The sequence below is a fragment of the Serinus canaria genome, chromosome 7, assembly GCF_022539315.1.
Source record: "Serinus canaria isolate serCan28SL12 chromosome 7, serCan2020, whole genome shotgun sequence".
NCBI classification, from domain to species: Eukaryota; Metazoa; Chordata; class Aves; order Passeriformes; family Fringillidae; genus Serinus; species Serinus canaria.
In genome coordinates this window covers 23,035,951-23,180,129 of record NC_066321.1, presented here as the reverse complement: position 1 = coordinate 23,180,129, position 144,179 = coordinate 23,035,951, and the positions used below count along the sequence as shown (strand labels likewise).

The 144,179-nt window shown below is 39.5% G+C and overlaps 1 protein-coding gene across 2 annotated transcripts; it reads right to left on the bottom strand.

The window, feature by feature from the left end:
- Nucleotides 1-70,080: 70,080 nt before the first annotated feature.
- UBE2E3 (ubiquitin conjugating enzyme E2 E3) lies at nucleotides 70,081-121,798 on the bottom strand. Of its 2 annotated transcripts, none has more exons than XM_030241805.2 (6): nucleotides 121,681-121,798; nucleotides 120,196-120,398; nucleotides 117,993-118,043; nucleotides 73,616-73,748; nucleotides 71,749-71,896; nucleotides 70,081-70,718 (listed from the first exon to the last, which is right to left on the bottom strand). In XM_030241805.2, the coding sequence occupies exons 2-6, from the start codon at nucleotides 120,387-120,389 to the stop codon at nucleotides 70,621-70,623; spliced, it is 624 nt and encodes a 207-aa protein (XP_030097665.1). In that variant the 5' UTR covers nucleotides 120,390-120,398; nucleotides 121,681-121,798; the 3' UTR covers nucleotides 70,081-70,620. The 2 variants fall into 2 exon arrangements, with proteins under 2 accessions (XP_030097665.1, XP_030097666.1); XM_030241806.2 differs by lacking the exon at nucleotides 121,681-121,798 and adding an exon at nucleotides 121,225-121,295.
- Nucleotides 121,799-144,179: the final 22,381 nt, after the last annotated feature.

The window sequence follows — 144,179 nt, the reverse complement described above, 5'->3', positions numbered from 1 at the left end:
GAGCAGAATTTGAATGCCCATAACAATGACAATACTGCAATGAATTTTATTTTTTGCAATAATTGAATTATTTGCATCTAATCAAATTATCCTTGCAGAATATGTATATGTGCATACATACACATATACATACACATGTATGTATATATACACACATATGTACATATATAGAAATATATATATAAATTAAAGAATTTTTGCCTTATGTTAACATATATTATTGGCTGCTGGTAGTTGATACAACAGGTGGCTATGACATTTTATGTCACTCTTCTATATTAATAGCCTAGAAAGTCACCCTTCATGTTGAAAATTTCACAGACTTAAAAACAATTGCTATTTCAGTCCTAGAGAAGATTCCATGAGCACCCTATGTTTAGCAGCCAGCTAATAGAATCAGTTGATGGCTATGAATAACTGAGAATGTCAGGTCATGAATTAGTGTTGATCTGGATTCTTTCTGTCAAATGAAATGATCTTATGGTAGCATGAAACTGCTCACTGCATAATCAAGCTCTTACCTTCCAACCAAACTATTGATACTGTCAATGTTAAGATTGTCTGTAAAATACATATTTTAAAAATTCCATGAAGCATCCAAATTGCTTCAGTTCATACAGTTCAACTGAGAATTTTTAGGTTTCTTTTTCCTCTCTCTTTCATGTGTTTACCAAACTGTTACAAAACATATGCACTATTTTTGAGGAAGAATAACACAAGCCAAGCAGACGGATCTATTCATGATCAGAATGCAATGGCCTTCATTATATTCCAGTTTGCTTATAAGTGACTGATCGAGAGTTAGCAGATGGTGTTTTCTTTCACCCCTTCGCCTTCCTCTTATTTAATTACTCCAACTTAGTTTATGTGCTGGCTCTATAGTGCCTAATAAGCATGTATATTTGTAAGATCATCACTTCTGTGATCTCCAAATTCATCAATGCTTCATCCATCCTCACTGAACTTGGGTCCTGTATCTAAGCTACATATCTAGGACCAAACTAGTTGGACCTCTTACACTTTATGTTGCTCTTGGAGAGGTTTCCATCAAACAAACAACCTAGCATCCACCTAGGAAACTGCAGCACCTGTGGAAAATCAGTCTGGCAAATAATGTATTGTACTTAAGTGTCCTTCCAAGCAGCAACAGCTGCAGCCAGTGATGGCCCTGGGCTTCTGCAGGCTGCCTCCCTAGGGTGTCGGGGTCTCCTGGCTCTGCCAGGGTAGTTTTCTGAGGGCTGATACATGGCCAGGCAGGCAGAAATCTTGCACATATACTTTGGAGCTCTACAGAGATTATACTGCCTCTGTTTGACATGGTAATTGGAACACATGCTTTTATTCATAAAGAACAACAATCCCATTGCTATTCAGGTAACAATCCATTCTACTTCCTCTATCTCTAATTTTACCCCAATTCCAACCATTACATATCTGATAAGATTTATGGTGGGCCTTGACTCTCATCTGATGATGTTTCCTTTCCTCCAAAGTCAGTTCTGTTTCAAACCCAAATATTTCTCACAGATAGGATCTCATCAGCAACCCCTTCTACCGGGAATTTGGTTTTGGTGGATTTATATCAAGTTGTGGCTTCTGAAAACCCTCCCTTGTGCACAGCCTCATGAATCACTGCTCAATGGGCATCCCAGAGTAGAGATCCAATTAGCAGAAAGCCACAGCACAACTCACTCATGGTTGAGAGGACTGAGACTGGGAAGACATGAAGGGCACAGGACAAGAGTCCCCTTCAATTTGCTTTTTCCTCAGTAAAACTTAAGAAAGGGAAACTCTTCAGATAGGAACACATACAAGTCCTAGGGCCTGCCTGGGTGAGAGACACAGTCAGATTTCACTTCCCCCCCTGTCTGCTGCCACCAGTGCAGTCTGGCACATCTGGGTGTGCAGCAGTTAAATTAAGAGGTTTTGTCTCCCCAGATTGCTTTAAGTTTACAATTGTGCCATTCCGTGGGACCAGAAATTCAGCTAGAAGTTCATTTTAAAACGTCAGCAAACACTATATTGACAAAACTAGTTTTTCCCATTGCTAGGGAGAATTCAGAACAACTAGCACACCCACAGCACATAAATTCTGGATAAATTACATTTTTCAAGTGATCTACTAGGGAACATCAAAGACAGAAACTGTGCCTTTGTTTTGAATCAAAATCAAGAGATTATTTTGTTTTGTCTTAGATCTGTTTTGGCGCTCATGTATGTAGCACTAGTGAATCTAGCAATATAGAAGCTGTGGAAAGATGTAATTGGCCAAAGTTAATACAAATGTCTGTCTATAAGTGGCATGCATTATTTATATCTACTACAAATGTCCAGCAGATTCCAGAAGATATTTGCTTAAGGTGCAGATTCCTGAAATTAGCCAAATCACTTCAGCAGCAATATTTTATCTATACCAGGTATTCTGAACTTCTAGAATATTTGAAATTTTATTCTTCTGATTTGCAGCTTAGAAGTTTGAGCATGACATCAGTTTATTTTCTTCTTATGGGTGCGTCAGGCATCTGGATATTACTAGGCAGAAAAAACAGGCTTTCCTTTTTTTTTTTTTTTTTCCCTTTCTCCTGACTTCATGCTATTTCTGAGCTAAAGAAAAGAATTATAGGGATGGTGGTTTAGAAATCACTAGTACAAGACCAAACTGCAATCACTGTGAGAACCCCAGATGCTCCAGTAAACTAGATTTCTGGATTATTTCCACCTCAACAGGGGTATCATGGCCCCACATAGAACCCATGATCTGGTTCATCATGGTTAAAGATGGAGTTTTAGGTTTTTTGGCTGGTTTATTCATGACACAGTCACTACAAGCCCTTTGGATAAGCATTTCACACAGTGGGTGAGAGGTTCAGCTCTAAAGACAGCGTTACACTGCATTAATCCAATGACTTTAATACCTTTACTCCTACTATCTTACAGCAATGTAGCTGAGAGTGAATCAGGCTGAAGATTTTAAGTATAGGTGATTCTGCTATTTTTATGAGGCCCTGCAGGCTCTAATTCTTTGCACCATGTGGGAGCTTTCCATGAATACAGAGTGCCATCTGTGCTTGGGTCTCATTCCTTAAAGAAACATTTAGCTTTCTATTCATCCTTTCTGCATTCCTGGGGCTGAGCAGTGTGTGAGTGTGTTAGCCCTTCCTCCCTTGTGTCACTGGAGTTTATTGATCAGCCTCAGGACTAAAAACACAGCAGAGAGCCCTGCTGTTTCCAGTAGCTGCTGCCTATCTTTTGAAGCAGAGATGAATGTTTGAACCATAATGTATTCTTTCAACACAAGAATATTAAACTATTGAGAAAAATAAATGCAAGAGATTCTCAAACTGGGAGGCGAAAAGGCATTGGTGCATCAGAAAGCTTGCACACCGAGCCTTTTGCTTCAGCTCTTGCAGCCTGAGCCTCTTGTATCTCTGACTAATTCTCTCCCTGTTCACCACAGGAATACTAATTGCCAGATGAAGCTCTTTGTTCAGCTAATGCCCTAATTGCTGTTTAGAAGAGGAATTGTCTCTGGCAATCTCTTATTGCTAAGGAAATTTGAGAATTTATTTCTATGGCTGGTCCAGAGATCTCAGAGTTACAAAGTTACTGAAATTACAAGGCTGGAGTCACTGGGTGAAATAAACCAACCAAACCAAACCAAAAAACCACAACCACATTCTTTCTGTAGTGGGTTGCTCAAATCCAGATACAAAACATTTTGCTTTACATCATAGGTGACAACATTCAGTACTTCACATCATTCTACTGTAACACCAAAACCACAAGACATCTGGAATTGCAATATGAATGAGAATCCATGAACTTCAGATTCGCATCACAGTCCCATTTGACTCATCAGCACTAAACCAAGGGAGCTTATATAAACTACCTGAGAAAAAGAAACATTAAAACAATCTAAATGTAGGTAAACTTTTGAAAGGAATAGCTCCTTGCCTGTGCTCTGATTTATATCCATCTAGTCTTTAACTTGAACAGGAAAATTTAAAGACTCTTTGATGGACATTTTCTGCAGCACACTAAGAACAAGAACAATAACTTAAATGTCTCCAGGTTTTTCAGTGATTTGATTTGTGATATTCCACATAAACACAGGAACACACAGCAGTGTAAGCACACGCATGTGCACATACACATACAAGCACGTCTGGGCTAATAAATAAATAAAATAAATAAATAAATAAATAGATTTTCCAAAATGTACTAGTTTCTCATGTCTAAAAACCACAGCAGTATGTAGGAGAGAACAGAAGAAAAGTAGCAGAGTTATGTACCACTACTACCACTATGGACCTGTTTACATCAATAAACTCCCACTGTATTATATGTAAAATAAATCCAATCCAAAAGATTTATTCACATAAATAATTAAGAATTCAGAGATTCCTTTTTTACCTGAAGGTACTTTTCAGGCATCTTTCATACCTTATAGAGGTCTCTTTAGTGCCTGCTCTGCTGATTGTGATGCTATGCATAGTAGCTACAATGTGTCATCCATTTATTAAACTAAAGTGTTCTCATGAAAAGTGGGATTTATTAAGATTTCTGGTAGCATTAAATAAAACCAGACAAGTATATACAGATGTACACATCCTGCTAAAGTATTGGGTAGTGCATCTTAGAGATGGTTACAGTATGTAATAAAAATCATACAAATTTATTTACAGTAATGTTTCTTCCTCTGTGACCTACCAAACATTTAGCATTACACTGATCTGACTTCCTTTTTCATGACTTTTCAAAGCTTGAGTATACCTTTAACTACCTTTAACTTTCACGTTTCTCATGATATCACCTAACATTTGTGGTCTCATCCCAGATTTGCTGTGACTAAGTGTGTGACTAAGTTTGTGGCTGTATCACCTTTGCTTCTTAATAACCAAGTGCAAATGTTGCACATGCTTATTTCCAAACATAAAACTGCAAGCACTCAATATTCTGTGGGAACGAAGGAGGTGGCTGTGGAAGAAACCCTGTAGAGACAGCAATCATTATGTTTGTAATTGCTTGATGTCCCTGACCAAGAATGTTAGAGAAATTGTTACTTTTAATACTCATTCTGCTCTTTATGAAGTACGAATTACTGATTAATGAACACCAATCTGTTCCAGCTACATCCTACACCCCATATGGCGTATCAAAAACTCTTACAAAAAAGTTATAAAAAGAGAGCTACTAAAGCATAGTCCAGTGCATGACTAAAGTAGAGGGATTATCTAGAATCTCATGACTTATTGCATTATTCAAAATAGTTTTAGAAGTGACTAACAAGGATTCAGATGCTTCTTTGGGAGGCTGCCTCATTCCCCAAAAATTGTGTTAGCAAATTTTCACAAATATTTCAGGCAGTTATTTCTTCCTTTATAGTAGGCATTGGTATTGAGTCTAGCAAGAACCATAGATAAGATCTACAAATGATATTCTGCATAAGACAAAAATTCCCCGTGCTGAAAATATAACAAATAAAAATAGTGTTTACTAAAGTTGCCAATGATCATGGGACCATTTCAGATCATTGAACCATAGAATACTGGAAGGGTTTGGGTTAGAAGAGACTTTAAAAAATTATCTAGTCCCAAACCCTGCTGCCATGGCTAGGGACACCTTCCACTAAACCAGACTGCTCAAAGCCCCATTCAGCCAGGCCTTGAAGATGTACTTTCTTTCGGTAATGCAGGTATGCCTCTGACAGCTAATAGAACACTTTTTCTTCCTATTTAGTGTCTTTTTCTCAGCAAAGCCAGGAGCCACGTTACTGGACAGTCTATGGCAAATGATGTAGTAACAGCTGTTAACTAGAGTATTTCTACCTCAGCTATGAAAAAAAGAAGGAAAACAAAGTAGCTGAGAGCTGTTTGAAGACCTAGAATAGGTTACTAGGCATATATGCAATGAGGCATAATTGTCCTGAGCTTGGGGCCATCAGTCCTTGGCTTCTGATTGTCCAGACTGGGTCTGCCACTTCCCTGTGCTCTGCTTTGTAGATCCCTAGCAAAGAGGTTGGGGCATGGTGAGAGGCAGATTAGGTGTCACAAACATCTAACAAGTTTTGGACCATGGAATCCAAATGCAGCATGAACCTGTGTGTAGAAACCCAAAGCACTCCTGTCTTTGTCAATTTGGACAAGGCCCTGATGCTAAGCTGTTGCTATATGCTATATAGACCCTAGCCTGCATCGTTATGCTTGTGTCCTGAAATTTGTGGATGTGAGGTTTTAAAACACTCAGACAGATAAATCTAACATCAGGTGTAGCAAAACCCCAGGAATTTATCCAATAGTTCAAACCCCACACAAATCTTACACTTGCTTTCAAAGAATAGGAGCAAATGTGACTATTAGCAGAGACTAGATCAGACAGATCAGAAGATATACCGAGAGCAGATTAAACCAGCATGTGAAAGTGCACAGAGTAAAAACCTTGTATACACTCATGCCAAACTCTAATTAAATAAAAAGGAAAGTTAGTGGAAATTAATATCTAAAGATTATTGAATATTATAAGCTGTTTAAAAAGTAGAGTTTTTGAGGTAATATTCATTTACCTACACACTAGGACTTTGATTGTGGTTTATGGACTAGTTGGTGTTTGATCTATTTGTTTTTTCAAAGAATACCGGGCCACTAAACTTAAATGCTTTCCTGTCATCCACAAAGAGCCTTTAAATTCATAGATTGTTTTCTCTATTTTCAGGATTTTTTTTATTTTAAAAATTACATATACACATATTCCCTAATCATTACTTTTTCTAGAAGATTTGAAAGACCTTCAGGTGCTATATAGATAATGTATGACTTAGCCTGGACAGGAGACATAAGGTACTTATCAAAATTCATCCCTACTATTGCGTCTCTTTTTATTTCTGTCCACTATAGCGAGAAGCTTTGTGTGCCCTTCCAGTAAAGGACGCAAGGCTGGCTAGCAGTCAGTGTGACAGAAGGAAAGCAGTGCAGCAGAAAATTGGATAACAGGATAAAAAACACAAGGACCACAGGAAGCCCATCAAAACTGCCTCCTCTTGTCAAAAACCAGACAAGTGACAAGTACAAATATAAAGTATTATCCACAATTCAGTATTTCTAATGATATCACAATTACAGTCCTGCTTCCTATAGGCAACCACTTAACTTTTTAGGCTTGACCTTACAATCGCAAACCAAATGTGGTGTGACAAAACAAATCTGTGGAAGAATTGTTTGCAGTCAGACATCTGACTATCCAGGCCCAAGCTAACTTTTATTTAGCTATTTTCTCTTAGAAAAAAAGTGTTTGAAGAGTACTGCTCAGTCACTGATCTAAAAAACATGTTGACTTAAGACTGTGTACATATTTAGCGATTCCAGATCGTGCATCAGAGTCAGGCAATTTAAATTGTCTGCCAACAGTTCAAGACAGTGGCTAATTCATTACTCACACATCTCTAGTTGGAGTAGTAATTTAAACTCATGTGTGTCATATTAATTGTAATCTTGTTTCAAAGTGACAAGATAAATTTCTCAAGGTACATAATATATTATGGACATAGGTCAAAACAAATGAGTGTCTAAAAGAGATTAACACTAAATACATGCAATATGTCATGTTTGTAAATTAGGAAAGGATAAATTACATTAACATTTAACAGATTGTATTATACTTCATCTATGCTTAGGCTTAGGCAAATACTTCTCCTGTATATAATATCTCTTTAAACAACTCATACAGAGTATATAGGATTGCATACTTGGAATACAGAAGCATCAGTTCCCAGATCCTATAAAGAACAGAACACAGTGCTACAGGATAAACAAAACTGGCACCCTGTTTGGAGTTCCCCTGATTTATTCTTATTAGTCACAGGAGTGTTAAGGAAAAATTCAAACATTTTTCCCCATTTTTTAATTTCCTTCCTGTTACAAAATTAAACATGTTGGAGACAAATGGTTTAATTTAAAAGCAGTTTTCCTAACAAGGAAGGCTCTGAGCCACTTCATCAGTTCAAGCCCCGCAACAATTCACTGTCACTGCGCTTACAGTGCTCTGTGTCCTGCATGGACAACTGTGATGTCGTTTGGGACATCACTGCCTCACATTCCCTCCACATGCAAGCCCTTGGCCAGCTTCAGAAACTCACAGCAGTGGCTTTCAAAGTGCTCCTAGGTAAAACTAATGAAGGGTACAAGGAAATAAATAGAACTACTCCTGCAACTGTAGAATTTGACTTATCAAAGAGTGTTTATTCATATTTATAGTGCCACAAACATATTAAAAGGAAAAGATGCATTTCTATATTCACCAATATTCACTGATTATATCACAGTAAATAAGTCTTTAATACAATTTTAACTATATCTACACTAAAATTTCTATTTTGTTACCATTATTTCTCACCAAAATCTACATATAGACCAGCTCTTCTACACTTTCTAAAGCAAGTATAATGCAGTTGATTCAATGAAACTGTCCATTGGGCAAAAAATAAATAAGTAGGAAACCTTAATAAAACTAATTTTAAACAATTTACTGAAAAAAAACCCATTTCAGGTTGAAATCACTGCTCATTCTCATTTTATCAGATAAACTGTGGGGTTTTCCCCCTTGTTATGTAAGAATTCCTTTGATAGACTGAATAATAATGAAAGGATTTACTTAATTCCAGATGACATTTTAATTCATTTAATTTTAGTCACTCTGATGATAACGCTGTAACACTCCTTTCAAATAAAGAAAATCTGCTGAGAATTATGTGCTGAATGGAGGCTTTTCCACCACTAACACATGATCTCATATATCTATTTATTTCTGCAGAAAACTGCTGTAGCCTCACACTCTTTAATTACTGCCATTTAAAGGTAATAATTTAAATTTCATTGCTTTTGCCATGTAAATGTCATTCTTTGTCTAAATAAGGTCAGCCATTTAGACATATTGGTTTTGATATGTGTGTCATCTATATTTCATTTCACTGTATTTCATCTCTTCTTAAGGCATCATGATGCTTCTCACCCTGCTTTACACTCCACCCTGATATTTGTCTGTAGGATAGCTGTGTTGTTAACACAATTCCTGTATCAGTCACCAGTCACTGTCATCTCCTGTTATTTCCAACCTCCTTTCTTTAAAAATCTACCAATTTCCATTGGAAATGTACAAATGCCAATCAGAAACAGCAACAGCTCTGACTGTAGGATAAAGGAATACAGAACAAAAATACATGGGATAAATCAGATTTCATTGCTAACTAATACACATGTCAGTACACATGGGTGAACATATTTTCCTTACTTGCAGACCTTGTTTTCAACCAGTGGTAAAAACAGAAGCAAAACTGAAGCCATTGCTGCTGCTTTGCATTCAACATGGGCAACTGGCAATCAACAAGGTGGGCAATTGGCATTCAGTAAAATGGGCAGTATTAACAAAGCCAATGGAAGAGTCTCTCATTCCTCTAGTCTGAAGTCCCTGGGTGACATGGCTGTGGGGATCATCCTGATTAGAAATATGTTTCCTGCATGTTTTCAGCCTAAGTAGTCTTTTGTAAATCTATTAGTGTCTACTTTATGGGGAATCTCATCTGGCTTCCACAGCTCCTCCAGTTCTTTTGGCATTATTTTTGTCATATCAAAACTTATGTATAAATTTAATCTGACAAAACAGACTAAACTGAGTGTGCAAAAAAAAGGGCTAATTTATAAATTTAACTCTCAGCAGAAGTGTTCATATGCCAGGCAGACATATATCCAATATGCTCTCAGGTTATAATCACCAAGATAAAATTCTTTTATGAACATATCCTGTGAGTTGATAACTGAAGCAAAACTGTTGAATTACCTCCAATGGTCCATTCCAGCTTGAATTTTTTTGTGAGTTCTGATAATACATTACTTTTGTGAAGTGTCCTGGATCACTGAATTTGCAAAAGGAGCAAATGTGTGGGTGAAAATGTAATCCAAATCTCACCCTCCAGGAAGTTTTAGTAGAAATTACAGGAAAATTTAAAAATTTGATTGTTTTAGGCAGGTTTTTTTCAGATTTTTTTTCCCATGTTCTCTGGTTAGATAGTGAGATGTGTACACACATGGATGTGTGTACAATGTACAATGTCTGTATATTGTTTTATTACTTAAAATACACAAATGTTTCATGTAATAAGTGATACTTCAAGGACATCATTTGATCCCTCCTTATTGCTGTAAGGGCTCTGTAGAAATGACAACAAAAGGTCAGTGCCTTTAACAGAAGGGACAATTTTTGCACTTTTAAAAAATAATTTCTATTTGTAATCAAAGTTTACAGTCAAGTGCTTTCTCAAACCTGTTGAAATAAATGGAGATTGTATATCCTATTTAAATGGGCAGAGAGCAGGGGTCAGGGGCACTTTTTGCAGCTATAACCATGACATATGCAACTTTTTTCCCCAAAAAAATTCTTAGATCTTGACATTTTGAAGTCAGTGAAGCCATTCATTTCTCTTGCTTGTTGGTTTTAGGAGAATTTAGAACTACACTGAGCAGATGCTAAAACAGATGGACACTGTCTTCTGGAAAAGTGGGAAAAATATCTGATTAGAAAATGTCATGCTATTGTTTCTTCTTATTTTTTTCCAGCTGGATAAGCTATGAAAGGACATTTCTTTATGTCATAATTGAAAGAAAGTATAAATGCTGACACTACCTTAGTCAGTATTACATAGGCAGCTAGGTCCTGACCCTGCTCCACTACTCCTTTTTTGAAGAATGATCTTGTGCTGTGTAGCCCCAGTCTCTGTTTTTCCCTGGGGAAGAGCATTTCAGGCTGAGAATCGCAGCAGACTGTAGCTGGAGTCAGAGAAATGCCAAATGGGCAGGAAGCCCTATGGAGGCTGCAAACCCTGCTCTGACAGGGGATAGTGGCACCAACCAGCCAGGCTGACATCTTTGCTGTATTTTATTCTTTCACCACCTGGGTTGTATGTGTTTGTGGGACCCACCAGGACTGGGAGAAGGAAAAAAAAAGACTTGCTACTTCTCACCTTTTGATGATGTCTTTCCTGACTACTGCTTACCCAGAGGCTGAAGATGCTGTTGCTCACCATAAAAGCTTCCCAAAAGATCCCACATGCCCTTCTTCCTGGCCTTGCATCAAACTGCTTGCCATTCAGAATTGTTGCATGGAGCACCTTTGTTCCTTGCATACAGCTGTTTCAGCTGTAAATCCAATCAGCTTGAAAGCAAGTTTACATTGGTCACTAGTCTAACTTGTATCATAGCCAAGTCTCCCAGTACTGGAGCTGCAGGATGGAGATCTGCACATGATGTGAACAGAGTACAAGAGGAAAAAGTGAGGGACTTGGTCTGATCTTTTCTCTCTAGAAATGACTCATCTCCCGTTCTTTGTCTGTAAATTAGATAATGGGCTCTTCCATAAGCAAGGTGGTTTCTCTCAGGCTGTCCAGTAACACTGGCTGATGTATCAGCTGATGGAGCATTCTCTGGTCTGTTTCCTTCATCACACCAACCTTCTTTTCCTTTTTATAGCTGCTCTTTCTATTGTATTGTATTCCTCTGCAGTTAGATTTTAACATCTTCCAAATAACACAGGAAACTGTTATAAACAGTTAGAATCACAGCCCTATGAATAATTGAATAAATTCTTGATTGTCTGAATTGGAAAAAGATTACTATTAAGACAGACTGGAATTCCTGTAAATTCAATTTTATATATAGAAAAATACTGCCCTTATGTCTAAATGGAATATTTTGTTTCATATTGATACATTTCAAAAAGCTAACCAGAGAGATCTATTTATACATAGAAATTCAATTCCTACAATAAAAGTTGTTTTGATTGTAGAAACACTTTGTGTTAAAATTTTGCAGCAAGATGTTTCAAGATTGGGTGGTTTTGGTGTTCTGCTTTCCTTTATTGAAAGCAATCAAAATGAATATGGAAAATGCTGTGTTCAACTCAAATTGGTAATTTGGGGTAAAAACATTTCATCTCCTGTTTGAAAGAAGTTTCTTTGTGATGATGATTTAGAGTAAATGTGAAAAATTTGCTTTAGGCTGCATTTTTTCCTTTGGCATGTGGATCCACACTGTGGATGGATTCTTAGGATGATCTTTTCTGAGGCAGCCCTGAAACACACTGGAGTGTGCTCTCTGGCAGCCTTTTAGCTTGTATGATGTGCAGTGCATGAACCTCACTAAATGTGAACCTTTACTCTGGCAGAAATAGCACTACTGCAATACAGGCTGAATTTTAAACTGCATTAAAAATTGCTGCATGACCTGTTAAACAGCTTATTAAAAAGAAAAGTTACAGCCTTTTTTTGCTACAGTCTGCTAAATCCATTTAAAACAATGGTCAACTGACAAGAAATAGACCATACACACAAGAATACTTATCCAACCAAGTTATTACCTTGCAACAATATGGCCATGTTATGCCACAAGATTGTCATCTGAAGGCTGACAAGAAGTTCTAGGCCCTCTAAAGCAATGAATTTTTATGCCAGTGTGCAAACAGATCAAAGAAGTTAACTACCCCATTAAGCATATCACACTATGCAGGAGACTACCTTAGCAGCTAGGCCTTTTCCTTCTTACATTTAATTCAGGATAGAAATATAAAATAACCATTTCTTTTCCACTGTGATGTCTAGCCACATGTCCTTAATATTTTTCTTCTGCAGTAAGTAATATTTTCTATGGTCTTATCCTTACATAAAAGTTACATTGAAGAATTACTGCATACCTCCTAACACATTTTTTATGATGCAATAATCAAGTCTAAATTTTTACACCTCCATTAGACTAAAAATATTCTTAATATATTTAACCTTATTCTACTCACCTTTGCTGAGTATTGTCAGGCATATATGCTCCAGCTAAATCCTTAATTTGATTTAAGAATAATACCCATGGCCTTGTTTCACTCATTTTGTGTTCTACATAAATTAAGAAGTGTAGTAGTCTGTCAAAGAGTTGTTCTGTCTTAGAAGCCACATAAATAGGGAGATGAGTAGTTAATGGATTTCACAATGCTCATCCTTATCACAGTGTATCTGTGTCAATCTGAAACCATGTACCTACCTCTCTTCTTTCTTTCCACATGAAGAGTTTCTTTCATGTGAGGGACAGAAAAAATACATAGTGAAAAACTGAGAAGAAAGCAGGAATAAACCACTGTGGCTAACAATGCACTTGGTGCAGTTCTCCAAAGAAATCACAGGAGGCAGTTCAAGTGGCCTCTGAGCCCCCTCAGCCCAGCTCCCAGCATCTCCCACCCCAGCACTCTTCAAACAGCTGTGGGTTATTAGATGGGGCCTTGAAGGGAGCCCAAGAGCCCTTCTTAGTGTCATTTCTTATCAAAGAACTCTTAACAAAGACCTGATGTTGCTGGACAAATACTTATTACCCTGCTTCTTCCTAAGCTACCAAGAGTTCTGGCTCAAATCTCTGTGCTATTGAAAAGTTTTATCTCCACCTTCTTGAAATCCCTTGAATAATTAAAAATACAAATATAAATTTTCTCAGGAAAAAAAAGCACAGCTCAAACAATTCTGAAATAGTACTGTTGAATAATTAGATGCTGTTAAATTAAATGAGCAAATATCTACATTAATTTTAAGAATCTTGAACTTCTTTTGCAAAGAGCTAAAGGTCTGTGTTCAACAGAATAGTAGGCAAAAAAGTAAAAAGGTAATGAATTTTTAAATTTTACACTAAATCAATGTAAATCCTGTAAGTCTGAAAAATTAAAAATATGAGTCTTTCATTTTTTGCATTTGTCAATGTTTAGTAGCAAAGCACATTCTCCCTGGTCAGTGCCTTCAGATATATTAATGAAAGCTTCTGGAATTAGGCTTTGGTAAAGACATATGCTCTAAGACAGCAAGGAGGGAAATAAGAGTGGAGTGAAAAGAAAACTGCTTGCTACAGAAAGCCTGCAGTGCCAAGTATTGATAAAAACAAGGAAACCTCCCAAGCTGATTCCAAACCTCATCATTTCACTCTAGCACTAAGAAGCTGTATAGAAAAAAACTCTCAACAATAACAAAAAAGAAGCAAACAAACAAAACAACAACAACGAAATCAGAGCATTTTGATAGCTAGTGGTGCTGAGCTTCGAGAAATTATATAAATATTTATACATGTTAGTCATTACCAGAAAATATATACTTTCAGTGAGCTATATCCCCACTGGGATATAAAGAAGATGAGAAATATAAATAAAATCCTATATTTTGAATTAAAACTCAATGAAAGAGCAAAAATATATCAGTTGTATCCCAGAACAAAAGACACAGTTGTTTTTTTAAGTCCCAGCATCAACTTAACCATGAAAGTTTATCTGGATCCATACTTGAAAAAATATTAAAAGGCATATGAGTGGTACATTGCAGAATCAGATTTTTGATTAAGTTTTCATAAAAAGGGAGATATTTATCTAGAAAATACAAGGATGAAGAAGAAGAGGCAAATATTCATCCTTAGCGAAAGGAGGGGCTCTAATATTCATTGTAGAACATAATCACAAGAACTATTGCTGTGTCTTTATAAAAGTAACTAAAAGTCCTCAGGTGTTTTAAAATCTGGGATTCTCACCCTGAGGAATATCAGAATGTGCACCCTATAGATAGATCTCTTTATTTGGTGCAGAAATAAAAAAGAAAAAGCAACTCTGCTGTTTCATCAAACCAGGACAGGGCCTATATGCCATTCTTTGCATCATAAGGGGAAGCTTAAGAAGCTTGGAAGTAAAACAGAGACAAGTCCATGAACTGATGTTTACTCATGTAAACCAGCATTTAAAAGACAAACAGTTTTACTAGGGGGTGTAGAGAGGGTGTGGGCACAAACTGCATTCTGCAAAAACTGCACTTAAAATTAGTGAGCTACTGTAAAACCTGGAATGCAGCAAGTGATGCTCAGAGGCTAAAGTACACTGAGACAGTAGAAAGCATGGTAAAATTTGTTATGGGCTAAAATGCATTTTTTGTAATCCTGCAAATACTTGCAGCTATTATCATTCATGTTATTACTGGTATGTCACTGAAAGTGCTCACAGCTTCACAAGTTGTTTAGCTTCAAGAAATCCGACCTGTGGGGTTTGAACAGTAGGAATTAGTCTTTGTAAAATCCTGTTTTATTACATGGAACCTATTTTGCTGGAACAAACAAAACATGTCAAATGTCATCAGCGGAAGAAGATTTTAAGCTTTGTCTGAGACAATTTTTGCCTAGCAGGAATAGCTGGCTTTAGCATTTGATTTGTGCCAGTGCAGTTAGTATCTGATCCAATTTGGATGAAAAGTGCCTTTTCCAAATGTTTAGCAGATGGAAGGGTGGTGAGTAGTCACAAGAAACAGGTTATTTCTATTACAATAAATTGCTCGGAAAACTAGGTATTCCTCCTCTGCCACTGACAGATATCATTATAGCACAGAGTGTCTACTGCCAACCCAAGAGCAAGGTCTCTCACTCTGCCCAGTGCTGCTTTGTAAAAATCAGTTGCTTTCCAAACAAGTGAGCTCATTTCTCAAGGCCACAGTTAGATTCTAAGGAGATTTCCTGGTACATTCAGCCATCCCTTCAGAGCAAAGCTCATGGAATGGAACTGGAGACCTTGCCACTGTAAGGACTTCATGTTCAGGCCTCTCTGTATTTCACAGCTATTTTGAAAATATCTTGTATGAAGCAAATATCTCGTAGTACTTCTGCTGCTGCTTTTAGCATTAAACATAACAGGTACAAATAGGAAAATAACAGAATTAGTATCTCTTTCTTTTCCATACTGTCACTTACAATTCTCTCGGCATGAGAGCTGCCAGACACTTTGACTCACACAGTCAGAACTAATATACCAGTGTAAAAATAAGAGATAACTGAGACAGCAGGAAGTGTTCCAGAAAAGCAGTCTGATCTTCACACAGCTTCTTTTTTGCTTTCTTCTACTTGGCATGCTGTATTTTGCAGCTCATTAGTTATCATATGTTCACTTTGCTCTCTGATTCTCTTGATAAATACCTCTGGTAAAAAAGAGCACAGCTTAGAGGATCTGCCTCCCCATTTTAGGTACACTGAAGAAACTGCTTTTAACTCCATCATCCCTAGTTCCAGACTGAAGTTGTGATTTTGGGATCCTCATCTCATACTCCATTTGCTGATGCTTACTTTAAAAAAACTCCTAAAAAATTATAGTAATAATACAATCAGTTGAAGCTGATCAGGTCCCTAGTATTTATTGGATCTAGGCCATATCCCTCACATTGTTTTACCCGTGCAGTGACAAATGCAGCAGAGATTATAAGTTTGGAGTATTCACTTAACCCTGATCTGCTTCACTGACTGTACAGTACTCAGTTTCCTGGCTGTTTGGCCCATTGAATATACAGGAAATTCTCAAGGTTTTTTAGAAATATCAAAATAAAGTTTCTGATTTCCTCACAACTGATCAAGGAGAAGTCTTATAAGTTTTAAATTTTCATTTACAGAAGACTTGAATACTTCCTTATGTGGTATTTGAGTAGAACTCTATATTAGCTTTATCTTTATTTTTCTAATTCTAGCATGGCAATTCACAGCTGTCTGTGATGGCAGGAAGATTTTTGCCCCAGTATATATCAGCCATTTAAAGCTTTCTGGTGCTGAAAGCACTGTTACCACTATGCTTCCAACCAAATAAAACCAAGGAAGGATGTAAGCATAACTTGGAGAGCAGCACTAAAAGTGCAATGTGATTATTACAAAGTATTCCTCCTGTTTCTTTACCCAGAAAATCATCACTGGGTGACAGAAATATACCACAGCAAGAACCTAGGTGGAAGGCAAAATATGCACTCTTGCCACTTCTCTTTCCTCTGGCTCTCTTACAGACAGATATCCTCATCTCATTAGTTTTACTTATTCTTCAAGTTTAGGTACAGAGTTTCTCGGTGTTTGGATAAAGCTACAATAGCGTCCAGTGTTATCCTCCCAGGGATTCAGTATGTGGAGAGCACTTGCAGGCAGACCAGCTTGAACCCTCCAAGATTTATATTCTGATCTCAAGAAGGCACAATGTTTTTCATCTCCTGTGGGTCATCTTTTTCTATGTATGCATGTTCTTCCTAATTTGTAGTAACAAATATATCTGTATTTAAGTCAGTTCTTTAAATGCCATGGGAATTGGGTTGAGAGCAGTTCCCACATTTCAACAGAAATGAAAAATTAGGAACTGGGAAGAAATCCAATACATATGAATTATGCTTCTTCACTTCCGCTGTTTTCCATTTACAAACAGCCAGAGCTGGTAATGCCACTCTGAATATTAGAGTCTTGCACTCCAGTGGAACTATCTTCTGTCTCCTTATAATTATTATTCCTAGTTCTTCCAAAATGTTACAATAATAATGAATATAAAGTATTTAACAAAATAATGTTAGCTTCAATATTACTATAACATTGGCTTTAAGAAAAGGTACAGGAAAAGTTACAGCCCAAACTTGCAGCTGGCCAAAAACATTTTCCCCATTACAGTTGTTCCACAGCACAATTCCCTCAAGTGTGAGAATTTCTATTCCTGCCAAATTTCTTACTATTATAATTTTTTTGTTACAGTTTTAGGTGTCCATAGAAATAGCTCAACGAAACTTGTCCAACTGCTCATTTTTATGATAACATAAGTAAACAAGAAACACTGACTAATGCTGTCTTGTGAGAACATTCCTTAAACATTAATTGGTTTCAAGTTTTCCAGAGAACTCTCAAAGCTATCTGACCAAAAAAATTGTTAAAACATATTGAAACTTCTTTGATGATAAAATATTAACTCAATCTTTTAATTATAAGTTGAGCAGGAGATGGAGCTATCCATTTTGAACCTGAAATACAAACTACATAAATGTCTAACAAGAGACTCTTTTGTCCAGTTTCAAAGGACCAAGAGTAATCAGAAATCTGGTTTGTCTCATTCTTTATAGAAACATTTTTCTGTCATTGTGAGGATAGTATAAAAAATGACAAAATGAAAGAGAACATTCTTTCTGTCTGAACAATACATCTAAACCCTAGTTGAATTGCTCTTTCAGTTGTCCTTGTGGTTCTCCAGATGCTAATGTTTAAGATTTAATGTCTACCAGCACTACCTCTGTGTGAAGCTCAATGTGTTAATGGGAACACCACATCTTCTACATGATGTGTTACCACTCAATCCGACTCTCTGAAAGTTCCCTGTAATATGGCTGATTTTATTCTGAATCCAGAATAAAAATAATCTGCCTTTATTTTGTTAGCAACATACTTAGCTTTTTTCCAAATGCCAAATGTTTTGAGCCTCCCCTGTTCTGTGAGCATTTTTACTTCTTATTCTAAAGCTTGGTTGGGACAAATCTCTGAAAAATGAAGGAATCTCTCCTCTAACATATCTGTGCTGCCCTGTGCATTTGTGACCATGCTGAGTCTTTAACTAGCAGTGCTTCAAAGCCTCTATGCAGCAGATCAAGGAATTTCTGCAAAAAAGAGAAAAGGGAGAGAAATCCTGACACTCTTCTGCCACTGAAATGATTGAAGCTGGCTAGAAAATTAATTTTATTTCTCGTAATTTATTCCATGTGACAAAAAGGCCTTTTTCCTTTGGGCCCCTTTTTTTGTGAACTCCAGTGAAAAAAAGAGAAAAACCAGCACCCCAAACCCCTGAAACTCACCTAACTCCCCTCTCCTCCCCAGAAAAGAGAACCAATAAACACAAAAAAATGCAGGGGGAGAGGAATGTCCTGTAGGCAGAAAGAGGAGTCTATCTGCAGATCCTGGAAACAGAAATAAATGTGTTCATAAAAAAGAGAAAACAATTTGAGAAGACAGAACTAGACCGACAACAGCTACGTGAAATAACTGTGCAAAGTGTCTTTTAAGGCATTTAAGGTAATCTTTGGAAAGTCTCCATAACAACAGGCTCCTAGATGGGCTTTTAAATGTTTTGGAGGTTTTTAATCACTAGTAATGAGAGTTTCCCAGTATTTACCTTGTGAAATTTTGTTACAGTTTTTTTAGAGGAGGATTGATTAGAAATACTCCTAAATTTAATCATTCCAGTGGCAGAATAAAAGCTCTCATACTGTGAAAGCAAATCTTCCTGCTCAGGCAAAAAGATATGATAATCCAAGCTCCAAAGACTGGTCAAATATAGAATATAAACATGTTTTAGACAAGCCTCTTTGTATAAATTAAAAATTCTGCTCATGTCTCTGCCAATGCATCCTTTTCCAGGAATGTGAAACTGAGATCTTCCAAATTTGGCTTTGTATGTTTTTAGCAGCTTTTTGCAACTGGACCTGCTAATCAAACTGATACCATAGCTCTGTTTTTCTTCACTGGGTTACTGCAAATTGATGACAGATTGCAAAACAGCTTTATATGGAAAGAGTTTCAAAAAGCTTCCCAAATTGTTAGCAATTTATTTATTTTTCTCCTTACTGCGGCAATGTTTTGGCTCTGTATTTCAAGGTAGCATCTTTAACTGGCATCACACAGCCAGTTTCAGGCCACTTGGTTCTACAGAGAAGTTCTAGCAGCCCTCTGAGCCAGCTCCAGAAAGGGACCCCTTGAACTTTCACAATCCTATCTTCATGGAGTCTCTGTTATGTTCTCAGTAGAATCAAGATTTAGACACTTCAAATCACTTGACAGGAGTAAGACATGAAAGAAATATATAGAAGGGCAGTATTTATGTATCTATACCCATATTCTGTCAAAACCCAGTCACTGTGTATGCTCTTGATGAGCCAGAGCCCCTTCCTGCTCTGCCTGCAATGTGGCCTTTCCCCCCTCTTCTCTATTAGAATTGTTCCCACGGCACCTGACAGAGCATTGGCCCTGAGCAGCGCTGAGAGCAGTAGAGGGGAGGAGCAGCTGGGTGGGAGAGCTCCCCATCATGAGCTCCTTCACTTGACAGCCATGCAGGATGCACACTGTGACAACCATGCTCAGCTCCTGCCTTGGAGCAGACTGGGGGACAAGGAACAGTCACTGATTCTCTTGTGACAAAGCAAGAGGCCAGCCAATATCCCTGTGTGCCGGTTGCTGTGCAAATAAAACACTGCTTCTAACCCAACAGCAAGGCACCATATATAAAGACATCCCAAGGGGAACTAATAACATTTTCTAGGTCTTTACATGAAAATGTGAGAGGTTTTATCCTCAGTTGCTCAAAAAAGAGATTTTGAAGAAAAAACAATCAAAGAAAGGGTCATATGCACAGGTAATTTTTACCCATGAAGGTAAAACTGACCACAGGAAACAAGGCCTCAATGACTGAGGGAATCTCAGAATTAACACATGAGGGTGTCACATCTCTGAAAAGACAGGTGGTTAATGAGGTGGTTCACCTCAGACCTATGCTGAACTTTCTACTTGCAGATGTAAATACACTCCTGGTCTTTGTGGTTAACTACTTTGGTGCATCTTAGGTTTACTTGCAACTTTTCTTTTTTCTTAGCATTATCTATGTGTATATTTTGTAGCTTAGTGGTATGCTAGTCTAATTAAGTTTTTTATTCTACCATCAATATGTTTACTTCGTTTGAAGCCAGGTCTTTGAAAAAAAGTGTTTCTCTAGAACTTGATTCTTTGATCTCTTTCTCTGGGGATCAACACATAATGCTTCCAAATATGTGATATAATTTTTAACCTCTTCACTTTATTTAAACATCCAAATTTTGCATTTTCCAAAAAAAAAAAAAAAGTTTCAACACTAGAGAGGCTAACTCTGGAGTGTCTTCCCGAAGAAGTGTCAGCTCTAGTATAATGGTCCCATTTCACAATACCAGTCCCAGGGAGCTGCTCAAAATCTATTGGCAGGGCCTATCATGGAATCACAGAATCATTTAGGTTGGAAAAGACCCTTCAGATCATTGAGTTTAACTATAAATGCCAGGTACGTGGCATGGTGGTGGCATTAACAAGAACATTGTCTGAACTAAGCTCCCTCTGGATGAATGTTGCTGTCTGTCACAGGAAAAAATAGCTTTGCCTGGTGTCAGGAAAAGCATCTACAATTTAAAATGTAAATAAAAACATAGCATGTAACTTGTGAGGGGTAAACATCTTTAAAGGTCATGCTAGAGCTGTGCAGAGAGAAGGTGCACAAATGCAACTTTCTGAACCCCTTTAAAACATGAAATAATCATAAATAACTGTCTTCACACATGCTCTTCCTTCTATGCGACTTTATTTAGCCAGTCTGTCATTGCATGCAGCACTCAGCTCAGTCACTGAATAATTGCCTTGCCAGGTTTTATTTGTTTGTTTGTCTGATGTGTCTCACTTCCCCTGCAAACTCTCCCCCTTGCTGCTGGGTGGCCCACTGCCTCTTTAGATCTGGGATGCACCATTGCATATTGAATTCGCTGGATTTAAGGCCAGAATGTAGCAACTGACATCCACAAGAGCGTCTGTAACCCATGTTCCGAAATTTAGGGAAATTAAAGCTGCTGGAGACAAGGAAATAAATGGTAGGAAAGGAACTTAATCCTTCAGGGCATCAGTGAGGATTACTGTGTACATTTTGACAAGGCAAATGTAATAAACAATGTAAGAAGACGCAGACAAACTTAGTCTTGCATGATGATTGCCCCTTCTTGGGTCCCTCAGGATGCATGCCCATGATTATCAGAGGCAGATGGAAGAATGTACAGACAAGCATTCATCTGCACAAAGGAGATCATCATTCAACTCAGACTTTCCTGAATGTGCTCATTCACTGCCCACAACTTGAACTCCTTTTAACCTGCACACTGGCAAACAGCGGGTGGAGCTGAGATCAACTTCTCCTTCGGGGCACAGGGATCCACCTCATTCACCTGTGGCACAAAGTGCAAATCATCACCTCCTCTGGGACATATCACACAAGGAGCTGCTGGCTCAGAGGAGACAGGCTGGGCCATCAGTCACATTCCAGCCTCAGAAAACACTGATTACACACCAGATTTGCAAGTAAACAAGACCAATGTAACTCTCTTTCTTCAGATGGGCTGTACTTAGGTGTGGGCACATTCCCTGCTGAGTCAGATAGATTCCATCATCTGCTTGTTCATAAAAGATAGCTGCAATTGTTTCAAGTTTGGAATGATTCCAGAAAAAAAAAAAAAACAACTATTTTACCATCCAACATAAATCTGTAGCTTCTTTTTCTGCATAATTCCTAAAAAATCCTGTGTGCTTTTGAAAGTTTTTCCAATGTACTGGTTCACTTAAAAGTGCCTAAAAACTTTAAGACAAATCTGCTTCTTTTCAGCAAGTCCTCAGCTTGCTCTGTTTCATCATTAGTACTGAACACTTACCTTGGAAGGTAGATATGAGAAAGACAAAAATACTTCATACTCCAACACTGATTTCATTGGTGAAAAAGTTGGAAATTAAGCAGAGTGCCAGAAGGTAGGGATAGATTCAAAAGCTAAATGCTTTCCAGTACTTTCAAACATAAATATCTGTTAGATGAAAGCACAAGACAAGAAAAAGGAAAGACCATATGGTTTCAATGCTGTCTATGTGAAAACAATACCACTCTTAAAAATTGTTAACTGATGATCTTTCTGAATTAGATCAGATATCTTCCTGCCATTGACAGGAAGAAGACATGATGCTGCATGCCACACAGCATGTTCTAGAAAAAAAGAAATCCTTGCATGAAACATCTTATGTATGTAAATAAATGATTCTACTGATTCTAACAGCCATTTTTATAGGCATTCTTGTGTTTTATTAGTTGCTTGGGAAGAGGAAGAAATAAGATTAAAGAACTATAGGAAGAGATAGTTATGTCCCAAAAATAGATTTCCTACAAGCTGTGTAAACATTTTATACTGAAAACAAATGAATTTTAAAAAGGTTTAAATATTAGCTTTTCAACAGAACATTTACAAGAAGCTTTTTTCCCCCCTAGTTTTGGCTCTCATAGAACAAACAGTTCACAAATCTCTGCAGCCTGTCTCTGAGTTTGACATGTTAAAAAACATAGGTTGATCTCAGATTCCTTGCCTAATGCAAATATTTCTGAATGGAAATGTCAGCTAAGTTGCAGAAAGGAAAGTACTGGACAAGGTTTCTGGGAAAACCTGGCAAGATTGTACTGTATCAAGATTTTCAAATTTTAGAAATTGATGGTGACCCAGTTTTGGGTCACCTTTGGAACCCAAATATAATATCATTGGATCAGCTCACTTCTTCTGGAAGGAGGAAAGAAAACCTGTGCCTGATTTTCCTCTTAATCCCCTGCAACCTCGTAGTTATCAGCAGGAACTGCTCAGCCTGAAGTGGTTGTGGCATTGGCTTGTCTGCAGGTACTGGAGTCACTTGAAACCACTACTTAGGGCCTGCTTTCACTCTTCTCCCTTGGGAAATCTGGTCTGCTGCTAAATCACTCTGGTCTGCAAGACCCCATGTGAAACCTTTTCTCTCCACAATCCACATGACAACAACTTCTGGTCTTATCAAGCACATTGATTTGGTCTTCCTGAGTTTTACACTATGAATAGGATTGGGACAGAAGTTTGGATCTTGATTTTCCAGCCACAACCAATGTGAAGCAAGTGAAATCACTTGTAGATTTTTAATTTGCACTTGAGGGCAGTGCAAGGGCTCAGGCATATGGGGGTGCATGACTGGGCAGATTGGCCAAGCCCCTGCTGCTGCTGGGGGCCTTCACAGCTCCTGCAGTCTCCAGTGTCATCCACAATATTTTTCCTGCAATGCTGAAAGGCAAATAAGGCTGGATCCAGCAAACCTAAGCACTGAGGTTTTGCTTTCCATAGGCCTCCACCAATTTTTGACTGCATTCAGTCATCATAAAGAAAATATACAATTCCCACATATAGTGGTCAGAAAGATTCCACCACACTTTTTGGTAGGGAGAAAGAGTAGCAACCAACCCAACAACCAATGAAACTGAAAAATTCTCTGAAAGGCCAGAGATATCATCAGTGTCTGGGCCAGATTTCCATGTTCAATTTTTCTTTCTACATGTTATCTGTATTCCTGCTATTTACAGGACCAACTCCTAACACACACTCATGATTATAGTGGTGTGTCCAGCTATGTGCACTGCTGAGGGATAGAGGCAAAGAGCTTGAAAACACAACCCAAATCCTAGCCATTTGTTGTGTTAGGATAACATAGTAAGGCTGAAAAATGGAGAGGAATACAAAAATCCTTCTCCATATTTCCATATGCAGCTTTCTGTTTATCTTATCTATTCTGTTATTTTTCATTTCTTATGGATTAGTCAGTAATCTCCAAAGGGATGGTAAACTTCAGCAGAATCAACTTAGCTCTAGAAACTGAACTCCTAATGAGCTGAACTTTTACTTTGGTGTTTCCTTATACAAGTCACTCTTCAGTAACAGGAAGTCTCATGTTAAATAAAGAAAATGTTAACTGGAAAAATATAAGCTACATTCTGTTTTAAGAAAGGCCTTGAAGTTCTTGTAGAGTAGCAAAAGGATGTAGCTTCACTTTCTTCCCATAGTTGAATGTGGTAACTATAAATAGTTAGCAATAGTGAGCAAACTGAAGCACTTGAAAAAAAAAAGAAAAGAAAGAAAAGGTATACAAAAATAGCACATGATTAAAACATGAAAAGGGACCTTAAATCCCAACACAGTCTTATCTAAGGGACCTACCTTGATCATTGAGCAAAGACCAGAGCCAAGATGTTTAAAAGAAACAACTAAATTTCTCTCATAATTATAATAACACATACTTCTTTTTCTCAGACTTATTTTTATTTATTCCCTGAACATAAATTTGTTACTTTAATATTGATCTGTGAAAAACCAGTAAAAGTTTTTCATCAAGAATCTGAGGATTTCAGCTCATAGAGTGTTTGTCAGTCTTTTATGCTGGTACAAACAGAAAATGTCCTCTGATCAAAACAGAAATAAAGCAAGAATGAAACAAGCCCAAATAACTTGTTGGAGGTAAAAACATAAAACATATTTTCAGCCTCTATTTCTGTCTTAAAAACAGCTGCTAGGTAAGCTCAATCTGTTCTCACTGTGATGTGAAAAACTGAAATGTTGGATACTTTAAGAAAGTGGCATTAACTTGGACTCTAAAAAAAAATATTCTTTATCCTCTGTCTATGAAATGTGAAAGCAATACCTCCTGAATTTCTGACATTTTTCTGTGTTTTGCTCTGAAATTAGCATCTTTTTTTAACCTTGTTTTGAAATGTTGTCCATTTATTAATGTTGCATTCCTAGTTCTGCTTTTTTCTCTTCCTCTCTTGTCCCTTAAGATATAAATCCAAAACTTTATACATCAGACATCTAAACCCAAAGCCTTTATTAAAGTTAATGAGGATTTAAATAATCCCAAGGCCTTGCTTTTTGTTTTAACTTTTGCTTGTCCTCTAAAGTGCTCCATACTGATCATCTTTGAATTCCTAAAGGGCCCATAACAAAGGAAATTCTGAATCAAAGGACACAGTCTTCTCCTTTTTATAGGACATTATCTGAATGAAGACAGAAAAGGGATTGATATCCATGGCCATGTATTGAAAAGCTGGTGCAAATGCTGTCATTAAAAAAGTTAATCCTTTTTAGCAGCTGAAATTATATAGGGAAACAGCCCCTGTGGTAGCAGGATCTCTTACAGAGCTTAGTCCTCAGAGAGGAATCTGAGAGGGAATTTCATTCTGCACTTCAGTGACTCTGCAGTGGAAGACCATAGTGTCTATTCCACTGTATTTCCTCCTCTTTCTTCTGTAGTGTCTCCATATTGAGTAGGAAAAAACCAGGTTCATTCTGGCTAGCTCTTACTCCAAGTCAGCATTTCTTGCTGATTTAAGGAGAAGCATGACAATGCCAGTGAGGAAAAGCCTCACTCATAAAGTGCAAAAATCAGTGTGATTTGAGTACATACATTTATCTGACTCCTTTGAAAACCTTGCCTAAAAATCATTGAGTGATCAGCAATGTTAGAATATATAAAAGAAATTTTTAAAAGTAGAGAAATATCCAACAAAATGAAACTCTGAGAGTAAGAATGAAACTCTCCTTTGGAGGATAGTTGCGCTGACTAGTAAGTCACAGTCTGTGCAGGTCATTCCTGCCTAACAAGAATTTCTTGCTGATATAGTCACTTTTTCCCCCTTTTTTTTGGTATTTGTAGGCAAAAAACAAACCACCTGAGTAGGGGTTGGATTACCTCAAGATGCTGGATAAATGCTATAACATATTGGTCAATTATCAACTTTATTTTCACTCCAATGGAGCAGCAGAAAATCTACACTATTATAATAATAGCTATTTGCTCAGCAGGATTACCTAATGGAATGATCAGAATTAACAGAGAAAACTCTGCTGCCTTAGCACAGCAAGAAATAATTCCCATGGCTTGAAAAAGAATTTGAGAGGATAAGACTGCTAAATGTGGCCATTTACCCAAGTAAATTTTCTAGAAAATCCATATAATATCAGCTGAAAGCACAATTAGTAATTAAGAATACATATAGTCAGATGCTCATAAGCTATCTTCCAGGAGAGCACTTTTAGAGTGACACAAAACACCCCTATGATGTTGGTTTTCCTCTTCTTACAAAGTTGTCTTTTATTTCTATGAAGCTGATAGCTAAATATAGTTGCAAGTATAATTAGTAGTCAGCAGTTCAGCATGTATTTACATGAGTGTAAACTCATAAATACTGTAGTACTTATTATTAAATTCACAAGGAATGCAGTGCTGTCTGTATTTCTGATTTCTTGTTGTTGAAGCAGATTAGATTTAGCATCATCATTTAATTTTGCAATAGGTCAACAATAGAAGTAACTTAATGAGAGTTTTGTTTCCTTAGGTCCCCTGTTCCCTCAGTAACCCCCATTCACAAAGAAAATGTAATATTTGGTCTCTAGTAAAAGAGTTTTGTTATGTATAAAACAGTCTCTCTACAGGGTAATTTCAGAGTAGATAGTTCACAGTCTTCTGTAACTGCCTGCTAAAATGAAACTTAATTTCAGCAAATAGTATGTCCATCTGAACCCTTTCACTGAAACTTATCACACTAGATGTAAGGCTGCATTCTGGTATATGACAGTATAATCATTGTGCCCCAGAAAAAAATACCTACAACAATATTATAAAACTATTAAAATTGCTTGCATATTGTTCATGCTCATGGAAATACACTGGAATGTATCTAGGGCAATTGATTGAGTGTCTAGGGCAATGATGTGTCTAGGGAAATGAGTGTCTAGGGCAAATGATGTTAATTTTAAAGCCAGTGCATTTGAACTAGACAGACCTGAAAGCCAAAGAAGATGCCAGCAGGGAGGTCCACAGCTCAAACATGGACCCAAAAGCACAAACCATCATCTAAATCACAAATCAGTGCCAGGTGGTGGCTGACCTGTTGACTTCCCTCCATGGCACAATAGGGATTATTTGGCCAGAGCACCTTGGTGGCTCCTGTTACAGACAGGCATGAGAACCATAACTGTCATCACCCAGTCAAAAGATCACTCCTCAGGAACTGCAGAGGAGCAGAAATTGAACACTGAAAAAGGGATGCCATTCTCCAGCTATCTATATGAATCCACGAATTTTTTTCACTGTTTGCCTGCAGAACCCAATACTTTCTAATCTTTTCACTGCAATCCTTATACTGAACACAAATAAACTAAGTGTAGGCAGAAAACACTTTGCAGAGTATCAGGAGAGTATCCCATAGAAACAGATTAAGGGCTGTTCTAGAAAACCAAACAGGCCTTTAAATTAAATGCAGCTTCACTTTGAAGTTGGTGTACAAAGCATTTTTGATGCCCTTAAGATGCCTTTCTCTAAACAGAGATTCTCATTGTGACATTCCTACGCAGAGCAGTAACAACATGGGTTTACTCTCTGTTTGATAAAGTTGCGTGCCTAAAGTCTGACAACATTCCCCATACCATGCTCCCTATCAGTACTTTGAACAAAGCTCTAGTTTTTCACATGAAAACAGTGCTGATACATTATTAATCCAGGAATAAAATTGTAGGTTATCAAACGGTATTTTAGAAGTTGCTCCCAAAACACTGAGCTTAACAATCCAAATCTGAAATTTCTTAACAGTTTCTAGTTAAATATTAAACATCTTTTGCACAGAGACACTGTCGTGCAGTCAGTCACAATGCAATCTAAGAAATATCTTAAAGAAAATTCTATTATTTCTGCTGGGTGTAATCAATTGTTATTCTTACTACACCCCTCCAATTTGAGGAGCAAGAATTCAGCAAGCTTCAAGGAAGCTTTACAAAATGAACTTTAGCTAACAACATAAGGTCTTCTGTTGTCTTCTGGAGAGTGAAAGAAAGACTGACAATGAATACAGCAATGGAATAATCATCTGTTTAATAGTCCATTCAAAATATTTCTCAAATTATTAACAGACCTTAACTGAGTCTTATTCTGGCAAATTTTCACTGGCATCAAAGCTGTTATCCTTAGCTGATAAAGGACATCACATATAAACAATTACTTAAATGAGAATTTGCAAAAAGAACAGGAAAAAATGTTGAAAAGATGCTTAGGAGCCTTATTTTACATGTATTTTTTTAATCCTGACTTCTTCATGACCTACATGAATGCAGTTTGGCTGAACATTAGAGTTGCTTAGATCTGGATTAGCTAATTTACTGAAATGGCTTACTCACACTCCAGACATGTCTCTCTCATCTATTAGTTGTACAGAAGCCTTAGAGAAATGCAAAGCTTAATTCAGGCACTTCCTCTCAAATACAGATGCTGAGTGTGATTGATCTGTGCCTTCTTTTATGGTGGGGTGGTCCTTCCAGGCAAAGCCCAGCCAGATAATCACTTTGATCTAACTGTGCTGCTGATTCTTGACAGCAGGCAGCCTCTTTTCCCCTCTCAACTTCACAGAGCTCATCCCTATAGCAAAGAAAAAGAAACTATGGCAAGGTCCTCACTGGCCCCAGTGAGACCAGCAGCCAGGTTAAGGGCAGCATCCGACAAAGACCCAGTTTTGCTTTTAGCAGCAAATACAATATTTTTAATACCTCAAAGACTACAACATAGAGAAATAAATGCAGTTCCATGTTGGCTTCTCCAAGTCACCATTTCATCCACCTCTACAGCCCAGTTCTGCTAGCTGGGGTATCTCCGTACCCTGGTGAATTGCTTGGTGTGGATTCAATATTTTGCTTCAGACCCACCTTGAGCCAGCTCCAGCACATACCCAGCTGCTGCCCAGGCTCCAGGATACAGGAGGGAGCTGGGGCTATGATGCACAACAGCTGTGGCAAAACACAGTTCTTTCCCTGAGTCTGGGTTTTAATGTCCCACTGGAGCACACTTCCAGATTAAAACATTTCCTTATGTTTGCTGCAGTGGCTAGTCAACCTTGTGGGAAGTCAGCATCCTCTTCTGACTTGCTGTCACCAGTACAAGTCTCTCAGGACTGAGTAATCGCTGCTCAATTCTCTGCAGACACAGTCATTAAATGCTATCTTGTACAGCAGGTTTTGTTATGCACTTTTTTACAGAAAATGCCAAAAATGTAGAAAGCAGGTCACTTGGAATTCCAGAATATCTGGCACTCTGAAAGCAGTTACCTTGCTAAATTAATGGTCTGCTGCTGGTGGTTAAATGAAGACTTAGATATGTTGCTATCACCTCTACAGACTGCTTCAAGTAAACACAAGAGCCTATCCTTCTCCTGAAATTTGCTGTCTATATTTTTGTTCTTGGCAAATTTGGACACTCCTATCATCTATAAAGCAAAGTTCCAGATGTGTTTTCTGACACTTAAAACCTCATAAGTAGAAAATGTTTTGCTTGTAATAATGTTTACATGATTAGGTACATTTTTAATTAAAAGTAGCAGAAGACATTAGATCATAGAAATTAAATAACCGCCTCATTGACTGATTTATTGGAAACATTTAACAAGAATATTTTACTCCAATAATGATGATAGCAACAGGTTCTTATTTAATGTATGCTTTCAGAGATATTTAGCCCACAAATATTTCAGAATTATCTCACACACAATATCAAGTTGTTATGGAGAAACTGTATAGTAATAATCAGAAATACAAGATTTGAATTACTAATACATCTTTTTCCCTTTTCAATTTAGGTTGGGAAAGTTGGTAGAAAAAAGGGTTCATCTTATTAAATATTAAACATAAATTGTAAAATGAAAGATTGATCAAATTAAATAATTTGAAGCAGTGCTGTTATAAACAAACATAACAAACTTAATCACAGCTTTAAGAGATTATATAGGATTTAAAGTTAGCTGCAGATCCTATGCCATCATAACTTTTATGGTAAGGACATATTTGAAGTGATAAGTCACCAAATTCCAAGAAAACTTTTCAGTAAATATTGAGAATAAACCACTATTTCACTTTTTTTTTTCATGTCAGTTCTCTGCATGCATTTTAATCAGGAATATCAGTAGCAAAATATGGTAAACAAAATCAAGTTTCTCTTGTGATCAAAAGATCACCCATATGTTCCTTGAGTCAATGGGTTTTATTTGTAAAGGCTTTGTCTTTGTGAAATAGCTCTTGCCAAATAAAGACAATGCTACCTTAAGCTCATGAAGGGTGAATCCAGCAATTACCAGCAGATTGCCCCCAGATGCCAGGTATCCCTCAGGTTTACCTTGGGTTGCTTTGTTTAACCTGCCCCACACATCATCTGGTCATTCGTATTTTTAAAAAAGAGATGGAAAATGGGGAAATCCTTTTCACTGATTTTGAATCCCAAATGCCTGAAACTGGCATAAAAGATAAGGTGTTTTGTTGCACTTCTCAGCAGTCCCTAACAGCAATGACAATGTTAATGCCAAATGGCTCTGTAACCAGCAGGAACATTGTAAAGTCAGTGAATTAAATCACTTGGGCATTACTTATGCTTGTATTACTGGAGCCTTTATCTCTTTGCAAGCATTCATTACCACAGTGATTCAAAAATAAAACCAACTTCACAGCTTTCTTTTTAATTTAAAAGAGATTAAATAACTATCTGTTTGAGGAACATGCACTAGCTCTGTAGCTATTTGTGCATACAAAACCAATTTAAAAGCAATAGAGCAAGCTGAGAGTAGTACAATGTAATAGCTCCTCATTTTGTAATACCACCCAGAAGTCTTGCTCAAGCAAGCTAAACATTCTTCAGGGGTTTTCAGGTATCTAGGTGTACCTGAATTATGGGATATTTTGATTCAATATCTGCAGAAGAGACTACAGACAAGATGGAATAATTTGTGGGGCATGACAGCTCTATCCTGAGCCAATTCTTCTGACATTTCTACAGTTCCAGTGTGGACCTGACAAATTAATACCTGAGGCAGGTTTTAACTTTGAAGTCAAATGTGCAATTTTTCCAGTTGAATGTAAAATGTTTTCATGACATGAACTGTCTGTGAGGCAGCAATTAATTTACTAGACTACAAGATAGAAGATTTAACATCAGTCATGTAAATGGCATTTTGATCTTTTTCCACCCTGAACAGAAATACTTGTTGGGCCTCCTGGAAATCACTGATAATACCATCCTCAAATGCTTTCCTTTTTTATAATTTGGATATCTGATTCTGATACATGATTAGGAATTCCCTACTGACAATTTTCCCAGTGCTTATGAAGAGAACAATTCTTCTTTTTAGAGTATGTGTAGGATGAATAAAATGAATGTCAGTTGTAGGAAGAGGACTGCATGTGAATGCAGTGTGAAACCAATAGAGCTCAGCTCCTGAGCTCAGAACCCTGACTGTTCTATGCTGCATGCAATGTTATGTGTGTACAGTTACAGAAAAGCACAGAACAGCCAAACAAATCCAGACATCTCTCAACAATTTCTCCAAAACAGACCCAATGGTTGGGGTTGAGATTTTGTAGCAGGAACTTTTGGTACAATTGTGAGGCTGACCACCCATTATTTTGATAACAGTAAATGTAGACTTGCATATCATTGTATATACATATACATGTGTGCCTGCATGCATATATATATATATGCCTATATTGATTTATGAAACCATGAGCTGAGAGATAACCCATCCATCCATTAGAGCTGCACACACAGTATCCTAACCCAAGAAGTCTGTCATTCTTTCTGGTGAAGAACAGCCCAAAACCTTTTCTTCAAAGGAAAGGGTTGGAGGCAGATTCTACTGAGATTTTTCACTTCATTAAGAGCCAGAACAATCTTATTCTTCATTCTTTTTTAATGTCAGCATATCTAAACAGCCACTTAAATGAAAGGACAATTCTCAATAAATATAGAATTACACTAATTGTGCTAAAAACAATGTGCAAGGTATCTCAGGGAGGAACAGAATCAGACGTAAGGAATTAGGTAAAATAAAGCAAAAGCTCCTTTATTTCCTTTTCTCAACAACAAAACTGTTTTGTCAAAACAGTTTAGTTTTACAAATAAGTTTGGGAGTAATGGAATTGAATTCAAATTATCTGAGAATCATGCAGGTAAATTCTGACATACATATATATGTGGCTTATGAATGACACCATGACCTATTTTATTTATTAACTAGCTGTTTTATTTATCACCTTGCTGTTCTATTTTTGAAGTGACAAGGAAAGGTAACCCATTAAATTCAATTTTTGGTTCACAAATTGCACGTGCACCCCAACTCCATAGACAGATTTCTTCTTCACTCAAGCAGTGTTTAGTACTGAGAACTTCCTGTGAGAATCCCGGCTGCTGGCATCAGAGCCTGCCCCACTCTGTCAAGAAATGAGACAAGGAAACCTGCACATCAGCAACCATGTTCAACAATAATGCCAGATGTGAAGCTCTTGTTAACACTGAGTGAGATCCTGGCCCTGAGGAAATCAATGACCCCAGACAGGTCCAGCCCCCTGAGACTTCCCTCTAACACAGGGATGCTGCTAAATGTGTTAGCACTGATGTGCAGCTGAGGAACAGAAAGCCTCAGAACACACAAAGCCCCAGTATAGACAAGGCATTGAGAGGCTAGTATTGTGAGGTAGTAAGCTGCATTTTAAAATATGTTTGAATCAATTGCTATCAAAAAATATGTCAGCTCATATTCCGTTGCCAGTTAACAGTTATGTTAAGGCATTGTCCTGAAAATGTTTGGATACAATAAATCATAGTGGCCCTAAATTTCTACTGTATTATGTCATGATGAGTATTATAGAAAAATCTCAGGGCAATCTCTCCTTTTGCATTTAACATTATTTTTTGAGTTATTTTGTCTCTTTCATATTTTTGAAGCAGAAAAAAAGTAATGGAGCAGATGGTCATGGCAGAACACTGATTACAAATAGGAAAGCATGAGTCAACCTGTACAGAAATGCAGACAGAACAGATTAGCAAAGAACACTGACCCACGGATCAGGAATTCAAAACTCATGTAAAAGGGAGCCCTGTGAATGCTCGTGGGTATTTCAGACAAAGTGAGAACAGGTGAAGGAGAACAGGAGTCCAATAGCAGCATTACCCAGAGGGAAGGTGTGGGGAGAGGCTGCAGCACCTCCCTTGTCCAATTTCTATCACCCACAAGGAAGTGCACACATAAGCCATGTCATTTTGTAAGAACATGTATTGCAGCATCTGAAAGGTGGAATGCAGCAAATATTTATTCAAATTCACAAATTCCTATTTTTTCCTTTCAGAACTAATTTATCAATGCAGATAAAGGCTGCAACATGAATCTAGAATAGATCCATGAGAGTTCCTTACCTTTTAAAGGTATTTCTATATGTGTGACAAACCAGTGAAATTCAGAATTAATGATTACAGATCACATTTCTGTTACCATTCCTTCTCTAAAGATCTCTTAATAATGTCTGGATCTTGAAACATGCCAGAATTTTTTTGGCACCTACAGGTTAATTATGAGTTCAGGTAGTATCTGTGTACTACTGTATCACTGTATTCAACTTTGTGCATATATTCATGGAGTTTAAAGCAGAAAGGACCATCAGATACTACTGTTTCATGACCTGCTAAACATCTGTTAACCCACTGTTCTGACAATTACTAACTTAAGTAGAGTCTATCCTGCTGGAGATCATCAGTTCTTTATTTGAAGGAAAAGTGTGACCATAAGTACATGAGCTTCAAAAGCAGCTCATTCTAGCTGTTTATTTAAAAACATCTAATGTTCATCCAAGGTTGCTTTAGCATACCTCATTTAAATTTCCCTGGCTTCAGCTTCCAGGCACTTGTTCTTCTCATGGATTTTCCACTAGGTTAAAGAATCTGCAATACACATTTCTTCCTTTTTTGTGGCAGATACTTGTGTATGATATTTTCTGCAGTGAACAAACTGAATTCATTTCCTTTCTAATTCAAAAACTTTTTTAAAATATACATTCTTCTTGAGTGTCACTGCTTTCCAAGATTTAGTTTATTATTCTGGGCTGGGGTTTGCATTCCTAGTCCCTAGACATATTTTGCATTTAACTCTATCTGAATACACTTTGCTTCAACTTTCCCAGCCTGACTTTGCTGGGATTCACCCTCTGCCCATTGTTGTCTGCAAATTTTATTTACCTTGATTTTTCCAGTTCATTGATGTGAATATTTCGTACTGGGCAGGATGGTTGCAACTCCCTGAAAAGACTGCAAAAAAACCTCCTGCTTTAGTCCCAAATAAAGAGTTACCACCACACTGTACCAATAAATCTCAGATGGTTTTATTAGAGAAGTCTAAAGAAATAAGTGTATCTCAACTCACAATATGATCATTTACTCACATATTGTTCTGAAAATTTCAGTACTAGCCTCAAATAGTAAAAGACTGATGTTAAAGATATCTTTTAAAATAAACAGACAAGCCTCACAGACATTAAAATTTGAATGACAATATAATAAATTCCTAAGCCGTTTAAATAAGAAAACCTTTTAAAGAGAATATTTGTTTAACAGAACTCAAGCAACATCACCTGCTTTATTATGCATAAAAACTAAGTCAGTCACTATAAGGGTTTTTACTCTGTGTGCAATGTACAAATAAGGTAAACTCAAATAGCTCTTTATGAAGTCAAGTCAAGTATTACTCTCTCCAGCCAGAAATTTCCAAAGGTTTTTCTCCTCTGCATTAAAATTTCAGCTTTGGAATTTCAATTTAACAAGGAGACAAAGGGGCATTCATTTTGAGATTAGACAGGGAATGATTTTTATAAGTGAAAACAAGTCCATGCCTCCTAACTTGGAAGGTTTCATAGTGGGCTTCACTTTTGTTGGAGTTTTGGTTTGGTTTAGGCATTTGTTTCTTTATTTTATTAAAATTTCTTATTCTGAAAATTAGTAATATAATGTGGGTGGAGAGCAAGACCCTGTTTCTCCAGTTCCCACAGAAAAACTGCAGGGATTAAGGGACATCTGTGTAGGGAAACTGATGTCCTGTCTCCCGTGGCTCTTTTAAACTGACACCCACTTAAATTTTCCTTCAGCTGCCAGAGAGCAAACAAACATTAAAACTTCTGGGTATTTTTCTCTGTAAATAAATGAACTTTCATAGATACTTTGGTTGAAACATTGTTTATTCATTTTGTAAAGCTCTTTTATAGCCCACTGTGGATAATAATGATGTACTTACTGTTCTTTCAAGGATATATTTCCTGCATGATAAGCTAGCAATTACCTGATTAGAAAAATTTTGGAGACAAGTATTAAGTATACAATAGACAAGTCAGGTAAAATAGGCAAGAATGGAATAGAACCTCTGTAGTTCCAAACCAAAACATATCTGAAGGCAGTGATTTGTGCATGTGCAAAGCATGTTTAAAACCTGGGTTTTTCTCATTTTCCTTTCATAAGATAAAACCATAGCAGATGTTAGTTTGGGATGAAAATTGCTTTCTTGTTTTGTGCATTTATTTTTAGGTTTATTCTAGTTTCCTACTAATGTAAATCTGTCATTCCAGGCAATACATTGTGAATTCCGTTTTTAATCTGACTCATTTAGATGGATGGAAATATATCCACTCTATAGAAGAATAGGTGACTTATTACAGTGTGAGAACTTTCCCAAGAAACTGAACTCACAGAAGTATGGAAATAACTTGAATCACCTTTCAGGTCCAGTGGGAGCTTAGCTTTCTCTACATTCTTCAGTCTTCAGTCAAGGATTTGTAGGACAGGCAATCATTACTACCATGTGATTGTAGCCTGGAGCAAAGTTTCCACGGCAGGAAAGTTAGAAAGTTGGAAGTTGGGAATAAAGTCAGACCCTCATTGTGTGGGGAAACATTTAAGTAAAGCATTTTAAGTTTCATATTTGTGGAAAGTATTCAATTGGTCTGTAATAACAGGGAAACCAGGGGAATTGAAGAAAGAAGTGACCCAGAATTGGCACTGAGGTAAATGTGTTAAGGGAAACAGAAAACCAGGCCTATCCCCATCTAAAGTGGAAAGGGGTAACTCAAGTGTAGGATATTTTATTATGGTCCAGTATCTATGGCATGAAAAACCTAGTTCCTGGGGAACATCTCCACCCCATCAGAAGCTATGGTGCACCTGTGGCATCCCTGTGATGACAGAGCCTTATTTTGATGATGCTGGAAGAAACAGAGAAGAAAGTGTCTGGCCAAGGGCAGCTGGGGCGGGAGATCCACAGCTCCTGCCCAGGAAAGATCCTGATATCACTGTGGTGGAATCTGCAAAATGTTATTGTTAGAAAAGTTTCTTGCAAGTAAATGAGAACAGAGACATTCTCTGTATTTTGGGGTTACTTTACTTTCAAATTAGAAGAGTAAGCAGCATGTGTAGGAGGGGTAACCATCTGAGCTGATATTATTTAGACATTGTTAGCAGCCCACTTTCATGAATTCTCAGGTCACTATTACACACAAGTAACCACAGTATCCAAAAGGCAGTGTATGTAAACATTTGGAAGGACAGTTATTTTAATTACTTTTTTTGCTCCTGAACCATAATAGCAAAGATGATAATTGTATAATCCAACTATTTTTAAAAACCCTTTCATAGACATATTAATGGTGTGTTTATGAGAAACTAGCATTTACACATACATTTTTGTAGATGAAAATCATGCCAGCTTCAATGTCAATGAAAATATACTATCCTGTATCTTGGGATTTGCCTGTGTCCTGGGAAGTACTCCTGGAACAGTTCTGCTGTAAAAACATTCTGGCCTGGATCTCAGGCTGTATTTGATGGTTATGCTTCCCATTTGTGATAGAAACAGACAGCTTTCCTACCATACACATTTGTGAGTTCATGAACTATGGGAGGAAGTTTTCATATTGTGAACATCTGGTTTTTTTCCCCATTCAGCTGCACAACTACAGCTGGTAAAGGCATGAACTGAGCTGTTAGTCATTTCTGAAATAAAAATAGATACAGTCTATGACTTTAGATTTTAGCTATGAGCCTTTAAGGCATTTTATTCCACTACATTTTATTATGGCAACTTATATAATTACAGGATTCTGATTAAGGAAAATATTTTAAAAGAATACAAGAAAAGGATTATCTTTTTTATTAACTAAAACCCCTTTTAATGGACCATCTTCCAAAGATAACTAATTTTTTTACTCTTAAATCTTTGACTAGCCAACACACCACAGACAAAACATATGGATCCAAACAATTGAAAAACTGGCATGCTTCTTAATCTTTCTACAGGAAGCCCTGATTTCTGGAAGTCATTTCTTGTAATGCTGCAACAGTTAGGTATGGCCTGTGCTCTCTCCCCTATATTTAGTGCTAAGCAGTATAATAACACATAAAAAAAATTCAAATAAATACTTATTATGAGCAATTTTATTTGAGAGCTAATTGCAACACAGGAAATAGAAAAAGTTTAGGCATTTTTATAAAGAAATAGTGTTATTGGGCAAGTTTATCCAGTGGAGACACACATGGAAGGAGTGCTTTCCAACCCATCAACCTCTGCTGCATTAATGCTTCCCTGTCTGGGAGATCTGGGGATCTCCCAAGTGAAAAGATTATGAGCCAGGAGTGGGATCAAGGACAATGACATTATTTTCTCTGTGATTACTTCACAGTTAATGGTTTTCCAAGACCTATATTCCATGCTGCATTTCAGTTTCAATAATCTTTAATTCAATCTAGTGAATAAGCAAACCAATTTCAGATGACAGCAGGTGACCTAGGTGTTTCTTTTTTCAATATACTTCTCACCACCACCAGGAGCTCTAGTAGCATGAGTATTTTTACAAAGTTTTACAATGATCAGTGAGCTCTCCAGTACATATCAACACCTTCAAGCAGCCCCTAAGAGAACTCATGAGGTGCCATGACAGCAAGCACTGGCAATATTCCTGTAAACACAATTAGACAAGAAGATGTCTTGTCTATACCAGTGATTACAGTCAGTCTCAGTCTTTGGAAGATCACATAATGGAGAAAATAATGGCTTCTTGAAAACAAACCTCATGAAGAGAGGTGATGCTGAGCTGTGAAGGAAATACTCAAAGATTTTTTTGCAGGCATGCTTCAGTCCTTTAATGGTACACTTGTGTGACTAAGTGGTTAATACACCATTGTAAAAGTCATTCAAGTAAGGGGCTCTGCTGTATCAGACTGGTAGTGGAATGTGTCCCTCCCTGGCAGATGGTGGCTTCATCCTGCATGTGTGTCTTCTCTCACTTCATGGAAAATAGCATCACATCTGGCCATAAAACTGTCTTTAGAAAGCACTGGCAGAGAGCAGAGGAGTATGGTCCCCTAAGCACTTGTCCCTCAGTAAGCCCTTACCTGTATCTCCACCTTCTCTTCCTGCCTGTAAAACTTAGAAAGAGGTTTAAGGCTGGCAGAAGAAATCCTTATCATAGGGCAAAAGTTCACCTATGCAGAAGGCAGAGCTTTGCTGAAATAATCTCAGACTAAAGAACAAATCTGCACTAAACAGAACAGCCACTGCAGCCATTCCTGCTCTGTCACCTGTCTTTTCTCACACAGGTATAGTAGGACAGACCTGTGTTATTTAATAGGGAAAAAAATTTATAAAACTAAAAACTCACAAGTATTAATTTTTTCGATTAAAGAAAGAATGAAAAAAAAGTTCTGCCATGTGATAAATATTATGTGGCTTAATACAGTACTTACTCTGACTTTTCTACTTAATGTGGTGGCAAGAATTTTTGTTAAAGCTTGTGTTATCTGTTTTGTGAATTCACCTCATAAGAGAAAATGGACACAGAAATATTTTTCTGATAACATTTTCCCATAAGTGTGTTAAATGCTCTTTCTATTTACAAAATGTATGAGTGAGACACAGTGTGGGAGAAGCCATCACAGGAGTGCAATGGGAAGTTGGACCAAGAAGAGAGCATGGCAATCATTTCTATCCACTGGCAAGGATCAGCTGTCCTTCCTCCTCCTGATCTTTCTTGTTCTGCTCTTCCTACCCCTCTTCCTACTCTCCTACTGTTCTCTTGTTTTGAATTCCAGCATACACATCTTGTTTAACAATTCCTCCCTCTCCTGGAGATTTGAGTTAACTTAGATCAACATCCTCAAATATCTTCTCTTGAAATAATTTTTTTTGCAAAATGCTTTCAAATGGGAAATCATGAGAAGCTCAATCAGCATAAGAGATCAGAATATATCTGACAATAGATAATTTTCACAAGTTATCATTTATTGTAGATGAGAAAAGAAGAATTAAATGAGTCTTGCTCCACTAGGGAATGGTATTTTGCTGATTATTTAGTTGCCCCCTGTCTGCTTACAGGAAGATAATATTAATAGTCATTCATATGCACATTTCCAAACCAACTCACATCACCATTTGGAGGTTCTTGATATTGCCATCTCTGCCCAGGCCTATGAAACATGAAACAAAAACAAATGCCACCTATGCACTTTTGAGGAGATTTTTTTTCTTTTCTCTTTTAGCAAGAGCAAGCTGCTTCTGTCCTCCTTGCTCTGGCAAACAACAAGAAGTATATGGAATATATTTCTTTACCTGAGATATGAACCCAGTACAGAAGATAGAGGAACTGCTGGTGTCCTATTTAAGGGAATAAAGATTCATTAGCAAAATTCACTTTTTGGAAAGATGTGGATGTATTTAAATGCTGCTATTTTCTGTACAGTGCTGTCAGCTAATGAAAGGGAGAAGCTGGGTGGTGTTGATGCACTACAGGAAACAGTGGGGAAGAAAAGGGTGATGGACAGAAAACTGATGCTACTGTAGCTGTGATTAAGTGAGAAGAAAATATGCAAAACCATGTATTGGTATTTCCTCTGATACATCTGCCTCTATGGCTCCTAAGACTGGAGCATCTGCACAAGCTCTCCTGCTTTTACTATGAAGATTGCAACAGCTGCCATGAGAATTAATTTATTTTCCTGTACTGCAAATTATTATTCAGCCCAGTATTTCTCACAAGTATTACAGAAGACTTGAATACTCTCACAGATTAAACAGATAGCATTTTTCTGCATATTTATCAGCACAGTGTACAGAGGCATAATGAATGTGTTGAGATTCTTTTTGAACAGCAACCCTGGTGTTGCAACTCACAGCCTAATAAAGGAAACTCAAGCAAACATTTCCTGAGGTTTTGGAAAAGTCCAGCTGTCTTTTCTAAAGCTGAACTGATCCTTTCCTTTAGCCTTTACCGTATCCTTGATGAAGACTGAGAACCTGGAATTTCAGGGGTACCACTAGTACTCACTATGGGTGAGCCCCAAGCACCCTAACTCTTCTGCACAGCACAGTTTGGACAGGATATATCACATATCAAGTATCTGAGCCAAAGGGAATCACACAGACTGTGAACATGAACCTGGCTAACTTCCCCCTTTGATGTAATCCCTTCTGGGTGCAAAATGTGTCTGTACCACCTGTGGCTTCTGTGGACCAGCTCCTGAAATCCTACTAAGAACACACCTAGAGCCTTTAGTTTATGAATTTCTTTGAACAAGATAGATTTCTTGAAGGCAAAATGAACTATATCTTCTTTTCCAAGCTATTTAACTTTTAGTGAATCTGGGATACACTAACAGCAATTTTAACTAGGAAGCTAAAGGAGCCCAACAACAATGACTAGCTCAGTCAGACAGGAGGCACAATGGCAGCTTCAGGGCCACCAACAGAACTGCCTCACTACCTGTGGAGAAAACAGGTACATCATTATACAGGAGAAATGTTTGCCACTTTTGCCCCTGAGGCTTTTCTGTGCTCGGAGAAGAATCTACACTGGTGTGAGTACACTTGCAGCATCCCTCTGGAGTTTGCTCCAGATTTCAGAATGAAAAACCACCTATACTTTGAATGTGCATAATGTTAATTCTTGTCTTTGATTTTGCTTTAATTTGGGGTGTTAAAAATTCAAATTAATCTTTTTCCACCATATGCCGGTCAATAGATTTCTACAGCTGCCTAGTGGGAAACTGAGATCAAAACAATCATTCATCTCCGTTTGTTTAAATGTCACTTTCCCCCACTATCCTCTGATAACTCATGCTCTCATATGTCTATCGAGAGGTCTCAAATTATGAGGAAGGCCCATGTCCTAAAAATGTTTGACCTCCATCCCATCTTTGTGGTTTCTATTGGACAAACTTCTAGAGCTGGATGTGTAAGATTTTTATTGTTTTATCTCAACAGATGTAACATTGTCCATCAAAATATAAAACTTTTCCTGAAACAGACTCTCAGGAGTAGCTCAAATCTGCTACCAATTAAAAATTCTGATATCCACCCAGCACCTCTTTTAGAAAAAAAAAAAAAAAAGGTATTTTAAATTTTACAACCTGGACCTGCACATCTTTTCAGTTTTATGTTTCTTTCATCAGCATTTTTTCAGGTTTGTTCAAAATTATTTGTCAATTTATATTAGCTCCATAGATTAAGCACAGTGAATTGGGCACTTAATTTAAAATTTGACAGGCATTGATTTCTTTTAACATCTTATGAAGATTAGCTTCCATGTGACTGAAATTTGTAGCATTGGTGCTCATTTTTCGTCACTCAAAACATATTTATGTAGAATAATGTTCTTAGATTGTTTAAGATAATTAATTTCCCACCAAAATTCCAGAGGAATTTTCAATTCACTTTTGAAAGAACTTTTTCATTTGTGAGGCTTGAAATGGTCCCTTGAGTAACATAGAAAAGGTTTCAATCCAGAAAGAAGTTGGTATGCTAAATTAAATGAAACTGCTTTGAGAGCAAAGGAATACATTTTAATGTTTAGAGAAAAGCTCCCTTGAATTTCACAAGACAGAAATGTACAAACATCCCATCTAACATTTGGCTGCATTGTATCTGATATCCTGGATTACTGCAGGATGAGAGGCTGGGAAATTATCTCAGGACATAAGGAAATGAAAATGTCTTCAGATCCATATGGGAAACATCTCTGAGTTGAGAAGTGATTTGCAGGCTGGTGTTACTTCCTGTGGGAAAAGAAAATTCTTTCTACAGGAATTGATTTTATCTTGTGTATTTCCAAAATTTGTTTCCAAAGTTTTATACAAGGCTGGGTAAGTTTTTCGGTGTCTCCTGATTCTAGGTTTGGCTTTCATACTGATTATAGCATTTCTCTTAGCTAATTCTCTTTCTTCAGTGAAATTGTTTGGCTGGTTTGCTTTTCTTACAAAAGTTATCTTCAAAATGTGTAATGGCTGGACTGAAAGATCTCAGACATCTTTTCCAACCCTAATGATTCTATGAATTTTTTATTCCTCCACATGCAATCTCTTTGAAATGCTTAATCATGTAGACTAAAACTGTTTCCCTAGCTCAAATCAACAGCAGACTAGAGACTAAAGTTTATCCTAACCATGCTAGAGCTTATTTCACAAGTACATACAAATGTGGGTATGAAAACCTGACAACACTGAGCAATTCAGAAGTGGCTGTTTAATAGTCTCACTGAGCCCAAACTGATGAGCTTATGTGTGTGGATAAGCTGGGCACCACCAACCAGCAGGAGAGGTGAGCCAGAGGCTTGATTATCTGAGCTTTCAAGAGAGGAGCATCACTTCTCTTCCCTGCAACTCAAATGGCTGTGGTGGAGCTGATAAAATCAGAGGGAAGGACTGAGGCTCCATTTACTCCTGGACAATGCCCTTTACTCAGGAACAGCAGACACACAGGCACAGTGTTTGCTTACACTTACACATGTATATATGTGAACTTTTTTGGTCAAATGTACAAAGGGCAACAAGATCAAGTAATTTATATTTTTGATAAAAATATCAAACTATCAACCTGGTGGCACTGAAAGTGTGTGTCAGGCTGCAGAAGTAGCATACTCAGGACAGACTTAAAATGAACAAGAGAGAAAAATTCAATAAGAGTTTCCAAGGCAGAGGACTCAGCAGAATTTGCACTTCAGTCTATGAAATCATGCCAGCTGGGACTTTTCTGCTCACAGAAATGCATCCTGAGGAAAAACACCAACTATTTTGCCTCAGTTGTTTCTAATCTCAATGAAGTGATGAGCTGAACTTTATTAAGCAAAGGGAAAAGAAAAACAATCTGTCAGAAAAAATACTTTGTAAATTCAAAAGATTTGTGATGTTTGAGGCTTTCAACTGCAAGCCTCACTTATATAAATGCATGTTTCTGCAGAGGGAGTTATTCTTTCATACTTCACTACTGCTAAAATAATGTTAAATTTATACCATTAAATATATAGTGTTAAAATGTTAACTTTCAATTTAATTTCCTTTAGATTTTTTAGATTTTAAAACTTGAATTCAAACAAGAATGATGTTTGTCTTTCCATTCAGAATTTTGTAAAAGAAAAAGAATCTTAGAAATATCCAGTTAACCACAAAAGCTCATGTCTCACTGAAATGACTGGGAACAGGAATATGCAGAACTGCTGCAAATGGCTGAATTAAAGGACGGAAGAAAAGAGCAATATATTATGGCTGAGTTACATTTGTGACTGTTAAGAGGCAAAAACACATCCTTCTTTTGAAGAAATGCCCAATATATCTTCTATACCATGTATGTACTAAAAATGGGAAGGAACTCTTAAAATACACTGGATTTTTCTTCTTTCACTCACATCTTTATTTTGCTAAACTTCAAGCAGTTTTTACTTGCACAGACTCTCCAGAGTGGTTGCACTGGAAGCTTAGCAATCTCCTGCATACAGCTGGCTCAGCTGAAGCCCTGTGGGGTTCCCACTTGGTGTAAGAATAAAAGGCAGCCTGATGCCACAGAAAGAACTTTATAGCTCTGTAATAAAACTCCTGAAGTGGTAATGGGAGCAGTCAGGACAGTTACTAATTTAGGAGAAGCAAGGATTGTTTGCAGGCAGAGTTGGTATCTTTTGTTAGACCAACCAAAAAAAGAAAGTGGGAGGGCATCTGTGTTCAAGCATACAAACATGAGGTTAACCAAACCCAAAGAAGGGTTCACATCCTGCAATTTTGCCTATTTTCTTACAGTTTAAACATTTCTTTCAGGTGTTCTAAGAAGATGATAAACTTTAAAAAAAAATCGAGGTAAAATACATATTTAAATGATCTGAAAAACATTAATTGGCTGATTAAGTTCCTTTCTCAATCAGGCTCTCTTCATCTCTGCCAGCAGGCACACTAGAAAAAGGCTCTACTTTTTCAAGTTGTGGGTGAAATAGGCCTTTTGAATTCTGTAGCAGAAGAGAATTTTGCTGTTCTTGGTGTGGAATTGAAAGAGGTTCTCCTTTCAGTCAAAAAAAAAAACCCTTCATCTCACTTGCAGTTAAACATCAAGAGTTTTATCCTGAAGGATGATTTTTTTCTGTCTTCATGCAAGTGAAAATAGGACACACAGTGCAGATCAGAAAACATGTGTTCTTATTGAATTCTAACCATTATTGATTTAGTTTTTGTAATGTGGATATATAGAAACAAAGCCATAAAAACTCATAAATTTCTTTTAGACTATTTCCATGAATAGAAAGAAAAGAAAATACAGAAGCAAATGTGGTTCTGTTTCTCTTTTTCTGCACTCAGCATCAAGAAGTGGCAATACAATAATGAGAGCTTCATGTGTGCTTGTGACAAACAGCTAGTGATAAGTTGTGGTCAAGGAAGTGGTTTCTGTTCTGTACAACAGCAGGTACAAGTGGTACTTGAGTGGCTGCTTGAGTCAGGCAGAGAATTTCTGTAATACTAAGAATGAAAAGTCAAAATAAGTTCAGAAGCAAGTAATGAGAGTTAAACCTTTTACTCTGCGGGGCACATTCGGCCTTTGCCATGTGAAGAAAGGACACAAACATAACTTGCTTGTAGCAATTGCTTCCAAAAGCTGCTTTGCTCCCAGGATTTTACCATCCTTACATTGCTTGTGTCTCCCTCATCGTTGGTTTTTACCTCTATCCCAAGCTGTGCAAATACAGAGCTTCACAAAACTTCACACTACATGAAGAAGTTCACACACATATTTCCCACTGCTTAGCCCCAGTGTATCAATACATACATATTAGCTTTCACCAGGACTCAGCCCTGATATTTTACTACTTCAACATTGTCCCACTTTGGCTATGTTGTGCTTATTTGCACCTCTAGCAGGCCACAGTAAAACCATAATTTGCACCTTTCAAGGGAGAAAATTCAGAGGCAAAAAAGAGAAAGGTGTTACTGTTCAAAAGCTGTCACAACAGAAACTTAATCAGGGAAATACATATGAAAGGGAATGTGGGACAGTATGTGATGACAGCCTCTTGTTGCCATGTCTGTGCACAGCATGAGGCTTCTGCATCACACTACTTCTGAGCAGCTGAGACACACACTCTACTTTCCAGGTGTCTGAGCTCAGTAAAGCAATCTCTTCATCATCTCACTTCCTCTGTAATGTGATCGAATCCATCGTTCCTTTTGTTATTTCCCTTTGTGTTTGCTTTGCCTTGTGGTAATTTGCTAACTGCAAAGCAGGAAAGTGCTTTAAAAACATACAAGGCTACTGCAAGTTAAGTCATACTTATCAGATGTGCTGGTAATGAATCATGCTGACAGATTGGCTCTGTTTACCTTAAACAAACTGTCAGAAATTTTCAGTGTATGAACCAAAGTATGGGAAAGGCTTTCAAATACACATGCAGATCAGAGCATAGCCCAGCATGTAATATTTGCATATTTCATAAAGGTATCACATGTATGTTTGCATGTAACAGCCTGAACACGCTGCTTATGAAGATATTTGGTATCTCTACAAGAGAAAGCAATTAAGATTCATGTAGCTAATAGGGCAGGAATGGATTTTTTCTCACTCATTCTGCCCAGTGAGCCTGTCTGGGGGCTGCAGGAGCTCCTGCAAACACTGCAGTGGTTCTTTCAGTGCTCTGTCTCTCTGCTTTGTACCAGGTTCCCAATGGTTTTGCATCGCCCTGTGCTGCACTGGTACTCCAGATGGACCCTGGGACCGTGTGGTGATGAGGAGTACAGGAGTACATGACAGCACAGTCTGCTGAAGTGGCCAGAGCACTCATGTACCACAAAGTAATGAGCAGCATTAAAATGTGTTTGCTTTACATTGCCTGGGGACATCCCCTTCCATAGGGGGCTGTACAATACAATCTTGCTTTCCTTTCTCTGCTTTAGCCTCACGTTTTTGGTTCAGAGATCCATTTTCTTAGTAATTTTAGAGACCTTTTTAAACTTCTTGAAAAGACACATTCTCTTGACATGGTCATATTTCCAAAGCCTTAAACAAACATACATACAGCTATGTTCATGTACAGTTTGTTTTATTTGTTTACCTACTTGCCATAGCCACCCCTCAGCATATAGCTGTATATTGTGAAACCAAGGTAACATTCCCAAAAATATCCTTAGACTCCTGTGATTCCATTTCCAGTGCTCTTAAAGAAACCTTTTCTTTGTCATAAAGATCTCCTAAAATAATGTACGTCCCCTCACTGGGCTCAGAATTAAGAATAAAATGATACAAACCCCAGCTGAAATTTATGATTGCAAGTTCAATACTGTAAAGTCTGGGGAACTAAATAGTTCATAGTAAAAAATGTATCCACAGCCTTCCCAATATTAAAATGGAAGTCAAGTGGCACAACCTTAGGCTAGAACAGAGGAAGCAGCAGAGGACTGTTTTGTTTTTCACTTCTCCTCTGTTTATTTTTTGTGTTTTCTACCTGTGAAAGTAGTCAGAAAGTGTCCCCTGAGGCTGTGAGGCATCATGACTGGCTTTCCTGAGCAGGTACCATGCCCCAGATGCTCCAGATCTGCATTTACCCAAAGGGGCTGGCAAGTGTTAAAATTGTGAGCAAGGTTTCTCACTAGAAATAACTGCAGTTATATTTCAGGATGGGGAACTTCCTGATGAGAAAGGGAACACTGGTTACAGCTTATTTTTGTGTACAGGAAATAATTAATGATTGACTTGGGAACCCAGCAACATTGTTGGGATAGGGTGACTTACATGAAAAAGGCTTTCCAGGGCTGTGTTCTGCTCTAAAAACCAGCTTAGAGCTTCTGTGGCTGTCTCTCAGTCTGCCTGTTCCCCAGAAAACCACAGCTTGTTTGCATCCAGTACCACTGACCAGGGCAAATAAGGCACTCTGAAGGGTTCTGTGGTTAGAAACACAGCAAGCAGACGTGATACTAATGCCTATTTTGTGATTAGGATACAGGACAGGTTTGGAAATTTGCATCTCTACCCACTAGAAAATAATTAAGTAAAAATTAATTGCCTCAAGCTATTTTGCTGCTGGTGAAAAATCAATTTGTTTATATAAGGAAAATAGGATGGGTCAGTAAATTCTTGACTTTATAGAGAACTGGGTAACAGTTCTTTCCTGCTAGGTGAACAGAGCTCCTGACTTTTTACCCAAGGTGTAGTACTACAACCATCAGCATGTTTATGAAAGGGACTAAGAAGGCTGTGTTATGAATTTTTGTGCTTAACTTTCATTGTGTTAGCTTTGTTTTGATCTTAGTTTTGTGATTTCCAGCCACTCTCACCATAAGCCAATAGCTGCAGAGTGAGGGAAGAAATGGTGAGTTGTTCTAGCCAAAATACCTGCAGTACTGTGGCTGCTAGCAACTTCCTTTCACTGCATTTATGGGTAGCTATTACTAAGGGGGAGATGAGCTTGTAGAAGGCAAGAAGAAGGTCTAGAAAGATTCTTGTAGGTCATTCCTATGACCTGCAGAAATCCACCAGAAAGACAGAAATCCAGGCAGAAATCCAGGCAGAAATTTGCCTAAAAGATTTCTTTATATAGATATTTCTTTCACTTTCTTTTTTTTAAGGCGTTTAGCAATAACATTTTAGTTTTGTAAATATGGCAGCCAGAAATTTTTCTATTTCTGTACAGCTTTTCACATTCATAAATTGGGAAATAATGTACCACTTGTCAACTCCAAATGAAAATGCAACCTTCTGTTCCCTCTTGAATGGTATTATCTGTATCTATAGTACAGGCTACAGGAATGGAAAAAACCAAGCTAAGACATTCTCCCTGCTCTATGATACTAGAACAAACTGCAAATACATTAAAAATATCCTCTCACAGTAATTTACATGTTATATAAATTCCTGAAAATGAATTGTCCTCAGATGGCTGCTGATACTTTTAAAGAACAAGCTAAAACGAAAGAAGTTTCCCATGGCATTCACATAGCTCTGTGAAACAGAATCTGCTCAGGCTTCAGCTTTGGGCTCAGCATTTAAGTGACTGAATCTGTCAATCACCGAAGGGCCCTGGGCTCTTTCTTGTCTCCTTGGGTTTGTTGACAGCAGCTTCTCAAGTCTGCAGCATCCAGATTCACCACCTACACAAACAGATGTACACAAAACATTTTAAGTAAAATACCTTTAACAGTGGTTCGGAAATAAGCACAGCTTTTTCCTATGAGATGAGAACAAAATTATTGTGGAGTATTTTTAACACAGTTACAAGTATGTTTCTTTAATGGCTCCTTGTCAATTTTCTTTTTTCTTACTGAAACCATTTTTATTCAGTTCACTGATAAAACCACTGACAACCTATCCTTGAGACAGCATAATAAGACTTCTTTTACATCACCAGGGAAGACACAAGCAGAAGAAAAAGCTTCTCAACCAAAGGGTCTAGTGTGAGACAGATATGCTAGCATCTGCTCTCCTGTATTTACTTATAATATTTGATGTCTCGCAGTTTCAGTGGAAACATTCAAATCTTGACAGCGGCGTGGGATGTCCCATGCTGCTTATAAAAATGAAAGATCCTATTAGTTAGTAGTTTCTTTTTCCAGTAATAGACCTGGGTAAGCCCAAGGTCTGGCTGACCCCTGGTTAATCAGATTTTCTGTCTTATAAGGCACAGGAGATTAAACAATTCTGACTCTTTTTTAGATATGTTACCTAGTTTGCTGGAGTTGTTTGTGTTTCAGACAAACTTTCTTGCAAGTAGCTTCAGGTGTCTCATGGCAAATTTCTGTTCATTTAGTCATCCTAGAACTGTCTCTTTTTGTGTGTTCTGTAAACCCCTTATTCTCCCTCTGTTTATCTCTTCCTCATTTCCCCACTACCACTTTTAAAAAGTAGCATTCTGCTTTTCTGTGTTGCTATGGCAACATTTATACTCGCCTTTTGAAGGCAAAATATGTGGCTTTCTAGCATATTTTTGTCAGCTCTTGTGTTAGAGGGACACACAGGGGAATAAAGGCAATTGCAGATAAAGCCTTAGCAGCAGACTGCAACTTCATTTCTCAACAGAAAGGGCATTTAAGTGGGTCTAGTATGGATTTACCTATGTGTTCCCCTAAGACAGATTTATTTTTTTAGTCTTCTGAATCTTCTTCAGTGAAACAAAAAATTAAAGGAGAAACCGTGATGACTTCAGATCTGCCTCTCTCTCCTGCTTCTTCTCATGCAGACAGAAAGAACAGCAATAACATTCACAGTGGCCTGTTTCTACACCTTGTCAACTATTTACAGAGATGGAGAGCAGCTAAAAGCAACCAGAGGTTCAAGAAGGGTACAAGTTACTTTTTAAATCAGAAGGCAGAGACAAAGAGAAAAAGAGCTTTCATTTACCCTCCAGTTTCTCAGAAAAAGGCCTTTGAAAATGCACATTGCACTGCAAAAACATAGGAACTAATGCTTGCCCCTGATAAGAGCGACGGTTGATTCTATGGGCAGAGAGGGTGCTGTGCTCAACAGAATCCTCACTGCCTTGCCAGTGACTTTCCATATTGTGAACAGACTGACTGAACTCTGCCTCTTCACAGGCCCTAGGAGCTGATCTACAGAAGTAAAGAAGAAATCTCCAAAGATGGAGGTTTTGAAACAATTGGGTCTTTATTGGAAATTCCAGGAGCTAAATAAAACCTCCCTTCACAAAATGACTGGGTCTCCTACTGCAGCCACAGGACCTTACTTAGTCAAATAAGTCTTACAGGCTTCAGCACTCTGTGTTTGGAACATAAAAACAGATGGAGACATCACATTCCCTCCAAGCAATACAGTTGGGCTGACTTAGATGATGCTTATTTCAGATCTCTTTAGAAGATATGCAGCAGATATGTCTCTACATTTCTGGCACTGTTAGCAATCTGAACTGTGTCTCCTTACCAGGGTGTGGGAGCACAGTCCTTTGTTTTAACAGAACAAATCTCTGAAACATACTAACATACTAGCTGAAAAAAAATTGTTCTTGCTGAGCATGGGAAAATACCAAACTCTGAACACAGCCTACAAGATGCTAAGCCAGGTTAACAGACTATAGAAGCAACACATTTGCAAACAAAATGTGTTTTATTTAAGCAGATTATTAGTATGCTCTCTAGGTCATAATGTTCTTCATTTTGTAGTGATGCTAGCAGAGTGTGTTTAGAAAACTCACTGCAGTCACAACTAAGTTCTTATAAGAAGCATGAAACTCCAACATTAACCTAGGCTGTCTGAGCATGTCATGAATTCTGGGGGAACAAGGGCCTCTCTTTCTCCAGCACTGAATCCTGGATCGTTGACTGATTTCCTATCACGCTCACACACAGAGATATCCCTCAACAGAATGCAATCTAGACAGACTTTTGAAGGCAGTTAAATAAACTGAATGTTATCAATGTAGAACAAACATGATTTAGCATGCTCAGAGGCCAAATCAAGTTTGCACAATGCTGGTGACAGTTCCACTTTTGGCAGAAAGGCTGGATACTGGCAATGTCTCTTCAACACCCATCTCCAACTGCAGAAAAACAACTTAGCAAAATAAGAAACAGAAGGTGACTGCAGCTGTCATGCAGAGAACCTGATGATCTCCATCCCCAAAGGCTGGAGGTCTAAGCCATATCTCTGTTTCTCAGTTCCATTTTTATTGCCCTGTGCCTTTCTGTCAGTGACAGCAACTACTCTCTGGATTTTATTAGTGGTGTCAAAATTGTAACCACTGTCATCTTTTAATCTTTGGGGATTTTTAATTTGAAGACGTATGTTAGAACTGAATCCTGCCACCATGAATGACAATGATCTGAAGAACTCAGCTTTCCTACAGATTTGCAGGACCTGGCAGATACAAAGCCAGTACTGAAAGAGGCAAGTTTTGGCACACATCATTAGCATGTACTACATTAACGATGGGAAGAGTCGTTCCTGTGTAACATGAGAACTCAAGGGAAAAGACAGTTGGAGTAGGAGCCTCTCAGTTTCCAGACCTTTAGAATTTCAGAGGGCCATTCTCTCACATGGTCATTACTGCCCACTGGAGAGCAGAGGGCAGCTCTGGGTGGGATGTGCTATGGTGTGGTTCCAGACACACAGGCAGAGGGAAAACCCCGGTGCCCACACAGCAGCAGAGATGAGGCTCAGCACGATCCCACTGTGCCTCGGTGCTGCTCCCTCTTTTCCAATGTGTTTTTAAGCCTTTGCACAGATTGGCTGTGACACATTTATATCCAGCAGTGCTACTCTACAGCAGGGAATTCATGTTGTGAATTTATGGCTGGATGATGTCCCCCTTTAAGTTACCTCATAGAACAAAGCAGCTGTAACACATGGTCCTCACAGCACTCCTGCACTGGAAGCAGGCTTGAGTAATGGGCAGTAGCCTCACTCAGCCCCTGTAAATGTGTTGTCACAACAAACCCCTCTCATGTGGTAAGAAAATTTAGACAACACCCTTTTCCCTGAGGTAAGCAGATTTAAAGCTTTTATTTCAGCTGAGCGGTTTAAGAAAAAAAGGAAATGAAGTACGCCTCTCTTCTGAAAGCATATTTTTGAAATCTAAGCTGTATATATTTTGAGTCACATAATATCATTCTGGTTTAAAACTCCATTTTAAAAAATCCACAAAATAAATATAAAACAGCCACTTGGGTTTTTTTCTTCCCCCAAGTCCTCAGTGATATTACTGCATGTATGCAAATGAGGCCATATTTATTAGTCCACAATGCAGTCTCTCAGCTCATTTTTTCTGTCCCAAAAGAGCAGTCTTGGAATTTTAAGTTTCCTAAATCAAATAATAGTGAAAAAAACCTTCAGACTAGAGACAGGTAGTATTACCAGTTCATGCTAAGTTCCCTATTCACAAGTGCTAGCTGCTGTACTGTCCTACGGTGACACAACACTTCGTATACTCCCAAAGGACCGAATGATCTGTACCTGTAGATCCTACCAAGCACATATGATAAGGTATTGCTTTTGCTCTGATTGTGCAAAATATCAGTCTGGAGACACACACGTGGATGCAGAGGTTACAGTCAGTGAATGCCTGACCCATTTAGGGTGTGTGGGCTGCTGTTTTGTTTTTATAAGAAATTGGTTGCTTGGTTTTGGTTTTAAAAACCAAACAACAAAACTTTACTCATCAACCATGGAAAACATTTCCATGACAAGGGTTCTCTTGATTTTCAGTCTTAACTTTCATTCCTTTAATTTCTACTTCTTAATTGGAGTTGTGTATGTCATGCTGACTACTTTCTCTCCACTATGTGGCTGTAGTCCTGTACCTATTTATGCATACAATTAACTTTGTTATCACAAGGCATATGAGATAAAGGTGGTAAAGCAATGAGTGTGTTTATGTGTATAGGGTGTTTGGGATCTAAATAACCTCAAATATCTCTTCACTCAGATGGCTACAATCTCCTTAAATGCTGCATTGTCAACCTACACATTTTGCCTGTCTGAAAGCAGTCCATCAACATCATTAATCATGTACTGATTTTTCCCTGTTAAATATCCTGTCTCTTCAGGTAATCAGGTATCATACTATGTACACAGTATTCCACCTCTGATTTCTTTGCATCTGTTCATTATCATACAGCACTCATTCACACGGTTGGTCACAACCACTGATGTACATCCATGTTCAGAAAGACACAGCTCCCAGCTGAAAATGCTCCTGGGGGTGAACAACATATGTTCCTTTTTATGACACTGGAGTGTGTGTTGCTCAAAAATTTTCCATGCTTTTTTTTTAATAATGTATGAAATACATTAAATAGGACAGAAAGAGTATGAAGATTTCATCAACCCAGAGCATTCTCCATTAAGACAAATCAGGTAGGTCTAAAGGTGCAGTGCTATCTAAAATGCTCTGAACTGTAATTATCAATTTAATGTAATTCAGAACCTTTTTCTCAAAAGGAAGTAAGGAGTACTATAAGTTCAAGGGTTCTGTGGTGTTCACACATGCAAAAAAAAAGGTGTAAGGAAAAAGTAAATAAATAAATAAATTGGAAGTGCAAAAATATTAAGCAACAGCGTGTTAATCACTTTGAACAGAGAAATATATAAATTAAAAAAAATCCAGGCTGTGCAAAATTGTCAGCTCTCCCTAATATTCAGCTGATATTTTTATCACACAAGTAAAAAGGGAGTTGCATGGGCTCTTCCCACTACCATAGCCCCTGCAAGCAGTAGCAGGTGGAAAGTCTTAGAGCAAATACAGTGCTGTCTTTTTTAATAATGATTTTTCCACACATTATTGGACGTTTAAGTGCTGTGCTTGCTCTTTAGGACGGCCTCATCTTGATAATCAATGTAGCCAGTCTAGTGAAGTGCCACTTCCCTGCTGTGAGAAAGCACAATTCCTCTTACTGCCACAGCCCCCTGCTGACATGTTTTACAACATTTAAGAAGGAAACTGTTAAACCTTACTTCTCTCTTTTCCCACAGTGCAGACAGAAATCTTCTTTCCTGCTGGTTTCTCCCTTGAACTAAGAGCCGTTAAGATGTGCCCTGACTTTTACCCTGAGCATTGCCCTAGTTTTAACCTTGTGCGACGGTTATCTTAATTTTACTCAGATTTTTGGAACTGACTCACTCAATAAGACAAACTGAAAGTGTCTGGTAAAAGAATAGATTTCCTATAAGCTCGGTAAAAAGATCACCTTACCAGGCTTTTTTCAGAGGAAGCAGGAGTCATTCTCAGTGCACTTACATACAAACCCCATCTAGTCAGACTGGGGCATTCTTGCTGCTCTAAAGGATATAAAAGGCAAAGAGGATGTACTTGGAATTCTACATCTGCAACGTCAGGTGCGCACCTTCATGCCATGAGCCCCACTTCTCACCAGCAGCATTTTTAAAGAGGGAAGGGAAAAGTGAAAAATAGAAGTCAATAAGTGAAATATAGGAGTCTGTCAAGCTGAATAAGCACTGTTAATGGATGTTAAAATTATGACTGAGAAGACGATATAGGTGCAAGTTTTATGAGTGTGAAACTTTACCTTGGCATAATGAGTAAAGTTAAAGCCTGAGGTTTTTATGCCATTATGAGGGGCTCTGTCAGTGAGCACTGTAACCTAATTAGTTTTGATGCAGCAAATCAGCAAAGCCACCATTGCTTATGACCTCTGCCAAGAGCATGAGAGAGCCAGACAAATGAAGCTTAAGATGTTATTAGTTGTGCTGTTCCAAAGTTCCAGATAAAATATGACAGGATGTTGTTGCTTGACTTCGGCATCAGCTCTCCAGATGGCACTCAGCACTGGCTTGTAGCGAGGCTCGCAGGGAGGCTGCCACATTGTCTCTGTCAAAAGGAAAGTTTTCCAATTACAAAGAGATAATTTGAAGAGATGCAAACTTAATCTCCTGAACGAAAGGTTGCAAGCTGTGTAATAGCAGTTGAGGGGAGAGATTTCGCATAGTTCACTTGCTGTAAACACTGCTGCTCAGGAAAGCTTTATTATCCTGCCTAGTGAAACAAAGTAATCAGATGCTCTTGACTCTGTGCGTTAGGACAGCTGTGGCTGCGTGGCACAACCTCTCTGGTGGAATTAGCGGGTCTGATCCATCTGCAGGGTTGTTGGTGATGATCAGAAAGAGATAAAATAGTGTAAAATGGATCTAAAAGGAAAATTAAGGACTTTTGAACTAGCTGAGACCTGTACTTGTATTTTATGGTAGACCAGGTAATTTCTGCCAGTTTGGTTGAGGGAAACAATGTGTGTTTTTTCCTCAAATTATTATAAAATCTGTAGTGGAAAAAAGAAACAGAATGTCATGCAAGTGGTGTGGAATGTTTTAAAATATCTTCATATTTATAGCACTGTACCAGGCATGTTGAAGTTATTCAGCTGTCACTGTGACAGAATGACAGGGTAATGGCCTGATAACAAGCAGAAACAGTATCTAACATGAAGATCATTTTAAGCTGCTGAGAGCATTGGGAATTGTATAAAGGATAGAAGACAGAGTAAAGAAAATAACCTCCTCTTGACCTATGTACACAAGGAACTTTTGAATGAATGTACCACATTCAGTTTGGAAAGCTCTCAGTAGCAAAGCTTTTATATTTCACTCAGTATCACTGAGTGAATCACAGCTGTGCTTTTCAGGGTGTGTGTCCCTTTCCACCTGACACTCTGCTGATAACTGAAAGCAACATGTTTCAAGAACACTATTTGAAATACTTGAACACATGAAATTCCCCTTAAGCTTAAGAGAAAATCTTCACCTAGTGAGGATGGTGAGACACGGGAACAGGTTATCCAGAGAGGTTGAGGCATCCCGTCTCTGGAAATATTGAAGCCCAGCTGGATGGGCAGTCAGCTTGCTCTGGCTGACCCAGATTGAGCCAGTGGTGGGATTGGACCCTCCCATCCCCAACTGATCTGAATATTGATGAGTCTATTCAAATTATCATCTACTAAAAATTATTATCTACAGCAAACCAAGCTGTTTGCTGGGGCTCTGCTCTACAAAGCAGGGAAGAGATTTGAGGCTATGGCTGCAGCACATGCCCCCATCTGATGAGTAGGATGGACATGTAAAGCCTATAAGAGAAGAAAACTCTTGCATGTTTGATTTGGTAGAGATGAGGAGGGTCTTTTTCCTCAGCAAAGTTTAATGTTCCCTCAAATGCACAGCAGATCAGGGCCTGATACTTCTCTTTGGTTTAATTATATTTTAACCCTTTGGCTAAAAAGAACCATGAAAAGCATCATACTCTAAAGTGTAGCTATAAATTCAACATGAGTAGAATAGAATAGAATAGAATAGAATAGAATAGAATAGAATAGAATAGAATAGAATAGAATAGAATAGAATAGAATAGAATAGAATAGAATAGAATAGAATAGAATAGAATAGAAGGATATTTCTTTTCCCCACTGAAATAGCAGGGTGTATAAATCTCCAGTGCAATTGAAGGACTGAAAGGAGGACTCTATAAATGGGACTAAAGACATAGATAGATACAAAATGTAAAGAGAGGAAATCAGCAATTCATGCACAGAAAAATGAAAATGTCTAAAGCAGAACAGGTTGGGGGAAGTGATTCTAGTTTCACATAGGTGTGGATGAGAACAAAACAGTGGTGAAGGGAAACGCCCTACAAAGTGTACATATGTATTCACTGAAAAGTTTCACAGGCCTATGAGGTTTATGGGTCTAAATTTGCGTTGTTCACAAAATTTGCAAAACCTTTTGTCTCTGACCATCCCTTCACTGTGAACTGTTCCCTGCTTTATCTTTCTGAAGAAAAGTTCTTTTTTTCCTTATTGAAGAAAAATAGATTTGATGTAACCAAATTTTTGCAAGAACACATGATGTTCATTAATATTATCTTTCATGGAAATTATTGAAAATCCCCTCTGTGCTTTTGATCAGGTGAAGCCACTTTGTTCTGGCTGCTCAGATGCTGATGGTGGTGCCCTGGAAAGCACACAAACAAATGGAGACACTAAAATGAAAAATCCTGATCTTCTCTCAGCCCACTGCCCAATAAAATTCCCTTTGATCTTCACAAAGTTTGTCATTTTTTTCTACTCCATGACTTTTGAAATGTCAACTTCTAAATCTGTTTTGGGGTGAAAGGAAATTCTGAAATGCTAAGCCTGGTCTTTGTTCATGTGTGTGCAGCAGAAGCAGAGAGTTCAAGACTTAAAATTTTCTTTTGTTGGACATTATGTATGGATAGTATTTTAATAATAAGATCCAGTGGCATGGTTGGAAACATTCTTTCACAGCTGTTGATGTTTTAATCCAACATGGGAAAGAGAAACCAGAAAAAACATTTCAGCCACAGGGTTTATATTTTTATAAAATTAAAATACCATTTAAAGCTGACAGCATGTTTACATCTGGATCCTGTATGATAGCAATTGATACATTTAATCTGGCATGTGGCATAAAACAGGATTAGATAAGGTTTTCTTAGCCATGCTTCTCTTGTGCAAAAGAATATTTAAAACAGTGTTCCCAACAAATCACATCAGAGCTGGATACTGTGTTGAAATGCACTGTGCATCAGCAGTATTTTCCAAAGGTTATGTCCCTGTGATTTGTGCTAATTAGCAATGAATTGACTCTGGAGTAGATGGCACACTCAGAAGCCTGAAGGTTTGAGTTCAAAAGCCCAAACTGACCAGATCATTCCCCAGATTAGCTGGTGTGAATGCATCTGAAAAAATAGGCTGGAACAGGACCTCACATAAAATTTCATAATTTGGAGCTAGATTATTCAGAATGAAGAAAAAAATACATATTTATGTGAACACTGGGAAAGACTTTACTTGAAATTCTAGACAAGGGCCTGGGTGCTACTTTATAATTTGATGTTTCTTATCCAAATGACTTAATCTTTAAGTCCTCCCAGAGTCTGAAACTGCACTGACTTCTATTTGCACAGTCCTTAACGTGCTAATTTCTGCCTGCTTCCCTTCCCGTCTCCTCAGCTCCTGCAGCACTATTCTTCCCAAAGTGAACACACAGGTCCTGAGACCGATTTTTTTTGTGAGAAGCCTAACTAATTTTTAATTATGCATTCAGGGGAAACCTTCTCCCTCATATCCTGGTGCTGAGCATCTCTGTGTATGCCACTACAGTAGCTGACACTGTGTGCTGGGGGCTGGAGTGCCTGGCACTGTGGTCCCCTGACAAATAGGAAAGAAAAAGAGTGAAATGTGAACCAAGGGTAGCTGCAGTACTACTGATGACTGTCCACTGGAACTGACTATCCAATACCTTGAAGTGACGAGTGAGGGGAATGGACAATGAATATACTTTCCAACCCATGGTGAACAAGAGTGAGAAATCATGCCTCTACATGTGCTGCAGGTACACATTCAAATTCACTTTTAGGTAATAGAGACATATGGAGTTATAATAGGATATATGGAGTCAAAATAGATAGAAAGACCATGCTTCTGGTTTTTTTCTAGGCTAGAGGTATAAAAAAAGGCAATATTTGATGCTATGAAAAAATATGCAACTCCCAGCCTAGAGAAAAAATGCAGCAGTGTTTTTATACAAGTCTACTAAAGACTGGAAAGAAAAATGCACATTTCTGTAGCTATTAGTAAGCCCTGCTGACATCACTCTGTCTGAATAAGAACAAATAAATATCATTAATATAGAAATAATGAAATAAAACAGGATTCGTATTTGAAGAAAAAGACAACTTATTTCACTATGTGTCTTGAGTCCATTTATAAGTCATGAAGTCTAAATGAGAGAGCTAAAGCACCACAGACAGGTAATAAATAAGGCCTTCGAAATGCCTGCTCTAGCATGTGTCTCTCCATCATGAAACGGAAGCATTCAGGAGAGAGGAAAATTGACCAGACACTGACAGGAGATAATGGACTTATCTCTTAAAGTAGTGGAGATAATGTAATGTTTAATATGACATTGCAGATAACCAATCAGGAAGATTTACCTGTGCCAGATTTCCAAGGTTATTTGTAATTGAATGCAACTGGATATCACTAGAAAGCAATGTGAAAGGAAGAACCACAGTTTTTTGACAGGAGCAGAGCACCTTCAAATCTGAAGAGAGGGTCCCCATCTTGAAGAGCTTAAAGGCCCCAGTTTAGGACTGATTTATATTTGAGCAAGCAGTTAAGCACTTGGCAGGAAAAGGGCAGCTCACTTTGCTGAGAAGGGCAAACACCTCCTCACCCTCCCTGTCTCCATGCCTCTGCTCCTGCTTACAGCTCTGCAGTCTCACCCACGCCTGTGTATGAGCTCTAGCAGATATCTGACCCCACAGATATGTGGGGTCAGATATAAGGCAGCTGCACAAAACTACATCTTTTTTCCCCTATGTTCCTTCTTTGCTGGTTTAATGAGTTGGGTTGGCCTGTGATTCATTTGTCAGCTGCTAGAGGGCTAGAAATTGCAGCTCTCAGTGGGTACAGTCCTTAGTCCTCAGTGCAGGGTAGCAGCCTCTGAATGTGTTGGGCAGAGTGGGGCTGGCAGGGCTTCCTATCATGATTCAACAATGTGATGCCTGACATATGTTGAATGATTGCTTTTTCATTTAGTGTAGGCTCAAATCCCCCACATCTGCAGCAGTGCAGTATCTGGAGTTTGGTGCAGCTGGTGAAAGGCCAAGAGGAAAATTTAGATGGTGATGTTCAAATCTTCCATGGCAGACACCTGGGCTATTCACTGCACATACGTGTAAAATCAAATATTTATTTTTTCTGTTCTTACCACATTTTTTTTTCCATATTTTTATCTAAGGTGTAGTTCTTCCAGAAAAAGAACATTCATTTCTTAATGCTGAAGGCATTTAAAAAAGATGTATAGGGCAAGAAAAATGCAGTAAGTGGCGTGTAAACATTTAAGGATGGTGACTAAACTGTGCTATTGATTTTTATTTATTTTAGTTTTCAAAATAAAAATGTCTTGGTTTCTGGGGCAAAATGAAAGTATATTTTGGGCACTACTACAGGGTAGCTCTGCAAAAATAACATTTTGTCTGCAACAAGTAGAGCTGTGGTGCTTCTCTTTTTCATTTACAGGTACTTTCTGTGGCCACTCAGTCTTCCAGTCTTCCCATAATTTCTTAATTTATTAAACAAAAATTGCAATAATCCAACAGTTTCAGAATCAGCTTTATCCCTAGTCCTTTATCCCTAGCCCTAGTCTCAGGCTGAGCCTGAGACACCTGGCCAGGGACCAGAGGATAAGCTCATGCAGAGCCCAGTCTTTGGGCAGCATGGCCTCTCCCTTGGTGGCCTCCATCCTATAGTTCTCCAACCCAGGGCCAGGCTTTGTCTGCCTCCCAACCCCATCCCTAACCCTAATGGGATGAGAGCAATAAAAGCCCAGTGGGACCACAGCTATCTCAGGAGGTGGCAGGATGGAAGCCAGGATGGGGAATCTGCATCTTCCTGTCCATGTCTTTTGTCTCACAGTTGAATGACCACCCCTTTCCCTAGGAGGAGGATGAGTAGAACTGTCCATCTGTTAATTTGCCACCAGTCAGATCTAGCTCCACAATGTGTTTTTATTTTCTTTGCTCCCATTGTTTTGCTCCTCTTGTTCTCCTCTTGGACTAGTCTAAAAGTTCTTTAGACTAGTCCAAGCTTTTGGGCTTTATTCAGTTGGGCTTTATTTCTGCCCTTTGCATTGCGTTGGATTTTTGTAGCCACAGTGGAGGCTGAGCTGGCTGTCAGTTATGGGCTCTCTGAGGAGCACAGACTCCCATGCTGAGCAGAGCTGGCTCCTTGCCACCTGCTCCTGTGATAGAGGATGGGTGTCAGAACAAAGCTGGTGGCATGAATTGGCATGATGAGGTGAGAAAGTAGGGTGCACTGTGCTCCAGCTGATGCTTGCCAATGTAATTGCCCTTCAGGCAATAATTCTTGCCAGTGTGATGGCCTCCAGGGACCTTCTGCATGCCAGCCAGAGCCACTTCTGCTTCCCCATCACTCAGCCGCCGTGACTGTTAACCTTATATTAATTTCACACTGAAGTGCTACCTTCACATAAGTATTTCATAATAACAAATTAAAAAAAATCAACTCTTCTTTCAAAATGCTTAAAGTGGGTGGTAAAGAAAACATTAGTGAGGCTTGGAAGGATGGTCTTGGGAGAAAAATCTTTTGTACTGGTGCATATGCCATGAAGAAGGTGTACTCATCTGGTGCTTGCAGCCTGCTTGGCACTTGCTACAGTAAATTAGTTGGTCTTAAACCAGCAGAAGGAGTTCCCAAGGCCTCTTTCCCAATGCAACACTAAAAATGGCTGGGAACAACAAAGTCAATTGTAGGACAATGAAAGCAGGAGCTATTGTAAATTTAAGGGTGAAAGTAACAGGGGGACGAGACCTGAAAAGAGCTAATTCAGTTCCCTCAGTTGGCTGCAATGAAAAAAATCATTAGTCTTAGGTTCCAAGAGACAGTCAGGTCCTCACAGTAAAAGTCAGTTCTGGCAGGTGAGAGCAGGTAGTAACCTTGTGGAATTTTAGCTTTCCTGTCTCTAGGGCTTCATGTTTCATAAATATGTGCATCCCAGGACACTGCCAGAGCCTCATCCACTCCCTATGAAGAGCTGGGGCTTTAATACCAAGGAACAGCTTGTCAAATTGCTCTCAAATAACTTTTTCAATTGATTCTCATTTTGTAGGTACACAGTTTATGGTAATTGGGAGTGGGGCTGTGGCTGAGTCTCATCCCTAATGGGCTACAGCTGTGTAGGACAGGTGAGCAGCATTGAAGGTAATGAGCCATAGAGTGCCCAGGTGCACTGACCAATCACCAAAGGGAACAGAGGGCACACAGGTGCAATGCATGAACCACGAGGGTATAAAAGGTTGTGCTGAAGAATAAGAAAGAGCAGATATTTGCAGTCTTCTGAAGTGACATGAGGTTACTCTGTATGGGCAGATACCTGAAGCCTTCTGATGTGGTATGTTGTTACTCTGTGTGGGGGAATGCTTAAAGCCTTTTGAAATTGTAGGGTGATACTCTGTGTGTTGTGGCTACCTCAACTGTGACATATGTTGGGGTATCATTTTGTGAGTGTTTCTACATTACTGCAAATGTTCCTTAGCTCTGAATGACTGCCATTATACAAAAAACTGAGTTGGGTTGTGAAATGTTCATCCTTTTTTTGTAGCTTCTCCTCTAACTAGATATTTGAGGGTTCACAAAGTCTAGCCAGACTTAACAGCAGGTAGAAGGTCCAGTACCCCAAGGGAAGGGAGCAAGAAAGTTCCTCATGTAGTAGCAATTGTCTTATCAGCATGATGGATGGGGCAGACAGGGCATGCAGAGCCTAGGGTGGAGGTATAATGTCATGAGACCTCCCAGAGTACTGCCCAACTTCTAATCTGAATCCTGGCCTGATTGCAAAAAACCTGGTCTTTTTTAACCAGCTTTCCAAGCACTGCTGCTGACTGCCAAATTCCTAAAAAGCCCACAGCCAGGCAGTACTGGTTCCTCCCAATGCAGTCTGTGGATGTAGCGGTACTTTTGTAGGATTTCCAGCACATTTACAGATGATACAATACATTCAAACATAAATCTCATCAATTTGCATCAAACATCCTCCTTTGCTGTTTATGGCTATGTAAATGTCTTTAATAAAAACCCTACCACAAGAAACATCTTAAGACAACTGCCATTTCACAGCTTCACTACAGGTTCCTAATGTAAGTTAATAAGGCAAACACAATACCTGACGTTTGCAATGGTAATTGCACAGGCCTCGCTGTGAATGATGGCTAAATCCAATTGTGCATGACTTCCTTTGCACAGTGTCTGAATTATAGCGTGGGTTGAAGCCTGAAAAATCAATGGCTGCTATAATCACTCAATTAAAGCCTTTGAAAATCATTAGCAATTTGAAAATTTAAAATACTTCACTATACGTCATTTTTAAACAGAGAGTGCCAGACCAGCACAACTCCATTTGTTACAGGGGAACTGCTGCCGGAGGGGTAAACAGGAACAGCATTAGGCACTATGGCTGAGTAGGCAAGGGTATCACTGGAGCTGAGAGGGACACAAGTCACCTCTGTGAGCTTTACCTGATTTACAATGCTTAGCTGAGGTTACCTTTCAAGTGGCTAAATACATGTCAAAATCTTGGAAAAGCCTTGCTGGCCTACAGAGCAGTAGTCCCCCTACAAATGCCACAGATTTGGATGAACTCTGAGCCCGAGGAGCAGAAGGGACTGCAAAGAAGGAAAGGAAGCAGCACCATCAGAGTCCTTTGTTACTGAGAGAAAACCAGTGGACAGCAAGGCCTGGATGTAGAGTGGGACATATGAATGAATGTGGCCTATAAAAAGAGAGTAAATAACTTACTGATGCCAGGAGTCTAATATTTAATTTCCTAAATAAAAAAGAAAATGAACATGATATTTTACTCCATCTGGACTAAATCTATCCATCTGCAAAGATTTAACTTTAAAAGATAGTTAATAGAGATAGAAAATACCTCTTCTTAACTTGTGTGTTTATTTTCTTTAACAGCCTGCTCTTTGGAAGCAGTGGCATCTAAGTGGAGCAGCACCACTTTTTTAAATATATGGTCCGTCTGAGGAGAAAGAGACACTCCGAGAGAATGAGCAAGCTGACAGGCACCGGCCAGTGCACCAACGCCTCGTGTTCCCTAGAGCTGCTGGATTTATGTAAGTGCTTTTTAACTTTGTGGAGCTAAGCAGCTTAATGAATTTGAGAGAGATGGAGTATGGGTCTGGGAGCAGCTACTTCACTGAATTTATTGCAGCTTCTAATTTTTAATAATTTTGGGGTAAAACTGCATTTTAAGGCGAATTGTCTGTCCTTAGAGTGTAAAGCGCGGTGGCTGCTGAGCAGAGCAGTCAGCAATCTCTCCCGCAGGCATCCATCCCCACGGGCAGGGGGAGCCGCGGGTTTTCGCCCTCCTGTACCCAGGGTGCCAGGGCGGGCTAGCAGCCTCTCCCTCTGCTCCGCCGGGCGAGGAGAGCCCGGAGCGCAGCTCCCGCCCAGGCGGGGACAGCGGGGCTTGCGGCAACGTCCCGGGAGCACCCCGCGGGCTCTGGCAACCCCGCGGGCTCTGGCACCCCCGCGGCTGAAGGGCCCTGCGCGGGTGGCCGTAGCCGGTGCGGCAGCGCCACCTAGCGGCGCTCGACCCGCCCCTACAACTGCGTCTGGAAAAGGCGACTCGAGGGAAAACTTCTCAGGGAGTTTGTTTCCCTGGCTGGGTACAAGACCAGCACTGGACTTCTTTTGTCCTAACTTTAGTTTTTCTTTATGGCTGGGTCCAGGCACTAATGTTTTTCATTTAAGAAAGGTAACTCGGGTTATTTTTGCAGTAAGATATTCACAGAATCAATGAATGAAGCTTAATTGGTACATTAATGTTTTTAGTTCTTCATCCAATCCATACTGATGGAAAAAAAAAAGCTATTTGAGAACAGCAACATGTAATAGTGAATAGAATAAAAATGTCACTTTTCTGTGATAACTGATCATTCCAGAGAAAGGCAGCACAGGGAAACCTAGGTAGGAACAGAATAGCATAGGGTGTATTAATATTTCTTCTCAGAAACTGACTACAATTTTAAAATTGTCTGTCACTTGAAGTCCATTGCCTATAGATTAGGAAATATAAGTACTGGTAACCTTTACTTGGCATGTGATTAAGAGTCTCAGCTTGGTGCAAATTTTCACAAAAATACACAGATTTAAAACACTGGAATACATAAATGCAACCCTAGATTTCTGCTCTTGCACAAAACTGTCATCCTGAGTGTAAGAAATGCCACCACACTCTGCTGAATCTCAACAGTAGCTTCATTCCCTTCCCATTTATCACTTCTGCACTTGCGGCCCCACTACTGCTGCCTGGCACTGCGAAGGCATGCTAGGCTGCAGATTTCCGACCCAGATGTATCCTTCGGACACACATCCAATGGCTGTGTTCAGAGGAATGGCCTCCCACAAGATTTGTGATTCACCCTGTCTACCTATATGATATCCAGAAAACTAATCTCCAGGATGACAGCTCATTCAGCACTCTGGAAATTTACCCACGCTGAGCTCCTCTTTAAATAATGACCTGACATTTGTTCTGTAGAGGGAGACAAAGCCCAGACTGATGAAAACAGTTGGCAGCTGCTTTCATTTGTGCCATTCAGAAGCCAGATGATAATTTGTCCTCAGGGACCCATCACTTCTTGGCAATCAGACCTGTCCACTGCACTTTGCTATTACTTTTGCTGTTATGTCCCACCCCTGGTGAATGCAGCACACATAGAGTGAATATTCAAAGCAGACTAAGCTAAAATTTACTGCCAAGAGTCATGAAGGATTTCATGTTTATGAGAAGTGGGAGATAAGATCACATATTAATTTGGTGTTGATAAATATAAAGCAGTAGATGCTGGGAAAGACATTATTAGATCTACACAAAAGGTTAAATTAGCTGTTGCTCAGAAAAGAGATCCCAGCCTCTCTGAAGTGTTTAATGAAGGCATTAGCTAAGCAATAAAGGTCAGAGGCAAAGCATTCTGAACTAGTAGGCAAACAGACGAAACCAGAAAACATTGTTCCAGATGAACTTCGAGTTCACATTTTGCATGCAGTATGGAGCTGTCATTCCTTAAATTAGCTAGAGTGGAATTACAAAATGTACTGACAAGGGTGACCAGGATCTTCAGAGCATCTTCCATATAAGCTGAGATTAAATATATGAGGACTTTCCAGCCTGGAAAAAAAAGGTTACTAGGAGCTGATAATAATGATGCTGCATGAAATCATCAATGGGATCCAGGAGAACAGATGCAATTATTTATTATTTTTCACAGTATAAAACTGGAAGACATAAAGTTAAGTGCTCACATACCAGGTTACATGAAGCAATTACCTAACAAAGTGCTTTTTTCACACAGCCAATACATACCTGTAACATTAACTGCCAAAGAATGTTATGGTACTCATTTAGGATGGTTACATGTGGTATTTACCTTGGACCACAAAGTTAAAAAATCCTTCCCAATACTTGGAAATGCCATATAAATAGATAGGGCCATCCACACCTCAGCTGTGGAAGAGCAGCAGCAAGGAGAAGACTCTATGCATTCATATCCGTGCATGTGGTCCCACCACATCTTAGATCCCTCTAGATGCAGAGCCTGTGGTCCCCATGAAGGAAGACATATATATATATATATATATATATATATATATATATACGCACATACTGTGCCTCTATCTATTCCAGACAGTTTTAATTTTAAGGATCCCCAAATTGTTGCTAGTATGTTGGATGCAATCTATTTTACCCAGCAACAGAGGAAGTCCTAGCTGCCCTCCAGAGACATGCATGTAGAGAGATGGAGAGAGACAAGCTGAAGCAGGCTTCTCTTTTAAAGGATTAAAAAAGGAAAAGCCCTGGTGTGCCAATGTTCCAGCCACTATTTTCCAAGTACATGATCTGCTCTCTCATCTAAGCTGAACACTTGAATGTGTCCAACTCTGACTGCAAGGTTAGGCAGCAGTACAGGCAGCCATGCCCCGCTTTTCCCTTTGGAACCAGTGCTCTGTTACATAATCCCTCCTGTTGCCCTGGAAGCTGTCTGCAGCCACCTTCAGTCAGGAGTGGTTAGTGAAGGAAAGGGAGTGGGGGCTCAGCCTTGGAAGTTACTGTGCAGCACAAATGCAAGTGGTGCCACCAAGCACAAGTTGAAGGCACGCTGTGCATAAAGCAGCGCCAATTTCTCAAAGGCATCTGTTTCCCTGGCTATAGCACAGGCTGCCAAAATAGAATGCTGGTTTATGGCTGAATCAAATTGCACTATAGGCACTGTCACTGTCCTCTGCAACTGCTTTAGTCTGGGATTCCTGCACAGGCCTTCCTTCTTTCACAAAAATATATGTTGATGATTTTTGCTGAAGAAAATGCGGGCAAGATGGAATTCACTCTTCAGCCTGGAGTCAGGAGTTCTTCCTTTGCTGATTCTGCCCACACAGATAAAACCCCAGAGGCAGAAGGCCATGAGCTCTTTGTAGAAGCTGCTGTGGTCTGCAGCTTTCCTCCCTCCACCACTGAGGGGACTCAGGCAGGACCCTGGGGAAGCCATGCAGCGGGGGCTGCCCCGTGGCTCAGAACTGCACCCAGCCACTGCAAAGCCCTTCAGCCCTGCAGCTTTCCTGTCATGGTGCAGGCAGGTGAGAACACCCCAGAGAGGCTACAAATCTGCTTCTCACACATGAAGGTGAAGAAAGGAGGAAGCTTGGCCTCATTTTTAGCAATACCAATGACCAAAAACAAGCTAGTACAGAGCAGAAACCGCTGTACCACAAAGCCTGAAAGAGTTTCCTTTTCCCCCTAAGGGTAGGGGGGGAGCAGAGCATGAACCAGATCTGGTGCAGTTGCTTTCCTTACAAGGCTGCACAAGCCTGGCCCAGGGCTTGGGCTGCCCTGGGGTCTTGCTTTCTATGACCACCTCCCTTCCTTGCAATAGACTTGGAATGATCACTATGCAGCATTGATCAGTGAGACTGTCTCTACCTCAGGCACACCACACATCACTGAGACACCAAGAACATGTTACTGCAGAAACAACCAGGCTGATGTTTATTAGCCTCTCCATTGTGTGCAGTATTTTTATTTTTTAAACACATTCACCCATCCCTTCTCGTTTGCTCTGAACATAGCTCATCTGAAGAGGTGTTTGCTCCTCTCTATTCCTCAGGTGTGTCACAGGCTGGGACTGCTGGTTTCCACACCAGATCTCTTTAAGCCAGATCATCATGGAGCCCAGTTTGGGCAGCTTCCCAGCCAGATGCACACATTCCCCATTCAAATCCCAAAGATAACAGAAAAAGAAAAGCCCATTCAAAATGGAGAAGAAGAGGGCATGTGCAGCATCCTCAGCTTTACACAAAAATGTCATTTCAGTTCACTGTTTCCCAAACACAGAACCTAGTGACTGGTGATAATTCCCTGTTCTATCTTCTTAAAACTGTAAAAGAGTATCAGTGCCATTCTTTGGTAGCATACAGTATTCACCCCAGCACAGCCAGGAAGGAAATAGTTTGCAACACCAGATGCTGTTCGCAACCAGTGCTTTGGATATATTTCCAGCAGAGGTTTCTTCCCTCCCCATGAAAACAGACACACATTCTCATTTAACAACTAATTGATTTATTTAACAATACAAATTTCTTTCTACTGCATGGTTTAGCAGAGAGAACTTGAGAAACAAAATTAGCTTCTTTTCTTTTTCTTTTAAAGTTTAAATGTTTACACAAAAACAACCTTTACTTCAGTAAATATAAAATTTACACACAAAAAAAATCTACATTAAAAAAGAACAGAATCATGACAAACCAACAAAAAAAAAAGAAAAAAAAAGAGGATGGGAATTCAGTGTAAAGGATCCAATTGCAAGGAAGGCAAGATGGGGCAACACTAACAAGGCATCCCATTTGTACACCTAGGTATCTGAAGTTGTAGGTATGATACAAACCCAAAATACATTAAAATCAGAATTAAAACCTGTATTTTTATAGCAGAATATTTTATGATATAAATATCTGTAAATTCTGTAGGCAACACAGTTAGTGCATGAACTCCATAGTTTGCTCTCCACTGGAAGGTCACTGGAGTGGTGTATGAGCACCCTGTGGCCCATGAGTGCACTAATGGTCAGCAGGGAGCAGACTTCAGACATGCAGCCCGGATGTGATAGCCCCTTGTTTCTTTGCCAATCTGTGCTATTTCTCACACATCCAATGACATGACAAGAAATTCTGGTCACCTTCAGCAGTGATTTCCAGCACTTCATCTCCTGGCATTAGTCTGTTACCTGAATTAGGCATATTCACCTGCCAGATCCTGTTTCTCATTCCCTTTTGCACTTTTTAACCTGAACTCTAAAGCTATCTTGTAGCTACCAAGAGAGATTGGCTTCTAGGTTGAGATATTTGGGATACACAGTTCTTCAAGCCACCTTCAGGCATCTGTAGAAATATTTAAAGTAGGGTGAACAATTCATGGTCAGAGGTCACGTGATACAAAAACCAGGGACCTGTACAGTAATGGTTAATTTTAGATCTAAATCTTTAGTATTTTTTGTATTGATTTAATATTGAAACTTAACATTCAGCTTTCATATATTAAATGAGCAGAGCATCTTATTGATGGAAGTGCTATGTTATCTCCAAAAACACCAGGTAGTAGTGAGACTGTAAAATTTAAAATTAAGTGTAATTTTAAAACCATTTAAAGGAATCAAGTGTATTTTTTTTAATCAATACTGTGACTGGCAAACTATAAAAGCTTAAATTATAAAACTATTAGTGACTATACCTTTTAGACTGTATGTACTATAAAGCTGTATTTTTGTACTTACAGATGTTACAAAATTTCCAAGGCAGGAAGTAAAGGGGGAAAAAGGTAGTCTAAAACACTTTTTTACAGATTTCATTTTTACTAAGAAAGGTTATTTCCCCCATAACTGTTTTTATGTCATATAAATCTGATTCAATTCATTGTACTCCTCTCTTTTCTGGGTAGATGATACAGTGTTCAATCATGCTTTGGAAGACCTTTTTCAATGGATAACTCAGTTCTCTAGGGTCAGCAAGTCCAACTTGCTTTACTCAGAAAAAAAAGCACCAGACTATCTCTAACTTGGCCATCCTCCTGCAAAAAACCTTTGTAGCAAGACTGAGGCAGCCTGTTCTGAGAGCAGGACTGGCCCTGAAGCAACCAGCTACGTTAACTTCTGGAGTAAGCATATGAAATGTGATCATTTCAACTTGAGAAAGAGCTGAAAAGTATTAAATTTCAGAAAATTTTAGAAATTTCACTTGTTCTGTTAAAAACAAAACAGGGAAAACTTAATCCACAGGTGTGCATTAAACATTTAATAGCAAGCCTTTGCTTATGCATATTAATTTAAAAATTATCCACAGGGATCTGTGATACATTGGCCTTGCCTTGTTACTATAACTAAATTTATTAAAATATTAATTTAAAATAGGAAAACAAAGAAACTACTCCTTGGGGAACATGTTTATTGTGTTTGAGATGATACACTGGGTGCTCTCTGAGCTACAAAGGGAAAAAGGAAATCCTTTCATTACAAACTGACAAAGGTAAAAGTTAAAACAGTTTTCACAACAGCATGTACCACATATTGGAAATAGATCTGGGTTTAATACAAATGACATAATTCCTAGTAATCTACAGCTACCTTTAATAACTTCATACAGATAATGAATTAGGCTAAAATGCACTATAATATTTGGTTGACTTCAGGAACAGTATCCTTAGTACATCACAAAATACATTTTGATATCCCAAAGAAGCAAGACTTGCAAGTAGGCATTTTAAACATAACTAATCTACAGCTACAAACTTCTACTCTTGATAGCATTTACCTTTTTGGGGGGCAGTATCCCAGTCTTCAAAAGGATAAAAGCAGAGTAGAATCAGTATAACATATACACAGAAGTCCGTATTGTAAAGGCTATAAAGATTTGTTGCACACTGCAAAGTTGCCTTCTGCACCTTCACACTGCACAAGTAGTTTGTCATTTATGTTGCATATCTCTTGGTCCACTGTCTGGCTATCCTGTCATGTTCTGCTCTGTTGGTCAGGTATTGAGTGGCTATGCTTCCAACCAGAGGGTCAGCTGCAAAAGGCAGGAAAAAATGCATCAGAATCCATCCCACAAGTAACAAAAATCCCCAAGTAAAAACATATTTTAAAACACAGCATCCATTCCAAAATATAGTTTAGACCAGAAATATAGTGGAGCTCTCATCACATAAGACATCTCCAAGAAAGCACACGTGAACAAAGCAGAACAAACAAAAAGAAAACAGGAAACATCTATTGTGGTTATCTGCATATGAATGAATCTTGCCTCGGGCAGGTGCTCTGCTTTCAGCCCTTTGCCTGCAGGACACATTCAGCAGTGCTGCTTGGCACCCTCCTCTCAGGGAGGTGCACAGGACTAGTGGGAGTTAGAGCATTAGGGCTGCAGGACACACCGAGGGGAGCCCTTCAGGAGCCATCAAGCCTTTGTACCTTAGAGGCTGATCCATTTCTCCCTAACTGTGACCACTTTCTGTAAATGAACGGTCCCTTAGCACTATTGCTCAGCTCCTGCCCTGACCGCAGGCAATTAGCACCACTGCCTAATGACACTTGTCACACAGCTTCTGCTGAGAATCCCTACTGATTCCAGTGGAGCTCCTCCCCTCCCCGCAGGATCAAAGAAGTGTCTTTGAAATAGGGAGAGTTCTCTCTGAACATCCACTCCCTCACATTTGCAAGATGAAGCCTTTCAACTGCTGTCTTAAGAGATTTCCTGCAGCCTCTTCTGACAATGCAGGATTTATAACTCAGGAGAATGTTGCTCCTTTCCTGGATTGAACACTCATTTGCTGGACCTCCTTCAATAGAGACCTTCAATGACATCAGCTTATTTTCTCCATCATATCTTGGAAAAAAAAGGACTTAGTGCTATTTACTTTCTGTTGTGTCATAGGAGTGAAAAACACCATTAGAAGAGGGACCACATCCAATATGGAGTGCTTCACCACAAATTTAAAATATTAAATTTTATTTAATCTGCATGCAATCAAATATACAAATTACATTTCATGGCAACTAAGTCAAACGACTGAGAGTCTCTCAGAGAACTATCAGCTCCTTACCTGGATTGCAGTCTGTCAGAAGTGAACAAATAGACAGCAGAACCTTTGAAATAGTCAAAGCAGGGCTCCAGTTGTCTTTCAGGATATCCAGACAGATGACTCCCTGACTGTTGATGTTGCAGTGATAAATTCTGGTGCGGAAAGTAACCTGAAATCACAGCATCAGAGACAGAGAGAGTCATTCAGTGCTGCCCAGGGATGGTGCCCCTTGGCTCTGAGCAGCCTGGGGGATTCCCAGTTCTGCAGAGCTTCTGCAGACACAGCTCCTCTCTGCTTGGCTTCCAAGCCACAATTGTTTATCAGAAGAGTGACTATTTTCTGTAGACAGGACTGCCTTTAGGAAACCTACCATGATGAGATTAGGGGCACAAACTGCTTTCACACAGGCTCTCTGTACTGTACCCACAAAAATACTTTATACTATATAGTATGGGAGCTATTTAATGAACATACCACATGTCAGGACATTCGAATCACAAATGTAACTTTACTGTAGTTTCTGAAGGAGAGGAAGTACACAGAATTTGTCTGCATGTGCAGTATTAGTTGATCTTTTACTTTCTTTCAAAAGCCTAAATACAAACCATGAAAATTAGTCTTGTTAAATTAACAATGAAATCTTTGTCCTTACCCTTCATTAGGCAGAATACAAAATACACCCAAAACAATGCTATTACACTTAATCCATCCTTAAATTATTTCAGACTAATATTGATAGAGCATGTGAACCTTCTGCACAAATAAGAACTGAGAAATATGTAACTGCTTTAATTACACAAGGCACAAGAACATATGGAAATTTTTCTTTTTCATACTGATTGGGGGGGGAGTAGAATCCACAATGTATCCTGCAAATTTAAAAACTATCATGCTCTAAAAAAATCAACAAGATTTGAATGAGGAATTTGTCTAAAACTGTGCATCACTTCAGTATAACATTCTTAATTCAGAACATATTAAATGCTGTGGGTTAAAGAGAGGTGTGAAATACAGAGTGTATATTCTTTATGTTGTAATCATTCTAGGAATGAAAAAAGGTATTAGATCTATAGTAACATAGTTATAGCCCCCAAAGATGTAAGTTGTAGAATGTTGTGTGGTAAAATGTATTTAGTTGTGAGAGTTTTGCAGTGTTTTTTCTGGTGACTTGGTCAAGAGCTGTAATTTGACAGTAAGGGAGGGGAAAAGGGAATGACCTTTAAATTCTTTCATATCCATTAGCAAATTACAATTTATGAGGTGTCCATACTATTCCTGAGCAAGGAATTGACATTTTAATTTAAAATTAGTTTAATTTAATAAAAAGATCTTTTGCGAAAAAACATTATCAAACAAGACTGCTGATTTTAGCAGTAGTGAATAGACATTTTAAAAGAATGGAAATTCATCACACTAACTTACTCAATTTTAAGTCACAATATAATGCTCCAGTTTTCTATGTGAACTTATTTTAGCTTTTTCTTATTTTTTAAAAAATTACTGACAATATTTAATATAGAATCTGGCTCTATAGATTCTATAACAGGAAAGACTATTATACATATATTTTAGTAGCCAGAATGAGAAGAAGGAAACATAAGAAAGTCTTGTGTTGTCTTCTACTAGAACTAAAATTTCTTGAATCTTACCTGTTGATCAGAATTATCTCATTTATCACTTGGTGAAGTTTGGAAATCAGTACTAACTGTGGTAATCAAGAAGTAAATTCGAAGGAATTTTTCTGAGACTGTAGGCCAAGATTTTGGACCTTGTCGTTTTCAAGAGACCACAAGTTTGATATTCAAAAAGAGATGTGCAGTCACCTGGCTGCAAGCTGTATTCTTCTCACATGGAAAAATGACAAGCACAATAAAAACCTTACCCTTACCTTTGGTGGCTTGAATGGATAGTCAGATGAAAATGTGATATCCAGGAAGAAAACGCCTCCTTCATATACAGAACCTGGAGGTCCAAGTATAGTAGACCTCCATTCATAAATGTTATCTCCTTTAGGACCGGCACTGTGTAAAGAAAAAAAGAGGAGAGGGAAAGAAAGAGTCAGATGTACCTTTGAGAGAGACATTTTATGGATTTCCTTCAGTATTGATCTTATTGAATAGAAACCATTTGGTTATTTTTAACACCTGCCCAATTTCCAGCTGATTTCAGTGAGCTAGATGTTTTAAACTGGCACAAAAGCTGGGTACTCTGCTGTCCCTTTGGAGAGACAGCAATGAAATAGAATGACCATGCACTACTGGTTTTTCACTGTCCAAAACATATCCCCAGATCTATTTTCTTGAGTATGTCATTGCTCTGAGCTTCTACATCACTCTTTCATCACCTTTTCTGCACCACCCTTTCCATGCCATCATATTAGCACACAAAAGGAGTTTTACATCTTGACCACATTCATCTTCTCCAAGCATTAACAGATCACACCTTCATAAAAAATGTGGTTTTCAAGTATATTGATACACATTTATTGCCACTTGTTTCATAGGCTAGAGTGAAATGTTACACCCCTGGGCAGCAAAACTAGGGAAGGGCTAGAGAATCAAGTAACAAGGAATTGAGCCTCTTGCAGCAGTCATTCCAAATAACTGTTTTTTCAGGATATGTTGGTGTTATGCCTCTGGGCAGTTGGCAATGAGACAATGAGCCAAAAATATTTTATTTTAAGAATGCATTTCTCACTAGAGAAAGGGTTACTGTGTAATTAATTATTAAAGTAAAGGTTTGAAGAATGGATAATGACCCAGCATTTTCTCAACTTCTGAGCTGTCACTAATGCTATTATCACACAGTAACCATCTAACCTCCTCACAAAAAACCCTAACCAAACAATAAACCCCTCCCCCTAGCCTCCAAAAGGAACAACCACCAAAAAAATCCTTAGCAAGCCTGCATAAAAATTAACCTAACCTTCCACCAAGGGTCCTGAACCCACCCTGCTGAGAGCCAAACTTACTGAACTGACCGCTATGGAGAGCAACAGCACTGAACTCATGCAGACACAGTGGCTTGGTCACATCTATGTAGAAGAGCCAATAACACAGCACTGTAAAAGATCCTTTCAGTTTTCCCCACCTGGGCAGTTTCCCAGGCACCACCTCCATTTCCCAGACGTGCTGAAGCAGCCCCATCCTTCTCCCTCCGTGGTGCCCAGAACAGGCCCTGAGGAGTGTCCCATGTGAATTGCACATCAAATGAGTGACAGGGCATGGCACCACACTGGAGCCTGGGAATTTGTGGTTCTGGAACTGCTCAATACACCGAGGAAACTCCCTACAAATAAAAGGCTCTTCCTATGCCATGTCACCCCACATATGTGTCATACATATGTTTGTAGTCTGTAACACAACATCTTGGACATCCATCCTTACTGTGTAGTCAAACATGGAGAAACTCATCAGAGACAAGGAATATGAGAAGTCTGCACTATGGATCTGCAATCCCAACCCCCCTCCCCAGCCAAAATATAGCTATTATCACATTAAGATCATATTTAAGAAAAAAAATGCTAATTTTGATTATGAATTCACTTTCAATTCATAATTTTCCAAGATGCTTTTTATCTTGTAGATATTTCATGTACCAAATGTTGCAGGTCTTTCATAAACAGGACAAAATAATAATGGAACTTGGATGACATCCTATTTAATTAAAACAAAAAAAAATTATTTTATGAAGCTGTAGCTATTTTCCTATTTCCAAAATGAAAGTAGGTAACAATAGAATGCTGGCCTCCAGAGCACAGCTAGGGGAAAAAACCCCTACAGGTGCTGTCAAAAATAAAGTTTGGGCCTAAAATCTTATTTTCTATTTGCAATGCATACATAGAAGTGGAAGGAAAATACTAGATATATTTTAAGGGGAAAAAAAAAAGGAAATCTAAAAGCAAACAGGTCCATTTTTAGTAATGCAATGAACCATTTGTACTTTCAGTCACTTCAGAAGATAATTTTATTCATGCTCCCTGAAAAGCAATTAGTGTAAGAACTGAAAATATTGGGGCAATAATGACAACATTTAAAACCCACACAGGCCACTGAAATGTTTCAATTAATTCTTGACATTCATCAAGCTTACAGCTAATTAGTATTGTGCTGGAAAACCAAATTTCTGTGGAGCAAATCAATTTCAGCATAAGATGTCCTAATGGCTGCTTTATAGTTTAATGCAGAGGTTAGTGCTCTTGCCCTGCATGTCAGGTACCTTTCTTTCATACCCCTCCAATGGCTGGATGCATTTCAATCAAATTAATGAAATGGATGTATCAAATCAGTGACATGTTCCAGCCCAATGAATCAGTCACAATTAAGTGGAGCACCAGCCCAGAGTCAAACTATCTGGTAATCACTTACCAAGTCAGAGATAGGGCATCCATGAGCTGGTAGCCACAAATCACAAAATCTTGATGGAGCAACAGGTCTGAATGACAACTTCAGTGTTTTGGCTACAGTGCATACAAGTGCAGTACATTGCTAACAGCCTGCTGTCCTCCTAAATTAGCTTCAGAACCTTACAAATTCAGCAAAGGCACCAATACTTCATTCTCAATAAAAAATCCAATTGATTAATTTTTTTACAATATGGGCTAAAAAAAATCACAGACAAAATAACAAAGCAATTTAATTGAAATGACAAAATATTATTTGCAGAATTAGGGGGGTTTACTTCATACATTAAAGATGGATTGCTTTTTAAAAATAAATTAGAGTTAACTGGCTGCATCTGCTTCCTAAGTAAATATTCATTATGCCACTTCACTGAGGGATATATACCTGATTCAGATAAGACAAAGGATTTACGACCATGCTGTAGCCAAGCTAGTCCACAGAACAGATTTAATTTACAAGTGTGACTTCAGATGGTAAATTTGAAAAGACATGAGGTTAAACTTGAGGGGCCGAGGGGGTCACAGCAGGTCTGTCAAACCTAACTCTGCTGAACCCTGGCTCTCAAGTTCCCCAAAGATGAAGGACAGCTTTTCCAGCAGAGTGTTAAGAGCATTCATGTAGGTGCAGCAGCATTCACACCAGCAAGAAGCCTGTTAGACTCCTGATGCAGTGGTTACAGAAATCCTAGTCCAGCTTTTGTTACAATTTATTAAATCAAAATGCATTGAAGCTGCCCATATGGAACTAAATGCAGGACAAGAAACTAGGACAAGAAATTTCCAATCTATAGTGATGCTGGTAGCATTTTGCTTTCTGCACTTACTAAATGCACTGCTGTCAACAGTCCTCCTCTAAAACACAAGACTAACTTTGGTGACAGAATGCTGCTTCACTGTGCTGAAACTGTACTAACTGAGAAGTAAAAGGAAGAAGGAAAATGTATTTTGGCTAAATTTGATGATAACTCTGTGTTGTGCTTTATTATGATATAGAATATGGGTCTGCAACAGCATATAGCAAACCGGGGGCTGGTTGTGCTTGTTTTTGGAGGCTTCCAACAGTGAAGTGTGTTTGACTCCAAAAGCCTTATGAGAAATGTCATTGGTATCACAGAACTAAAGGTACTGGTCTACACCTCAAAAAAACCACCGGGGGTCACCTACATGGCACAAGTTTCAGAGGTGGAATATTTTCTCATGTTCTCCTCTCAAAGTCTCCACCCTCAGGTGTGATACCCAAGCAGGCAGAAACTCAGAACTGTAAAGGCTGGAAAAGATCTCTACTCATTATTACAAAGGCAGCAGCTAACAAAACAAATGGGGCACCTACAGTGAGAATTACGTAAGGAAAGACCTCTCTCCATCCTTCCCAAACATTTATTTCAAAATGAGATTCAGTAAAACTCTTGGAAGTTCTTCACAGACTGCTCAGCCACAACTCTGTCACTATATAATTTTTACAACAGTGTAAGTGAAGTCAGTGCTTTAAAAGAAGGATAAGATATGTCTTTTGATTTTTCTTATTTCAACTGGAGGTACTAAGTAAAGAGAGAAAAATGCCCTCGAGCATGTTCCACAACCTTGTGCTTGAAAAATCCACTTCATAATGCTACAGTATAGTGAAGCTCTGTGAAATCTTCAACACAGCTTTGAAAATTGACTTTTACAAATCCTGCTGGAAGAAAGGCACTCAGGATGTTACCAGCACAAAAGGCTGTGTTTTGGACACACACACAGCTAAAGCTGTTGAATTATCTAGTTTGATGTGACACATCCCACTAGCACATACAATTCAGGTAAATACACAGACCCCATCTGTAGGGACTCTGCCTGCTCCACCATCTCAGCTTCTGAGCTTGATGAACTCATTTCCAGGGGAAGAAAAATGCCCCAGGCTCAAGTAACTTCAACTTACCACAGAGGTGGAGATTCATATTTACCATGCAGGATATCTAGTGTGGATGCTGATGTTTGTCCCTCAGGTTACCCAGACAATCAGGGTAGAGAGAAGAGTGACTGCAGCACCCAGAATATCTAAATACTCCCTCACACCAATGTGCTCCATCTCCCTCTGGTGACACCTACCTTTCACCAACAGCATGGGGAGCCTGGCTCCTAACTCAAGCCGCTAAACTCAGCACTTGAAAAAATCCTCCTCACCCCTCCATGTAATGAGAAAATGAGTGAAAACAGAGCTAGACAACCCTATCTGGAAGCACACTACCTTTTTATCTAGCTACAGATATACACTGTCATGCTGCTGGTAATTAAAGAACAAAAAATAATCTCACAAGCAAGCAAAGGATCTTTATCCAGTGCAAGCTGTCTGACTTGCTCAGTGAGGCTTGGAAAGAGCACACCACTTAACAGTAGTTATGTTTGAGCATGGGAACAGAAAATGCTCAAAATATTTTCTTGCTTTGATATTTTCAACATTTTGAAGAAAATTTGTCCATTATCCTTTTTTTACTGAATTCTCTTTTCCAAGTGTGGAGGCACTTTTGTGGTTTTGGTTATAGAGTGCAAGAAAGGAAATGAACATTAATTAAAAGGCATAGGTTTGTGTGTGGCTTTCAGTTCTATGACCTGTGACAAGCATGACAAACAATTTTTATTTTCTTTATTTTTCAGTGCCTTGTTTACAAGGCTCTCTGGAGTGCTTTTTCTCAGCATTCATATAATCAGTACCAGTGCCTTAAGCACCTCTACTTAAAGAATCTGGGTACTACATCCTATAGACACAGAAAGCATTCTGATTTCTGAACCAAAAGTTCAGCAGGAACTAACTTGTAATATGCACATGAGAAGTCCTTCTCATATGCCCTTACTGGAGAAATTATCCATACTACCTAATAAAACACAGAGCAGGACAGACAGTAAAGGGAAACATTTCCTGCTACTCCACCATGTGTTCATAATAACAAAGCTTTAATTTAGCAAAAAATAAAAGACCAGATCCCTTTCATCAGTGCTGAAAGACCTGTAGTGCTAATGTCAAAACACTATTTTCCTGCTGTTGATATAAAACTCAATTTGTACTAGGGCCAAATCGTTGAAGAATTTCTTTAATTGAAGAAATTTATCTAGCAGGTACACAGTTCTCATTTTTCTTCCACTCAAAATTACTGATGAACCTGGGTTTGGCAAACATGGAAAATTTTGCTTTTCTTCTGTGAGAGAGGATCCTTCTCAACTCCCTAACACAAACAAAACTCATTTGGGATACACACGTATTTTGTTCTTCAGGATGTTTAGCCCCCATAGTGATTCTAGCAATTCACACTGAATGAATGACATGGTACCCGAGGAATTGTGCAGCCGTAGTTTAAGGTGTCCACCCACAAATACATCCAGCAGAGGGGTGCTGTGGAGTGTGACTGCAATGTACAACTCCCAAATGCCAGACCACCACCTCACCCTCAGGAGATTACACTGTTAGTATGTCACTCAGTTGTTCTGGGGCACCCACATGTTCCACTTATCAGCCACCTCCACCCTTCACTGCAAATCTTCACATCACAAAGCTAAGTGACACTGAGAAATCCAGTTCAGGATTTCCTCCCAATATTTTCAATAACACTTTTATGTCAACAAAGAGGAAAACGTATTGTTCCCAACATCCCTTATGCACACCCTTCAGATGGTGGAAGAAAGAAGCTAAAACAATTTCACTAAAAGACCTAATTAAACTAAAAATACAACTGGCTTTTAAAATGTAGTAAACTTAGAAATATTCATGCCTAAGAACAAGAAATGGGTGATTTTCAATGGACTAAGACTGCAAGTTAACTAGGCTATTCAAGCGAAATCCCAGCTATCCACCTACAGCAAATACTTAATTATTAGGCAATTCCAAATGTATTAAAAATGTGACCAAGGTATTAAAAAAAATCTTCTACCTCTCTGCAGATTATGTTCTGTTTTCTAAGGAAGGTACCTTCATCCAGAAATTGAAAGGAACACCTATGAACAGTGTTTTTCAAGACAGAAAGCACACTGGTGAATTAGAGAATCACCACCATCTGGTAATTCAAGCCCAAAGGCAGACTCTGTGATTAAACTTGTGAACAGCATTAATGTTGTGGAAAAATTTGATTCTAATATCATAAAGGGATAAAGTGAAATTTATAGAACATGATTTATTCAGGTACTTCATGAAGGACCGAGAAAGAGAAAGAGAGAATTGCTGAGAAGTCACCTTCACTGAAATGTGTGTGTATCCACCTGTCAAGAAGGTGAACACCCAACATGCCTCGTGCTCCCACAGTGGAACCTCCTCCTCCTCCCCCTCCAGGATGTCCAGGATTGGGTTTCTCTACCACTTCACAATAAGAGAGCTAAAAGCTGCATTTCCCCCTCCTCTAAAAAATCAGCTTTCAACTTCAGCAAAGAAGTTCCAGATTGCCCACACAGAAGACAAAACCAGTCAGTCAGATAACCTTGCCTCCGTTACCACACATTAACACTGAATAAGAAGCACCTGCTTGGGGATTTATGACCACTAATACACACATATCACTTCTGTACTTAGAGCTGTTTCACACTAACTTCCTGAAAGTTAACCTGTAGTGAGCACCGAGTATTTTCATTCAAAAGAAGTCTGTATTTTCAGCATTTAAGTCAGTTCTTGGTCCAGTCTTCCTAACCTTCTAGCACAGGCTTTCTCCAAAATGCAATTCTATTATTACCTTTCAATACCTTTTTCCTCTTGCCTCTATCCATTGCCACATGAGACTTACAGCATAACAAACCAGAAAATGCTGTGCCATTGCTCCTTGTGTCAGATGCCTACCCTGAAGCCATAAAATTCTGATGCAAATCTCAGTCACTAGAAAAAGGCTGCATTTCTCAGAAAATAATTGTTCTTTCCCAGTTCATACACCAAGGTTTCTCCACCTTGCATGCAATACAGACATCTTCTCCAGTCCAGTTCCTTTCCAAATATGCTTGGGGTCACCACATGGACTAGCTGAATTTTAAGTAGTTATACATTTTGAAAGGACATGAATCTGATTAGGCAAAACTCAAGAACCTCGTTCAGCACAACAGTTCAATGTTCAGAAGGTTTGTCTTTAGTTATGTCTCCACACTGGCCAACAAAATTTCCTACACTGAGGGTTGATTAAATGAGCTTTTCACTTTTTTTTTCTTTTTTCTTTTTCCACTGAAATGAACACCAGAACTCTGGCTATGAGCTTAAAACTCTGCTTAGAGCAAAATGATGACAAGCTTCACATTCTGTGCAGGAGACAAGTTTATCATTCCTGACAATTTTTACATATCTAATTTATTATTTGATATTAATTGTTTTGTGGTGCTGAGCAAGTTGAGAAGCAACCAGTGACTGCTGCCAAGACTCCTGGAAGCAGCAGCTGGCTGCAGACTGGCTTGGATGCCAGCACCAGCACAAGACTTGCTGCAGTGGGGAGAGCAAAAGAGGGGCCTGCAGCAGCTCAACCCAAACATGCTGGAATTATATTCTGCATGTGCAGCTTCAGAGCTACAGCAAGGATAAAGTCAGGGCCCAGGATACTATCTCTGACACTGTTCCACAATGCTCATTTAGTATGAGAGTTGTAGAGTGACCCAACATTATGAGCATTACCTGCCCTGTAACAGTACAGGGCAGGCTCCATTTGGGTTCTGAAACATTAGCCCAACAATGTCCACTTCACTAGTTAAATATGAGTGTTTGGAGAGTCTGAAAACAAATCAGCTGAGGATAAGAATGTGCTTTGTGTAATGCAGAACTGGAGACAGATGAAGCAACACTTGGTACAGAGAACATATAAATGTAATGTGTGGATAAAAAACATTAAAACACTCTGGGAAGACCAACTTTAGCTCCAAAAGCAGAGCAATTCAAAGGAATAGAGAAAGCATACAAATACACAGAAATCAATGTCTGACATGAGTTTATTTTACTCCACAAAAGTGTATTACACTAAAGAAAAATGTGAAAAAAATACTCATTTCAGTGGAAAGAAAGGTCAATAAATATCTGAGTGAAACAAGTCTCACCTAGTAAAATCTGTTTATTGAAAAGCCAGATCCAGCCCAACTATTGCTTCCTCTACCAATAGTAATTTAATATTCAAAACAAATGTTCTCTGTGGATACAGCTGTAGTGTAAGGAGCAGAGAGTGTTAGGGTCAGCCCTGGGAGCAGGGCTTTGTACCCCTCTCTAAGGAAGCTGCCACAGCTTAGGACATGCTAGGGAATTTGCAACCTCCACAGAATTCTGCTGTTGTGCTTGGACCGCTGGTACCCCAGGACTAAGATATGCTGGAACTCCATTGTAAGAAAAGTCATTTTCTCTCACAGCCCAGACTCGAGGCAGCTGTTGGGAAGTGTCCTTTGACTGCCTGCAGCAGGATACAGAAGCTCAACCTAGGCAAATCAAAAGCACATGGACAGCACAGACACTGGGTGCTAAATCCTTTCCAATAGCTCAGGCAGCTGCACCAGTTGCACCACATTCAGGAATTAGATACTGCTACAACAGAGACATGGAATGGCTGAGATCTTAAGAAAAAAAAGGCTCACACTGTGTATGGTTTTTATTTGAAGCAATAAGCATGATTTATCAGTGGAGATAACATCTAGTGCAGCAAAATTCATCAGGTTATATAAAAATTAAGTATAATTTCTTCCAACATCTCCCAATATTATATATTCATACATAACTCTACTTCCTTCATATTTTCAATCAGCATAATTTAGTGAACACCATTAACTACACATTGGCTTACATTTTCAATCTAGGAAAAATATTTTGTTTCTGATAACAAATCTCAAACTTTTTTTCTGCTGCAAACGCCTAATTTTTAAGTAGCACACTGCTATAAAATTAGCTTAAGACAGGCTGTCTGCTTATTGCACTTAATAGACTCAGAGCTGAAAAGATAAACATTTTTACTAGTAGTGAGTGTGCTGGGACTGCCTGCTGATGTTTAGATGATAAAATATTGTTTAAAAAAAGAAGAAGTAGTAAATATATCATTTTGGTTTTTAACTACTTTTACTGCAGATATCTAAGACACGATCAATATTCTGTTTTACACAAAGAATAATAAACATGACAGAGCAATGACTTGATGAAAGTACCTGCACTTTCAGGTAAGGAGCAGGACAGGGTACAGAAATAGTCTCCCACATCTCTGACAAGCACTAGGTCTCAGCAATTCCCACTCAGTGCTTGAAGGTTTATACATCTGAACTTCAGAAACCCCACAAACACCCCTTATCTTTTAACCATGTGTAGATAAGTGCTCCCAAGAGACAACTTACAAAACTAACTCAAATGGCAAGTTTTCCTTCTTGCTCAAACCTTCCTTAATGAAACAACAACAACAAAGTGCTGGAAAATAACAAGAGTAGTAGTAATAATAACACCAACAATAATAATAATGGGATCAGGCTCTGGCCTGGCTCTAGGTCAATTGCACCTGAGCATGCTACCTTTCTTCCCTGGAGAAGATTGCCCGGTGCCAGCTCTGACAGCAGTGCCAAGCCTTTCTGGCATTTTGGGCTGGGCAGGGGAGGAACCAGCCAGTCATGCTCCAGCAACTCCCAACTGTGGTGCAGCTGCTGAGGAGCACAGCAAGCTGGTTGTGGGGCAGGCTGGCACATTGGCTCAGGCAGGGAAAGCCAGAAAGAACTCTTTGATAGCTTGTTTCCTTTCCCCATTGTGCCAAGCAAATGCCAGAACAGAAGACAATCCTGCAATGGGAGAAATACTGGACATCATTTTTTGTAGGAGTTACTTTTCCAAAGGGGTAATCATAGAGTTTTCCGTAGCCCACTGAAGATTTGTGATCAGTTGTTCAGAGTTAGGCATCATCACACTCCTGGTCTCTCTCCACCAAGCAGCAGCAGCTTTCACAGGGCAGGACTCCATAAGAACTGGAAGCTAATTACCAGATGTCTTGGAAATCTTTCCAATCTGCACAGTTTCATCCAGTTTCCAGGGCTTAGCATTAGCTCTTTTGGAACCTCTTCATCCTTATTTAGTGCAACAAATTTTCAACAAGGCAGGAGTTCTTTGTTCTCTCCTAATAAAACAACCTAAAATGTTAACACTTCAGCATGAAACTAACTTCTGGAGATCTGAGCAGACGTATGGGCATTTCCAGATTTATGTGAAAACATTAATTCTGGAAGAAGTCCTTTAGGTTGTGTTTTTAAAATAACTTCAGAACTACAAAAATTAATACAAACAACAGTTGTAAATTATCTGTGTTTTGCCAAGCATATGGCCACTCAAGTGCTGCACTTACTGAGAATAACTTAAAATAAAATCTTATAGGAGGATGAAAAGAGAACCAAGGACCAAGTCAGACATTTAGATGCAACAGCTCAGTCCACAACATTTTATTCTAAATAAATGCTAGTGGCAATGCAGAGATACACTCTACAGAGCACTGAACATGCAAGTCTACAATTTACAAGGAGGAAAAGGATTTTAAAATGTCTTCTCTTGGGGGATATAGTGAAAAAGATGAAGAGTTGATTGAGTATTTCTGTTCCTGCAGTACTGCTGACACAGGAGACTGTCAGTTTGATGCAACCTATTTCACAGGGATACTTACCAAGTAACTGGATGGATTCAGTACAAAGTGGGAATATAGACCCCAACATAGACCCCATTCACATGAATCCTCCAGCTGGCAGGATTGGGAGGGCTTTGAAACACCATAGAGAGCAGCTGGCAGCACCTCTGTATGTGCAGCTGATTGCAAAGCAAATGTCTGACCATGCTCTCACTGTGCTATGGAAGGGGACATAGTAGGAAATGTATCCTATGCTCAGAGCCAAGAGGAATGGGCGACAGACAGACTTTTGGAAGCTGTACAGTGGCAATGTCCTGTTCAACATCAGCATTGCTTTATTCAAACTTCTTTCTACAAAAGAGTTTCACCTTGGGCAAAATACCAAGACTGCTGAATGCCACCTGCAGAAAGACTGTCATGACTAAAACTGGAAGCAATACCTTCACTTTTATTTTGCACAAATTCTACCCTGTGGATGTTGTCTATTACATACTATAAAAATAAGTAACCTTTATCAGCACTCAGTTTTAGATGCATGCATTTTAGGTAATAAGCCTACAATACTAAGTTTTTGCATATTTAAAAACAAAGAAAAGATTTACACCATTTTCCTCCAGGGCACTTGGCTCCCCCAGCTATCCTGAATGCCTTAAACACTTTCATGAGCCTTCTTTTTTTTTTAATGTTAACAAATTTCAGTTGTTATAACAGCAATTTTATGAGTGTGGCTTTTTGAAAAGATAAATCACCTAGCATGCTCTGAAGCAATCAATCTATAACACTTTCATATGCCTCTCAAATACTTCAGAACTTGCACCTCCCTTTCAAGTTGTGCCCTGGAGAGACCTCCAGCACCTGGCATGACCTCAAGAACCACTGACTCATCTGAGGCATGGAAGATGCAGCAATCCATGCTTTATACAAGGTGCTAAACCACTCAAGGTATAAAGACAGCAATTAGCAGTATGAAGTGGAACATGTCATGGTGATATATTTTTGATGATGCTTCTTTGTGTTCTCCTTTCCCTTTTGAAACCTTTATATATACTCTGCAGATTGGCATTTCTGTGCTTCTTGGATCAACTAAGTGGTTATGCCAAGCCTTCCTACGAACAAGAATTACATTAGTCACTTAAAAATCAACTGCCTACACAGTCATAAACTAATCCACTCAGCTCAATTATATTGGAGCTACAGATCCTGACCAGACCTGCAGTGTGATGTGGAGAGAACTATATGGAGCACTGAAAAGGGTGAACCTGCCAGGCTCTAGAGAGAAAGAGCCATTGGGATGCCTCTTGGAGACCCTCCCCAGGCAGCAGGAATGGAGCAGGAAGGACCCACATTACAAATATCCCAGCCTTCAAAATCCCTAAAGCTCTGAAGGTCAGGCTCCACCCTCAAACCCAAATAAGAGACAGGAGGCAATTTTGCTGGCACTTCCAATAAAATGCTGCCTAACAAACAGGCACAGGCTGTATTTTAGCTTCTGAATGGTCTCTGGGCACAGCTCCAAGCAGCAGATCATAGAGTCAAGGAAAAAGGTGAAGCAGGAATGGCTAAGGGTTGTATCTAAACAACATGGTACGTTTGATATGCCAAGCACAAATGATCTAAACATAGCTGTCTATCTGGCATCAGAAAGCAGCCACAGAAAAATAAATCCCAGCTTTTAAACACTGACTTGCCTCCATCTTTATCTACTCGTTGTTTGACTAATTTTGACAAGTTTGGTCCACAAAACTAATGTACCACTTCTGCAGACTGTATGTTTCCAGCCTCCTTATAGTTCAAATTTTCAAGCTCTTTACACCTTCCCACTCTATTCACAGCCTTCTCAACCTCCCTTCAGGAATGCAAGAAAAAAAGTATGTCTTCACTAAAAACTCAGCCAGCAGAGACTGACTGCGGTTCTCCCAGAATGTGCATACATTTTCTCTACCTCTACCTCTCTTCCTCCATCTGGCTCAGCTGAATGCCTCCCATCTCTTCCAAATAGATCTTCTGCCTTTTCCTTGAATATGCCCCTAGTAATCCTTCTGTTATTCTTCTTACAATGAAGGCAATCCTCATCCCAAGAAGACAAAATCCCTTTTCCTAGACAATCAATCAGATTTGAGGAAGAACCATTAATTAAAAGTGATATAGTTACATGCTTCCTATCAAATAGGAAAATACATATACCGAAGTGTCATTCACCATCACTGATTCCAACTTGCTTGAATTACTCACCTCAGACTCACTCAAACTGGAGGAGTTTTATTTACAAAACTGTACTTCTGAGCATGCCATACAACTAACAGCAACTACTGAGAAATAGAGTGTTTTTTCTTCCTGAATTTCTAGTCAAATGACCTTCTTTTTATGTAGTTGTGTGAATCAACACACACAGCTGATTGAAGACAACCAAAAAACCACAGCTGAAATGCAAAGATCAAATTTATTTTGCTACCTTGCTGGCTAGAGGATCCCAAAACCACACTGGACTGCAGACACAAGCACCATCAGGCTCAGCCCACTCCCAGGCAGGGCATCAGGGCTGCTGTTTGCACCCATTCATCAAAGGGCCACACATGGGTTAACACTAGGCTGTGATTTTCCTCTCTGCATTTTATGATCTGTTTTGATCTCTCTCCCAAGACAGGGAGCTCAAGCATGCCTGGGAGAGGCCCTCCAAGTTTCTGTAAACACCTGTGTTATCTCTACACAGAAATTCCTCTTCTCAAACAGACAAAGGATAAACAGCAGTAGGCATAATATATGGTTTCCCACAATGTTATTCTCCAGGCCTTGGCATTCCCAGCTGCAAGGTCACTTGATCCTCCTTGCCATTCTTCCCCTTTCAACCCTTCCCTCCCCACACTGGCAAAATACTTAACTGGTTTACATCTGCTGCATAATAGGAAAATAATAATGTTTTTATTATAGATTAAGTCTAAAGAGGATGATGAGTCTAAACAGCCTCTAGCTGTTTGCATCTTAATCTCGAAAATATATCAATGCAAATCTGCTGCAGTTACCTGAAATACTTTGATCTGTTAACAGTGCTTGTATTCCTCCTGTCAACATTTATTTCTTCTCAAAAGTATTTCTTTAAAATCTAGAAATAATTCAATTGTAAGGAATAAAAAAGGAAAAAGGAAATGACAAGGAAATATTAGAGGAGATGATTAAATATTCATAAACTAGATAATCCTAAATTCAAAGTTACACATGACAACTTTAAGTCTAAACTCTCTTTTAACTACCTGACTGTACACTCTGTCTTACATAGCATTTCACAATTTCAGTGACACTGCCTATTAGTAAGACAAATATTTTGTTCCTATAACCTATACAGCAAACTGTCTATACCCACCTTCCTGCCAGTCAAAATACCAAAATACCAGAGAACAGCTATGGCTCACGTGCCAAGTTGAGTTCGCCACTAATATCCCATGAGGGAATTACAAGGGTAACAGTTTCACTGCTAAAAGGAATTCCATGCTATAGAACCATTAACTTTGATTAAAAAGAAAAAGTCTCGGAAAATAGCAAGGACTTTTTGCCAGGAAAGATATCAAGCTAATGCCAGTGTCATAACAGAAGAATGAGGCAAATATACAAGAAATAAAATATAACAGGATGTATTAAATGCACATGAAAACGGGCAAAATCAGCATCCTCAATTTGAAAAACAAACAGAAATTTAAAGCAAGTGTACAGTACAGGACAGTAGTACGTACAATTAGCAGTAGTACGTGCAATTAGCCTTTTTGCTATAAAGATACATATGCACATTCAGATTTGCAATTGTTTTGCACTTGGGTATTTGTAAAGTTGTCCAAGCAGCAGCAGCAGCAGCAGCTGCTGCATTCCTTCTGAGCTTAGTACTCCAAATCCATATTTTTTGTAAGAAAGCCTAAAAATGGTAAGACATAAAAAAATCCTCTGATTTCTTCACAGTCAGTTCTCAGCCAAATACGCTGAGAGTTTCCTTGCTTGCTCTCCGTTCCCTGACCACAAGGCTTGCCCTGCACAGGGCTGCTTCCCTGCCTCCTGCTTTCTTTCAGATACATGACACTGATGTTACTTTTCTGCAACTTGTATCTAAATCAGAGCTTCAAATGATACACGGCAATACTCAAATATTCACAAAAGGACAAAGGATTGAATAATTTACCCTGCAGACCCCCATCTGTAAGAATGGTTTTCATCTGTAAAGACACTGTCTTATCCACCTTCTATCTCAATAAATAAAACTGTAAAGACTATTTTTAACACATAACAGAAACATTTGATTTCTTCTGATTTCGTTTTCTCAAATACTGTACTTTTACTTTAGCTGAGGACTTAGATTCAAAACATAGCTGCATTACTGAAGAAGAAAAAAAATTATTCCAGCAGCAGCACATCTGAACAAAACAAACTCTCCCTGAAAGACAAAAAGTTCTTCATGCGCCTGAGGCTGGATATCCCAGTCTTGCAGCTCAGACACACCCACAGAAGATACATTGGCAAAAGCACACACAATACAGTTAAACCTTCAGAAACATTCCCAGAGATTTCTGTGCAGCTACTGAATTATGACTGGATCCTTCAGGAATGATCAGGCTCCAGCAACCATCTCCAGAAACAAGCAACCAGAGTAAGGAGGAAAGAGCAGCAGGAAAACTCCACCAGCATGTGGTGCACACAGATAATATGGAAAATTATGAAAGTTGCTTTTTCCAAAACTCACCTCAGTGCCACACTCTGCTCTGGCAATATATGACACACCAGTGCTGAGGGAGGAAGAAGCAGGCCTTGTTCATGGTGACTCCATGAACGAAGACTGGAAACTAGTCAGCTCAGTGCTACATCAATCCTGCCTGGCCTAAGACAGGTGATGCTGAGAAGTTAAAGCCATCTGTACAGTATGTATTGGCCTCTGGGCTGTGCCCAATCTGTAACTGAGAGGCATTTTCCAGGTCAAATGCCATCTCCAGACTTCAATAGGTCCCATGAGTGTTGTAACAACAATAAGCCAAAAAGACCCAATGCCTGAAAACTAAACCCTCACACTTTGTGTTTGATTGCCTGTTTTTTTTTTTAATCACAGAAACACCAAAAATAAACTCTGCTGAGGTAGAGACTAATTCTGTATTTGATGAAGTAAACTGGACTCTATCAGTTGACTCACTGCATTCCAAGAAGCTGTTCATCAAATGAAGCTACTCATACAGGATTTTAACCACAGTAAAGTCTGGCTGGAAAGGGGTCAGTACTGTTCCCTCAGCACCTGAGGGCCTGTCTCTGTATGTTCTGCACCAAAAGGATGGACAAGATGCCCTATACTAGAGCTGTTACTGGTGTTAGATGGGAACACCTGCTGAAGAAGAGGTCAAAGATGCCATTGCCCAGGCAGATGTACCACGCACTAGCGACACCAAGTCTGAAATTTGACTCCAAGGCAACATTCAATGTCTTTTCTGTATGCTGACACAATGTTAACTTCTGAAGCCTAATTATGATCATTGAGATTTCAATAAACTTACTCCACTGTTGAACAACAAACAGAAACATGTTATCAGGCAGGATTTGTTCAGAGCTGCCAAGGAGACGCTTGGCATGTCCCACTCCTCTGTTCCTTTCAGTGGGGCTGTTCCAGGACAAACACGCTTTCAGACAAATTTAAATAGTCTGGAGCAGCTGGATGCAATCTTGATTCTTACTTAGAAGAGCAGCATACAAAGGCATGTCCAAAAATGAAACAAAAGCTGTGTGCTCAGGTCCAGAGAATTGTGGGGAGAATTCACACAAGCGCTGAGGAACTGTCAGCAGAGGGTCAGTAGGAACTTGTGGAGAGGAGTGGAGTGGAGAGGACCCTTTTCCCAGTGTTTATGAAAGTCAGACAGGCTCAGTTTTACTATCTGGGAAATGTAACAAATGCCAGCAGCAAGAGGTAAACTAAATAGAGCCTTAAAATGATAAATCAGATCAGCAAAATACACAGTATTACCTTCTGCTCTTAGAGAGGTAAGAGTTTACATTGTCTGGAACAATTTTAGAAACATTCCATGCAGAACACACTACAGGAGGAGATCCTATTGTCCCCTTTTCTGAACATTTACCAGAGACCTTGACTAGCCTCAGGGAGCCAGGGAGATCTAGGTAGAGGAGCTGACTTCTCAGCCTGAAGCTGGACTACCCACTATCTATGTCAATGTGATGAGCAGGTTTAGCTCTTGAGCTGTTAATGGATTTTAGTGGCAAATCCAAGGAACATGCAACAGGGCAGGAGAGGGAGGCAAAAAAGGCCAATAAAGATCCAAAACTGAGGATATTTTCCTATTTAAAGGCTTTCTGGGTAGATAGTCTTCCCAAGTTTAATGGAGAAGGTTGAAAAGCTTTCAGCAGAGCTATTTTAATCTGCAGCATTTCACAGGATGCATGCAGGGTATATAATGGTATATTTAGTTGGTATGGAAATATTTTGCTGGCATAGGCTATGCAGAGAATTATTAAAATGAACATGTGTATTCAGTCCTTTTGACCAAATTCTGTTCTCAGTCTTGTCTGAGGCTCAAAAAATGTCACTGATGTCAGTGGAGTTGCTTTAAACGAATACACACTTTGGACACTAGGAAATGCTAGTAAGAATTAATTTACTTGGTTCAAAATTCATTAAAAGATGGCAATTTGTGTTTTTATCTAAGGCATAAAGTATACTTTAATGTATATCTAATAAATGAACAATAAGTAACATTTAACAACTAACAACTAAATTATTATCATTGATAATGTATACTAATGAATTAGTTTTGTCAATGAATTAATAAACAATTTAAAAAGAGGCACTAAAAATTATTCAGACCAGTGCTTTAGATAAAAATCTATTTATAATTTCTTCAGATTTAATATTTGTTTTACAGAAAAATCTGTAAGAACCTCTACAATCTCTCCACACAAGATACAATCTTTTGGCATAAGAAACAAAATCTCTTCAGGTTATTTCACTGTTGTTCTGAGCAAGGGCAAACCCCACAATCTTATTATTTACTTTCTCGGTAAACAGATTAGATCCATATTCAGCTATGGTGTTACATATGCATGTGACAACTGCTGGCATATTGCTCTGCCAGTGCTTAAGAACATTTCTTTACCAGTTAAACAATCTCTCCCAAAATAAACACATCTTTTCTGTTATCACAAGCTATAAAGCAGTTCAAGAGCCCTGAAATGATCTTTTCATTAGTCTGAGATGCTTAAGGATCTCAGTACTGAAACATCCCCAGTAAGCCTTATAAGTCAGGAAGCGAATAAATCCTGCTCTCCCATCCCCTTAATGAGAATGCCTAATAAAAATGTAAACTAATTCTCTTGACTGCCACTATCCTGTCTACTGAATGAAATCTTCCTTTTCCTTACCATCTATTTCTATAACTTTAAAGCTGCAATATATTTATGGCTGTTTGAGATTACTCAGCCAATGCCACAAGCTGGCTCTAGTTTCTTAACTCCCCTCATTTTTTTCCCTTGGCTGAGGCCAGACAAGATCACCCACCCTGCTAGTGAATCCATCCTCTTCAAGTCGATACTGTAATAACCTCAGCCAAGTCCATCCTCCATCAACAAAGCTATCACAAAGCCCTTAGCTTGCAATATTTCCTTGTTGAAGGTATACTTCAGTAAATCTGAATTATCTCTTTGATTATAAACATTTATGGGTTTTTAAACTCAAATGAATATTATATATACTTAAACTGTGCTTTCCTTCCTCTCTCTGTAAATGTCTCCTTGTTCTCTTAATGCAAACAAAGACAGACAGTGCTTCTCCTCACAACATTTGTCACTGTTAGCAGCCAGGAGGACACTTCTGTCCCCTGCTCTACCCACACAGAGGTCCTTGTTGAGCCCTTTTCCTATATCTCCAGGGTCTCTGCAGGGAAGTAAGAGCTCAGGCAAGCAACAATTTGCCTGTCCAGCAACAAAAAGAAGACAGTGGAGAATACGGGTATTTCAGCTAATTTTTATGCCAGACCTGGACGCCAACCAAGAATTCCAGCAGGACCTCTGGACAATTTGAAAAACTGTAGTAAAAAAAAATAATCCTGAAGCCTCCAACTAAAAGCCAGGGGTTATAGGAGAGATTCAAGAAACCCTGGGATGGTGCAGAAAAGCAAGCTGTCGGGAGAATGGGTCAGTAAGAGCTGAAACAGGTGCCATTCTCACACACGACCAGTAACTGCAAAGCAGAGCCATGTCACCCACACCAGCCTTTTACCACTCTCTGGTCTAAAGCAGGATCACGAGATGTGTTTCAAGGCAGAGTTACTGCAGTGGAAGCTGCCAGATAGAACATGAAGAGGATGAGACTGCTGGAGAGGTGGGCTGCCTTCCAACACAGAGTGCTGGAACTAAAGCAGGTTCCTTTGGTCCTGATCAGCCATTTAAATTGCTGTCAAGCCTTCTGCTAGGGAGGCGTTTCTCCAAGCTCATTCCTGTGGGCACACATCTTGCCAAGGGCCAAACAGGGAGAAGGCTGCCAATCTGCTCTTCCCCTCTGCAGCAGACTGCTGCTCCTTGCACCACGTGAAAGGAAGTGCTAGGCCCTCAGCTACCCATGCACACAGAGGACACAGCTGGACAAACTGATCTTTTAGGTGTGCTTCTCCACACTTTTGCTGGGTGCTCTACCTCCTACTACCTCACATCTGCCAACACACAGGTTCAGAATGGACTGGCAGGCACCCAAGCTTGTTCCTGGCTCTCACAGGTAAAACTGCCAAAAGTACTTTCCCTGGAAACAATGATCCTCCCCCTCCTTGTCTCACACCTAACAGGGCAAGTGTCTCCCTGGCCTCAGAGAAGGCAGAGACAGTGCTTGGGAGCTCTGTGAACATCAAGGGAATGCAGGAACTGAGCACCATTAGCTCCTTTGTGGGTTTGTACAGTAGCAGTTAGACCACTTAGGAGACAGCCTCCTTATTTGTTTACTGTAAGGGGCCTAGTGCATAATTAGGCAGAGGGCTCTGCCCTTCAAAGTCCCTCTTCTTTCAGCCTATGCTCTAACCTTTAGATGAAAAACACACAGAAGAAGGGAACTGAGCATGTTTTGCCCATGTAATAAAAGCAGGTCTGGTGGTATGCTGATACTTCCCTGTCTCCAAGGAGAGGATAGCAGCTGTCTTGCTGCTTCAACCTCCTGCTCCTGAGTTGATTCACACAGTGTCTGAAAAAAGATAAAGCCACAAAACAGTGGGTCTGAGATGGGAGACAGGCAGAGCATCTTATGCAAGTGTCATTACACCGTTCTGCACACAAAATGTCCTGCACCAATCTCTCTATACCTGCATGAGACTTCAGTGTTTCCTTCTGACAAGCTCCAGTTGAACCTTTTAAGTAATGTTGTTTTGGGTTTTTTTTAATTAAAAGAAAGAAAAAAATATTTTACTCAAATATTGATATTTTCCTGGAGCACAGGAAGTTACAAGGCAAGGGAAGAGCTCCTGAGAAAACACTCTTCTGGTCTTCCTGCTCCAGGATACGCCTGTTGTCTTCTCTCTACAGAAGTGCAGGGTGTGGAGGGAGCCCCTCTCAGGGGCACTGGCCATCCTGACTTTGCTGTGTTAGACTCTGCTGCATTAACACAGCTTCTCGCAGGATCCAGTGACAGTTCTGTACTGAAGGGCAGCCTTCAAGATGAAGTGAGGCCAGCTGGTGTTCCCTTACAGTATTCATGCCTCTGTGGAGATCTGCCTTTTGGCACTCTGTATCAGGCCTGGCAGCTCACCTGTGCCTCGTGCTCCTTGCCTTCCTGCCAGCAGCACAGGAAGGGGAGCTCACTGCAGCACTGCCTCAGTCCTGCTCCTAATGCTGCCGGCCACACCCCCATTCAGAGCGAGAGCAGCTCCCAGAGCCAGCAGGAAATCAAGACAGACCCCAGACACTGCCTGCAAGTCTGGGCTATACTCTTCAAATACGCACATGGCTCCCTGTAAGAGCTCGCTGACACCACAGTGACCCTCAACACAGCCCTGCCTGCACAAGGGCTGAGGCCTTTCTCAGCTCCCAGCTTCAGGCACTTAACATGACTTTCTTCCATGTTCACAGAACAGACTCAGCAAGTCATCCAAACTGTTTGGATCTGAAAAGACAGATGGGATAAAACCACTGACAATCATAAAGGTGTGCTTCAGGTGCTGAGGACAAGCCAAAGTGTTTTTTTTTATTATTGCAACTGATTAAAAGCCAACAGAGAAATTCCCATGTTTGGTGCTGAGGTAAGACATCAGATCTGTTTTATATGATTTCCTACAATGCTGGCTTTACACAGAAAAGCTCAGCCCTGTGCTGAGGACAAAAACTTCTGCAGTGATGGCAGCCACGTGTAACACAGATCTTCAAGTCTGCTTCTCACAGCCAGTAAAAATTACATTTGCTTCCATTTGGCATTTTTCCCACCTTCCTGGAAATGCCATGGTTAAACAGTTGGGTTTTCTTCCAAGAAGTTGTGATTTAAAATAAACACACACAGTTTCTTTAAGAAATGAGGACTTAATCCTGATTTCAGCGATCACACAACTGCTAGAGGAACAGCACTCAGCACCCAGGCCTGGCAGACACACAGAAGAGTGGCAGCTGGGCAGCCACCTCCAGACACTGCCCGTTCCTGCCTGGTGCCTAAAAGGGACTGATTATCTTCTGGGGTGAGACATCCTAAGTCTCATCTCCTCCCACCACTACAGATATGCAGACATTTCCTATTCAAACACAGGAGCTGCCAAGGAAGGGAGTGAATGAGGAGGATCTGCAGCACCAGGGTTAAATTCTGCTCCTGTGACAGAAGAGGGCAGCTCAGAAAGAAACTGACTCCTGATCTGACTTTTTATTCCACCACCCATCCAGATTACAGCCCAAGGCATACACAGTGTACTGTGAATTTGAGCCTCCTTTGGGTCGTTTCCCGTTTATGTGCTAATGAATTCAATAGCTGCAAATCAGGGAGGGGAAAAGGGGATTTGAGATCTATGAGTGCTTCATCTGGCCCACAGCTGCATTTCTGGCATATCTGCAAACTGCATCCAGATCATACTCTCTTCACTGTAGGTAGGGAAAACAGGAACTGCCTGCATCCATCATGTGGAAAGTGTACTTAATTGACTTCTACCAAGGACAAAGCTCCTCTGTAAGACACTCTGAAAGGGGTATGTGCTACCTCCCTGAGCAGGGCAGCAGCCTGAGCTCTGTTTCCTAATTATGTCTGACCTGGAGGACATCAAGATAAGCTATCCAGATCTCTTTTTCAACCAAGCAGGATAACCTCTGGCTATTGCAGATAAACTCTTCAGTGCAAAAACTGTCCTTCTGGACGTGTCTTTGTTAGGATTAGCACAACAGGGCCTCTGAGAAGTATCCCAAGTAAGAAACCAAAAGGAAGTATTTGTAGTGTAGAGGCCTGTACAAACAGACAGTGCAAATGAACAAGAGCCCATGACGCCTTTCAACCCTCTTACTTACTGGGTAGTGCTAGGGTTTGCCCATCCTTCTCCCACATGTGAGCCCAGAGCCACTCCTGCCCTGAGCATTACACCCTTCAGCACTTACTGATGACAAAAGAAGGTGCAGTTTACACTTACTTTTACAGCTCCATTAAAAGGTGACCTGCAAATAAAAAAAAAAATCAAGCACATTTAGTATTATGTGCTGAATGCCCCCAAATAAACAGGATTAAATGAGCATTCAGCCCTCATGTAAAATTTAGGTGAAAAGACTGGCACTGAATGTGTACTTTGATTTTATGCTCATGAAACAGTGTCCTTCTAAACAGCAACGTTCTTAGCAGTTCCTCAAAACTACTGACTCCACATTTCTGCCTCTCCTGCTTGCAGACAGCACAGTGGGGTGGAGGTGTGGCAGAAATATTATCCCTCTGAATGGCATCTTTCTGAAACTGCAACAAGAAAGCTGGCAAAGCGAGGGGACAGCAGGCAGGCCCTAGTTCCCCTGCTTTCTCTTTCCTTTCCCTGCTCAGGCACCAAAGCCTGTGCTTTCCAAATGCACTGACCTGGCACTGGGCTACACCCCCTGTGGAGGCACTGGGGGATCAGATGTATTTGAAGATGAGGTTTTGAGGTCTGGTACAAATTTAGCAGTGCATTGCACAGCTGCAGGTAGAGCTTTTCCCTGTAAAATAATGAACACAGTAGCTATTTCCCACTTGCAGTCACCATGCTGATTTCCCCTTCTCTTTCTGTGTTTGGCCCTGCTTAACTGACTCCCCTCCCTGAGACCCAGCTCAGGAAAGTGTTTCTGCACGTGCTCAAAACCCAGTGCCTTCAATGGGAAACAAGCATTTGCTTCAGGATGTTACTGGCTGGAGTGTTCAAATATATACCTTTCCCACCAGTGCTCTCTTGTACCAAATTTTGTACCTTTCTTATCAATTACCTGGTATAAAGCGATGAAAAATAAGCTCGTAAGTGACATGATCACTTTACAGCTGCTCACTTTATTCTGATTTAAAAACATGGATATGTAAAAGAAGATTAAGGGTTTTCCTGTCCTGGTATTCTTACAGCGCTTCCCCAGCACACATGAGGAGCTGTTAAACATCATGCTGCAGTTCTCAAACAATCTTGCTGTCTCCCCAGATCTTATTTGACATTTCTCTGAAGTGAGGCTTTGCAAAGAGCTACCTTCATGTACAGAAATACACTGCACAGGTTTCCAAAAAGTTGTTCAAATAAGGTCTAGCACCTAATTTTAAATCTTTTATAAATGGAAGCTTTGGTTACCAACTTTCATCAAAAATGTCTGGTACATGGTTACTGTTTGTTGGTTTCTTTAACTTGGCTTTTTTATTCCTTATTCTTTTGCAAAATGTGATGCTGCTTTATAGGTGTCCAAATTGTAAACCCTCAACATTATCCTACAACTAAGATTCTACCATAAAGTCTTTAAAAATACTGTTTTGTAAATACAAGTGTTAAAACAACCAGAGGTGTGCACACTCCCTACATCTGAATGCATAATTACAGGCAAACTGATTGACATTATATAGAAATATTACTTAAACTAAGAAACTAAACAAGTGAGTTATACCAATTCCTGTCAACAATAATTCTTTGATTTTTAGTAGACTGATAAAGACATCTGCAATGGGTTAAGAAAGAATTTAAAAATAACTATAATGTCAAGCAGGAGATCTTTTAAATTAAAAGTGCTAGTGAACTAAGAAAAGGGAATAGGCTATGCCAAATTCTCACAGTTTAAAAGAGACAGGTGATGGAGCTGAACTGAAAGCACTGAAAAGCTGCTTGGTTCATCATTTTTCCTCACCATCCTCCCTGAATAAATCCATCTACCTGACATGTTTTTGCTTTCCGCTAAATACACTACTCATACCAAAGGCAGGTTTCCTCCAGCCTTGCCTGGGGAAAAGCACACCAGAGAACAGTGTGCAGGCATGGATATGCCCCACGTGCAGGCACAGCAGTGTCACATTAGTGCTGCTGCCAGAGCATGGCTGACCACTGACTAAACAGAAGAAACCAGCCAGGAAGAAAAAATGTGGCATGGTGTCTAAACCACAAAATAAACAACAGAATAAAAGCCCCAAACACTTTTGGGTTTTTTTCATGTTGTCTGTAATAACAGTGGACATCCTACTTTAGAAACACATGTTGCACCAGGAGCTTTCTATAAAGTAATACTGGCAGAGTTTTTGTTGCCTGTCTGCTCTGGCATCCTCCAAGCAGTCCTTCTGCTAATATTTCAGCATACCATTAAAAGAGGCTAATTGTGTACAGAGAGAACAGTGCATGAAACAGCAGCACAAGCTCTGGCTGAGCCTCAGTCCCTCAGCACACGACTTCAAGGAGTGCTCAAGCAAGCCAAGGAAGAGCCGAACCAGCAGAAACTACACTCAATACTCACTTTAGAGCTGCAACAGGCAGAAGTAACATTTCAGCACAACAGCCTCCCTTCAGCAATTAGAACCATGATTGAAAAGGAAAAAAAAAATACCTAAGACATACATAGTGAAAGATTTAAATGTTTTAATTACTCTACAGATTTACATTAATTTCAGACTCTCAGCTGTTAGACTACTAGGCAACGCCATCTAGTGATGTTAGCTGAAAAAAAGTCATGCTCCATTCTTTGTGGAAAAAAATCACTCTTGAAAAGGTTCACTCTTGCAACATTCGTTTTTGTGGAACCACAGTATCAAGAGGTGCAAATATTTCAGTAACCATAAGCATTTTCAAACCTGCAGTATTAACAAAACAAAAAGGTCTGAGCTATTTTCGTTATCCTGAAGTAATTTCCAGAACTGACAACACAGAGAGTGAGCTGGGTTAATCACATCACAATTTAAAAATGCACACAATGTGTAGTGTTGATATGATATTGGGATATGGTGCAAAGCCCAGTAAATGACCTCCAGATTTGGAAAGACTTAAAAATAGTATTTGTATGATAAATAATTTACCTAAATTTTGAAGAATTCTGTTTGTATGTGTAAAATACCTGCTTGAAAAATGCTATCCCAGTCTTACAATTTCAAGGAAAAAGAAACCCCTGTGTGGGATTTAAACTTTCTTTTTTGTGAGGTGGAACCAGTCAGTCATCTGCTGGTGATAGCTGTGAGCTGTAATTAGCTTCTGGTGGAAATTGCCAGCAGATGCAACGAAAAGTTTAAGTCAATTGGCTCTGCTTCCTCCTTACAAGAAAATTGGCATTTCAGGGCTGCATTCCAGCGTGATGGATCTTAGAAACCAGAGCTGATATGACAAGAAAGGGAAGTGTCCCTTTTCCTGGTCTGCTTTAACCCTGAACATGCTGCGTATTCCTGCCAAGGATGTATCATTTGTTTCTGTTCTTTTATTGGTTTGGTTTTTTTATTTAATCCCCAAAGAAAGTAGCTATGATTATACAAGACATATTCCACTGAAGAAAGGCCAGTGTTTAGTCCCAGTTACTGAAATCACAGCTGTGGAGATGGAAGAGGATGGAAAAATTCAGCAATGGTGAACAAAGGCAGCATGTGAAACAGGACTTGGAACAGGAAGCACAACAAGCTTAGGGACCTGAAAAGCCAAACAAAACCCTGAAGCACCAGTACTGCAGCTGGTCCACACTTAGTCTGAACCATTGGTCTGCGACAGTTTTGCACTCTGGCTACACCACACTGCACCTTTCAACAGTTCCACAGCAAATGCAGCATGGGTATTTGCTCTCACCCCATTTCCCACCAGTTTCCTGCATTTGATTAATATTTCATGATTTCAACATGCAGGCTTGATCAGCCTGTAGTGGTGTATGGGTTATGCATTCTTGTGACCTGTCCTGATCATGGCCTTCAAATCTGTTCAGCCATGACGAGTAACTGGCATCATTGCTTTGCCAGCTTGGCTTTGTACAAGCCTTGCTGGGATTTAACTTCCTAGTATCTAACTCCCAGGGCTATTTGAAGATCTCAAATAGTAGAGAATCTTCACTTCCCCAAAGCCACTGTTAGTTTGCAATGACCACATCTAACACATAAGTGTTTTTCACTGAGAGGGTGTCTATTCACTGAGTGCTGGAACTTCTCTTCAGAAATAAAAACTTCTTAACAAATCAAGTAAAAATCTACACCTCTGTGTCAACAGCACACAGGCCCACCTGCCTTATCAAACCAGACAGCATGAAGAGAGGAAGGGTTTCTGCAGGCTGCCTTTCAGCACCCACTTCATCTGTGTACTACAAAACTTAGCTGATGATGTCTTCAGACTCCAGAAAATAAAGTGATTTGAGATACATGAGAAACTCACAGGCAAAACATGCTAAATACAGCATTTACACAAAAGCTTAATGAAACAATGAGGAGTTCTGTCAAGCAGAAACTCAAGCAAAGTGGCCTTTTTTTGACACTGGATAGACTGGTCACATTGTAAACTACTGCAATTATGCAGATCTTGCTACAAAAGAAAATTATATTAGTGACTGTTTTGATGCATTTCCTGAGGAGACATGCAGTGACAGCACAGCAGAACTGCCACAACCATTCTCACTCCAGCTGCCCCATATATGTACAACTCTCTCCTAAATACCTTTGAATGGTCACTTTGTAACAGGTCAGCTTGTCAAAAAGATATGTTAAAAGGGGGTTATTTACCACAATTTTTCTAGCAGATAAACCAGAAAAAACATACATGTACACACTTGAATACATTATCCTCAAACAATATTGGATTTTTCACAAGGTTTAAGAGCACTCATAATAATTTTATTTCCTTTTAAAAAAGCCCATTTTAATATCAAGCCTCTTCCAGTAAGCTAGATGGCTTTAGCTAGATGGGATCCTTTCCCAATTAAGAAGAGAAAAATCCTGTAGATCTAATCCTGCCTACAGGATAACTTGTTCTTTCTCCTTTTTTTTAAGGTTAATCCATACTACTTAATTATAAATCTAGTGTTTTGTACAAAAATGGGATCTTTCTTAAGTGCTCTTCTGTTCTGTCTTGCTCTGAACTGCAATGCTGTTTACCAAGACTTTTATCACATCTTTCTTGTTAAACAGTTATTCTTCCTATTAAACAAGCAATAGAACAAATCCTGATTTCCTCTTAAAGCAGTAGAAAAGCAAAGTTTCTGCCAAAAAATCTACACAGCCAAGATTGTTAGCTAATGTACCTTCATTGCTCTTAAGGCTAAATCATTTTGCACCACAAAGGAATGTATCCAGGAGCTGAAACTCCCAAGATAACAGCTCTTCAGGCAAAAAATGAGCAAAATACTAATATCTCTACAAAGAGAGGCAGCTAAAACTGGACTCAGCCCAAGGATTCCCTGCACACCTAAGTGCTGTGGAGTGCTTAGCCCTCCAATATCCAGGTTTCACTCTGAGTGGCTCCATCCCCCAGGTGGGATAGGGTGGGGTGGTAAGACACAGAGCCAGCCCTGCCTTTGGTGTTTCCTGATGGAAAGCAGGTGGCTGCCAAACCAAAAGTGCTGTGTACAAACAGCACCTGCACCATTCTCTGCCTTTGTGAGACACCATTCATGCAAACCCCATCACCTTCACCCAAAGCATCCTTTTGGGCAGAAATATGGCTCACAGGCTTTGCTATTCCTTTTGAGATCTCACTCAGTTCCTGTATGCTTGTTCTTTTCTAAAGGCAGAACAAAGAGAATATTTGCCTTTAAAAATGTCTTAGAAACTACAAATGAAAAATTGCATGACAAGTGTACAGCTTTAATTACATCTCTCAAGGGGATGAGAGAGCATTTCTGCATTCCCCATCTTGTCTTCTCACTGCCCTGGAAATTCGTAAGATGATCCGAGGTATAAATGTTCATATTTGTAGGGGGAAAAATGACCTACATTACATTCCTAGCAGATCATGTAAATAACAGGATGTAAAGTCTCACAGAATTAGTTTACATTTGAAACATTTTCAAAATATTGTTTTAGCTGGGTATAATAGACCACCATAAGATGTGACACACAGCAAACACAGGGCTGCAATTAAACAGCTGGCAAACAGCCAGAAAGAGATAAAGGCCCAGGCTGTCACTTGCTAGACAATATATATGGCTATTTTGGCAGCCAAAATGAATGTGATAATTGAGCCATGACACATTAAAAAGGCACACAATTTCCAAGGAAAGAGTTCCTGAGCACTAAACAGGGAGCATCTATAGTGTGCTTACAGCCAAGCACAGTTTATGAGTAATAACGAGAGCGGACTGACGACAACTCAGCGGTGCCAAGCCAACCTTGCCTCATGCACTGCACCACTGCATGCACTGATTTACCACAGACATAGAAATACAACAAACCCCACAGTGGCCTTCAGAAACAAAGGGAATCTGAAGACTGTGGGCACAGACTTGAAAAGTTTTTCTGAATGTTTTTTATACTAATAAGGATTTTGTACAGTAGCAGTTCTATTTCCAGAAGTCACAGTGACTTGATTTGACTTCAACATCCAGAAAAGGCCCAATGGATATAATTCAGTTTTAAAATAAAAATACACAGTAACACATGAAGAACAAGTAACTCTTCAAAATCATACTTTTGCTATAAGGAAAAATTACTGCTTTGTTTAAGACATGAAGACCCTTAACACTGACAACAATAGATGTTTGGAAGATGAAGTTCAGGAGCTTTTCTAGTGTTTCACTGCATGTTTTATTAAATAACCTAAGGACACAGCAAACAAACAAAGGCAGAAAATGAAGACACAGTTTTAAGTTAACACCCAACAGCTATATAAAGCTTCCCATAAATGTACTCCATCAAATTAACATGCTGACACCAATTGCATTTCCTTCTTAAGTAAAGGACTTGAAAGCTGATACACGGTCAGCCCCCAGCCCATTCATTCACTAACCTCCCACAAAGTGTAAGTTCTCCAAGATCTAAAATTATGCTCATATAGGCTAAATTTAGTCTCTGATACAGGAAAATCCCTATGAAGAGTTTACTTCCAGATCTTATTCTAAACTTAACCACATTAGAGGCGTATTCAAATAAAGAAATTGCTTACCCAATCAAAAGGTGCAGTGCATCAAGAGAGCTTACAAAAAGTGTAAGAACCCACTTGTAGATCCATTCACAACAGTGATGTCTAGAAGACAACTGCACAGCTCTCCATAGCATCAATACCAGTGAAACACAACTGACCTGAGGGATGCTGGCAAAACCTTTGTAAATGATCCCGTGTTCTAAGCATCAAAGAAACAGAGGAAAAACTTTGGAGACATTAAAACAGGGTCTCTTCAATGCAAATTAATTTCTTTTCTCAAACAAAAGTATCAAAGTGCTCTAAACTATTCAGATTTCCTCAGAAAAACTCCCTAGCTACCCCAAATAACCAACACAGATTTCCAAATCCAACAATCAGAGCAAACTAGCATTGCCATACTGGGCCAAAATAAAGAATCAGAATCAATACTTGACTTTATACTAAACCAGTACAACTACAATAATTACATAATCTACTTTTACACAATTATCTTTAATGGCTGTGATAGTAACTTCATTAAGTGTGAGTAAAGGAAATGGAAAAGCTTAAAGATGAGGTCAGAACATGCACTTTTGGCTGCCTCCTCAGGAGATGCATCAAATATGTTATTCGTGTCTAAGGAAGAGCAGACTCTTGAGGGCAGCTGCAGTGCCCAAAAGAAAAATGAAATCATGACACGCATTTTTCTGACCCACAAATTAGAAGGAGTATAAGGGGACAATTGCAAGAATAAATTAGTTGACCCTCATCTGAAAATTTCATACAATTGCATCCATAAATGGCATGCATTCTAATAGTGAAATATATTAAAGAAGTATAGTCCTATTTTTTTTTTTTGTCCCCAGTACTGCAGCAGGCATATTATCCCACAGGCTCTGTCAAGTGATGTTTAGTAGCAGCTGAAACAAGGCCAATTCACATTCCCTTGGGAAAAGCATTTAAACACACACACAGTTTCCTGGAAAAGGTGAGAAAGGTGGGCTTCCTCTGACTCAGGGCCACAAAACAGAAAGGCAGTAATTAAAAATGTAGACACAAAAAAGGAACAAAGAGAAATAAGTCCCAGTTATTTAACATACTTTATATACTTGCCCCTTGCCCAAATATCCTATGAAATCTCAGTAAAAAAAGGGGTTTTTCATAGCTCTCATATCCAGCCTGATTGTGAACAGAGAGTTATGGAAAGAGTTTCATGGAATTAAATTGCAATCAAAAATTAAATTTTCTTATAGATTAGGAGAAAATAGGAGGGAAAACTGGTTTAGGACAAGAAACAAACACACTTATGGTATGCAGTATGAGAACCTTCAAGGACTGTGAACCAAGGACTGACAAAACTGTGTCAGGCAGAAAAGCCTGAGTGACTCAGAAGAAGCGGAACACTACAAGTAGGCTGTTTATTTACACCTGCCAGGGAAGCAGAGGGTGTTTCTTGTTATGGCTATGTCAACTCAAATCAACCTTTGGCCCCTAGTAATGAGCTGTAATTGCAAAAGAAAATTTGGAAATACAAGGAATTACAGGAAAACTTTTAAATCTTCTGCTGCAGAGTGTAGTAGCTGTAAAAAGGTGTGTCCCAGTATAATGCAAAGCACTAATCCTCCCCATAAGCAGAATGCCCTGGAGTAGATAATAGCATTCTCTGTGAAGGAAATCCTCTATTTATTTATACTTTGACACAGTTTCCAAGTGTTTACATTTATTCAGTAAGCCAAAAAATTACTCAGACTTATTTTTCTTTATATTTAACATATAGAAGAACGGCAAAACTCTGAGCACCTGGACCATAATTAAATCTATAATTCATACAGCAGCATGAAGACTAATACCTAAATTAACTCTACTTGCCAGAAGAATTAATACTATCAGGAACAATTTACTGCAGATTGCAAAAATGAGAATAGAAAGGTTTTTCTGAGGGAAGTTTGAAAGACAGAAGCTTTACTATGAAACCTTTTCCCCCAAATTTCTATTCCAGCAATGATCCAGACTCCACCATTAAAACTTCAGAGGCTAGAAAAAAACCCAGAGAAACTACTGACAGACTGAGAGGCACAGTTCCTGTTAGCACAGGCACTGAAGCCATGCTACAAGCAGAACACAGCTGCATCACAAGCACTCTGGGCCCAGCACTGCTCCTCAGCAGGAGAAAGAGGTGCCCTGGCTCAGTCTGGTCCTGGAGCAGAGCCAGGGTGCCCCAGGAACACGCTCACTCCTAACAGAGGTTTCAGCCTCTTAGGAACACATGCAGCTGGTGCAATTTCATACTGCAGTCGATCCACCCACCTAAGACAGAACAGCACAATGGGGTGTTCCTGTGTCCTGCTCTGCATCCAAACAGGATAAAAGCCAGGCTCTGGCTTGCACCTACCTAAGAGACTGTAGCTACACACTCCAGGAGTGCCAGGATGACTCACGGGGCTTTGCACTCAAGATGACTTTGAAGGGAACAGAGAGTTGCATATGGAAAGCACGAGCAAATGCAGCACAGCATCTCTCAGACACTCATCAAGCATTCACTGCTTATGGCATCTACTGCAAAGCCAGCCAGAACTGACCCCTTGGTGTGTGATCAGCAGCCAACTTCAGAAAAAGACCAACAGAATTACTTTCAGAAATAACATTAAGTGCACTGCATGGACTGCTCACTGCACAATTTAGTGTTGCCTTTTTTTTTTTTTTCATTCAGGTTTCAAAAGCCAATGGCTCTTTTAAAGTTAACAAACATGGAACTCTTCTAGGCATAAATGGATTTGGACTAAGACCTTGGGCAATACAGTCTCTCATAATTACCTGTTCTTCACACACTCTCAATCAGCAGAAAACCCAAATGATATTTCTATGGGTGCTTTTTTTTTTCAAACAGCACTCTTATCTTCCCACCTCCTGAAACCAGCTGCTATCACACTGGTGGGCACGTGCCATCTTTACTGGAAAGCTGCCCAGCCTGGATAGATTATTTTAGCAGGGAGGTATCCAGCTTATCTCAGGTGTGGGGAGAGGTGTGTTCACAGTCATTCCTGTCTCTTTACTTGCATGTTTGAAAACAAAAAGAGTACAAGCACAGCTGAGTCTGACTCAGATAAGAGAATTTATTTTTTTTTTTTTCCCAAGGTCAGAATCTGGGAGTTAAGAAAAATTAAAGCACAAATTTCATTTGTCCAATCAGCTTGCATTTGTCAGAAAAAAACCCCAGTTATCAAAATCTCTCTTAGCAGTCCCGCCTGAATGAAAAGCAGGCAGTAGCCATCTACAGCAAAAATATCAAGCACGGCCTGCAGAGAAATTCAGAGGCAATGCAAACAGCATAAACAGCATCCAGAAGGATGAAAAGTCATTTCTCAGAGTAGTACAGCTCCCACCAGTCTTCATTTTCTCCATCTCCAACCCCACCTTCTCTAATTCCTAGTAAGGCACACTGGTCATTGAACAGGAATTTTGCCAAATGCCCTTTACATCTGGGAGAACCACATGGTGCTCAGCCCACAATAGCTGTTTTAGCATCGAGAGCTGCTACTGTTAGCTTGCCTTGTAACTGACAAGAAAATACTTTGCTTCTTCTACTCCTAAAACAAAAAACCCCAAGCAGGTTTAACTGAAAACAATGACTTTAAATAATGCTAGTCTGCAGTATTACCATGAAAAATAAACCAAACAAAACACTTGAAAGTAAAATGCTTTCACTGCATTTGTTTTCAGAGAACCTTGAAAGTAACCAACTTTTCCACATATGGATCTATTTAAGGCTTGCTACTCTGTATTATCAAACAAATCGCTGCTTTGTTTTGATGATGTCCCTTTCACTTCAGAAACTTGTTTCTTTAAAAAAAAAAAAAACAAGTTGTGGTGTGTTTGCTCTGGTATAACTAAATTCACCACCTGAAATTCTGGTTTATAAAAAAAAAGAAAGGAAGAAGTAAATCACACTCAAAATACACAGCAGCCAAGTTGCTACTGCAACTCCTCATACTACTCCAGCTATCCAAGACTATGTGGAAGAAGGGGAAGGTGGAGCTAGGGACTACCTGGCTGTATAAAAACTTGTATGGGTATCATACAAAATTTCTTCTCCAGACAAGAAACACTTTTCCAGCCATGGACTGTGCTTCAGATACTTTATCAAGTGAAGACTGCCCTCTCAGATTAATGTTTGATCATGCTTGTAGAATTTTAGGTTCTACAGTATTTCTACTTTTTGTGTAAGAATATATATCACTTGAGCAATGCTTAAGGTGCAGTAGGCTGTGCTGTGTAACTTAGATCACTTAGATTTGCTTCCATGTGAATATAGAATATTCAGTGCAAGTTGATTTTTAGGCTCTTTAAGACCTCTCTTTTCATTAGCGTAATAGAAATCAAACCAAAACTCATTCTTTTCCTTCTAAGTCCAAAGGTCTGAACAGAAAACCAGGTGTTTGCATAAGGGTGTTTGTTCTTTGGTCCCTCAGGGTGTCTGTAGAGGGAGATGTACTAAATCTGTAATGTCCAACTACAGCTTTTGCCATTGATATTAATGAAGGAGATACAGATATGCCCTAGGTATCCATGAACAAGTTAGGGCAGGCACTGATGCACAATGCCAACACAGAGCTCTGTGTCAGCTAACCATCCCTGCACCACTCACTTGGCCCTCGGATCCTCCAGCCTGGATGAAGTCTTTGATGTTGGGATACCAGGGAGAAGGACAAACACCAGCTAAAGTATTAGCAAACCCCAGGCACTAGGGACACAGTAGACAGGTCCTTAGTCAGAAAAGGCTTATTTGGGGAGGAACCTGCCCACAATTGCAGCCTTCACAGCAAGAACCACCATCAGCTGAACCACCATCCTTCCTATTGCATAGCTACTGATCTATTGAAACACCTTCCACACCCTCCAAAATCCATCCTGCTCAAAGCATTTACAGCATAAACTCTTTACTGAAATTGCAAACAAAATCAGCTTTCTGCTGCTAACCTTCCCTTACAGAAAGGAGAGCACCCATTTGCACCAATTTCATTTGTCCAATGAAATTTGACCAGCTGATGCTCTACTGATTCATTCTATCACATTTTGGTGACATCCGTGTCTAGGCTTCAGAGTGAAGTGACAACCTGAGTTCAAACCTAAATCACCTCACTGCAGCTTCAAGCTCAATGAACTGAGCCAGCATTGATTGAGAACCCCTGGCTTTCTGCAGCACCTGTACTGCTAAGTCAGTCACAGGGTGGCCTGCGTGCTGGGCACAGCTATCTTTGCTCAAGCTATGTTAAACAAGCTCCCAAAAGGTAGGCTGGCTTTGCACTGAATGAGAGCTTTAATTTTCTTACTGATTTCCACCCTGCCACTGAAGCTACATGAAGGGTTTCTGGCAAGGGAGGAACTCACCTCCAAGACAATTCGTTGTGAATCCCTGAGGCTGGCCTTTAGCTTTGCCGTCTGTTCCCTGACTTTGCTGGCTACCTTCCCAGCTCCTGCACCCTTCTGCATGCCTCAGAGAGGAACTACTCAAGTTTATAGCAGCATTAACTCATCAGATGGAAACCTGCCAAGCTGCTTACATTTTCACTACAATCGTCTGAGCTCTGATTCCAGAGGGTGCCTCGAGACAGGATCCATGGGCACAGACAGTACTACACAACTGCTTTCTGATGTGCTTGATCCATTTGGGGTGCTGGGCAAGATGCATTAGTGCTTGCACAGCTACTGCAAACTGCCTCTGTGTAAGGACAAAAAGGCCCTTGCTTTTGTTTAGCTCAGTGTTAGATACTCATGGGCCTATGGAACAAACACAGAGCACCCAAGCACAGAGCGTATGAAGCAGCAAAATTCAAGATCTACTGCAGATCTGCTGTGTTATTTGCTTCTCACAAAGGTGACACACTTCTGGAGAACTGAGGACATGTGCCTAGTTTATTTCTAGTTGGCAAAGGGTGACAACTTTGTGCAATTAAAGTAGGATTAGGTAACAATTAAAACAAAGCCAAAACTGGAGGGGGGGGCGGGGCAGGGAGAGGGACAAAGGGGAAAAATAAATCAGCAGAAAAATCACAGGACATTTGTTTTTTTTGACTGACAACAGCACAAAATTTGTGCACTTCCAGTGACTTTTTAAATAATTGTTGCTGCTGCTTGGAATCATAGCACCTGTATATCTTCCAGGATGATTATACTACAAAACCCTGACTAAATTACAGTTTTTAAATGAAGTGAAAATCACTTCCCCACAATCTTTCCTTTAGCATTATAATTTAAATCCAGTATTAATGCTAGTTTGGTCAAACTGGTCTTTAACAGGTCACTTAGTCTTATTTCCTGCTTGAAGTAGAAACAACTGTATCTAAACTGATCCTGTCAGTCCTTTGTTTCTTAAAAACCTCTGGCAATGCAGACCCACCACTTTTTGCATGCTGCCTTTATGTCCAGGTACTCCTACATTGATATTAGGTCTTTATTAAGGCAATTGAAGCTGTTTTTAATAACCACCAACCCTGAACTAGCAACAATTGCCTTATTTCCTTTGCAGCAACTTTCTTCTGTATCTGAGGACCTTCTCCTTTCTTTCCTTCTTCCTTCAAAGCACATGATCCTCAAAGAGGCTACACCTATTGTGAAGAACTTCTCATCCAGTGTTTTTTCCCCCACAGATTTGTGCAGCTGATTATGCCTACTAAAGCACTGTACCTTGCAGTTCTCATTATTAAATTACATAATATTTTTAAGGTCACTTCATACATTTGCTCCCATCACTTAGCATTCTGATCCTGTCCTCCAATGTGCTACAACCCTTTCATCCCCACTGTTAACTCCAAAGGCAGTATTTATATGATCTAGGCCAGTATCCTTATCAATAAGGAAAACATCAATTACTAGGGACTGTCAGATGCTCCTCTACAGATTCTTCCAACATGAGAGGGACTCACTTCTAACTACAGGTCACTTTGCTGTTTCATCAAAAAAAAATCTTATCCTTCCTTTGTTTCTGAAAGTGATGCTGACAATGGTAGCTTAAACATTGTCAACTAAATTTGTATCTGAGTTCCTAAAAGGTCTGGCCAGTCTGTTTTACTGTAAGTGCTATAAAATTAACAACTGCTCCAGCCACAGTTCTGAACTAGGTAACAGTATAGTGCACTCTCTGCAGAGGGAAAATTAATCCAAATTAATGCAAGCAGGCTAGGACTCATTTATCCAGCAGTTACTGGCTCAAAGTAAGGCATCAATGTAAAGGAATAGCACAGCTCCTGGATAGCTTAATGGTACACATGCCCCTGTCTGAGATTGCAGCTGGATATCCCCACTCCTGCCTACCCAGCCCTGAACTCAGAAAATGTGCTCAAGGTATTTTTCATGATCTGTGTATTACCTGTCTCAAAATGTTCCACATCTATGCAAACCCACATTACACCAGCTCCAGGAAACCTCCACACATCAGTTTTATAGGGATTAGGTAATTTTACATAAAGGGTTTGATGCTGTTTAGCTGATTCTCTTGTACTTGCACTTTGTTAAATTGAATTTGAAGTAGGTCTCCCAAGTCTATATTAGTAAAGAACCTGATACACAGAGACAAGTCAGTGTGAGGGGGAAGCATTCAGTGCTAGGACCTTGCCATACATACTACTGATCACAAACTAAGTGTGAAAGGCTGGCAGGGGTGAGCAATGCACATGAGTGTAAAAAGAAAGAACTATACATATACACAGCATATTTTAGTCAATTTATCACAGAGCCTGAAGGGCCTTTGTACAGTTATACAAATCCAAAAAGCAGATTTGTCCTTAACTCTAAGACCCATTACTTGGCATTTTCACTTTTTTTTTGCATTAATACCTAAAGAATTGTTTAAAAAACTGGTCAGGCTTTTTTATTATTTCCAGATAAAACTTAAGACATAATGAGCATCAGTTATTTAACACCAGTAGCTTAATGAAAAAGTGTTTGAACCCTTTCTGCAACTTTAAAGTAGGTAGACAAACATAAATTTTATTTTCTTTTCATTTTGACAGTAGTGCTAATTAAAACTAGTGAAGTATCTATATAATCTTTGGACTAACACACAGGTTTCAAAGCAGGTAGGACAGCACTGTGGACACTGCTCACACAAGTGTCAAACCTGCAAATCTGCAGGCATGAAAATTTATTCCAATAAGTAGATATGTTGATTTGTGTTGCATAACCCTCTCTTAATTATGCCACTGAGAATACTTGCAAGAGAAATTCAATGTGTGAGGGCTGATAAAAAACCTTGGTTTATAGCTTGCAGGAGGTCAATACTAGCAGAGGGGAAAAAAACCCCATAACTTGAGGCATTTTGAGTTAGTAGATTTGTCATCTAGTCTCAACTGAAAAAATGTAATTTAAATATTCTCACAATTCAAAACATTCAGGAGTTACACAATCTTTCACTAGTGTAGTTTTTAAATGAAAGTATATTAAATAACAGTGCAGTCTGGCTCTACTTAGCACTTAAATATTTTACTGAAATGGCTTTCTAAATTTGCATCACCCCTCTTACTTAAGCAGTTTCACTCACTACCAGCAAATAAGGTAAAAGCCACTCTGTAACATAAAGGTTGCTTCCACAACTGGACAGAAATACAAAACCACCAGACTTCTGATTGCCGTGCTAAATTACATCACACTTTTCTACTCTGACCTGGACTATAGTCTTCTGGTTAGAAAAAAGAAGGAAGAAGGAGAAGGGAGGAAAATGCTTTGGAGAAATAATTCTAGATAAATCAGATATGGGCAATACTAACAAGTAGAATTTCAATATTCATTTGAGAGTTACTTTAAATATTTTATAGAGGAGCCATGAACCCTCTTCACTGTATTTTTTTAACTGTAAACTTCTGTATAGGGAAGGAAGTGTTAGAAATAATCTTGTGGGTTGTGTTCTTAAAACCATTCCACAAACTTCAGCTTTCTTTTCATGCAGAATGCATTTATTGCACTCAGTGGTGACAGTGCTGGGCAGGGAGAGACAATAAAAAGCATAATGTGTCACAAGATACATTATCAAGTAGAGTTTGGGTGGTTTTTATAAATTTTTCTCGTTCATCTTCAGCACAAGCATTTGGGGACATACTCTTAAACGTAACAATCTCTTACACACCTTAATCAACTGCTATTCTATAAGGAACCATTTAGTGCTTACAACAGGGTTTTGACTGCAGAGGTGGAAACCAGAAAAATTGACAATGTTTTTTTTTTCACTGGGATTCAGTATTTAGTACTATGAAGACATTTGCCCAACAGGAAATTAACAGAATAAACACAAAACTGGGGAACTTACACCGATCTGGAAAGTCAACAGCTTGAGTGGAAGAAAAAACCGTACATGTGAAGAAGGGCGCACACTTGTGCTACTGTATAAAGGCCTGCTATTTGACTGCATGCAATATATTCTTTCTTCTTCTGATTTTATAAAAGCAACAGAATGCCTGTTTTGACAAAGGGAAGATGGAAACTAACTACATTTGAGAGACAAAGGAATGGATTGGCTTATTCATATCCTGGTGTGTGTGGCAAAAAGCTTTGTCTGAACAATGACTACTGTGAGAGGACAGAGGAAAAACCCAGCAGAGTTCATTTGAATCACCTATTTAAACCATTTAAGGAAACTTGGATGATATTTTTTCCTTTTTTTTTCCCCCTCCCTGGGGAGCATTACAGAGTAATCACATGAATCTGCTTCACTTTCTAACTGAAGTAGTCACCTCCGTGGCAGAACTGGAGCAAACCACAGCTGTGCAGTAACATCTTCAACAGGCACAACTGTTTGCAGAGTAAACATTTGCCTATAGCCTTACTGCAGACAGAGTATGTTAACAAAAGGAATGCTTCTACAAGCTTAGCTGCAGCACCTTCCTCACAATCACAAGGCTGCATTAGCTCAAATCCAGCACTACCTCTGCACGTGGACGAGCCTGCACCACCAGCACAATTTTTCATTGCTCCTCATTGTTTCAGACAGCTCAACTGAAAGAGCTTAAATTGCTGGTCTGAGGAATACCTTCACAATACTGCTTTAAACACAAACTGCAGTGCTCCCACACTGATGGAATAACAAGCTCAATCCGACAGTTACAAACATCTGGATTCATGGGTCCATAACCAAAGCAGTAATAGCGTTCGCCTGCCAGGGTTTTGCAGGCATTCTTCTTTGTGTCAAACTCCAGACCCTGGCGTTGGCAATACTCTGCAGGGTGGAATTAGCCCAAGATGTGGCAGTAATGAAAGGGACAAATGCAGTTCTTAGGAAGCAGAAAAATCCTGTATTAAAACAAACCCCTTACACATCTTCCTTCCATTTGTTCTTAGTCCACATACTTTGGAGTGTTATTTTAAAATCCATAATTTCAAAATTAACTACTCATAAACCATCAACCTATTTGCAAGTCCAGGAGAGGCTACAAACACCAAAATCATCAACTGCCACCTTTTGTAGTACTGCTCAAGAAATCACATTAGTATGTATTAGCATACAAGGCCTGAAAATAAATAGGAATCAATATTGTAATGCCTATTAAGGAAAATCTTTCCAACAGACCTATAAGGTCAGGCACTCACTGGCTACAGGATGAGACAGAGCAGGGAGCTTCTGGGATGATCCAAGCAGCTCTCCCTTAGCACCAAGTCCCATTTCCCAGCAGCTACAAAGACAGCAAGCTGTATCTCTGACCAATGCTCCAAGGCATGTGTTTTGCCTGGCCTTTTCACTTTACTTTTTTCTTTTTAACCATCTGCTTTCAAACATCTGATTTTCACTTTAATAAAGAGAAGAGATTAAAGCCAATTTACAACACAGGATATAAAAGACTTACATTCCCCTGCTCGCCTGGGAAAGATGCACTATTTCAACTCACCACTTTTTAAACCACATGAATTAAGCTCTGAGTGGATACACTGAATTTGGTGTTTGCATTCATTTCCTGCAAAGTTTACACTAAAGTGGATTTGTTGTAAATGGGCTGTAAACTATAAACTAAGCTGACATGAGTGTTATTAAATAGAACTTCAAAAACTTTTCCACAAAGAAGAACAATATTTAATTTAGGAATGGAAATGAGCAAGAGCGAGCAAAGAAAACTGAGAATACACATTTTTGTTGCTGTAGATCAGCAGGGCAGCTAGGAAGCTGCTATAAATCACAGCACCCCTGGGAACAGCCCCACTTGTGCCAGCCCTAAAATCCAGGAAATACAATGAGAGCTGGAGACAGCAGCGGCCTGCTCCACCTGAGCTGCAGGTCTCAACAGCAGCCTCAGACAAAACCTTAACCACAAAGCAGTGACCTCTGATTCAAACAGTTTTATGCTATGAGCTGAAAATAGTTATTCCAGATATGTCAAACTTATTTAAGAGCATCTCTGCAGCCCAGATTTACCATGCATTATGAGCAAAATCTTTGCAGCATTTACCTGAGAGTCTGCAACAGTGGGGTTTGGCACACTGCACACCTTGAAGTATGTATGAGTGCTTGGCCATGGTTTGAAACTGAGCTGCCTAGGAGCAATAGGGCCAAGATCTTTTTAGCTTTGCTTTATGCTATTAAAAGCACAAAAGAATTTAAATACAGCACACTGCATCAAGTAGCACAACTTTGAGTTAAGATGGCAAAAGCAAGAAAAAATGGAAACAGATACCTGTCCTCAGCTTACCTATGTGTCCTAGTGCTATGGTGTATGTTGGACAGTAGTTGTCTTGTTTTGGGCCTTTCTTCTGAACAGGAGAAAACATGAGTGGAAACCAGCACTTCATTTTTCTCCAACATCTTTAGTGGCCAAAGACTGAACTTAACTTTATGCTTTTGATGCTTTATCTTTCTTGAAAATCACACCAAAATCACAGGAATTTAGTACTACTGCATGTTAAGGAGTAAAGCCATCAGCATGAAGATATTAAGTTTTATAGTTGGTACCCCCCGAGATGCAGCTCGTATTCACTGCTCACAAACATGACAGCATGATACATGACAACATGATTTTTTCAACAGTTCATTGTCCAATTAACAGAATCAGAAATCAATCCTTTCTGTTGAGACGGGCAAGCAAAAAACTACTGTTTAGTTACTTTTACTGTGCCTGTCATTCTGCTATCCCAGTGCCTAAAATAGAAGTCAGTGTGCAGCCCAGGCCTGCTCAGCATACCCAGGAACAGAGCTTTCTTGGGGCGCTGGCATTTTTATAAAGCAGATGTTACAGCAATAGATGTGACTGCAGGAAAAACAACTGCTGGGGAAATCTACACCTCTTTTGCATGAGAATCACAGTGTAGCCAGTCGGTGCCGTTTTAAAGTAGATAAATCAGCCTCGGGTCACTCCCATGGGGTGACTCGGGGCAGTCGCACTGGCAGGTGAGAATTGGCAGCAGATATCAGTGTTTAACATGATATGAGAGAGTTCAACATATTTGTACTTTAGTATTTGTAACTTTAACAGGATCCTGTTAAAGTAACATTTAACATTTTATATGTGCCATTACTGCATTTTAAAAATTGCTAATTTTTCATTACTTATGTAACTGAGTAAGCAGAAGGACTATCAGCATCCAAGAGCATTAGTTGCCAGTTGTATTCCTGTGAAGTTTGCAATATGTAGACTGCAAATGATAAGATTGTGCTCTAGAACCACAAGAGAAACAACTGTGCATGAAAAACTAGTTTTGGGAGAACTTAGACACCAGGTTTTTATTTTTAAAGCACATGTGAATATGCCCAAATTATACAGGCTTTTAAAGATTTTGGGGTTTTTTTAACAAATTCTTTTTCTTTCACAAGAAATGCATTAAGGAGCACTCTGCTGCTTGTTGCATGATGAGCAGTGCAGAAGTCTCATCAGCCTGCTGTGTAGCCTAATCTGTGCTACTACATCCCATAAGAAAGCAAAAGTGCCAACTGTTTCTGCACATAACACACAGCTGCATTTACTTCATGGTATCAGAAAGGCTCCTTCTAACAAGTCAGTTTCAATGGAACAGTAAATACTTCAGGCACTGAAACTCTGTTCTGACTGTTTATCCTGAAAACCCAGATCTCCTGCTACAGAAGCTTGTTACTCTTGAAGATTTTTTTTTTATTTTGCAAAAGGTAAAAATGCACTCATCATAAAGCTTTTATTGAGTTAATCCACTAAATTCCTCTTAAAAATACCTATGGGAACAGAAGCATTGATTTTCTCAATGGCGAAAAAAAAAAACCCACATTTTTTCCTATTCTCTGTAGGAAAGAAACTTGAATAATTTTAGACACATTGCGGGGTTTTCATCATTCTCAACATCATTCCTGGGCATCTGGCTGTACCAGCTCATAAGCAAAATGCTCTGCAATACTCTTGTGCTAATATGAGAGGAACATGCTCTGCCAGGGAGCCAAGTACCAGATAGTGCTGCAGAGTGTGAAAGCTTCTCCTTCTAAAAGCTGTAACTTGCTGTACCCGAAACTGCTACAATTATCTTTTTGGCAACTATAAGCAAAGCTTCAGGGTTCTATTTCATTTAAATACTTTCTCTTCTGCCATGCTCCTTTGATGGTCCAAATATAAAGTGCAGGACCAACACAGAACTAGATCCCAGTAATTTATTTAAAGTTAGCTAAAGCACTTATTTAAAACCAAACCAAACTCATCTCCCCACAAAAAAAAAAAAAAAAACAAAAAACAACACGCAAAAAAACCCAACAAACCACCCAAAAAACCCCCAACAAAACAAACACAAAAAAACCCCAACCCAAAACAAAAACGCAAACCCCAAACAAACAGAACCACTGACCCTACATGCAAATACATCAGTCTGCCACAGGCAATCTACAGCACAGTCCTCAGGACAAGATGCCTTCAGCACAAATTCAATAAAACACTGCTCTGGTTTAGCCCCTGCGCTCATGGATTAGCAAAACAGAGGAGCAGCCCATATTTTATCATAGTCACAAAACACCCACCAACTATTCAAAAGCCAAACAATTCCAACACAGAATCCGAAAGCATTTCCAGCAAATTTTAAAAACATGTACATGGCTCACTGTTACACGAGTTATTAAGATACCTTCCAGTCAGAAATCTTACAGAGATGCCTCAAATAAAAGCAACATTATTTAAAGCTAACTTTACTGCAAATCTGAACACTGGACGCTCACAGCTAATGAGAATTTTTATGTATTCTTTAAACAAAAGTAAAACATGCAAAAGATTTAAAGAAATCAGCTAACTGTGATACTATCTAACTTTCCTACAGATCAAGTGCTTCAAATCCAAACCATCACTTTAAAACTAAATCACTCAGCCTTCCATGCTTACAATTTCATTTTCTAAAACCAAACAGAAGTGCCTCCCAAGTTGGGAACTTCCTCAGAAATATTCTTTATCAAGAGACTACAACCAGCAGTCTGACCAACAGACACATAAATTTAGAGGCAATACTTCAGTTTATCTGTTAAACAACATACTAAGAGAAAGCATATAAAAATCACATACAGTTCTTTACTTCAGAATGAAAAGATCACTCTAAAAACTCAGCACTCAAAAACCCAGCTCAAACTACATGCAAACATTAATTTGAAAGCTTCAGCATATTTTGACATTCATATAATTAATGTTTCACAAAGGCAGTGACCAGCTATGAACAACAAACTGAACAGATTTCACTGTGTACATCAATCACTAATGACTAAACCTCCAACATGCAAACAAAATAACAAACTTCAGTTTCAAACGTTTTGCCTGCTTGTTTAATCCTCTGTATGAAATTTCTGTCTAATAACAGTCACCCGTAGTAAACACTAAGTTTGCCTTTTGTTAACCTGAGCACATTAATTTCCTACCACCGACCACAATTTAAGAAGCCATTACATACCTGCAGTTAGGAGGAGGATCAAGGGTTATTTCAGCTAGCTCCTTCTGGATTCTGTTGGTGAAATGAGAACAGACACAAAGCATTTGAGATAGTCTATAGAATAAATCAGGGAATTACACTGCCCTCTACCACCATGCAGTTAAATGCAAGATTGGCTTTGCCTTCAGTAATGCTAACATGGCTGCTTCCTCTTTGTTCTCAGAGGCATAACCCAAATCCCACAGCTGAGAAACTTTGCAGCTTTTTTCCTGCTCCACGCTGCATGTAAACAGAACACTTACAGCTGAGCTGGGTAGAAATTTCCCACAACTACTCAGAAAAGTAACTCTTTTTCACATCCGAGCACTTTTTACCAGGGAGATTTTCTTTTCAAGCTAACATGCAAATGAGGCGGGGGTTGGGGGGGAGCCTGCACAAGCAGATTTGACAATGACTTTAAACCAGAGCTACAGGACCTGTGACTGAGGCTCAAATGAACCGTGCTGGCAGCAGACACACTCTTTTCACAATATTTTACCTATTGCTTTGCAGTGTTTAAAAAGTGGATTTGCAGATCTGCCAGGCTGTCTCTGCTACTGGAATAATCTCTCTGCATCAACTTTGCTTGTCTCCATACCTTCTGCTGCCTTTCCTCCTGCAACCTTATATAGTAGCTGTATTTATGTCCTAAAAATTGATACAATAACTTGAAATAATCTGTGCATAACTTTACTCTATTACAAACATTCGCAAGGAGTTAAGATCTGATAAATGAGTACTGAAAACTTCCTGTCAATTTAAGTTTATTCAGGTACATAAGAGGTGCAATTTCAAAATACACATGGTTAACTCCTCTTAAAAAGATCAAGACTTCTCTTCAAAAAAGGAGCCATAAGAGCAATACTGTGAATTTCATGCAAATAGCAGGTGTTAAAAGGTGAGCTAACAGAAACTGCTCTGGATGTCCTTGCATTAGTACCAATAAGTTCAGTCAGCCTACTGAACTATCTGAGATGCATGGAATTAGACTTGCAACAATTAAATGAAATAAAGACAATATGGCAAAACTCAGTGTCAAAAACCTGTATCTTAGGCTTGTCAAATAGAGACAAGTAACAACAAATTACAAGTGCTACACAGTAGTTGTGAAACTTTTTTTCTTTAGCCAGTCCTATTTCAAAAGGTTTCTTTAACAAGCTCAAAAGTCATCAAAGCCAAGTAGCCATTCTCTGCAACAATTTTAACATATTTCAAAAAGAATTTAGTAAGTTTAACTCCAATAAAAAATTACTAAAGTGCTCGTAAAAGTCAGAACTACAACAGACACACTGAATTAGCAAAAATTTGAAGCTACTACAGCTATTTTACAACTTTTCTTGCTACAGGATACTTGTAAATGTTTTCAAAGAAAAGCAGCTCCAGGGAAAGGACTGGAAAGTTATGTTTCATCTCCAAAGACAGCTGGAATTAAAGTATTTCGAGTATTTCACACAGCTGATCTTTGAGAAAATTACCAGTGTAAATCTTGAGAGCCGGATTGCCAATAAATATCTATGTAAATCAAAGTGCAACCAATACAACTAAACAAGGTTTCTGAAGATTCTCATATTTAAAGCTAGAGGCTACCTGTAGAACACTACAGTTTAAATCCACAGATCCTAAGGGAGAAAATTCACCTAAGTTTCTCCCAGGAGAATGGCAGAATGAACCCATTCCTTCAAGGTGAGTAAGGCTCTCCTGTGCATCATCATGAAAAGCTCTCATAAGACTCAGAGAAGCCACTGGGGTTTTATGACTTCTTTAATTAGACAGCACTGCCTGTCATCAGTCTACCAACCATAATAAAATACCCCAGGAGGACTCCACCCTATACCAACCAGGCATGGAGACCTAACTCAGAAAAAAAGCACCAAAGCTCTGTTGCACATTTTTGCAAAAACAAAACGTACCTAGGTGCCCCGCTCCCAGTCAGCCTGTAAGTTACCAAGTTCTGTACCAACTCTTCAAAAGACATAGGACCATTCTGTGTAACTGTTACCCCAACAAGACGTGGATCAATTAAAACACTGCTTAGCAGACTCCTGTCAACCACCAAAGTTGGTAGTTCACTCCCTTACACACAGCTTTACAAGAAGAATGCCTCTGCCCTGACAAGTGCAGTGCAAGTACTGTGACTCCAAATACTGTGCAAAAATACTGCAGGATGTTTCACTCCCTCCTTTACCTTTTTGCACTAGTAGATAGCTTAGCAGTAGTTTTGCTGGATAGTTTGGTGTTCTTCTTCTGCTGGGTGGCAGAGGGTTTTCGTTCTTCTTGCTCTTCAGGTTCAGGTGCAGGCGGATCCCTCTGATCAGCATCTGAACTACCGCTGCTGGTACTTGGACTTTCATCGTCTGACCTCTGTCTATCACTGGACATCGTGGGGAACTTTTTGGGGAAAGAAAAGAGGCAGAGTTAATACACAAGGAAGGACTCTCTCTTGTCATTCCCCAAGCTCCACTGACCTCTGCCTACCACTGGACACCACGCAGAACATTTTTGGGGATGAAAAGAGGGAGAGTTCATACAACAGGCAGGACTCTCTCTTGACGTTTTCCAAGTTCCAGAAAACTTTGTATAGGTGACATGTCAGTTTCAGTGAGAAATTAATCAAAATATACTTCCTTGTCTCATACCAGAGGACTGGAGTTTGACAGCTACAAAGCAATATTTACACTTCTGAAAATACAGATATTTCCAATTTTTAAACCCACTCGCATTTTTTTCATACTTTAAACAATATGCCAATTGTCGACTTTGTTCTAAGGCATGAGACAGATTTAGCAGGGTACTTAGGCAATGAACATTAATAACGTATGACACACTGTAAATAACAGACCTCATTGAAAATGTTTTTTAAAAAGTCACTAATAACCCGTAAATATTTACACTGGAGCAGAGCATTTTATTGGGTCCAAATGCCAGATCCCCCCTCTTCCCCTCTCTCCGAGAAAATACACTGCCAGTAACACTCGGGTTGATTTCAGATGGAAACGTACACTTGCTCTAAGCGTTTAAAGTGCTGGCACGGGGGAAACGAGGTTTGGTTTTTTTATTGGTGGTAGGGCTTTTTTTAGTAAGGGGAAAAGCCCCGCGACGCATTTAAAGCCACTGGGGTAGCAGCAGCCCCGGTTATTTACATGGCCAGCAGCGAGAACTGCATTTGGCCACCACAGAGCTGCCGGAGGGGGAAGAAGCATAATTCAAACTGCACCTTCTGCACAGCTCTCCCCGCCGCCGCTCCCCGCGCAGCTCCGCCAGGCAGACCGACATTTTTCCGCCGATCGGGAAAGGCGGGGGGGGGGGTGGGGGGGGAAGAAGGAGGGGGCTGCCCCGGCGGCCGGGGGGGCCCGAGGAGGAGCGGCGGGAGCTGCGGCAAGGCTGGATCCAGGCGGCCGCCCGGCCGCGCTTTGTGGGGAGCGCCAGCCCGCCTCGGCTCGCCTCGGCTCGGCGGGCGGCGGCGGCGGCTCGCCCGGCCCCGCTCCGCACCGTGCGTGTGCACCAAGTGAGGCGTGAACTCGGGCCGGCCCCGCGTCCCCGGCCGCCGCCAGGCAGCGAGCGCCGAAAACAAGAACAAAGCTCCTCTACCAGCCCCCCCGCCTCCTCCCCGCCTCCCCCCACCGCGTTCGCCCAGCCGCCGCGGCGGCCGCCTCGCCCGCCGCTCCCTTACCTTCGCCGGCGTCCTGTCCCGCTACTGGGTCGGAGGGGCGGGATGGCGGGGGGCCGGGCCGGGCCCGCGGCGCCCGAGGATGGGACGGAGGCGGCCGGGGGGCTCTACGGCGGCGGCGGCGGCTCTGTGGCCGGGCAGTGTGGAACATTGAGAGCCGGAGCAGGGGGGGACGGGGGGAGGCGCGGTGCGGCCCCGCGGCCGGCGGGTGGCGCTGGCGGGCCCCGCTCTGCGGCGCGGGCTCCCGCGGCGGGCCGGGGGGCCGGGGCGGGGGGCGGCGGGCGCGCGCCGCGGAGCGGAGGCGGGGAGGGGGCCCGGCCGCCCCCGGGCTCTCCCCGCCCCGCCCCGGCTCCCCCGCCCGCCCGCGGCCGCCGGCGGAGCTCCCGGCGAGCGGGGGAGGGGAGAGGGGGCGCTCGCTCCCGCCTGCCGGCCGCCGGGGTGCGCGCAGGCGCGCTCCCGCCGCGGCCGGGGGCGCGCGTGCTCCAGGCCGGGCAAGGACAAAGCGGCGGCCCGGGAATGGGGGGGTGGAGATCGCCCCTCGATGGCCGTTCGACCCGGCCCGGCGTCACCCGCAGCCGGCAGCTGAGCCTGGCTCCCGAGGGGCTCCAGCCTCCGGCCCGCCGCGGGACTCGCCGGGCCGGTGCCCAGCAACGGCGATGCCGGGGGGGCGTGCGGTCTCCAGAGCCCTCGGCCTCGCCAGCCTCACACCTCACACGCCTCGGCTCCTGCCTTGCGCCCCGTGTCGGGGCAGGGACACACAGGGACGGGACCCGGCGTGGTTTCTTACCCCGCCACCACAAACGCCTGCCCTTGGCACTTTGTCACACATGGGAACTGGAAAAACACCGGGCACCCTGCGGCCTCTCCGCTCCGAATAGAAGTATTCGGCATCAGAACCAGAGTTAGCTGTTCCGCGAGCAGCCAGCACGCCAAAACCCAAATGTTTGAAAGAGGAAAGGGGACAATTGATAGCGATTGTGGTGCCACAGAAAGGTTCTATGGTATGGAGATGTAGTTTGTTGTCTGGCCCGTTCCAAATGCACGGTGGTGTTGTGCACTGAACAGCTTCTCACACTGCCCAAAGCAATCCACCAATTTAGAGAATGTAAATACTCCAGTCGTAGACCCTGATCACGCTGACGTTAAAATCCCGTTTCTTTATAAAGGATCTTATCTATCTGTGAAAACTAGATGAGGTTGATGTGGATAACTGGCTTCTGCAGAGAAGAAATTAACAATTTCTATAAATGTTTGTGAAACTGACATGAAATCTCAAGACTAACAGTTGCTGTCCAGCACAAGGGCTTTTGCCTGGATAGCTTTCATCATCAACAGCCTAATGACTTAAAACTGCTGTGTTTTCTTAGCTTGTGCAAGATCAAGGGCTCAAAGAGTGTATACCATGCTCTAGAGGGAATAAATAATTGGAGTGTCAAGGAATATCCTTCACTGGAGTTAGCTGAAGTTAACTCAGTTGAAAAGTATGCTGAAGATTTGGCAGGAAAGTTGAATGATATGATGTGGAGGAATACTGGAGGTTTGTTTGTTAAAGTAGGCTATAGAGAATTCCCAGCTCACCACTACAGGCAATTTGCCCCTGAGGTATGCTGTAGAAAATTCCTAGCATAAACAGTATCTGGCATGATGAGCAATCTGGGCATAATTAGTAAAAGGGAAGCACAGCAATATCAAAAATCTATCAGTCAGCACTGAGAGCCTTTTCTCTTTCCCCTCCTCCCATTCTGTTGATGATGCTCAAGATGAAGCTGGCTGGAACTTTGAAAGTCAGAATTAAGTCTTTAAAATTATTTCAGGGGAAAATTTGCAGTTATCCCCAAAAAAAAAAGTAGTAGAAGAATGTACATCTACAGAATGAAAGTAAGTAGATTGGCCAAGAGTTTACACCACATCACTACTACTTGTGTGGTTTTTGTGGCTTTCAGGATACAAAGTGAAAATTAAGAAAGCCCATTTAAGGGAGACTAATAGAAAAACTATTCTAGCTTTTTTTTTTTTTTTCCCCAGCATTTTTTACTATATTAAAATGAATTTACTACATTTTATTTGATTGAATATTCATTCATTTGACATCAGGTCTCAGAGGATGACACTTTGTTCTTATGAGGTTATATGCTCCTTGGCTGTGTTTGTTATTCACAGAAAGAAAGGGTTGTTTCTTTGAAGGAGAGGGGAAAATGCCAATTTTAGTAGCCATTCTTACAAAACTACATCTTTGTGACTTTTCATATCTCTCATAATCTGACTTCAGTGTAATTTTAACTGATGTACAGAATAATAGATGAGTTTTTTCTGTCAGTTTATTGTGTGCTCAAACTGTGGAAGTGCAGCTGGCCTTGCAGAGCCTTCCCAAGGAAGTCCTGGGTGCTCAGGCCTACATTTTTTTCCTAATCAGTTGCCTTTGTTTTGTGTGTTTTGTTGGTTTTGTGTTCTTTGGGGTATGTTTTTTAGAAGCCCTGTTTGCAAACGGTGGTAGATGGGTAGATGTTTGTTTCAGAAGTAGATGTTTATTTCAGAAGCCCAGTGTCTTTTTGTGTCTGTCTCCCTCCCTGTTCTGTCAGAGCACAGATATGAAGTTTCTGTTAGGACACAGAGGGTGAACAGCTGCCTTGGACTGCACAGACATCTGAACATATTTTTCTAGGTGTAGGAATTTAGAGTTGAGTCTCCTCCATCTTATGTGAAGTTCTTAGATAGCAAACAATGGGACCAAAACAAGGTGAAAAATATTTTGATCTCCTGGCCCCAATAATTTAAGGACATACAGGTGGTAATAAGGACAGCATTCATTTGGCATGATTAAGAGCAGCTCAACGGAAAATTCTACCTAATGTTTACAGTTGTGTACTTCATCTTTTTTATTACAAAGTCATAGTTTCCTGACAGTAAATTCATCACCTAGAAATGCTTCTTTCTGTCCTAAGTGTGTTTCCATTCCAGGTTGTGTTAAAGCCCCTGTTGGACTCCTACTACAGCACCCTACCACAGTGCTACAGATAGATGGGGACAAGCTGCAGAACCAGGTAATGAACAGTTTTATTTTTTTTTTTAAAGTGGATGGGGTAAAATTTTGATTGTGTTTTTGTTTGTGGGTAATGTCACAGTAGCAACTAGTGCTCCTTGTAAGGTAGCTCTTTTTCAAATATTCAGTGTGTCTTGTCCCAAGATAATTAAAAGTTTTAACAGAGAGTTGTAGGAAAGCAGATTATGCAAAGATCTTGGGCCAAGAAGGGATATAGTGACTTACAGAAGGGAGTACAAGAAGCCCACAGTAGCTGCAGCTCATCCTGTGCCTTCTCCATAACTTTGATTATTCTTACATTGGGATGCTGTGGATTCTTTGGGCTTTATGAAGGAAAAACAAGCCCCTAAAGAACAATGTCCCTACATCCTTTGTGTTCTTAAGGATTTACAAGAACAGCAGAGGTAAGTTTTTTGAGAAATAAAGTCAGTGTGGCAGTGGACAGGAAGCAGCCATTAGAAAGCCACATCCTGGTGCCTTTATCAGCTGGTGTTTAGCCCATCTGTTGGTTTTGTGTTGCCACCTTACAAAGTTTGGCATGGGAATATGGTGGAGGAAGGATGGGAAGGGGGCTGGGCAGAAGAGATGAAGGCAAGAGCCAGAACACTGCTGTGCTTCAGTTGTTCTTGTTTGAAGAATGACTTTTTGGAGACTGCTGTAGCTCAGCAATAATCTCAAGACTGCTGTAATGCAGCCTGTCCTGAGGCCTGGAATTTGGGATTCTTACAGGACTTTTCAGGATATCTTTCCTTTTCTGAATCCTTGCATGCTTGAATAGAATCTGGAGGAGAATTTTGCTGACTAGGATTCTTTATAACATTGCATACTGCTGTATCTAAATCCATACAAAAATACTTAGCATGAACTAAAGCATTACATATATTAATTAATCTTCATCATAATCCTAAGAAGTAGACCATAAGTCCTTCTGTTCAGCATACATTTTATTTGACAGTTGTATTTTACACACTGGAAGACTAAATGGCTACTGGTTGGCTACTGGTTTTTAATGGGCAGATTAGCATTAGGTGCTTAAAAACAACAGATAAATGCATGTTTCCAAAAGCACAAAGTTATGTGGGTATGTTTGCATTACAGTGTTCACATGCAGTTCTTGTGTTCTGTTTTGTTAATTCGTTCCTTGTGTGTGGATTATTGATGCAAGGAAAAAACACAGTGGTCTCTTTGGAGTTCCTGTAGTCATTCATATGAATTCAGTGCTGTGTGTGTTAAATGAGCATCGGTGCTTTAAAAAAAATCCATACTTTATTTTTTGTGAAAGCAGCTTGTATTCACTAGGTTTTAATTGCTATAGTTTTCATTTTACTCAGAAAGCTTTAGGAAAAACAAGAAAAATTAGAGAATATTAAAGTGGAATTGTTCTTGGCTACTGGACAAAAGTAATTCGACTTTCATAAGGATATTTCCCTCAATAAATAAGCATTATTCCATCTGTAAGTAAGAGGATTTTTTCCCTTGAAATTTTAATTGTAAATTTCTCCTTGATGTATAGATGTGTGTAGTTACAGTTGCTTTAATGCATTTCATTTTTAGTGCAGTGTCTTGGATATTTGACTACAGTAGAGTAAAATGTAAATACAGACTTTACCTGTACCAAAGTGTGAGAACAATAGGTCTATGAGTAACATTATGAATTCCATAAAATTCTTTTGTAGTGTATATTCATCAGTATAGTATGTAAATCATAAGCTAGGGAGAGTATGGTTGTACAGATACAGCCCTGGCAGACCAGCATTTCTGGAAAACTTTCAGTGTGAAATCTGCCCCTTTTCTGCTCATGGGGTGTAGTAAAATTGTGTTGTCATTCTTGGTGTGTGATAATCTGCTATGAAAACTGTAATAGTGAATAATGTTGAAGGCCTACTGAAAATTACATTTCCCTTTTACAGGTAGAGACATTCCACTCCTAAACTATGTCAGATTGAATTATGTGTAATTCTACACACAAGCATGTAGGGGGATACAGTGTGGGTAAATGAAGGTGGTATAGAAGGTAATCTTATCCCCCAGTGAGTTGCAGCTGGACCAATTACTAAAGATTAGAAGCAGGCCTGATCTTAACAGGCCACACCTGTAGCCAATGAGAACAGTGGTATCAAAGAGTGAATTGGTGGGACCTGGAGTCAGATGGCTGCTGCAAGGACCAGGAGCAGTCAGTGCTTAGAGGAGCTGCTGGTGAGAAACATGGAGGAGGTATGAAGCTCTGGGGATATGAAATCCTTGCACTATAATGATGTTAGAATTCATGCTATCTAAGACAACACAAGCATATGTCTTAGTGCTGTCTACAGACTGCTTAGACTGGAAACCTTTGGCTCCATAAAAGCTCTGGCTCCAAAAGAACAAAGTTTCAGTGAAAGCAGAAAGTGAATAGGCTGGTAGTAATTGAGCTGATATCCTCATTGATGCCAGCTAAGGGAAGGTAAGGTAATTATAAAGTCAAATTCACCTGACCAAGTTGAGGTCACAAAGAAACGTACACATGAGGCAGACATTATTCATAAGCTGATGCATGTTTTTATTGAAAAGTAATAATTAAAAAGTACATGACTAAATTGGCCCACCTGACTGTGTTATTAATAAAAAGGATCCTGGACAGCTCCTTACTGCCTCAGTCTGACTAACCTATTTATTTCCCTGGGGTTAGGTGAGTAAAAGATTTCCTTCATAGCCTTTAGGGCTGGTGACAATTGCACAAATAGCTTTATCTGGCTTATCAGCATTTTGGCACTTCAGTCCCCATCAGGCTCTTCAAATTCTGACATCCCATTGAGGAAGGGACCTATCAGTATTTAAAGAAAATCTTACAAATTTCCTGAGAGCCATCACACCTTCTAGTGATGAGTCACAGTGCTTTACATTTGCCTGCCTGGACAGCCAGGGACACTTCTGAAAGCACCCTAATTATAGGGTAATGCCTCTACATCTTTCCCATTATCATGTCTGCACTGTGTAAAGACTTGCTTGACTGATGCTGTTTTGCAATAAAGAAAAGCAATACCTTTTTTAGCTTATGGAGGTCAGGATTACCAAATAGTCCTGTGGAATAGCTTTGTGGCATCTTGCTTTTTAACTAGGAACAAAAAACTATCTGCATTTGTGCACTCTGTTCATGTACAGGAGCTCTGATCTCCCACAAAGGGACAGGAAAGTCAACTCAGGCCCTATCATGATAAATCACCCCTGCAAATAACTGGGCAGGGCTGGTCTTCCGCAGCCCTGACTCGAGCATGCTGGCAGTCTCTGCAATAGCAGAAGGTGCTGCAACTCCCAGCAGTCTCTTTTGTGCCCTGGTCAGTGGGACTTGTTCCCATAGTGGGGACTTGTGTCCAGTGTTTCCAGTTGCAGCAGGAGAATGGCTCTCCACCCATGGTGGTGGGGAGGGCAGCCTCAGCTAAAGTGTTCCCACATATGTGATCTGCTGCCTCCTGTGCTGGAGCAGTTGCATGCAGGTGGAGAGCCTGAGTGGTGAGGTCTCAAATAATTGCAGCTAAAGCCATCTAAGATGGAAAGTCAGGCCCTGGAAAAATACTAGCGAAACTCAAGAGCAAGAAAAGATTGGATCCTCAGGACAAGTGGAGGCCTTCTGTTTGTCATTCAGCATGTTGAAATGTTCTTCTGAAGTATTTGAGTGGTGAAGTGGTGCAAACTTAGAATTGAGTTGCTTTAATGTTGCAGTCATTTTTATCACCCCGTCTGTGTGATGTCAAGATGTGACTGTCTTCAAGTACCTCATTTAGTATCACCAGCCAGAAATCTTTGCACAGGAAAGAAGGTATGATTAGCAGGTGTGAGACCAGTCTGATTTTAGTCTTGCCCCTTGGTTTCAATAATAAACTCTTCTTTGAGCTTTTGTTCCTTTTTGTAAGGAGAATTTCTGTTTTAGGCTTTGGAGCAGCACCCTCTTTCTGAGTGAGAACTGAACCAGGCGCTCTCTGGAGTCCTTCACCACTGCTCATGGGGCTGGGTGCCAGCTGGTAGATGAGTGTCCTTCCTGGCCAGCCACTGTGCTGTCTGTTCTGAGCTCCCAGCAGAGAATGAGAGACCAAGGATGTTCTCTGTGCCCCTGTGGAGCACAGCTGCACTGCTGAAATGAAGGTATTTCTCAATTATTTTTATCTTAAATAGTGATTGTGTCATTTCCCTACCTTTATTCACATGTATGTCAGCAGACTGACTGCTGTGTGTTTTCCAGTGTAGTAATCCCAACTGCTTCTGGAGTCCTCCTTCACAATGCAGTGTGGCACTGCAGTTTGTGCTTTTACTTACAATGTTTAATAAATATGTAAATTAACCTACTCCGTCTCTTCAGGTAGGAGACTTGTATGTCTGCACTTGTGTGTCACAGAATATGCTATTCATGAAGATGGCACAGTGGGGCAGGAACTTGAAGTGGAAGTTTAGAATATAATTAGCACAATAAAAGTGTGAGTTAAAGCCTAAATTTAAAGTATTTTAATGTCTCCAGCTGGAGTTGAGCTGAAATGATGCTCCTGTGTTCTGTGCAACACTAGTGGGAAAGTGTAGGAAATGCAAGCTTAATTCATGCCAGCTCTGCTTGGATCAGACTACCTGTAGTATTGCCTATTCATACAGGAATTTCTAACAGTTATCATTTGTTATGTTTTCACTAATATTTAACATGAATATTAACATTCTGTGGTTTTATGAGTGCTTTTGGGTTAAATAAAAATAGAGAGGACTGTGCTATGACAGAACAAATAAGAACATGGTGCTAACTTCAAAACAGCAGGAAAAAATATGCCAATGAAGCTGCTTCCACTCATCTAACATCAAAAGATGACTTCACTTTGTACTGTATCCATGATCTTGAAAGCCACCAAAAATCTCTCAGGGGTGTTCTTATTCCTAAGTTACCTTACTTTGTTTTAATTAATTAAGCTAAATGGAGATCATTATTCCTGAGGTCTGCTTATTTTTGTCTCTCTTTCAGCTGTGTGTGAGAATGAACTTCTGGCCTTTGCTGTCAGGCTGATCATGATTTTAAATAGTAATGTTCTTCCTAGTAGACTGGATTAATCCTGCTGGTGGAAATTTTAAGAAAGAACATCTTGGTCAATCAAATTAATCTAATTTAGTGTTGAACTGGAACACAGGTTAAAGTTAAGTGTTTGAATGCCAACATATAAACAGATGGCCATGTTGTTTTGAGAAAAGCTAGTAATTCCCATCAATGCTTTGGTATCTCCTAATATCCAATCTATAGTTATCTGGTGCATTGGTGTGGTACTTTGTTGCAGTATTAAATCGAGGATAAAGGACATACAGAACCAAAATGATTCAGTTAATCAGAAGTATCAGCATATCCATTTAATAATTTTGCAATGTGCATTTTAAGTCTCCAGCCCTGGGTGAAACACTTGTTTGGTATCTCTTTCAATTAAGAAATCCCGAAACAAACAAAACTCTTTTTAATTACATATTATTTTTCATTGGTTTCTTGTACCAAGGAAGCAGTGAAGTCAGTCTTTACATTCACAAATTTCTCTTTCACAGAATTCTACGCAACAAATAAACATGTAAATGGAAAAAGAGTTTTAAAAGTGCAACACAACTTCTTTTCTCTGCATTATTTCTTAGCAGTTACTATGCTGTTGATGGGGTCATTCTGAACCACTGAAAGTCACTGTTCGTACAAGCAATATCCAGCAGAATAGGAAGTGCTTTTGTGCTTGAGGCTTAGGGCTGGCAAGTGATAATCTCTGGATCTGCCCCCTGTAAAAAAAAAAAAAAAAAAAAAAAAAAAGAAATGAAAATGAGTGGGAGAACTTTGAGTGAAAGTGGAAGGACTGTACTGTAGGGAGACCTGAGCATACTTAGCAGAATAGGTCAACCTTCTTTGGTGGGCAGTAACCATGCAGCAGTCACAGGACTTAATATCTTTTAAAGAAATGGACAGATTTCTGGGAAAAGGCACTCCCTGGAAATGTACAAAATGCCTCCTTCTGATTTGAGGTTATGCCTGTCCACCTTTGCTTCAGTACCTGGCAAAGGAGCTGAGAGATTGCCAGGAACATATCTGAAGAAGCAAACTTGTATTTTGTTCTGAAGTGTGCTCAAGTTAGAAACATTTCTTCATAAAACAGAGCTTCCAACTAAAAAATAAATAGCTCTTTTTTGCCAAGCAATAAAAGGGGGAGATTTCTATTCTGTCTTTGGGTGTACCTGCTCAGTAATAGTGACCCTGCTGCCTGGAATCTAAGAGGTTTGCGTCCCTCTGTAGGCTGGCCTTCCACAGAATTTGGACCAGTTTCAGAAGATCATTATTCAATTTAAAAGCTTTGTTTTCTAGTCGCTACCTGGAACAGCTTATTTTCAGACAATGTTCTCTCCTGCCATCTACTTATACTGTGAACAGTGTTTCTCCTAAACTCAAGGGTACGTCTCATGAGAGCAGAAGACATTGAAGACTTCTGAGGCCCTTGCAGAAACAGAGAGGAATGATCACAATGTTCAAAGCCTTCAGGGAAAAGTATAACATGTTCCTTTAGCTCTGCTAGCCCCACAATGTACTCAGCTTAAAGCATCCATGAAGAAAAGAGGAAGCAGAAAAGGTCAGAATGGAGAGTGAGAAGAGAACATAAGTCAGGTAAATCCTGTGTGGGGAAAGGAAAGAGCGAATTTAGAACTGTGGCCTGTTGTAATATTGGTTATTAATTAGTGAGAGATCATATACTGTGGGAAGGGCAGCAGAGATTGACAGATGAGATAGATAGCACTGCTGCACTCTGACCTCAGAGTCACAGAGCCGCTCTGTGTCTGAATTCCCTCATCTGTAAAATAAGAATAGTTCCTATTATAATATAGTTTCAGGGTCCTTGGAACCATTAATCAGTGCATATTGTTAAAGCTTATTAAGACCACCAGTTGGAAATACAGAATAACCTGTGTCTTCTGGACTGTCTTTTGCATGGCTATGTAATCTAGCCAAAGTGATTTTAAAAACACATACAGAACTAAAAATTCAAAGTTTGTTGGAAAATAATCAGTTTTAAAATTAGGAGAAGACAGGGTTGTTGTGAAACACATCTAATTTTAAGGCAGGGGAGCACTACTAATACCCTCCCTCCCCATTTCCATGAAGCACAATCAAGCCTCAGACTTGACTGCCCAGGCTCCTTGTGGGACTATTTTCTGGAAACAAAATTTACTTTTTTTTTGCAAGGAAAGAGTTCATTTCTTTTCAAGAGCTGAAAGTGAGATGCCAACCTTACCTCTTCCCTCCATATCATGTACTTATCCTGCCACCAAAAGAGAGAACTGTTCAATAGTTGCTGTTACAAGGAAGGTCAGACTATGGCATTTTTTCTGGAAAAGTGCAATAGAGAAATGGAGAGATCTTAGCTCTGTAGGGGTAGGTGATGCAAATAGAGCTGCAGCCCTTGTGCTCCTCTCGATGTCTGCCTTTCCACAGTTGTGCAGGGTGGGACTTGCACCAGTGACGTGGTTGTGAAGAGCACGGTGGCCACAGGCAGTTTGGGAGAGCTTTGCTTTTACATCGTGTTCAGCACTACCCACCACAATGTTCTTAAATAGCAAGGAGACTACAAGAGCTGATGAGATGTTCTGGCCCTCATCAAACCAATGTCAGGAATGGATTAAAATAATTCAGTTGCATTTTTAGGCTTTAAATTAGCATTAAACTCACAACAAATTACTAAATAATACCAAGACCTTTTCATCATCAGATCAGGTTAATTATAATCTTTACAATTATTCACATTTTTATAACATTTACAAGCTAGTTATAGTGTCAGTGTCTATTTATATTTACTGATTATTAGTTACTCATCTTCTGTCACAGAGCTCCATAACTTGTCTCACCATGACCTCTTTCCCAAGGCAGTCCTGGAGCATGAGGCTTCTTTAATTATTTTCCATCATTGGCTTCTTTAAGATTATTTTCCATCATTGTTCAAATGCCTATTCTGAACAGATTCTCAATCTTGCAGTTTCAGTGTGCAACATTCTTTCTTTTTGCCCTCTCTGCTCCATCTTGGAGAATACCAATGATATCCAGAGCCCCTGATAACTGCCATCTCTTATGTCATGTGAAATATAAAGATTTTTTTCCTTATGTAGGTTCCATTGCTTGCATCATTCCCCTGTGCTCCCACAATTGCTATTCTCCACAGGAGAGTTGTTCAAACTGTTTGTTACAGCCCCCAACAAGCTCCCAGTGGATCACAGGAACTGTGAATTTTTAGACTCTCATCTTGAAGAAGCAATGAACTACTTTGACTTCCTGGCAGTCTACATCTGCAGCTGTTATATAAAGCTAGTTTTCACTTCTTTGCCTTGGAAGTGCTGAGCAGATGCTGTTTCCTCAGAGACATGGAAGGACTGAGTGGATAACATCTCCTCTGAGATGCCCTCCTCTTTTTCCTCACATAATTTGCGTGAAGATGAATGAATTTTCTTGTAAATAATTTGAGATTATATCCTCCAGAGGGTCTAGTTGTTGAGTAGTGTCAATCTTTACTCCCCAAAAAGCTAGTTTTTAATCTTCATATTCTCATCCATTATATGTTTATTTATCTTTCTGTTCTCTGATTTTTTTTTCATCTTTCTTACTTTCTCTTTGTTTGTTTGCTTTCATATTCTTAAGTTCTCATGTCAGGTTGGCCATCCACCTCACTGCCTCATTTGACCTTTCATTCCAGCTCTTTCTAAGTGCCTGCTTGTCCAGTCTTGCCACCTCTCACCATAATAAACCAACTGCTTCTTGTTAGCTCTTCTGTCATCTGGTTTTAGGTTTTGTTTCTTGAAGAAACAAAATGTCTGTGATACTGTACAAATGCATTTTAAGCCTTTTGCAAAACTTGGAAGAGGAGTTAAGGATTTAAAGAGTCTTTAAGTTTTATCAAAGAAGATAGCCACACAGAAAAAAAAATTATTTTGCATTCATCTGAAAAGAAAGAATGCAGTTTGATCTTACTTTTACTAGACAGTAGAAAATCCCTGCAGAGAACTGAGGGACTCAATGTATTAGGAATTACAGAGTAATACAGGTATTATAGTCTTAGTCTGTATTTCTCTCCTCTGTGGACTCTTCATAAAAAGTTTGATTTTTGGGTTTTTCCACAGGTGCAGCCTTGAAATTTTTTTCTCCTGTGTGTATTCTTTGGTGTCCAATAAAAAGTGAATTTATGGTATATCATTAATATTATTGAGTATCAAAGCCAGTCAGCCATAATGTGCAACTCTAATAGAAAGAAGACTTCATGGACTCTGGTATTCACAGAATTGCAGAGGGATTGCTTTTTAATCTACTTTATTGTTTAGGTAATAAATATTTTGGATAAGGCATCATCTTTGGGGTTTTTTGATCACTGTATTGCAGTGGAATAGTAAGCAATGGTTATTGTTATAAAAATGGCTCCCATCATTTTTAAGCATTTCTATATGTTACAGAAGTTTTAGGAAGATTAAAGAAAACACATGCTTTCAGTTGCACTGCCTTTTGACAGTAATGAGTTGAAGATTCCTTAACGTATTTTTGGAATATTTCAGTCCTTACTTGGTACTATGAAATTCTTAATAAAGGTGTTTCCCAGGAATATAGAAATTACAAGTGTGAAACCTGTTGTAAGAAATAATGAGCAAAAATAAGTAATATACCAGTTGAAATCAAAGCAGAAAATACCTAAATCACTTGAAAAGACATGAATTACAGTAAAGTAGCTGTGCAGTGCATCATGAGGAGAAATCACTGTGGTCTGCAGTAGAATGGACTTATCTTGCAGTGAACAAGCCCAGGTCCTACACAAATGGCAGGGAATCACTCCTGGCCAGGAATATGTGCTAGAAAACACCAGAAAATACATTAAAAATAAAAAGCTGGGGTTTCATAATGATAATTTTTCATAAACATTCCTGCAGGACTCTTGATGCACCTGTGTAAGTCACCCTATTTTGTTTGATGTAGATAGAAGCAGTGAGTACATGTGAGATATTTTCATACACACACAGACTCTAGACTAAAACCAAGGATATAGAAAAAATGGAAATTGTACTTAGTGGATTTAGTGACAGTTAAATATTAATCTGAGTAAAAATGGGAACATTTTTTGCATCCTCTGCAGTCTGTTGTACACTCCATGTTCTTGTGTAATTATTTGTTTGCACCTGTGTGGAATGTCACAATTCTTATTTCATAACATTTTGCCTTGGTTTAAGTTATACCATGGCTGCATGGGTTTGGTAAATAAATGACTTTTCTTATTTATTTTTTTTCCCTCAGAATATATTAAATGTATTTCAGACCTGATCTGGTTCCAGATATGAATAGGTTTTCAGTAGCAACATCATATATCTTAGTTGAAGGAGTGAAGAAAAGGAGGAAAAAAAAATGTTTTAACTCCAGTTCAGTGTTTTCATGCTTCAGCATATTTGTGTTCCCTAGGTGTCATGTAAGTGATAAATTAACACTTATGACAGCAAGCATATTTCTATATAACCTTCTTCACAGAAAGTGAGTAGTTATTAATTTTAATTGCTCTCTGGCCTCTGACTCTACTAAAATTCTTGAACAGCATAGAACTTCATGGAGAGGATTGCAGGGAAAAAGGCATAGCTAGATCATAAGAGGGGGCACCCATGTATTGTATTTTGAGTCAGTGTTGACTAAATGGTTAATATAAATCTTTTCAATTACAACCAGTTTGTTTTTACAAACCTGCCCTTGTCAGCCAACATCTTCAGTCATTAGTTTGCTTTTCCTTTGAAGATTCTTTCTCTAGGTAAAAAGGTGTGTGGAATACACCCTGTGGAAAATTAATCCACAATATATTCCTGTTTTATGGAGCTCCTTGTAGATAACTGTGAAAGCTGAATCCGTGGGAATTTTCATTTTAGCCATGAAAAAAATGTATTGATGATACCAGTTGATGATTTGGGGGCTGGAACTCCTGTCCTTTAAAGACAAGCTGAGGGAGTTGGAGTTGTTCACCCTGGAGAAGAGAAGGCTCCAAGGAGGACCTAGAGCACCTTTCAGTACCAGAAGGAGCCTACAAGAAAGCTGGGGTGGCACTTTGTACAGGGGCATAAAGGGACAGGAGATGGGGTAATGGCTTCAGACTGATAGAGGGGAGGTTTAGTTTAGATATGAGGAAGGAATTTATCACTTTGAGGGTGGTGAGGCACTAGAACATCTTTCCCAAAGAAGCTGTGGATGCCCCATTCTGGAAAGTGTTCAAGGCCAGGTTGGAGAGGGCCCTGACTTGCCTGGTCTAATGGACCCCCTAAGTGGGGTTGGACCTAGATGAACTTTAAGGTCCCTTCCAATCCAAAACATTCTATGATTCTATGAATTCAGCACTTCCTTGAGCAGAACAGAACCATGAAGAAGCCCAAAGTTTCTGTTACTGTCATCTTTCCATGGTGTTGGTAGCACTTAGACCAGATACTGTTGTCCTGGGAAAAAAAAAAATTGAGGAGGCTCATTTAAAATTGATATAAAACCTGAAAGATTGAGTTCAGACCAAATTTGCACAGTTTAAATGTTTGATTTCCATGGGGTTGCAATTACACTGCAGCAGGTCTGGATCTGGATCCATGCTCCTTGCCAAGAGCAGTTGTACTGCCAATGGTTCTCTGTGTCAGAGTGTGTCAGTTGCCTCTCCTGCTTTGTCAGCTTTTGGTGCCACTAAATTGCCAAATTGCCTCAATGCAGAAATGTATCTGTGATTCTGGGATGTAATAGTTCCTTTATATTTCTTAACTATAGTCACAGTGTTGCATGCTGCTATCATCCCTTTGGGATGCTGAGACAATGACTGAATTTAGACCTCCAACAACAGCAGCTTCAGTATCCTTATTAAAAATGAGATTGTCGTTGCTACAGTCTACATTCATCACATATTGATGTCTTTGATCACATCCTCGCTATCCCAGCCAAACCTATGTTACTGTTTTCTGTGGAGGGATAGAATGTAAGAAAATAAGGATAGTGCAGCAGGTAATCTCACACCTGAGGAGCTGCAGCTGTACTAATACCAAAGATTAGGAACAGGCCTGCCCTTAATAGGCCACAGCTGTGTCCAATAAGACAAGTGCTACAAAAGAGAGGGTTAGGTGGCTGGGGAGAGAGTTGGGGTTTGTTGGTTGTGCTGTAGAGAGAGATGGAGTTTGTTGGCTGTGCTGTGAAGAGAGTTGGAGTTGTTGGCTGTGAAGAAGGAGTCAGTGCTGTGAGAAACTGCCCAGGAGAAATCACTGAGGAGGTATGAGACTTTTGAAACATGATGGCAACAGTTTTCTTTGAGGACTGATGTGCACACTGAACTCACTGTTTCTGATGTAAAAGCTTACTTAAGTTTGAGTCCCCTTCTGTCCCCTAGGTTTGAAGTATTTTCCAGTTCACAGGTGAACAGTGCTAGCCTGTATATTCTTCTCTACATTTCTCATTCTTTGTTTTCCAGAGGTATAAATCAATATCCAGAGGTGTAAAATCCAGAAAGTAAAAGCTGTGCAGAAAGAATTTAGCTAATTAAATGTGGTCAACTTTTCCTGAAGAAAAGAAGTCAGATGTTTTGATAAGCTACTTACTTAGCAGAAAGAAACAGAATATGTTAGTTAGTGTCTCTTCCATATGTATTTCTTCTCTGATTATGTCAGAAAGAGCTGTCTTTAGAAACTTTTACCCTTAGGAAATGTAAGATTTTTATTTACCTAAAATAGGAAATCATCACTTTTTGTCAACAAATGTTCTGAATGGAGTATTTTTTCTAGGTGTATTCTAAAGGAATCAAGGAACTTACTGAAAACTTTTCAAATGTTTGAGAACACTCCAGTCTTTATTGTCTATTAGTATGTATCTGCTTATAAGGAACATTTTCTGTAGGCTGTGCAGTACATATGGAAAAAATTTTTTAAATGTATAAAGAAAAATTTGCATTTTTTTCTTCAAGACCTAATTTTTATTCTGTGCAAACAGAAAACATTCCCTACAAAATCCTCCATGAGATTGTTTATTTCTATTGTATACAATACTGTATAATATATCCTGTGTATAACTGAAAAAGAAATCAGTAGTAGCAAATTACACTTCTTTGAAGTCTGGACTATTCCCTTCAGATGAATATGTCTTTTCATCTGAATAATCTCTAGTGAAAATATAAAGCACCTGCCTTGTAAGAGTAGCACATCGAGGAGCAATGATGTCTTTTCACCAGTCACCACATCATCATCCACACATCATCTCCTGCTGAACACAGTAGTTTTTCTTCAAGAGATAAATTCAGCATAAGTGCAGGAAGAGAGATTTATGTTTGACATCAGGAAAAACTTCCTAGCTCTAAGATTAGCACACCTTCCTAAGTACAATGCAGCAATAAAGCACGTTGTCTGTGAGATTGTGAAGTCGTGGAGGGTTTTTGAGAAGGTGCTAGAGGACAACATCTATCAGAAATAGGTTAATTCTGGTCTGGAGTAGGGAGATATACTCCTGTGATTCCAGTCATGATTGTCTCCCTGTGGCCAGAAGTGCACGATTCAACATTGGCTCAAAGATTCAAAAAATTAAAGCATTTGACATGCATGAGAAAATTAGATTTTTCTCTTTTGGCCAGAAAGGAAGATGTCAGCTGTGAAAATGACCAATTTGTCCTCAAGGCAACACTTGCAAATAACAAAAATACTGAGTTTTCTAGATTATTGCACCTTGCCTATGAATCCTTTCATGGAGGAGGAGAAGAAATCTCTACACAGATGTGCCTTCAGACAAGGCACAGCTGTTTCACCTGGTAGCCAAGGCATGCTCCAGAGCTGATCTCTTGGTCCTGCATACAGGTCTGTAGGTGAAAACTGTTATTAGTTTTGAGTGAAAACTACTTGTTGAAGGGAAAACTTCCCACTGACAGGCCTGTGGGCTTTCTTCTTATCTCTGCTGAGTTTCTGCCACAGTAAATCAGGCCCTGTGTCAGCATAAGGGTTTGTACACACAACACACAAGTGTACATTGTTTCCCAGAATAACCCTGTGTTTACAAAGGGTTTTGTATTGCTGTGCATGCTGCCTACTTTAGTAATTTAATATTGCCCTCTGTAGTATGGTAATCTCTTTGCTTAGGACAGTATTGCAGGGGTTAAGGCTATAACAATTTTAATTTACTAACTTAATTTTTTATAAACTTACAAGCTTACTTATCATTTCAATATCTGCCTTTATACCCATTTCATTGAATACTTTCTCATCTTCTGAATATACCTCTTAATGCAAGGTGTGATCTTCATACACAATGATTTGTCAAGCATGACAATCCTCTCAAAAAAACTTTTCTAAAGTGTTTGCTATTACCAACAGACTTGAAATATTTAAATGAAACCAGTGAACAATTTAAAGGATTTTCAAAAAGCTTTGAAAATTAGGAGTACCTGGGTAGAAAGGCTTAGAAAATTTCTTTCAACTATAACTTTTAGGTTGCTATAGCAATGTTTTAATAATGTCTTATTAATAGAAAACTACCTAAATATGCCTTTAAAACTCTGTAAAAATTTGTGCAGTATTTTTTAATGTCAGTACTGGAAACAAGCTAATGAATCTGAGGACATGAGCCCCGTTGTTATGGGTTGCTTCAAGCCAGGATGGAGCATCCTGATTTTATCTAATTGTGTAAAGGAAATGGTTATCTAAATTTCATAGATAATGGAAAACCCCCAATTTTCAGTTCTTATTTGCATGCATGAACTACATACACAGCTCTTCTGCTGTGCACAATGTCTCCTGAACAGTTTTGTTGCTTTATATGGTGCCTGGCTGTCATCCCCTTGTTATAATTTTAACTGCAAAATGATCCTCTATGCTGTGTGCTCTTTTTCTCCTCTTTCTGATTCTTGTCCCTCCCAGTGTGCTCATGGCTATAGAACCCCCTGAAACTGAACAGAAACAAACCATTGAACACAACAATATTCCAGTAACTTTGGGTGGAGGGTTTGTTGGGAGCTGGGGCTTGTAATTACAGCACTTTCTATTCCTGTTCCTAAAGATAATAATGAATAACAGCAGGTAAGGTGTCACACTGCATGAGCAGTTAATACATTTTTCATGCTCTTTGCAAAAACCTTTTGAATGTCTAACACTGCTTTGAGGTAATTTCCTTCAGAAAGGAAATAAGGCCACTGGAACCAGAAAAACAGTCTGTCCCAAGCCCTTAGAAAGAGGTAACTCCATAATCCACAAGGCTTTTATTCACATGAACCACTGCAATCTTGATTTTTATTGATGTGGACATTAGATTATAACATTTTGTGAGTGAGCCAGGCTACTTTTTCAAGATTTTTATTTCTCCCACTGTTTCATACTTAGTGAAAGGTGTAAAAGTATAGCAAACAAGAAAAAGTAGGGAAATGACAAGTACTGTTGATGTCATGACTCGCTGATTTACCCAAATTCATAAAGCTCTTTGGTATAGGGAAATAATTTTTTCTCTTTCTATACTGAAAGCAGGGTATCAGATTATAGTGTTGATGATAGCCATTGAATCCACTTGTTATTTTAAAAGTTAATAAGTACTGAATAAGAAGAATGTCTTTAATTTTGCCTTGCAAGATTTTACACATTAACCAGTAGATATTTAAATCTCTTCTGTAGAATAAGACACCTTTTCAGGAATGTTCTCCTGTCTCATCAGACTTCTTATAAATTTCCATACTTTTAATTTTTTACTAGAATCACTTCTCTGCTTTTCTCAAGCCATTTTTTATGAAATTGTCATTTAGCTTTACTTTTTCTCTTTCTGGCCAGAACATTTTCACGTGGCTTCTGAAGGTGATAATCACACATTGAAAGAAAAAAGCAGTGCTGGTATGTAGAATACTTGATTTTATATTCATGGCTTCCAACCTAAAATTCAAAATAATCATTATAGGTGCTGATTTAGGTTGACTGATGATGATTGAGATCATTAAGATGATGTATCTTTGTAACCAAGGGCTGACAGGGGGACCAAGGAAGGACTTCTGGTGGTTTTTGATCCTTACTCTTCAGATTTACCTTAAGAACTTTCTACAAATTAAACATTCCTGGATAATTATAATAATTCAGACAAAGTTTTTCGGAGCTGTATTTTGCTGCCTTGGGTACTTTCATGTTTTCATGAAGATTTTTTATTATGCTCTTTTCTTTGTGAAATTAAGTAATATTTCAGATATTTATTTTTTTAAAATCCAAAGGTTAATATATTTAATGCTATGTTTGCCTTGCTTTTGTGAAATTTTAATACTTCTATGTGACTTTTTCTCTGTGAAATTCTTAGGGTTACAGCTAAAAAACAGGCCTTTGTTATTGACTTAAGCAACAAACACTGCAGTGCATTTACTTTCACCTTTTTGTCTAGTCTTTGTATATGCAATTTCTGAATATTTACTAAAATTTAAAGAGATACAGATATTCACCTAGAAATACATATGAAAAGTGAATTTTTCTTTACTATTTAATCTCCATTTTATATGGACATTCTCAAGACAGAATAATCCTCTGCTTCTCCCTCCCTATTAAAAGCTGACTATGTAGACAGCCAAGGACAAGTAGGATGCAGAGGTATTTTTCCACCAAGCTGTGAAACCCAGATTTTTGATTACCTTTCCAGGCTGAATGTACTAAAGAAAACAGAATCATGTAGCTGGCCACTTTCAAATTTCGTTTTCAAATGGTCTTTTTAGATAGTTTGACCTGTGACTCTTTAAAAATGCATTCAGAAATATTTTTGTAATTGAGAAACAAAACTTCAGATTTGAAGTTACTTCAAAAGGGAGTTTCTTCAGATAGAGGGCTATCTGAAAGGAAATTGAGTTTTGTAATGACCAATAAAACACCCTTATGTACTGTAAAATGATTGGATTTTTAATGCAAAAAATTAATAAGAAGTTATATATTTTAGAATTACTGTAGTAATACAAATATTACTTTTTAGGTTTCATAGAAACTATTAGCTATCTTAGTAATTTTCTGCATTAAATAAAATCTACTGTTGATAGCAGGTTTGGATAAACAAAATTAAATGAAAATCTTATAGTTAGCTCTCTTCCTCCATATGAAGAGAACTTGTTATTGTGTGCATATGCATACATTCATGCCTAAAAAGGATTGCCATAAATCATCATGACCTAGCAATGGGCAGAGAGAAAAATGCAGCCCTAATTCACAATTATTATGCAGAAGTATCTGTTTGAGACCATTGCCTATGTTCACTATATCTCAGGATCAGCTGGCAATATTCATATCAAAATCTAGAGGATAATAAGTTAAAAAATAATCAATAGTAATTTATCATTTAATTTATTACTACTTCCTCAAATTCTAGAAGAGTGCTTGATATAATCAGCTGAAGATACATCATGATAATTTAATACATTAATAGTTAGAGGCTTCAACTGAAGCTCTCCTTTCAGGGCTTGATTATACATCTGTAAAATACTTCTTTCCAGCTACATTAATTGGTAATTTGGCAGAAAAAAATACAGCAAATTAACTTCTAATAATCATCTTTTGCTAAATGTTTCTATCTTCTTGAGTATGGAAAGACAGAATATTTAAATGCCTTTTGCCCAGTGGGCACTTGTGAGACTGTGCCACTGGGCCCCTGTCTGAACCCTGGCCCTGGGAGCAAAGGCTGTGCTGTCCCATGGTGCTGGCTCAGTCAGGAGCCTCCCAAATGCCATCTGTCTAGGCTGGCCCTGAGTCTAGCCTTACACTCAGTTCCTGAGGTTCTTCTGGACTCATCCCTGCCCATCAGGAAAGGTTGGCTACTGAGTCAGGTGATGAGGCCACAGAATGAAACACTCCTTCAGGATTCAGGCACTGGCTGCAAGCCTCTTTTGCTCAGTAGATGAAGTTGGTAGGTTTGGGTTTGAGACTAGCTAGGTCCGTGGATCCTAGTGTAGGATTGAGTTCTGCTGGGTATTTATGCAGAAAGACAGCTCTGACTGATTAACCTGAAGAAAATGGTAAGCAATTAAAAAGTTAATTACTATTGTCCTTGTGTGGCAGGTGACCAGAGCAACAGTCAGTTTGCTACAGGATTGGACTGGACTTTCAAAAAGAAATTTAGGACTACAGTTCTCTATTTCAGATGTAACATACAAATACTATTTCTTCCTTCTTAATTTATCACATATTTTAAAAAAAGCCTCAAAATGGCCTGGCAATGGGTAAAGGAAGACCTGGAGGCTCGGCTCCCTCCAATAACTAGAAATGATTAAGGACAAAAGGACACCCAACAAGCATGCTACCAGGATTTGGCAATATTCTCTGCCTTGTGAAATAGCATGCTAGTACTGCTGGTGAGACCATCCATCAGCCCCACAGACATTAAAAATGTGAATGACTATTTCTGGAAAAAACATTGGCACTATTTGTATTAGTTCAAGTAATAAAAACTCATGGCAGCAGAACCACTCCAATTCATACTGAAGTGATTCACACTGAAGAAATGTTTCTGTGGAAAAGATGAACAGAATAGCCAGAAAGAAATTTCTAAGAGCTACAGAGACTGTAACAAAAGCAGACATTGTGGCAGTAGAAAACAAATTGCCAGCTATTGTAAATCCTATTATTTTCTCAGTGTGCCTAAATAGCATGCTACCAGGACTCCCACTGACATTACTAGCATGGAAATAGAATATTATTGTGAATGCATTTTCAAAATATTATAGAAGCCAATAGGGTCCACATAACTGTCTATAGAATATGCATTATGAGCTATCAAGCTCTCCCTCTCCTTTGGAGATAAGAAAATGTGTTTCTTACATAGAGTGAGCCTGAATTCTAGTGAGGCCTCTGTTTTACCACAATAAATATAAGTAAATAAAAGTAGAGTATTTGCAGCTTTAAAAGATGTTTTTACCACGTGATTTCCATTTGACTCATACAGTCTGCTACAGTGTTGACACTTTTCAATTTCATCACAGGACCTTTCTACACATGAGGCACCTTGTGAAGAAATGTGACATGTCATGGCTGAACATTGTATCTGTCTCTTCATGCTCACCCATGAACTGTTAGAGATGTTTCAGATCAGATTCTGTCTTGGATACCAAACAGGTGAGTCAGTACTGCAATCATGTTGAAAAAAGTTAAAAAAAAAAACCTTTTAGAAAAATGTGTTTTGCCCAAACCTGCCCTATCTATCAAAATTCTTTCTTCCCTCCATACTAAATTGTTGGTTTATACACAGCTTTCAGAAGAAGGGAGAGGGGTTTTTTTTAAAATCTGATTTCTCTTTCCTTCTCCATAGTTACATTGTAAAATGTTTGGTCACACTTCAAAAGACAGAGGGTTTGTTTTGTTGGTGCCCAATGGAGGGAACTGTGTGCACACACAAGCACGTGTGCTTGCACACACACATTCCACACTCTCTAGAATGAGAGTGTGGAATGCATCAATATTTTGAAAGATTTCTAAGAGATTTACAAGTTTTCATGGT

Coding starts and splice junctions, on each gene's coding strand:
- UBE2E3 (XM_030241805.2), bottom strand. CDS start 120,389: ATGTCCAGTGATAGACAGAGGTCAGACGATGAAAGTCCAAGTACCAGC. Junction 118,044..120,195: donor CTATCTACTAGTGCAAAAAG/GTAAAGGAGGGA, acceptor TTTCACCAACAG/AATCCAGAAGGAGCTAGCTG. Junction 71,897..73,615: donor ATCCATTCAAGCCACCAAAG/GTAAGGGTAAGG, acceptor CTGTGATTTCAG/GTTACTTTCCGCACCAGAAT.